Source organism: Leucopleurus acutus (assembly GCF_964270905.1).
Source record: "Leucopleurus acutus genome assembly, chromosome: 1".
In the NCBI taxonomy this organism is placed as follows: domain Eukaryota; kingdom Metazoa; phylum Chordata; class Mammalia; order Artiodactyla; family Delphinidae; genus Leucopleurus; species Leucopleurus acutus.
The window spans coordinates 45,094,913-45,239,091 of record NC_139142.1 but is presented as its reverse complement, the minus strand read 5'-3'; the positions used below and the strand labels follow the sequence as shown (position 1 = coordinate 45,239,091).

General features: G+C 40.3%; 1 protein-coding gene across 4 annotated transcripts; it reads left to right on the top strand.

Annotated features, from left to right (window-relative positions):
• Positions 1-52,762: 52,762 nt before the first annotated feature.
• FBXO34 (F-box protein 34) lies at positions 52,763-138,704 on the top strand. 4 transcript variants are annotated; one of them, XM_082848432.1, is made up of 4 exons: positions 52,802-52,873; positions 72,393-72,497; positions 75,676-75,754; positions 135,461-138,704. In XM_082848432.1, the coding sequence occupies exon 4, from the start codon at positions 135,471-135,473 to the stop codon at positions 137,607-137,609; it is 2,139 nt and encodes a 712-aa protein (XP_082704558.1). In that variant the 5' UTR covers positions 52,802-52,873; positions 72,393-72,497; positions 75,676-75,754; positions 135,461-135,470; the 3' UTR covers positions 137,610-138,704. The 4 variants fall into 4 exon arrangements, with proteins under 4 accessions (XP_082704556.1, XP_082704558.1, XP_082704557.1 ...); XM_082848431.1 differs by having other exon boundaries at positions 75,676-75,766; XM_082848433.1 differs by lacking the exon at positions 75,676-75,754.
• The last annotated feature ends 5,475 nt before the right edge of the window (positions 138,705-144,179 follow it).

The following is a 144,179-nucleotide window of genomic DNA, read 5'->3' as shown; positions in this document are numbered from 1 at the left end:
CCTTTTCTGTTTTCCCAGGTTTTAAAGATGCTTTTACTTTATATGCTTAATAAACTTTTTTTTTAAACATCTTTACTGGAGTATAATTGCTTTACAATGGTGTGTTAGTTTCTGCTTTATAACAAAGTGAATCAGCTATACATATACATATATCTCCATATCCCCTCCCTCTTGCTTCTCCCTCCCACCCTCCCTATCCCTCCCCTCTAGGTGGTCACAAAGCACCGAGCTGATCTCCCTGTGCTTTGCGGCTGCTTCCCACTAGCTATCTATTTTACATTTGGTAGTGTATATCTGTCCATGCCACTCTCTCACTTCGTCCCAGCTTACCCTTCCCCTCCCCATGTCCTCAAGTCCGTTCTCTATGTCTTCGTCTCTATTCCTGTCCTGCCCCTAGGTTCTTCAGAACCATTGTTTTTTTAGATTCCATATATATGTGTTAGCATAAGGTATTTGTTTTCCTCTTTCTGACTTACTTCACTCCGTAACTTAATAAACTTTTAATGCCTAGTGGCTCCAGGGTCCATGTAAACCAAGCCTGGGATTAGCAGGCTACCAAGATGAGTATAGCATAGTGTGGAAAGAGTATGGGCTTTGGCTCCATAGCTTTGGGTTTAAATCCCAACACTGCCACATTTTCAATCCATAGGTTAAAGGCCACATATGGCCTTGGACAAGAGACTCAATCCTTCCAGAGCCTCTGTTTGATAACACCTTCCTCATGGAATTTTAAGATAAAGATACATTATATAAAATACTTGGCAAATAGTAGATTTTCACTGAATGGTACTTTAAAATAATAACAGTGACAAAAATAAGAATAATAACAGTATCCTTGAATCTACCAATAGAAACTACGCGCACTTCTAATTAAAATATTGAGAAATAAAGTGCAAGACGTATTGCTATCAAAAATTAGTAGGAATGACAAAATTAACGTTAGTTGGTCAAAATTATAAACTGGTAAGGTCTTTCCAGAAAACAAGCATAAGAGGGCTTCCCTGGTGGCGCAGTGGTTAAGAATCCACATGCCAATGCAGGGGACATGGGTTCGAGCCCTGGTCCAGGAATATCCCACATGCCGCGGAGCAACTAAGCCCGTGCGCCACAACTACTGAGCCTGCACTCTAGAGCCCACAAGCCACAACTACTGAAGCCTGCATGCCTAGAGCTCCGCAACAAGAGAAGCCACCGCAACTAGAAGCCTGCACACTACAACAAAGAGTAGCGCTACCCCGCTCATCGCAACTAGAGAAAGCCCGTGCACAGCAATGAAGACCCAATGAACCAAAAATAAATAAATAAAATAAAGAACACTACCTAACACCATACACAAAAATAAACTCCAAATGGATTAAAGACCTAAATGTAAGACCAGACACTATAAAACTCTTAGAGGAAAACATAGGAAAAACATGCTTTGACATAAATCACAGCAAGATCTTTTTTGGCCCACCTCCTAGAGTAAAGGAAATAAAAACAAAAATAAACAAATGGTACTTAATTAAACTTAAAAGCTTTTGAACAGCAAAGGAAACCATAAAGAAGACAAAAAGACAACCCTCAGAATGGGAGAAAATACTTGCAAGTGAAACAACAGACAGAGGATTAATCTCCAAAATATACAAACAGCTCATGGAGCTCAATATCAAAAAAACAAACAACCCAATCCAAAAATGGGCAGAAGACCTAAATAGACATTTCACCAAGGAAGACATACAGATGGTCAAGAGGCACATGAAAAGATGCTCAACATCACTAATTATTAGATAAATGCAAATCAAAACTGCAATGAGGTATCACCTCATGCCGGCTATTATCAGAAAATCTAGAAACAGTAAATGCTGGAAAGGGTGTGGTGAAAAGGGAACCCTCCTGCACTGTTGGTGGGAATGTAAACTGGTACAACCACTATGGAAAACAGTAAGGAGATTCCTTAAAAAATTAAAAATAGAATTACCATATGACCCAGCAATCCCACTACTGGGCATATACCCTGAGAAAACCCTAATTCAGAAAGAGGCGTGTAGGGCTTCCCTGGTGGCGCAGTGGTTAAGACTCAGCCTGCCAATGCAGGGGACACGGGTTTGAGCCCTGGTCCGGGAAGATCCCACATGCCGTGGAGCAACTAAGCCCGTGTGCCACAACTACTGAGCCCGCTCACCTAGAGCCCATGCTTGGCAGCAATAGAGACCACCACAATGAGAGGCCCACACACTGCAACGAAGAGTGGCCCCTGCTCACTGCAACTAGAGAAAATCCTGTGCACAGCAACGAAGACCCAATGCAGCCAAAAATAAATAAACAAATAAATATATATATATATATATATATAAAAAAAGAGAAAGAGAGACATGTACCACAGTGTTCATTGCAGCCCTATTTATAACAGCCAGGACATGGAAACAACCTAAATGTCCATCGACAGATGAATGGATAAAGAAGATGTGGCACATATATAAAATGGAATATTACTCAGCCATAAAAAGAGATGAAATTCAGTTGTTTGTAGTGAGGTGGATGGACCCAGAGTCTGTCATACAGAGTGAAGTAAGTCAGAAAGAGTAAAACAAATACCGTATTCTAACACATATATATGGAATCTAAAAAAAAAAAGTGGTACTGATGAACCTATTTGCAGGGCAGGAATAAATATGTAGACACAGAGAATGGACTTGAGGACATGGGGTGGGAGGGGGAAGCTGGGGTGAAGTGAGGGTAGCATCGACATATATACACTACCAAATGTAAAATAGTTAGCTAGTGGGAAGAAACAGCATAGCACAGGGAGATCGGCTCGGTGCTTTGCAATGACCTATAGGGGTTAGATAGGGAGGATGGGAGGGAGGCTCAAGAGGGAAGGGATATGGGGACATATGTATGTATATGGCTGATTCACTTTGGTGTACAACAGAGACTAACACAGTACTGCGAAGCAATTATATTCCAATAAAGATCTATTGGGGCTTCCCTGCTGGCCCAGTGGTTAAGAATACGCCTGCCAATGCAGGGGACATCTGTTCGAGCCCTGGCCCGGGAAGATCCCACATGCCGCGGAGCAACTAAGACCATGAGCCACAACTACTGAGCCTGAGCTCTAGAGCCTGCAAGCCACAACTACTGAGCCTGCGTGCCACAACTACTGAAGCCTGCACGCCTAGAGCCTGTGCTCTGCAGCAAGAGAAGCCACTGCAATGAGAAGCCCATGGACTGCAATGAAGAGTAGCCCCTGCTCAGCACAACTAGAGAAAGCCCAAGCACAGCAACGAAGACCCAACACAGTCAAAAATAAATAAATAAATAAAATTTAAAAAAAGATCTATTTTAAAAAATTAAGATAAAAAAGTTAAAATGAAAATAAAGAAGTCTCCCTCCTGTTCCCAGTTACCACCTCTCCTCCTCATGCCCTAATTCACTTCCCAGAAATCACTCCTGTTAACAGTTTCTGCTTCATATTTCTTCAAGTTCTATCATATTTAACAGAATCTATTGATATTCTATTATAAAAGGTTAGGAATTTATCACGATCTAGCTACCTTTCCATCTCTGGATTTTATTGCTTATGTGTTATATTTTTATTTTCTAGTGGTTGCCTTATTTATTTTATTATTTTTTTTTAGTTTTATTTATTTATTTATTTTTATTGGTTGCACCAGGTCTTAGTTGTGGCAGGTGGGCTCCTTAGTTGTGGTATGCAAACTCTTAGTTGTGGCACACATGTGGGATCTAGTTCCCTGAGCACGGATTGATCCTAGGCCCCCTGCATTGGGAGCACAGAGTCTTACCCACTGCGCCACCAGGGAAATCCTGCCTTATTTATTTAAATAACATATTTAAATGTTTAGGTCTTGATTTATCAAATTTAGTATGGGTTGAGTACCCCCAATGAAAAATGAGTATAATACCCTCCTTTCTATTTCTCCCTATCTACCTCCCAGTTTCTCTTAGTTGTATTCATATGTGTTTGAATTATATTGTATTTTCCCTTTTCCATTTCTCCATTCAAGCAAGTAACAGGCTCTGAATTCTAGCACTTCAGGGGAAGTATAGGACAGGGAGGAAAGCAGAATTAGCCTGTAAAATTTGTTCTGGCTTTTGTTTTCCATAAGCCTAAGCTCATTGAGGAGCTCAGAATCTGAGGGAGAAAGCTTGATGACATGGAGAAGCAGGAGGTGGGGATAGGCTTCTCCCCTAGAGATTCCATGAGGGTTGGGTTGTGGTGATAACTTGTGTGCGACTCAAACACTGCCCCATCATGGAACTCTGAGGAGAAGGTAAGCCTCAGAAGAGGTAGTGATGTCAGGTATCTGGAGAAGGCAGGACCCTAGCACAGGGTTCCCAACCTCTGCTAAGAGTCCCATGCCACACATGGGGCCTCAAAGGAGCAGAGACCTGCTGCATTGGAAACAATCACTCACTGAGGCTCTCAGTTACCTGGGTGTACAGATTACTAATGTCTGGACAGTGCCTGTGCTCTCTGATGCTTTGGCAACTGTACACCTTGACAGGACCCAGGGAGGGCAGAGAAACCCCAAGAATATCTGTGCTTACATTTCCCATCAATCAGGACTTATGGGGGAGGTTGGAACAGAAAGGGAATACTTCCCAGAGGCAAAAATTAAATTGAAATGTAGAGAATAAAGTGATATTTCTTACATACTTGAATCTGTTCCCTGAGATTTATACCCTGCCACATGATTTTTAAATTGTCATGATTTATGACATTTATGTGCACATCTGTAATATAATTATTAAATCTCCTGTGCTTTGGGCATTGTTTATACCCAAAAGTGAAAATAAATAGCTAGCACATATGCTGTTATGATTACATAAGTATTATTCACTGTGAACCAAATATTGTGCTTGGACTAATTTAGAAGGAAACTGAATCCTACGACATTAAAAGTTTGCTGCTTAAATCTTTCCTTAATTTTTTCTGCTTCTGCTTAGTTGCCACCATTGTTGTATAACCTGATGTCTTGGATCCTTATTTTTGTGCTGAAGCACTTCCTCAAGTAATTTTTTTCATGTATGGAGCATTAGTGGTAAATTTTTAATTCCCAGATATATTTATTTTGTCCTCATGCTTATTCAATAATAAGGCTAAGTTTAAAAAGATCTTCCCTTAGATCTTTGAAGACATTACTGCACTTTCTTCTTCTTTTTTTGGCTGCGCTGCTTGTGGGATCTTAGTTCCCCTACCAGGGATTGAACCACGGCCTTTGGCAGTGGAGTCCTATCCACTGGACCGCCAGGGAATTCCCGCCACTTTCCTCTGTAGTCTTACTTTTTCTCCACTTGCTAGAGATTAAGAAAAGTGAATTGGAGCCTCTACTTCTTGTGTGTTTCTATTTCTCCTTGTATCGCCCATAGTTTTTGCTTTATGAATATTAATGCTATGTTCTTCATTGGATAGATTTTATATCTCCATTGTGAATTTCCCCTTCAGTATTATAAAGTATCTTGTTTAATGCTTTTTTGGCCCAAATTCTGAAGTTACTACAAGTCTGGCTTTGATTTTTCTCTGAGGCGCCAGTACTCTTACCAGAAAGCACCTTTCATAAACTGTACTGATGGTTGCTCCACGGACAGCTCCTCTCTTAGAATTTGCTGTTGCTGAGCCTCTTAGAAGGAACCTGGCTTGCCTTTGTCCTGAGATGCAATTTCTTCTCTTTTGATTTTTTTCATGAAATTCAAACCCATTTGCTTTCTATTTTCCAGGTAGTCCTCAAATTTTCTGGTACACTGATGATACTCTAATCATTTTCTACTGATACGGCTTTATGTTTTAAAAAATATCTGCCTTATTCCAGTGGGAGGGTGTGGGGTTGTCATGTGTCACAGTCTACACCTGGACCTGGAATTTTTCCTAGAGATTTTTTTTTTTTCCACACCGCACAGCTTGTGGGATCTTAGTTCCCGGACCAGGGATCGAACCCAGGCACTCGGCAGTGAGAGCACAGAGCCCTAACCACTGGACAGCCAGGGAAATCCCCCCTTAGAGAGTCTTAATAAACACCAAATTTATAGGAATAAAACACTGTTTAGCGTCTATCCATTTTCTTCTTCCTTCCTTTATTCTTCAACATGCATTGCATATGCACACAAAATCATTTAATTTATCATCTGTACACTTTTCCTTAATATTCATTAAAATTCTCAGTGCCTTAGTTCTCTTTTCTCCTCATAAATGTAAAAACTGGAAAATGTAAAATACTGGAAAGACCTATTTGAATGATGTATCTCTAGTGAGCTTTCAAAAATTTTGGCATACATTTTAAGACATATTACTATACTATTATGTGGCCATTGTAGAATGGCATAACTCCAAAGGGAATTACAGCAATCTATAGTCAGAATTCAGTACAATAATTTTTAAAAATGAATAAGTTCAAAGGTTTGAATAAATTACTTGCATATAATTTTATTCTTATACTTTCCATACATTACAAGCTTCAAGGCATTTTACAGCTAGCAGCTGATATTATTTGCAATAAGTCATTTTTTTCTTTATATGCTAAATATACAAGCAGAAAATTATATATTCAATTTAACTATAAATATATGTGATGTCATTATCTACCTGATCTTAAATCCTCATTTTGTAAGATAAATCTTTTTTCTTTTTTAATAGAAACGTTAGTTCACTTACTTTGTTAACTGCATCAGAATCTGTGTTATCACTTTTCATTTTGGAAATCTAATTGTTGGAGTCCTTCTTTAAAGGAACCAAGTTGCAGTACAGCAGACTTACCACGTGGTGGCATACGATAGCCCAGAAACAAGCATCATACAGACCTGTATCAGGCCTGTACTTAAAAATTTAGGCAGACAGCTATCTTGTAGGTAGCAACAGGAAACAAACAGAGCTGTGAAACAGTCGTATTAGAAGATGCTAGGGACTTTCCTGCTGCAGCAGTGGTTAAGACTCCGTTCCCCCAATGCAGGGGGCCAGAGTTCAATCCCTGATCAGGGAATTAAATCCCACATGCATGCCGCAACTAAGAGTTCACATGCCACAACTAAAGAGCCCTTGAGCTGCAACTAAGACCCAACACAACCAAATAAATAAATATTTATTTATTTAAAAAAATAAATAAAAATGCTAAAAATGTTCTATAACTTGATCAGGGTTGTGGTTACATAGGTATATACATATATAAAAATTCATCAAGCTATATATCTAAGATTTGTGCATTTTACTATATGTATATTATACCTCAATAAAAAAATTTTAAGTGATTATAAATGAAAAACTTTTTATATAAGCCACCTTAAACTTTTCCCTATTATTGAACACAACAACAACAAATTTCAGAGAGAGGACTTCCCTGGTGGTCCAGTGGGTAAGACTCCATGCTCCCAATGCAGGGGACACGGGTTCGATCCCTGGTCGGGGAACTAGATACTGCATGCATGCCGCAACTAAGAAGTCTGCATGCTGCAACTAAAAGATCCCACGTGCTGCAACTGATATCAGGCGCAGCCAAAATAAATAAATAAATAAATAAATGTATATATATATATATATATATATATATATATATATATATTTTTTTTTTTTTTTGCGGTACGCGGGCCTCTCAGTGTTGTGGCCTCTCCCGTTGCGGAGCACAGGTTCCAGACGCGCAGGCCCAGCGGCCATGGCTCACGGGCCCAGCCGCTCTGCGGCACGTGGAATCTTCCCGGACCGGGGCACGAACCCGTGTGCCCTGCAATGACAGGCGGACTCTCAACCACTGCGCCACCAGGGAAGACCTAAATAAATATTTCTTAAAAAAATTTCAGAGGAGTACTATGTATTAACAATTTCCCTAAACATTATGAAACTATTTAATAATAGTTATTTTAACTTAGTGCAATACATTTAAAACATTCTGAAACTGTCAACGTTAAAATTGTCAGTTGCAGTTAAAACTGGACCATCAACAGCACAGCAATACAGTGGATGGCTAAATCATGGGTATAATCACATACTAGAACATTATACAGTAATGAGAATTAGGGAAACACAGCTACATGCATCATCATGGATAACTCTCACAACACAAATTAGGTGAATGAAACAAGTCACGAAAGTCACTTATATATAAAGTTCAGAAATAGTCAGAATAAACAATATTGTTTATGGATGCATGCATAGGTTGTAAACCTAAAGAAACACCAGAATGATTATAAAAGGCAGAATAGTGGTCACCCCTTGAGGGGAGGGAGGACAATGCCATCTGCAGAGGAGAACACAGGTGGCTTCTAAGGTCCTGGCATCATTCTGCTATATTTCTTCACCTGGGTGGTGGTTACACAGGGGTTTGCTTTATAATTTCTCTTGAAGTGCAAAAGAGGTAGATTTAAAGGTAAAAATCCAATAATCAGGTTTTTTATAGTCCAGAAAGCCCAGGGGTTTATCTTCTGGCAAACTGAAAGTAGTCACAGGCACCTGGCATTATATGTGGGGTTGCCAGATTTAGCTAATAAAATAAGAAACTACAGCCAATAACAATCAGGAAGCTCAGTTAAATGTGAATTTCTAGTAAACAAAGACTAATTTTTTAGTATGAGTATATCCCCATTCAATATCTGATCCCATGCAATATCTGGGATACTTACTTAATCTGGCAACACCAATTATGTGGTGGCAACACTAATTATGTGGCGAGTTGCACAGGCAGAACCAGTTCTCAGTGGGCCATTGAGTGGAGTAACCAGAGGAGGATCAAGGGAAGGAAAGAGGAGGAAGAAAAGTCCTTTTTTTTTTTTTGAATTTTAGAATTTTTTTTTATACAGCAGGTTCTTATTAGTTATCCATTTTATACATATTAGTGTATATATGTCAATCCCGATTCATCACACACACACACACACACACACACACACACACTCCCCCGCCACTTTCCGCCCTTGGTGTCCATACGTTTATTCTCTACATCTGTGTCTCTATTTCTGCCCCTCTGGTAACAAAAGTCTTAAAATAAATTAGCCTGATCCTAAACCCCTATTTGAACAACAGAGTAATGGATGTGCTGAGTTTAACCATTATGGCAATAGTTCAAAAGCAATGAATCGACATAAACTATTGAACAATTTCCACCAACAAAAAACGATATCAGCAACTATTTAATAGAGCCACCAGTGTTTCTGCTAAAAATTGCATCTCTCTCACTGCATCAGCATCTGTTCTGATGATTTTGGATGAAGATATTGTGGAAGATAGCCCTGATGATGTTCATTCTGTGACTAAAGTTTTTCTAATTCATAGGCAAGGATTAGTAGGAGCGTGAAGTTGCGAGGCTGTTTTGTTTTTATTCTACAAATATTCTCTGACAGCCAGAACCCAACTTAGACCCAAAGGACAGGATAATGAATGACACAGACATAGTCATTTCCTGTGGAACTCAGTGTCTAGGCCCTAAGGGACTGTAAGATGATGACAGACAGGAAGGCAGACATAGATAGACAGATAGATAGATAATTATGTGCACTAGGGAAAATATTATCTAGCAATATTGGATATCTGTTGTTTGCTGGCCAGCATTCCTCTTTCTTTTGGGAAATCACCAGACCCAGTTCTATGTTATTTGGTTTGGGTGGAACTGACCCCAAGCCCATGACCACAATTGATGATGACTGACTCAAGGATAGGCAAATAATTCAATTATAACTGATGAACTCCCCGAGAGACATGAAGTAGAGGCTTCTGGAAAAGTGAAGCATTCACTCTTGCCTTTGGTTACGGTCACTATGTTGCTAATTTGAGGGAAGCCATCCAGACAATCAGGGCTGTCAGATACATACCCACAGGGGGCATCAATTACAGGTGTAAAAGATAAAGTCAGCCCCCAGAAAAAGCATCCTGGTGACACTGTGGAGCCCTGATTCAAGATGAACTGAAACTCCTCACAGACTTTTCAGTTAAATTGAGCCAATAAATTCATTCATTTTTTAAAAGCAGTTTGAGTTTCAGTTTTCTATCATTTGCAGCAATAGTTCTAACTGATACAATAAAAGTCTAAGAGGAAATAAAAGATTTCTTTCCTATTCCCCAACATCCAGTTTCATCCCCTGAAGATAATCACTGTTACATTTCTTTCAGACATTTGTTTGCCTTTTCATGCAAATAAGACTGTATTCCACCACTTCCTTTTTTTAATCTTACGCTGTATTGTGAACATCTTCATTTGTCGATGCAAAGTAGTCTGTAAATGTATCATCATCAATTTAATGTCTTCCACTGATAGAAATTAATTTTTCCTCAGTTTTTACCTTGATAAACAATACCTTGATACATGTCTTTGTGCATTTATGCAATTATTAAAAAAACTCTAGAAACGGAATTGCTCTTTCAAAGGGAATGTATGTTAACAATTTTGCCCTCCAGAATAATTACACCAATTCACACTCTTCTCAGAAACAGAACATGTTTCTCCTCACCATTGCGAACACTGCGTTTTGTGAAATTTAAGAAATTTTGCCAATATGAAAATGAAAAGCAGTATTGTTTTCTTGATATGCATTTCTTTAATGAATGTATAACACACAAAACACAAATGGAGAGACCCGTACATACTTAGGCTATTTTATAAATTAAATATTTTCTTATAAATTCCCCATTCATATCCTTTGCCAATTTTCTTTGGGGTCATCTGTCTTTTCCCTATTGATTTGTCTTTATAAATTAAGAAAATAAACCCTTTGAAACCTCTCTGGAGGTCCAGTGGTTAAGACTCCACGCTTCCACTGCAGGGGGCATGGGTTCCATCCCTGATTGGGGAACTAAGATCCCACATCCCACATGCAGTGGGGCATGGCCAGAAAAGAAAGAAAGAAAATAGACCCTTTTCTCGCATATGGTTTGAATATATTTTTCCAAGTTTGTTGTTTGTCCTTCAACATTTCTTTATTTCTCTCCCTCCCCCCTCCCTCTCTCTCTCTCTCTCCCTCTCTTTCTTTCTTTCTTTTACTTTCCTCCCTCCCTCCCTCCCTTCCTCTCTCTCTCTCTCTCTCTCTCTCTCTCTCTCTTTCTTTCTTTCTAGTATAACATTTCAAGCATACAGAAAACAGGAGAGAATTATGTAATGAGCACCTGTATGCCCACCATTCAGCTTTAAAATGTTATCCTTTGCAATTTTGCTTCACTTTTTAAAAGTGAAATAGTAAAATGTTACAGATACAGTCAAAGCTTCTTTTACATTCTCACTGATCCTATTCCTCTCCACCTCTCCCCAGAGGTAATCACCACCTTGAAGGTGATATGCATCTGTTTTTGGAGACTCTTTATATACTTGAAAACCTCCTCTTATTCACCAAAGGTTTGAATATTTTCCTACGTCGTTCAAAAAAAAAAAAAAAGACAGCAATAACAAATTGACTGTTAACAGTTGTTCTCAAGTAAGTCTCATCGGGATCTGCAAGCATCTTTCTAAGATTAATTCACATTATTCCAATAGTAGGGCTTGCAAAGTTCCCGTGAGAAGCTCTTCACAAAGTGTGCCAGCCTTCTGATTAAGGTTGCTAATAAAGAACAAAGAGGAATCTACCCATCAAACTTGACTCAAATGAGCTTATGATTGGATATATTATATATTATACTATAATTTATTTTGACTCCAGGAGAATTTATTTTTTAAGGGGTCATAGTACCACATTTTGCCCACTTTGAAGCATACGTTAATTTGGGTCAAAGCCCTCTATATAAGCAGTGATGGTCATGGGGGCAGGGGTGTTCAGATTCACTTGAACATATGAAAAGAAGAAATTTCTTAAATAGTGATGAAACCATTGTGGTCATGTCTGAACATTTTTGCAGAAAGAATTAAAAGAGTTTAAAAAAAATCTTTGAATAATCTCTAGTCTTTTGAAAATATTCTGAAACTTCTACCTCATTGTTTATTTTTTTAAAATATTTATTTTATTAAATAAATAGTTTAAGAATATTTATTTGGTTGTGCTGGGTCTTAGTTGTGGCAGGCAAGCTCCTTAGTTGTGGCTTGAGGGCTCCTTAGTTGTGGCATGCATGTGGGGTCTAGTTCCCTGACCAGGGATTGAACCTGGGCCTCCTGCATTGGGAGCATGGAGTCTTAACCAGGGAAGTCCCATCACTGCTTATTTTTAAAAGATCCCAAGTTAGGCTTAGCCTAAACAGGGGAGTCAACAGTGATTTTGACAAGCATCTTAAACAGTATGCTTCTATGGCTTTATACTTTTTTCACAGATCTCTTTTAAAATGTATATAACATAACTTTGTAAAATTGTAAAGTTTGTAAAAATTACTTCTTATTGTGCATATTCTTCTGTGGCTCATCGTGGTTATTCAGCATGACTTCAAAATGTATCCATGTTGATACATGTATTGAATAGCTTGAGTTGATTCATTTTATCTATTCAATAGTTTTCCCTCCGTGAATTTGATTTTCCATTTTTAAATTAATAAACATTTAGATTCTTCTTTTTTCTTCTGGTAAAAACAGTGCTGCCTTGAACATATCTCCTTGTGCACATGTCTGAGAATTTCACTAGTTTGTCTGACTGCAAGTGAAACTGCTGCTTTGTGAGTCCCACATCTCTGTACTGGATATTGTCAAATTGCTCTTCCAAAAGGTTGTATCATACAATTTCTATTTTCCCTGGCAGTAAATGAAGATTCCTGTTTACCCATATCTTTTCTGTTTCTGGTATTTTTGTTTTGGAGCTGTATAATTTTAATAGAAGTACTTTAAATCAAATTATTGCCTTGTGACTTCTGGCCTCTGTGTGTGTGTATGTGTGTTATCATGTTTGGAGGGTGGGGTTTTTTTTTGTGTGTGTGTGTGTGTGTTTGATCATGTTTAGTTTAGGTAGCTATTGCAGCTAACTTTCAAATATAGCTTTATTGTTGTTTATTTTGTTTCACAATGAAACAAAGAATAGTGTTAATTTTTCAGAAATCTGGTAACGCTGCATCATGATGCTTTCCAAACTGTACAACTCTTTGCCTGCCAAATATTAAGAGGGGCTAATAGTAAAATTAAATTAAATTCAGAAAACTGTGATTTGAAAACTGTGCTGACCACTATGTATAATAGCCAAACATTTTTCATTGGAAGGTTTTCGCTCACTGTATAGAACTGGGTTATCTGATAAAGCATTAATAAGTGTGTGAGGTCCAGGGTGAACAGTTAATCTGGAAGGTTTCAGTACTGATGTTTCTTTCCCCCTATCTTCCTTGTCCTACTTCTTTTGAATAGTGTTCACTTTCTCTTCCTTTTCAGGTCAATCTTAAAGTTTCAGTACAGTTTTAGAGGTAACAAAGTTCAGGTTAAAATTTTTTGCAGTGTAAGCTCATTCAAGGCACTGAACTTTCTCATGCCATCCCAGCTAAAAAAAACTAAAACTCCAAACCTGTAGAATAACCAGATGTGACATTTGCTGAACTGTCCTGTAAAAATAAGCAATAAATTACATAGTGAACAAGGACTATAGCAGGTGTGGTAAATTAGGAATGGCTTTTTGACATAAACTGATGATATTTTTACTTCTTCTGGAACAATCAGAAGTATTTTTTTATTTTACATGCTCAATCTTTTTTGTGAAACATTCTTTCATAACAGTATAAAATCTAGCAACACTTTATCACAGCGTCCCTGGGTGGGAGGTGTTGCTTTCTTTCACCATCTATAAATGTCCCTAAATGAAGAATTTTTGCCTCAAGATGTGCATTCCTCCAAATTATTTGTGAAATTTCCTTTGAAGAGAGTCCAACTACTGTAGAAAAGTTTAAATCCCGCATAATGATAGTCATTTTGTTTTCCAATATTTCACGATTTTTAGAAGGTGGCAAAGTCTTTAAGCTTTTTTTGTCCAGACCTGGGCTTTTTTATTTATTTTTTATTTATTTTTGTTTGTTTGTTTGTTTTTTGTTTGTGGTACGCGGGCCTCTCACTGTTGTGGCCTCTTCCCGTTGCGGAGCACAGGCTCCGGACGCGCAGGCTCAGCGGCCATGGCTCACGGGCCCAACCGCTCCACTGCATGTGGGATCTTCCCGGACCGGGGCACGAACCCGTGTCCCCTGCATTGGCAGGCAGACTCTCAACTACTGCACCACCAGGGAAGCCCTGGGCTTTTTAAAATAAGTATTTGAAGAAAACCAGTCTTCACTCAAGACACATGGAAAGACATCCCTAGTTTACGTCTTCTCAGATCCTTATGGTAAGGTATCCATAATCCTATTCTCTCCACAGAAAACTGCAAGGCACTTTTGGTTACAATTTTGTGTTGCAACTTCTCTTACTTATTTTTTACCTTTTGGTTAATTATTGGAACTCACTGTTCCATAAATCTGTGCCTGTCTTTTACCTTCTTTTTGACTCCCTGATTCTTGACTCTTACCTTCCTTCAACTTCAGCTCTCAGGTGAAATGGGTAAACTCAGACTTGAAGATATATTTAATGTCTTAAATTGCTTTTATTATCGTCTTCGATGTTATATATAGAAAGAAGTTAATAGATCCTTTCTTTCACATCGGGAAATTATAAGTCAATCCTGTTTAGTAGTATGTGTCTCTCCATGCTCACTAATAAACTCATAGCAACTGATGGTTGGTATTAATCTCCTTCTAATTAGGGAAGCACATGCTCTCATATCATTCTGAATAAGAGCAATGGTGTTTAATTTCTCTGATCCTTCTCACTTTATTGTCCATTAAGCAATACATGATGATTGTACAGCTTGTCAGAGAGAGTATGGGATGGTAGAATAACAGGGGATTTGGAATATATTGCTTGGATTTGAGTTGTACACCATAACCAAGAAATTGATCCCAGGAATGCAAAGTTGGTTTAATACCCGAAGTGAATTAATGTAATATACTTTATCAATAGAATGAAGGACAAAACCACAGATGTAAGAAAAAGCGTTTGATAAAATTCAATGCCCTTTCATGATAAAAGCAATCAATAAACCAGGAATCAAAGGGAACTTTCTCAACCTAGTAAAGGACATCTACAAAAGTCTTTCTTCTGGGAACCCACACCGTCCTTTGCTCTTCCATTCCGAAAACTTTACTTTTACCTGATTTTATGTAGAGAGGTCTGGAATAGTCCAATGTCTGGGCCTGGGTCAGATTGTCTTCTAAGTGTGGGACTCAGTTTTACGAAGTCTACTTGTTCACCGGTATATGCCATATTATCAACTCTAGTCTTTATTAATAATAAAGGTGATATTTTGGTTCATCTCAGCCCCAAATGCCTTAGACTTTATATTATTCCTCAATTGGCTCCGAATTGAGGCAGGGAAGAGGGGTGATAGTGTTGGGTCCCTTTAAAGACCCCAGCATGGGGCAATAGAAGGAGCAATTTACAGACAGGTTTTAGACATGCACAATAGTAATCACCAGAGTAATGACTAGAATCTTAGACTGTGTTTTAAAAGTTGGAAAGGATCCCAGAGGTCATCTAGCAGCTAGATTCTAACCCACAGGGGTTAAGTAATGTGTACAAGACTACCCGGCCATCTAGTGACATATCACAACTAGAATCCAAATCTTCTTTCAGCCCACTGCACTTTCCACCACACCCTGCTACTTCCTCAATATACTGAGATAAAAAATAGCACATTATGCTATTTGTTATCATCTTATCTGCTTCCATGAAGGTCAGAATTTTGTCACTGCTATAGATGAAGAAAGAAATGCACTTAAGTTAAATAACTTTCCTTCGGTAATAGTGCTTATCAGAGGTAGCCCTGGAAATGAAAAATAGTACTCTAATTTTAGTTCAAGGCTGTACTCATGAGATCATTTTTTCTGTCAAAATGCCAAACTGAAATAAATAGGAGCGCGGGGCAGCATGGAAATACAGTCATTGCAGCAGAATCTCTGGTTATGTTAATTCAGCTGACAATCTTTGGTTCCTTTTCTAGCATGATGTCAGAGTATGTTGTGGTATTAAAATTTCCTCCTTTAAGAATAGAAGGAAATAAGTAGAATGGGGTGTCACTGCCTAACTCGAAAGCCTGTGATCTTAATTAACTATGATGTTTACTGCCTCCTCAGTTTCATAAGGTGCAAAGGCAAAGGTTTAGACAATAAAATGAAAGTTATTCATAAAAGGAATAGAACTTAGCACTTGGCTATTACAGCTTTCTTTAAATAATCGTTCCTGTAAATTTATTGGTGGAAACACAATAATGTGAAAGGAACACATAAGGCCACTGAGATGACAGCAGATCTGTTAATCAGGCCACTACTCTTTGCTTTTCTACAAAATCTACAAATGAATTTGATTTTCTACAAAAAAAAGGTCTTTAATCCTATCTGCTTGCCGTGTTGAGAAGTCATTCATTCATTCATATGTGGTTTTTGAGCACCTACTGTGTATCAGGCACAGCTTTATGTACTGGGGGTAATACACAGAACTAAGTCCCTAATCTCATTGAGAAGAGGGTATTATGAAACATGATAAAATCCCTTATTTGCTGTTGTTAGAGGTAGGCATTACTCTATTTAATAAAATTGTAGTATAGAAAATAGAATAGAAAAAAAACTGTGGTCAAATAAGTTTGGGAAATAATGCAACTATAGTCTCTTCTTAATGCTTCAAATTACACAGTGGTATATTAAAACCCCTAAGATATTAGCCAATAAAAGAAACTCTTTAACTCCATTTCCCTGACTTATTTGACCATTTAGGCTTTTTTTTTTTTTCATTTTTGGGATAGCACTTAACCTCCTGTGGAATGAGTGTTCCAAAGGAGCCAGTTTTAGAAAATACTGAACTGTAAGAGCTCTTCGTATTGCTGTTTTTCTGTTTATATATGTTCTATGATTCTTTTTTTAAAATTATAGTTGATTTACAATATTGTGTTAGTTTCAGATGTACAGCAAAATGATTCAGTTATATATATATTTTCCAGATTCTTTTCCACTATAGGTTATTACAAGATGTTGAATGTAGTTCCCTGTGCTATACAGTAAATCCTTGTTGCTTATCTATTTTATGTATAGTAGTTTTTATATTCTATGATTCTATATCAGTTTTAGTTTTATTTTATATGGTTAAGTTTTGGAAGACAAAAATGGACCTGCACTTGCCCAAATACATAATAATAATCAACTATATTATATAAGGGTCTATTCGGGCTTCCCTGGTGGCGCAGTGGTTAACAATCCGCCTGCCAATGCAGGAGACACGGGTTCTAGCCCTGTTCCGGGAAGATCCCACATGCCGTGGAGCAACTAAGCCTGTGAGCCACAACTACTGAGCCTGCGCGTCTAGACCCCGTGCCTCAACAAGAGAAGCCACCACAGTGAGAAGCCTGTGCACCACAACGAAGAGTAGCCCCTGCTCACAGCATCCAGAGAAAAGCCCGCATGCAGCAACGAAGACCCAATGCAGCCAAAAATAAAATTAAATAAATAAATAAATAATAAGGGTCTATTGGACATACTTTTTTTTTTTCCTTTTCCAGGTTTATTTATCTCTATAAACCACTGTAACTTTTTAAAAAGTAGAGGGACTTCCCTGGTGGTCCAGTGGTAAAGAATCTACCTTACAATTCAGGGGACGCAGGTTCAATCCCTGGTCGGGGAACTAAGATCCCACATGCCGGGGCAACTAAGCTCGTGTTCCACAACTACTGAGTCTGCATGCTGCAACTACTGAAGCCCGCACACCCAGAGCCCGTGCTCCACAACAAGAGAAGCCCCTGCAATGAGAAGCCCGCACACCGCAAAGAAGAGTAGCCCCCGCTCGCCACAACTAGAGAAAGCCTGCGTGCAGCAATGAAGAACCAACACAGGCAAAAAGAAAAGGAAAAAAAACATCTTGTTATGTCTTTTAAATCTCTTTTAATCTACATGTTCTCCCTCTGTCCTTTCTTTTCCTTATATTTTATCTGTTATAAACTCAGTCTGTTTGGCACATAGACTGTTCTACCAACTGGATTTTGCTGATTGCACACTCATGATATAGTTCAGCATGTTTCTGTGCCCTCTGCATTTCCTAGAAGCTGGCAACTGGATCCAGAGGCTTCATCAGGCTCAGGTTCGATTCCTTTGTGTTCTTTTTTCAAGAAGTCTAGTTTTTCACTCTTTTTTCCTTTTAACATTAGCAGCCATTGATACTCAATATTTAGATTCATTAATTCACTGAGAGTTGCAAAAAGATGATATTCTGTTTCTACCATTTTGCTTTTATGTATTACTTTAGATAAATGATTGTCTAATGAGGTGCTATCTTTCATCTACTATTTGGTTATCCAATGGAACAGTTTTTACAGAAAAGGCAGGAAAAATGTTTGAGTTTTCCCTTCTACTTCCCTAAGTTTTGGTACAATGAATTGATTCCCTATCATGTTTTAAAATTTTCAATGAGGGCTTCCCTGGTGGCGTGGTGGTTGAGAGTCTGCCTGCTAATGCGGGAGACACAGGTTCGAGCCCTGGTCTGGGAGAATCCCACATGCTGCGGAGCAACTAGGCCCGTGAGCCACAACTACTGAGCCTGCGCGTCTGGAGCCTGTGCTCCGCAACAAGAGAGGCCGCGATAGTGAGAGGCCTGCCCACTGCAATGAAGAGTAGCCCCCGGTTGCCACAACTAGAGAAAGCCCATGCACAGAAACGAAGACCCAACGCAGCCAAAAATAAATAAATAAAATTAATAAACTCCTACCCCCAACATCTTCTTAAAAAAATTTTTTTTCAATGAGATTTTTAAAATATTATAATGAACTTAAACATATTTAAGGGACTTCCCCGGTGGCACAGTGGATAAGACTCCGCACTCCCAATGCAGGGGACCGGGGTTTGATCCCTGGTCAGGGCACTAGATCCCACATGCATGCTGCAACTTAGGAACAGACAAGCTGCCACTAAGGAGCCCACCTGCCACAACTAAGACGCGGCGCAACCAAATAAATAAATAAACATATTTAAGAGATTTCAGTTTATTGCAACTCTTATCCATTTTTTTTAGGCCGCGCCCTGTGACATGCAGGATCTTCGTTCCCCGACCGGGGATGGAACCCACGCCCCCTGCAATGGAAGTTCAGAGTCCTAAACACTGGGCCGCCAGGGAATTCCCCAACACTTATATTTTTTTGAAGTTTCAATTTTCCCTTGTTTGACTGTGGGGACTCTTCAAATTGGCTCCTTGGACATGATCATAATAGTTTTCAATAGCATTCTTGCCAGCTGGTATGTCAAGGTGCTCCATTTTCTGCCACGGACTTTGAACCCTAGAATCAGCCATTTTCCCGAGGACTCCTGGTTTCTTTGAATGGGAAATGTTTCAAGACCACAACATAGTTGCTATTTCTAAGCCTCTTTAGTAGAATATATATTACCTTACAAGTTCATGTTCATACTTCTGTTTTAAATTCAGAACGACATAGTTTTTACTTAACCTCTTCTAATATATTACATCTGTATCTTTTGTCTTCCACACCAAGAACCCTGGTCCTCGAGGTAACAGGGGATGATAGAGTTAGCATATTCCATAGTTTTCATTTACTTTTTCCCACATGATACTAACAACCAACAACAGAATAACAATACTGGTTGTCTCAGAATAACAATACTGGGACTTCCCTTGTGGTCCAGCGGTTAAGACTCCGTGCTCCTGCTACAGAGGGCGCAGGTTCCATCTCTAGTCCCTCATGCTGCATGGTGCGGCCAAAAAAACAAACAAAATAAAAACCAAAAAAACCCCACAAAACTAATACTACTACGGATATTAATATTACTAATATTATTACCAATTACTAAAAGAATAGAAAAGCTATCTAACCTGACCATGGTGCTTCTTCTTATGTAATGTTTAAAAAATATGACTGCTTTCTGAGATAGCCTAACCCTGTTCCCCTCAACTGCTTTTCATCTGGATCTCCTCTTTACTTCATCAGTGTTGTCCCTATCCTTAGCAGTTTTTATTCCAAGGCCAGTAGTTTCTCCTCAGGGGTATGTCCTGGAAGCGAGGTTTGGTTGGTCAGCATTGAGAATTCATATGCGTGAGACTGTTCCCACGCTTTCAGGTCTTACGAGGACTCCATTGCACTCATCTGCTATTGGAATGGACAAAACCCCTCCCAGTTTCATTTGCTATTCTCAGATTGGCTTTCCAGCAAATATCTGTTTCTCCTTGGGATTCTCCAAGTTTCTGGTTCATTGACTATCTAATTGATTGATTCCTCTCCTCTCTTGCATAGTCTCTAATATCGTGGTCCTGTGGTTGTTGGTAATTTGTCCCCACCTGCTCATATTTTGTGGGGATAATTTATCATCTTGTTTTGTTGTAAGTGTTATCCATGGGTTTTAATTTTGCTTTTCAATTTCTCTGTTTGTATGTAGGGTTTTGAGAAGATCCAAAAACTATGCTGTTACTTCCTAGAAGCCCAATATAACTTTCCATGGACTGAAATTTAATTATTTTTAAATTACACATTATGCTTTTTCAAAATAACTATTCTAAAATCATTTCACCCTTACAGGAAATTCTCAGAACAGTACGAAGGATTTTAGTTTGCCCTTTACACAGACTCTCTAATCAGTTGTTAACATTTTACCATATTTGTCTTATTCTCTTTCTTATCTCTTTCTCACTCAATTATTTTGTATGTGTAGTAAAATTCAGTAAAATCATTAAAATCGAGAAATTAAAATTGACACAAAACTACCATCCAACCCATAGCCTACATTCGAATTTCACTAGTTACGTACCATTAAATCACCCGTTCCCTTTTAATCCTGGATCCAATAGAGGATCATGTGTTATACCTAATTTTATGTGTCTTTAGTCTCCTTCTTGGAGCAGTTCCTCAGTTTTCCATGTCTTTCATGATGTTGACTATTTATTTATTTTTTGGCCACAGCACGCAACTTGCAGGACATCTTAGTTCTCTGACCAGGGATCAAACCCCGGGCCCACAGCAGTGAAAGCACCGAGTCCTAACTACTGGACTGCCAGAGATTTCCTGATATTGACTTTTTAAAAGAGAATAGGCCAGTTACTTTGTAGAACGTCCATCAATTGGAGTTCGCCTTATACTTATTATGATTGGATTCAGGTTATTCATCTTTTTGGAGAAGTACCAGAGACATGATGCTATGTTCTTCTCAGTGCATTATCAGGAGGCAAATTAGCAAGTGTTAATTTGTCCCATTTCTATCAGTGTCGACTATTACCATTTCATTAAAATGATGTCTGCCAAACTTCTTCATTGCAAAATTAATAAGTATCTTGTACTTATTAATTAATACATTGTTAATAAGTATTTTATGGAGAGCTACTTTGATATTATGTAAATGTCCTGTTCCTCATCACATTTTCACTCCCAGTTTTCATGTCCGTTGTTTGTTCTTTGCTGAACCAGTTATTACTATAATGGTTGGCAAATGGTGATATTCTAATTCCATCATTCCTTCTACATTTTTTAGTTGGCATTGTCATACTCTAAAATAAAGCTTCTATTCTTGCCCCATTTATGTATTTACATCTATTTACATCAGGATAGACCCATGGATTCCTTTTTTTTTTTTTTGCGGTACATGGGCCTCTCACTGTTGTGTCCTCTCCCATTGCGGAGCACGGGCTCCGGACGTGCAGGCTCAGCGGCCACGGCTCACAGGCCCAGCCGCTCCGCGGCATGTGGGATCTTCCCAGACCGGGACACGAACCCGTGTCCCCTGCATCGGCAGGCGGACTCTCAACCACTGCGCCACCAGGGAAGCCCCATGGATTCCTATTTTATCCAAAGAATCATAATCTGTTGCTTTTGTTATTCATTTTAAGTTTAAATTGCCCCAGGGACTTCCCTGGCGGTCCAGTGGTTAAGACTCCGTGCTTCCACTGCAGGGGGCCTGGGTTCAATCCCTGGATGGGGAACTAAGATCCTGCAGGTCACACGGTGTGGCAAAAAAGAAAAAAAAAACGTTTAAATTGTCCCAGATTTAGCTGACAGAAACTCTTCAGTCTGGCTCTTGTCCTCATGAGCCTCATCATTTTTCACCACATGTCCTCATCATTTTTCGGGTACTTCTTTACTTTTATGCTCAACAAGATGTTCCAGGAACATATTGTACTTTCCCTGTCCCAGCCCTGAATTCAACCATTTCTTCAAGGAGTTCTGGATCATCTTAGTGGAGAACGATATTCAGAAGCCACCCTCTGGGTGCTAGGAGTGCTCATTACTACTAGGGGATCACTTCTTCCAGGCCAAGTTTTCTTCCTTTCCACATTAAGTCTAGCTCCCACTGTCTCAATATACTTACTTAATCTTCCTGTATGCCATCAATCTCCTGACCTAATGGCAGACTGAGACATCACCCGCCACTGAGGCCAACGTGTAGTGGAAATGAGGCCTCTCCCAATCAGCCAGCTCCATTGCTCTTCCCACTATAACGTGTGAATTGCATTATACCAATACAAAGCAGATGAGATACTTTTCAACTCATTCCTATTCTTTATGCAAAAGAGAGTATATCTGAAACTTGGGATTCCATTCATATAATTTATCGTAATTTAAAAGATTCATTTTACTGTAGAAATTAATGTCATAAATATTATAACTCAAATTTTCTTATCTGAAATTTCTGGTTTTGTGTTTATGTGTTTGTTATGACACAGTGAGACTATTTGCTCAACTGCTTTCTGGGTGTACATCAAACAGTCTAATAGGCGACACATGACCAGTAGGAAAAAAATATAGTGAGAATTTTAAAAAATTCAATTAGCCACAAAAATCACTTTGTGTACTGAAAGACTGATCTTAAAAAGCTAACACAGAGCACAATGATGTGAATGTGTTTATTAATGCCACTGAACTGTACACTTAAAAATGACTAAGATGGTAAATTTTATATTATGTATATTTCACCATAATAAAAAAAAATGGGGGGAAAAAAAAAGCTAACACAGGGACTTCCCTGGTGGTCCGGTGAGTAAGACTCCACACTCCCCATGCAGGGGGCCCAGGTTCGATCCCTGGCTGGGGATCTAGATCCCACATGCATGCCGCAACTAAGAAGCCCACATGCCACAACTAGGAGGCTGCATGCACAACTGTGAGCCCGCATGCTGCACTAAAAGATCCCACATGCAGCAAGCAAGACCTGGCACAGCCAAAATAAATTAAAAAAAGGAAAAAAAGCTAACACAAATTTAACTCAATAAATGTGTCTCTAAAATATGAACAATGTTATTGTAAGCTTTGCCATAATCGATAGCTACTGTTTGCAGATAATAACTTTTATCTGTATGAGCATTACTGCTTATAAAACACTTAACAACTACTGATATTATCTCAATTAATCTTTTTCCAGCTCTGTGAAGTAGAAGATATTATCTCCATTTTACAGATAAGATCACAGGCTTATAGAGGTTATGCAACTTGTTAAGGACTGCCCAACTATTAGGTGGCAAAAATGGGATGTAAACATAGTTCTTTTAACACATAACTTATTGTTTCCTTTTCACTATTTCATTCCTCTGAATTGGGATTTTTCTCTCATTTCACTCCTGTTGGCCAGATTACAAATGGATAACTACTTTCCCAAGTAATTTACTAATTAGCCTGAGGTTATTCAATCAACTCAGATCTCATTTCTCCAGAGCAGCAGAGAGTGCTTGTCCCCCAATATTAAATTTCCCCTCATTCTACAGTAATAGAATGGTTAGCCGGGAAAGTGGCCACCCAGAGTAAAGTTCATTCCCTAGCCTTGCTGGCAGGTAGGTATGATCATGTGGTAAGGTAGCCATGTGTGACAGCTTCTAGGAATCTTCCTTCACATGTGCCCCTTTGCCCTTTTTTGTTTGTCACTTCCTCCATCCTGCTGCCTGCAGGAGAGATCTTCCCTTGGACAATGAGAATTAGGGCTACCCCCTAGGAATGTCATTAGGGTGGTGAGCTAGAGCGAGACTTCTGGGTCCCAAGGACGTTATGGAGCAGAGCTGCTGTACCAATCCTGTGCTACAAAGTTCCAGACTCTTAATGGAGAGAGAGAGATTGAAAATTTCTACTTTGTTTAAGCTAATGGTACTTTGACTTGTCCAGTCACAACCTAGTTCAGTATCCGTTTGTGGAATCCTAGTTATCTTCCCAACATTTGTTTCAGCCTTCTGCCACTAGGAACCGGCCTGGTGGTGGAGTGAGATTGACCATAAACCCCACAACTAGAGGTCACATGACTGATTACCAGCCAACCTGGGTTATTGCAATGTGAGGTGGTAAGAGTGATTGGTTCAATGATGAGCACCCAAGGCAATCAGCTTCTGGCTTTCCCCTGGCCCTAGCAGTTGGTTCAGGTGTGATACAAACGGTGTGATGTTTGGGAGAAGGATGTAACCCTAGATGTAAACACTGAAGCAGGTAGCTTTAGAGAAACTGGGGTGAGGATATAGCTGGCTTGTGGAGGAAGGTGAACCAAGAGAAATGTGGGAAAATGGTGTTTTCCCTAAGTTTGGACCAACCCTAAAGTCTGCCCATTTAGTGGTCTTTTCAGGAAAGTGAGCCAGCAAACTTTCAGTTACATTGGTTAAGATAATTTGAATTGGTTTTTATGTTATCTGCATCTAAAGACATCTTAACTAATATACCTTCCAATGGCTTCAGGATTATATCAGTATCCAATAATGTAAATCAACATTTCCAGGGAAGTTTTTTTTTTTTTTTTGCGGTACGCGGGCCTCTCACTGCTGTGGCCTCTCCCGTTGCGGAGCACAGGTTCCGGACGCGTAGGCTCAGTGGTCATGGCTCACGGGCCCAGCCTCTCCGCGGCATGTGGGATCTTCCCTGACCGGGGCACGAACCCGTGTCCCCTGCATCGGCAGGCGGACTCTCAACCATTGCGCCACCAGGGAAGCCCCAGACCCCCTGATTTAATACGAAGTCTTTCTCAGAGGTTCTGCTCACTCTTATGACTTCAAGTCATGTCTTCGGCCTTCTCCTTTTGTTTCACGCCTCCATTTCCACCTCCACTATGAAGCACGGGAGCCACCTAAATGCAGTGTACCTAAAGCCTAAATAATTGTTCATCTAAAACAGCTCTCTCTAAGAAGTTTTCTATTTTTGCCTCTGCACCATCATTCTCTCAGTTTCTCAATTTCAAAACTTGTCATCCTTATGTTCTACTTTCCCTTTCCTACCACATGTACCCTGTAACCAAAGTGTAGTTTCTTCCTTTGTGATGTTTTCAAGGACCACTACCCTGGCACAGACCTTCACACCCTCACATCTGGATAACTGCATTTATTTTCTAACTTGTCATCCTCTCTCTACACCTCCAATCTATTTTATATGTGAATTCTGAAAAACTGTCTTGCTAAAAAGCTGAGGCGAAGTAAGAGAGTGGCATGGACATATATACACTACCAAACGTAAAATAGATAGCTAGTGGGAAGCAGCCGCACAGCACAGGGAGATCAGCTCAGTGCTTTGTGACCACCTAGAGGGGTGGGATAGGGAGGGTGGGAGGGAGATGCAAGAGAGAGGAGATATGGGGATATATGTATATGTACAGCTGATTCACTTTGTTATAAAGCAGAAACTAACACACCATTGTAAAGTAATTATACTCCAATAAAGATGTTAAAAAAATAAAATAAATAAAAAGCTTTAAAGACTCCTTAAAGCTTTTATCCTGGCATTTAAGGCCTCCTAAATTGGTGCTTGCTTACATCAACCAGCACAGTGGTGTACTCATTTCTTCCCAATTGCTGCATTTATATCTTCTTTGCTCACATCCTTCTCCACTTTCCAAAATGCCCTCTTCCTTATCCATTGTCTAATATTTCTCCTTTAAAGCTAATCTCAGGTTCTGCTTCCTCACAGAAGTAGTTTTTAGGGTGGTAGGATAGAGGTCCCCTCTCCAACTCCTCCCTTTCTCTCCCAGAGTTAGATACATGTCAGGCCAGCCTAGTAGAAGACATCCAGCCTTTTAGTAAACCTTCTAGCAAGTGCAGGAAACAACTACAGGATTTTTAACCATATCTATGGATGATTGATTATTTTACGGATACCACAACCTGTGTGCAGACCACTAAGTTCTCTTTTTTCTCTTTCCATCTTGAGCCTCCAGGGTTGGAAACCCCAATGGACTTGGTCAAAAGACTGACAACTGGCACAAGAAGAAATGGGTCCCTGAAGCCAGGGAAAGGGAGATTAAAAAACAGAAAACTCTGTAGCTATAGGGGAGGAGGCTTCTCTGATAAGGAGGTGGGGGAGGGAGAGGTTGAGATCTGGCTCCAGTGAAGGAATTTGGGGAGTAGAAACTGATATAAGAAAACAGAGAGGTCACTCCTGTATCTCCAGTGCTAGATGTTAAAGGCTGTTTTGCACATTCTTTCAGTCTGTGTGAACTGGACCTGTCTCCAAGTGGTAAGACTACTTGGGGACAAGTACAGTACAATTCCCTCCTTTCTAGAATATCAATATAATGTATCGGTCAGCATGCTGGCCGGAAATAAATGGCACACTCAATGGGGTTAACTGAAGAGTTTATACAAGGACTATTGTCAGAGTTGTGGGCAGGGTTAAGGGCCCCAACACAGTGCTGGTGAAGTACCCAGGGATTAGCAACAGCTGAGAGCTGTTACCACCATAGATCTGAAAAGGCAAGGGAAGTGAGCAGTGTCAATAGAGACTTGGGGAGCTGGAACCATGGAAGAGAGACTCCCTGGCAGTAGGTGCGGCCATAGAGTAACATGATCTCTGCCAGAACCACGCAGGGTTGTAGACAATGAGTTCCCATATCTCTCCTTCCCTCCCTCCCATTATCAGGAGCAGTGCTTCTCTTTGGCTATTCCCAAGGGAGTACAGGGCATGCAGTCCTTGGAGGTCATCCTTCTAAGGCACAGGAAGCAGGGCAGAGAAGAGCAAATAATGGATTTGTGGTGAGCGGACCAACCCAGAGTACCTCACACACTGGAGTTAGAACAGCGATTGTTCCCTATTCTGAATCCCACAGCACTTAGGCTTACATCCTCGTTTCAGTTTTCAACAAACATCTCCTGAGCACTTTCCATAAATATTAGATGCTTTGGGATGAAATTAACCAGACGTGGGTCCCTTAGGAACTCAAATCTAATGGGCAAACCCTGGACATTTGGAATTTGCTTGGCTTTGGGGTGTGCAGAGGATTGCACATTTCAGATTGCAGGAGCAGAGATGTGTTCAGAGATGTCTTCTATTGGGATGTCAGTTTTATGTCAGGCTCCTTTTAGAACTAGAACATTAGTCCGGATATTGTGGCAAACCTGGCAATACCACAATGGCTTTTGCAAGAATCACCTCTGAATCGGGTGGTGTGGCTCTCTGTTCCCTGCTCTTGTCTCTCCCCCTTCTTTTTTAAATTTTTTTTTGGGGGGGCTACATCGAGTCTTAGTTTAGGCATGTGTGATCTTTCATTTCGGCATGCAGGCTCTTCATTGTGGCATGCAGGTTTCTCTAGTTGTGGCGCTCAGGCTCAGTAGTTACAACATGTGGGCTTAGTTGCCCCGCAGCACGTGGGATCTTAGTTCCCTGACCAGGGATCAAACCTGTGTCCCCTGTGTTGGGAGGCAGATTGTTAACCACTGGACCACCAGGGAAGTCCCTTGTCTCTCTCTACTCTTGTAACCCTACTTTTCTCTGTTTGCTAACTGCTCATCTCTTTGTATGTCTCCCTCAGATTCCCTGAGACAGGGTTATACTGTGTCACTTTGACCCTCTATGCCCCTATTAGAGTTCTTCTATAAGCCACTTCAAGGGCAAATATTTTCCTTATGTTTAGTCTATAGATGAACCGTTATGTCCTGTGTAGCCAGGTCACATGATCCAAGTATGGCAACTGTAATGAGCATCTGTCATTCACGGCTGCCCCAAATCTTCTGATCATTCTCTCTCCATAATCATACTTCCTCACAGTAGAAATCCTGCCTTCAGTGTGGAACCATTTTCCTTTCCCAGCTTTCCTTCTTGTTAGGGTGCAGACATGTGATATAAATTCTGCTAACCAGATTCAAGACTTTGTTTCCGAATGGAGTTCTATGTGCAAAGAGGGAGAGGTCAGGGTATGCATTTTGCAGCTGCAGATCCTAGCAAATGTGGTGTGATTCTGGAGCTGGTGAAGTGAACCATAGAAACAAAAGAAGAGATGGGCATCAACAGCTACTCTTACTCTGTATCCCAGTTCCAAAAAGCTTTTAGTCTCCCAGAGGCTGAGGACTATGGAAAGAAAAGAAAAGGCCATCAAAACAGTTGACATCTCACAGCCAGAGGAAACTTCTTAAAATGCAAAGACTCCCTTCTGCCTCTGCTGTTGTCAAGGGAAGGTGTGACTGGGCTTTTCGGCTGTTCTAGGTGGAAGATATGGAACAGATAGGGCAGAGTTCAGTGCACAGCAGGGTCCAATCTACATCAGCTGATTCCCATCTGACCCAGAGATACACTGAGCTAGTCTAGCCCCACCTACCCTACATCCACTCACCCCAAGACACATGAGCAAATCTAGCCAAGATCAGCAGCACTGCCCAGATCAGCCCAGATCAGCTCACCCCCAGGTAACCTTGACACATGTAAGCAAGGCCAGCTAGGGACCATCAGACCTACTCATCCCTGACTAGTTAAAACCAGCCAATTCCCAGATGACACACAGTTTCATTGTCAACAAGATTGAGCTACTCATTGAGCTGGACCAGACCTGGGTACCCCATGATTCAAGGACCAGGCTCTGCATTGAGGAGACGTTCACATGGTCCAATACTCCCGCCACTGAGAGGAGCATCTATCCAGCACACAACAGCCCCTAAGATTCTCACTCTGAACAGCAGCCCCTAAAGGGCTTCTGGGTCATCAATCATTTTACCACTATATACAGGCATAGTTTGAAAATCATGCTTTCTTTGATCCCAGCTGGACTGCACATTCTTGAAACGTGAAGACTTTGAAAATACCACTTGCTTCTCCCTTAGTTTTTTTTTTTAATTTATTTAATTTATTTTTGGCTGCATTGGGTGCTCGTTGCTGCCCATGGGCTTTCTCTAGTTGCGGTGAGAGGGAGCTACTCTTTGTGGCGGTGCACGGGCTTCTCATTACGGTGGCTTCTCTTGTTGCAGAGCATGGGCTCTAGGTGCGTGGTCTTCAGTAGTTGTGGCATGCAGTCTCAGTAGTTGTGGCTCACGGGCTCTAGAGCACAGGCTCAGTAGTTGTGGTGCACAGGCTTAGCTGTTTCGTGGCATGTGGGATCTTCCTGGACCAGGGCTCGAACCCATGTCCCCTGCATTGGCAGGCGGACTCTTAACCACTGCGCCACCAGGGAATCCCTCTCCCTTAGTTTTAAATGTAAAATTAGTGAAGTTGAAACTCTGTAACCCCTTCAGCACTTCTCACTCACATTCAAAGGCCAGCCAGACACAAACCAAGGAAGGGAGCTGAGAATAGGGAGTTTTCTGTGAGCTTTGTGGGCAGGATAAGGCCTCCAAGGCCTCAGAATAAAATGTTTACTCAAAAAAGGGAAAGCCATTGGCCAATGTTTTACTGGCTCTTCTTCCCCACCTCCATTGAGGTCTGTGCCTATTGCCAGCCACTGGTTTGGCTCTGGGCCAAATGATCTGGTGTCTTCTCTGCAGTCTGAGGTAGCTGGCAGGGTCCTGGGAACATGAAGTGTTCCAAGAGATTCTCTGTGTCATACCAGGCCCAGAGACACTGTGCCAGGTGGTGGCAGCACAGACAGAGGAATGCAGACCTGGCCCAGATCCTCATGGATTCCTGGAAATGATGTACTTATATTCATAGTCATAGTTTTAATTATTAAATGCTACTTTATGCAAGTAGACAGAAAGAACTGGCTACTGGAGTCTGTGCCCTTCTGGAGAAAGACATCTAGTTTTTGACAAGCTTAGCCTCATTCAAAAAGAATTTAGAAAAGGCTACATGCTGCATGATTCCAACCACATGACATTCTCGAAAAGGCAAAACTGCAGATACAATAAAAAGATCAGTGGTTGCCAGGGGTTGTGGAGCTAAAAGGAATGAATAGGTGGAGCACAGCGGAATGTTAGACCTGTGAAACTGTTCTGTATGAAACTGTAAGGAGGGTTACCGTTTGTCAAAGCCCAAAGAATGTACAACACTAGGAGTGAAGCCTAATGTAAACTATGGACTCTCAGTGATAATGACTAGGTTCATCAGTTGTAGCAAATGGACCACTTTGGTGGGGGATGTTGATAATGGAGGGGTGTGTGCATGCGTGTGAGAGAGAACAGGGGGTGTATGGTAACTTTCTGTCCCTTATGCTCAATTTTGCTGTGACCCTAAAAGTGTTCTAAAAAAGAAATTTTATTAATTAAAAAAAGCAATCTGAAACTTACAGAAAAGTTGCAAGTGCAATACAGATAACATTTTATCTTAAACCATTCAGGAGTAAGTTACCAACCTGATGCCCCAGCAACCCCAAATATTTTAGGGGTCTGTATAGGACATTCTCCTTCATAGTCACAATACAACCATCAAAATCAGGAAATTAACACTGATAATACAAACCAATCCTGAGAGCTCATTAAATTTTTTTTTTTTTTTTTTTGCGGTAGGCGGGCCTCTCACTGCCGTGGCCTCTCCCGTTGCGGAGCACAGGCTCCGGACGCGCAGACTCAGTGGCCATGGCTCACAGGCCCAGCCGCTCCGCGGCATGTGGGACCCTCCCAGACCGGGGCACGAACCCGCGTCCCCTGCATCAGCAGGCGGACCCCCAACCACTGCGCCACCAGGGAAGGCCAGAGCCCATTAAATTTTATCAAATGTCCCAGTAGTATCCTTTAATGCAAAATAAAGGATCCAATTCAGGAAAAGAAAAAAAAAATGTAGAAGCCTCAAATCAACTTTAATGGATGCCACATTTGAGGACAAATGATCAGAAATATAAAAACTGGAAATCATTAAAAAAGAGTTGGAAATTTCCGATGCTTTTTTGGGGCTTAAAGAAATTGAGAAAAGAAACGGAAGAAGAGAAACGTAAACACTTAAAACAAGTTGAGCTGATGATTGACATTAAGAAAGATTCAGTCTTTAGAATGTTACCAAGTTCTAGCTCGCTCTGCTCCCCGCAGGACAGGCCAATAAATCGGGAGACAAGGTGTTGAGGCAAGGAAGAGCGACTTTATTCGGAAAGCGGGCAGAAGGAGAAGATGGCAGACTAATGTCTCAAAATAACCATCTCATGGGGTCTGGGTGACAGTTTCTTTTATAGAACAGAGAGAGGGAGGAGGTGAGGAAGTAAAGTTAAAATGCCATTAGTTTTGCCTGGTTGGCCAACCTCAGGGATGGGATGTGTTACTTTCTTCTTTTCTGTAGCCATTCACAGGTGGGCAGGGTCAGATTGTCTCCCTGTGAGCTGAACAAAGGCACTTTAGTTTAAAATTCAGGCAGATGGGCTTCCCTGGTGGTGCAGTGGCTGAGAGTCCGCCTGCCGATGCAGGGGACACGGGTTCGTGCCCCGGTCCGGGAGGATCCCACATGTTGCGGAGCGGCTGGGCCTGTGAGCCATGGCCGCTGAGCCTGCGCGTCTGGAGCCTGTGCTCCGCAACGAGAGAGGCCACGACAGTGAGAAGCCTGCATACCGCAAAAAAAAAAAAAAATCTTAAAATTCAGGCAGAGGGGCAGGGTTCCCTGAGGCAGGCCATTATATATGATTATAATAACAGAAGCAACAAAAAGCAAAGTTAAATTCAAAGAAACAGATCCAACATGGAGTCAAAATTGGCTCTTCCCTGTTACAAGAAGAGGCATCAAAAACCCCCCACAAAATTTCAAGTAACTGCAACCAAAACAGCCTTCAATATACATGACAAGAGTGAGAAACAATTTCAGAAGCACTAAAAGATGCTTTGAATGAAAATTCTGATTTTCAGGGAAACGTAAATCTGTACTCGGAAGAATAGAAAGGAAGAATGACCAAACTAATCCAACAGAAAAAAAAAAGTTAGAATATGCTAAAATGCCCATGGAACAAGTTCTGGATGATAAAGTCAGAGCAAGGCTCTGGTGAGCGTGTGCTAACAATGAGCCGTCAGGCTGCCATCCTTAAGACTACATACATGGTGGGCACTTGGAATTGGATATAACAAATGCTTTAGAAAATGTTCACCTCCTAGAAGATGAATAAAAGGGATTTTGAAGAAGTGGATTGATACATCTGAGTTAAATATTTATTTAAAACTTTTTAAAGAAAAGAGAAACCAAATGTACACTGAATTAATGGAAAAAGGTAAGTTACTTGATGCACTTAAGATCACATTAAAAGTCTGTAAATGTAAGTGCCTTTAAGTGAGAAAAAAAAACGAAACAGGGCAAGGGAGGGGCCCACAGTCTGGCTGAAGCTCCAAGTTCTTTCTGAACTGCATCAAGAAAACGAAATGAATTTTTACCAAATAACCATTTTACCCTCGGTAGATAGAGGAAAACCTTTTCAAAGCAGATGTGAAGATCAGCTATGCATGTGAAGAGCTGAAGTCCTACGAAATAGAAACCAAAGTTCTTTCAGAAAAATTCAAAAGAACTGCTGGCTATTATCAATGGTAGTTTATCTTCCATGAGAGAAAGGCTCATGTAATGGGTTGAGAGCTGTTGGCTGAGAGAAACTTTGATAATTTAAGAAGAGAAAAGCATGCTTTAAGACATTTGGAAAAAGATCCTGATGTTCCTGGTCTTCCAAATAGGATATTTGGCAGAGATCCATGAGGGCCAGGGTCCTATATGGACCACATGCCACCCCCAAGGGGTTGTTACCACAGGCAAGTTCCTGTGCCCAATGCACAGTGAGGCCAAACAATCGGAAACATGGGAGTTTGGAGCACAGAAAGGTTTATTGCAGGGCCAAGCAAGGAGAGTGGGTGGCTCATGCTCAAAACTCCCCCCTGAACTCCTCAGTGGTTTTGGGGGAGCTTCTATAGGTAAAATTTAGGGTGAGGGCTGCAGGGTGTATGACCTTCTCCTGATTGGTTGGTGGTGAGGTAACAGGGCTTTGTTCCAGGAATTCTGTTCTCAGCCAGAAGTTACCAGCCTCCTCCTGGGTGGGGGCCTTAGCTCCCGCAGAAGAACTCAAAGATATTATTATGTATATTCCTTGAGAAGGAACCGGGACTCTGCCCCAAGACTGTATTATTGTTTCCTGACTGCTCCTCCCTTGTTTCTGCATTCCCTCCCTTCCCTCCCTTCCCTGATTAGCAACTGTTTGAATCTGCCCTTTGGAACTCAGGGAAAGTCCAAGAGGCTGAATGAATCCTATTTCCTACAAACAAGAAAGGGGTGGGAGGGGAGGGGTGGACAGAGAAAAGATTTGTACCCGGAAGGGCCCCACAGGGTCCTGCTCCTTTCTAGGGTCTGGATCCCAGAAAAAGGATCCACCCATAAGGCCAACTTCATCTTTTTTTTTTTGGCCACGCTGCTCAGCTTGTGGGATTTTACTTTAGTTCCCAGACCAGGGATTGAACCTGGGCTCTCGGCAGTGAGAGCATGGAGTCCTAACCACTAGACAGCCAGGGAATTCCCAGGCCAACTTCATCTTGATATGAATCCTCTACCAGGAGCAAGACAGAGTTTTCCCGGTGCTCCTTACATTGAGAGATGCTTAGGATCTTTTTTTTTTTTTTGGTTCAACTTCCCACTGAACTGGGAGCCTCTGAGCCAGGCAGTTCCTCTCTCATCCTCCTTTCAGGATTTTGCAGGGGGGACACTTGGCAATTTCTAAGAAGTAGGTCCCCCTATTCTTCCCTTATTCTGGAAAGTAAGGACAAAGCTCCCCAGGAATTCTTCCCACCCTCCCCTGGGCAAATTCCTGACCCAGCACATCCTCCACTGGCAACAAGAAAGGTCTGTACACCAAGGCTCAGTCTCTACCCACACAGCCTGAAAACAAAGTGTATCACCTTCCAAGTTGATCTGCCCTCAATGAGTCTACTTTTGAAAATCCAAGACAACAGCAGGTTACTTTTTTTCTCTCTTCTAAAGTAAATTACATTTTTTTCTTTTAGTTTTATTGCTACTAAGTGATTATACAGTGGCTCAAATGGAGGCTCGATAGGATTATAAATTATTAGGATAATGTTTTACAATGGTAGATCTTTAAAATGTGAATCTTTTAAAAATGTGAATCAATTGCTGGACTTCCCTGGTGGTCCAGTTGTTAAGAATCCGCCTTCCAATGCATGGGACATGGGTTCCATCCCTGGTCTGGGAACTAAGATCCCACATGCCATGGGGCAACTAGGCCTGCATGCTGCAGCTACTGAGCCTGAGCGCCACAATTAGAGAAGGCCGCACGCCACAATGAAGAGCTCGCAGGCTGCAACAAAGATCCTGCGTGTCTCAACTAAGACCTGACACAGCCAAATAAATTTTTAAAAAAATCAATTGCTTTCATTTTACAACATTTGTAGGTAGAATAATTACAATATTTTCATATTTGTTAATAGATTCATTAAGATAATTCAAAACACACGAGTTTTTGCTTCTAAAATAATATTTGATTTTTTATTTTGTTTAACTGATTATACAATAGGTCAAATAGAAACTTAATAGGACTATAATTCTTTGTACACTACATAAATGTGAATCTTATTAATAAATTGTTTCCATCTTATTTGATTTCTAGCTAGTGTATGGTACTTTTGTATTGTTGTTTAACAAGTCTCTTCTATTGATCCAGAAAAAGCATTTTTTTTTTTTTTTGGTCTCTCTTACAGGGTGATTTTGAATTTTCTCATTTAGTTTCTCTGCTCTAGTTAAGTAGTTATACACTTGCTCAGAGATAAGCTTGATAGGATTATAATTCACAGGTAGTGTTTTATAAATGTATTATTTAAAAATGACTTTCACAAGTGAATGGTTTCCTTTTCTTCTATTTCTGGATGGTGTAAGGACAACATTTCCGTTGTTTCTGTTTAACAAGTCTTCCATACATGAATTATTGTAAAAATTTTATATGAGATGTCTCACAACCAGAGGCATTTGAAACTCATAGTTTATTTCTCTACACCAAAGACTAAATTTACTCTAGTTATGAGACTGATAAGTCTAAATAAATTATTATTGCAAAAATGACCTAATTTCAAATATTAATTATTAGTAAAGTGGAAAAAGATATAATTCTATTTATAAGAGTGATATTTAAAAAATAAATTTTGGTTTAAAGAATAGAGTGGAAAAACAACAACAAAAAATAAATAATAATTAAAAAAATTTTTAAAAACAAAAAAAATAGAAAAAAAATAAAGAATAGAGTGGAACTGAAACCGTGCACCTCAGATTGGGACTTGAACCCACGTGGCAGGACTCAAACCCAGCCAAAACCCACAGTCTTCCAACTGAGATCACACACCTGGTTTCAGGACTTAATGAAGCTCAGGTTCTTGATGTCTCACTGCAGAAAGAATTCAGAGAGACAAAGTGATTGGTAAGAAGTGGATTTATTTAGAGAGAAGCACACTCCACAGACAGAGTGTAGGCCATCTCAGAAGGTGAGAAAGGCACCAGGGTATGGGGTTATAGAGGTGGGTAATTTCATAGGCTAATGAGTGGGAGGAGTATTCCAGCTATTTTGGGAAGGGGTGGGGATTTCCAGGAATTGGGCCACTGCCCACTTTTTGATCCTTTTGGTCGGCCTTGGAACTGTCATGGTGCCTGTGGGTGTGTCATTTAGCTTGCTGATGTGTTACAGTGAGCAAATACTGAGGCTCAGGGTCTAGTGGAAGTTGACTTGTCTGCCATCTTGGACCCATTTGGTTCTAATCAGTTTATGTCATGTCCTCGGGCTATGTCATTCTTTCAAATGTTGTGCCCTGCCCCCTTCCCTCCTGTTTCAGAACAAGCAAAAACTGATGAAATTGTAGATAAGTCATGGTTTAATATAATGTTGGTTTTTCCTCATATTCTCATGAGGAAATGATCTTTGACTTAAGGCTCTATGGTATGTAAAAAAGCCCCAGGACGTAATTTATTGCTTTCTCACCCCTGACTGTAACTTCATCATCAAAAGCTCCTAAGGGTGGTTGCTGGAGCTGGCACTCAGGAGCTTGTGGGGGCCGATCATGCACGTCTCTTTCCAATTCCACGTTGTCTCTTCACATTAGTAGCTTGAAATTGGCCAGGGTGGGAGTATTTACACGAAGAAACAGGCACATGCTGTATGAATCAGAATCCCTGGAATAACCCTCCCCCACCCCCAAGAAACACTTTACCAGCAGATCCCTGGCCCTATAGCAGCAATTCTTAATCTTATCGTGCACCAGAATCACAAATGCCTGGGCTCCTCCTCCCAGGGATTCTGATTCAGTTGGTCGGGTGGCGCCTTGGCATCCTGCTCTTCAAAAACTCCCTGGGTGGACTTCCCTGGTGGCGCAGTGGTTGAGAGTCCGCCTGCCGATGCAGGGGACGCGGGTTCGTGCCCCGGTCCGGGAAGATCCCACATGCCACGGAGTGGCTGGACCCGTGAGCCATGGCCGCAGAGGCTGCGCGTCTGGAGCCTGTGCTCCGCAACGGGAGAGACCTCAACAGTGAGAGGCCCCCGTACCGCAAACAAAACAAAACAAAACAAAAACTCCCTGGGTGATTCTAACGACAGCCAAGGTTCAGAACCACTGCCTATAAGTACTTTCAACCAGCCTTTGATCTGTTTATTGTGCAAGAGACCTTTGGATGTTTCCTTAACACTTCTTTATGGAAAAATAAATCTACCCTATCAAGTCTGAGTTCTCATTTCCTGGGACCTCTCTTTCCTGAGGCAAGTAAACACAGTAGTGAGAAGATTGTAGAATGCCTTGCACAGAGCCACAGGCTTTTCTCAGCTGGAAATCCCTCCTGAGGATGCTTGGGTATTATCAGTTCTCTCTCCCATCAGCTCTCTAACATTATCACTGCATGGTTTCTTTATGCTGCACTGCTGCTTTTGACGTAAGTCCCTGGCACTAACTCATTTAAATAAGTAGAGCCTTTTCTTTTTGTTTTTTTTTATAAGACTTTTAAATCTTTCAGGCAAAAGTAAAAGGTTTTAATGATTAATCAGTTTTTTGTTTAGAGCTTACTGAGTCTTCATTAGCCCTAACAATATGTTTGAAATTTATTTTGCATGAAGCATAGGGGTCAAGGGTTTGGGCACTTGGTGGGGTGACCATAGACAGTGCCTTTGCCACAGCTCCGTAAAGACACATGATGGAATCGTGTGGGTGTCTCCTTACATGCGTCTTAGCTCCTGTGCCTTCCAGAGTGCTTAGTCATTGAATGATGCTTTGTCATAGGTGAGACATATATTTCTGTGCTTTGTTTGTGTACAGCTCTAGAGGACATGGAACTAACCAGAAAAGAAGCTGATAGGGACTTCCCTGGTGGCGCGGTGGTTAAGAATCCGCCTGCCAATGCAGGGGACACGGGTTCGAGCCCTGGTCTGGGAAGATCCCACATGCTGTAGAGCAACAAAGCCCGTGCACCACAACTACTGAGCCTGCGCTCTAGAGCCCGTGAGCCACAAAAACTGAGCCCGTGTGCTGCAACTACTGAAGCCCGTGCGCCTAGAGCCTGTGCTCCACACAAAGGGAAGCCACTGCAATGAGAAGTCTACACACCGCAACGAAGTGTAGCCCCCTCTTTGCCACAACTAGAGAAAGCCCGTGTGCAGCAACAAAGACCCAATGCAGCCCAAAATAAATAAATTTATTTTCTAAAATTAAAAAAAAAAGAAGCTGATAGGAGGATGATTTAGGGATGAGAAGAGAACTTTGATACTCTGTCTCACTGCCAATTCTGTGTGTGCTTTTAAACCTCTTAATGGAAGCATTTGCCCCTAGAGTTCACATTCCAGGTGCCTTATAAATGCCTGAGATTTGTGATTGCCTTCTCGCTGGAAAAATGGAGCAGTAATGCCAGGGTAAGTAAAGACAGAAATCTTTTTTTTTTTTTAACGTCTTTATTGGAGTATTATTGCTTTACAGTGGTGTGTTAGTTTCTGCTTTATAACAAAGTGAATCAGTTATACATATACATATGTTCCCATATCTCTTCCCTCTTGCGTCTCCCTCCCTCCCACCCTCCCTATCCCACCCCTCTAGGTGGTCACAAACCACTTAGCTGATCTCCCTGTGCTATGCAGCTGCTTCCCACTAGCTATCTATTTTACGCTTGGTAGTGTATATGTCCATGCCACTCTCTCACTTTGTCACAGCTTACCCTTCCCCCTCCTCATATCCTCAAGTCCATGCTCTAGTAGGTCTGTGTCTTTATTCCTGAAAGACAGAAATCGTAACTTCACTTCCTCCACTTAACAAAGAAGTATCATTTTTGTACAGTAAGACTTTTACATGTTTCACTAATAGTGTCATAAATACTTTGGGGGAAGAGGGGAAAAAAGAGGAATGAACTGAAGGTTTTTTGCTTTGCATCAATATTGCCTATAGGCAATAAGTAAGTTAATTGGTTTTCTTCCCAAGGGTATTCTTCACATCACAACGTCTTCTAAAATTTTCAAGTGAAAAATTTTCATTTACTTGTTACATTTATGAAATACATCTAAGATGCAAAAGAAAAATTCAGAATAATTTTACAACTATCTATGTATTCACCATTTTGATTTTTGCAAATATTAACAGTGAACCACTCATATTTGGTTAAGATATTTTCTTTCTTAAATAAATAAAATGTTCTGATATGATCAAAGTCCCTCTTTGTGCCTCTTTCTAATAGTTTCTTCTCCCTTTCTTCTCAGAAGTAACTATTATTCTGAAGTTGTTTTGGACCCTTCTCACCCATGTCTTTATACTTTTATTGCGATTGTAGCTGTCCATAAACAATACTTAGCATTGTTGTGTGTGTGTTTTATTTGCATGTTTTTAAGATTTGTGTAAATGGTAACGTATAGTGTGTATCCATCTGCGACTTGCTTTTATCACTGAACCAAATGTTTTCTGAGAATTACCATGTTGATACATATAGATCTAAATGATTTAATTCTAATACTGTTTCTTATTCCATTGTATGAATATATTCCTACATAGTCATCTATCCCCTATTTGTCCAGATCTCCTTTTCTTCTTTTTTTACACCTATAAATAAGGGCAAATTATATATACATGAAAATAATTTACTTTTCCTTAAGTATTTGAAAACAGCTTTCTTCTTCTTCGTCCTTGTCTTCTTCTTCCTCCTCCTCTTCCTTTTTCATGAGGTGCTAGTCATTCCTGCTCTGGATTTAAACTTGACTGACAGTTTTATAGAAATGACAAGGGTGGGCTTCCCTGGTGGCGCAGTGGTTGACAGTCCGCCTGCCGATGCAGGGGACATGGGTTCGTGCCCCGGTCCGGGAAGATCCCACATGCCGCAGAGCGGCTGGGCCCGTGAGCCATGGCTGCTGAGCCTGCACATGCAGAGCCTGTGCTCCACAACAGGAGAGGCCACAAGGGTGAGAGGCCCACGTACTGTAAAAAAAAAAAAAAAAAAAAAAAACAAGACAAGGGTAAAAGAGAAGGGGGAGCCCAACTGGAATAAAATTTAAAGTTGGAAGGCTCAATTACTGCCTAAATGAATATTAAATTGTGCTTTTAAAACAAATAAGAAAACAACATTTGCCACAAATTCATTAAATTGTAATTTCATATTTTTAAAAAAGATTCAAATAATTCATCTTTGACAACAATGCACACATTATAGTCCAATACAGGATAAAACCCAATGTTAATTTATAGCATCAGTGTCTCTGGAGAGAATATATAAGTCATTTTACCTTTGAGAAGCCACCGAGGAAACATGTGAGCCTTTGAAAGGCCAACAGGCAGTGCTCTGGGCATGAAGACAAGTTAACCACTCAGGGAAGGATAACAGAGCTATGACCATTGGAGAGGGTCATGCTCTTTAATTTGGTTTCATTTAGGTAAAATTGACAAGTTTGGCAATTTAAATAGCATTGCACTTAATGAAAAGATATTTTTACCTCTGAATATTTTGATGTAGTCAATAAAATTGTTCTCATAGCTCATTCATTCACTGATTCCACAAATCAGTTTATGTCTTTAAAGAGCTCACAGAGGAGAAGGCAAGCTCTATACATAATAAAGTACATTGAAATGGTTTAAGTTAAATAGCAAAAGTGGAACAAGTTACCATGAAACATAGATTGGGAGGATGACAAATTTTGCTTTGGGATTCAGGGAATGAGTCACCGGAGTCGTGATATTGTAGTAGGTAAATAACATGTTTGTATGAACCACAGCACTTGTGTCTTCTCTGCGCAGCTGGATAGCCACCCTAATGTAAGGGCAGTGGCAAAAAAGGTAAAACATGAAGGACACCAGTTTTATTCATTTTATGCCTCTTAGTTGAAGAGTGGCTTAACCAATAATTTTGGAGCTTGAAAAACAATGTTTTTTTCCTGTGATGTTCCAGTAAGGCTTTTATCATCAGAGTACAACTTCCTCCGCAAAGCAGGAAATTAAGAATCAGATGTGCCAACATACAGAATAACTCATATGTGGAAATATATTTAGGACATTTCAGAGAAGTATTTAATGAACTTAAGAATGAGATTCTTACCACACATATTAACCACACATTGATTGTATTCAGAGAGTGGAGCTCTAGAGCTTTGCCAATACTGGAAATGTGAAAAAAAATAATGCATGCAGCCATGCAAAAGTAGCCCCTGAGTAGCAGGGAATGAAGGAAGTCACTGAGAAAGAGAGAGGATTCAAACCTACACTCAACATGTAGAGACTCGCATGGTATCACGTACGGGCCAACAGGAGTCTTCTTCTCGACTAGCAATGTTTATAAAAGTCAAGTCATTTTGGTAAGAAAGTCAGGAAGTATGAGAGGTATAGTGAGGTCAGAAGCAGAAGAGAGAAGGACAACATACAGGGAGCTGGAGAAGTGCAGCAGTAGTCAAAGGAACAGATGGCAAAGCCACGGGAGCAACGAATGGGGCCTTAAGGAGCATATAATCTGAATGTGAAAATGGGGGCTCCGAGATAAGAAAGCCAGAGTGGCTCTGAATGAGAGGGAGCAATCAGATGTTCCCACTCTTTCATAAGGTCATTATGCCACTTTGAAGGCATGCTTTGTCTTTGTTGAGAGGAGGGGCACTGAAAGAAAGGACAAAACAGGCTCAATTGGCTTTAACAATACACGTATGCATTGTTGATCGCATGCGTCTTGCTGAAGGCCCACCAAAACATTACATATAACCCAGCAGTCTTAAGAAGGGGCAAGGAGTGAGGTGTGAAGAATTGGTGGGATACTCTTACAGTAACGGTCAACTCTAATACAGTAGTGTGATGGGGTCCGTGTGGTGGTGCATTCAAAAGAAGCCAACCACTGTATACTTTTCCAAGGAAAATATCTAGTTGATTAATTTAATATTAGTACAGTACTCATTGATAAAACAAATGATTTAGCAAGGAAATGCTGGGAACTGAGCTCTGTACTTTTTGCAAAGTATCTGGTATTTCAAAGTAAGACTTGGCACTAAGAGCATAGTTATGCCTGGTAGAAAATGTCAGCAAATTCTATAATTGCAGAATATGTTGGTGGCTTTTTTTTAAAGAACTCACTTTTGAGCAAAATCTATGCCCTGGACCATTTTAGCAAGCTGATGTAACTACGTTACTTTAGCCAGGCAGCCTTTCCTTTGCTATAGCAGGTGCCTGTGAATTAGGTGTGCTAGAGCTGAGGAAGAATAAGGAGAGGCTGGCTAGTCTTGTGCTAATGCCACAGGCTCCCCCAGATTAAATTTCAATGATTCGAAAATATCATTTTCTTAAAGATTTCAAAGTGTCACGAGTTCCTACTCATGTATTTAAAGACACAAACAGGGCTTCCCTGGCGGCGCAGTGGTTAAGAATCCACCTGCCAGTGCAGGGGACAAAGGCTCTATTCCTGGTCTGGGAAGATTCTACAGGCCGTTGGAGTAACTAAGCCGGTGCGCCACAGCTACTGAGCCCACGTGACACAACTAGTGAAGCCCGCGTGCCTAGAGCCCGTGCTCCTCAAGAAGACAAGCCACTGCAATGAGAAGCCCACGGACTGCAACGAAGAGTTACCCCTGCTCTCCACAACTAGAGAAAGCCCGCGCTCAGCAACGAAGACCCAATGCAACCAAAGATAAACAAATAAACTTAATTAATTAAAAAAATAAAGAACACAAACATGCATTGACAGAGATTCTTTTCCCACTGGTTTTATCAACTTCTAGTATCATTAGTTTAAGATTATTCCAGAAGCATAGCAAAACAAAATTTTTTTTTCGGTACGCGGGCCTCTCACTGTTGTGTCCTCTCCCGTTGCGGAGCTCAGGCTCCGGACGCGCAGGCTCAGGCGGCCATGGCTCACGGGCCCAGCCACTCCGTGGCATGTGGGATCTTCCCGGACCGGGGCATGAACCTGTGTCCCCTGCATCGGCAGGTGGACTCTCAACCATTGTGCCACCAGGGAGGCCCAACAAAATTATTTTATTATTAGGTTATGGTAGCACTTGCACCCAAAGAAATAGGTTAGTGTCTCTCCCCTCTGATTTATTTTCTATACGACAAACTCCCGCCCACAAATATATATTATATGTATCAGGATGTTTTCAGCTACTTTCAAATTTTTCAGGAAGTCCTATAAATGCTTTAAGAGTAATATAATTTATTATTTCATATAAAAAGAAGTCTCAAGGACTGTTTTAATCAGAAGTTCAACGATGTCATCAAGGATGCAAGTTACTTCCATCTTTCTGCTTTGCCATTCTCTCATGTTCTCTGCAGCTAACAACTCTCATGGTCCCAAGATGGCAGTCATAGTACCAGGCACCACATGCAGACACAATGACATCTAGCAGCAGATGAGGGACTTTTTCTACTTGTGTGTTTCTCTGTCTGTCTTATAGTCCCTAAATATAATTTTATTTAGGAAAGTAATGCATTTCAACCAAAAATGAACATTTTTTATTTAAGGGTAAGAAAAAACATTTCCAGAAGTATCTCAGTAAACTACCCATTGCATTTCATTAGCTAGATTTGCATCACACACCTGTGCCTGAACCAAACCCTGACAAAGAGTTCGGGACCACACCGATTACTCTAGTGCAGTGTTTCCCAAGCTTAGCACCTTTGGCCTTTGGGGGGGGATAATTCTTTGTGGTGGCAGTGCTGAACTGTACACTGTAGGCTGTTGAGCAGAGCATCCCTGGCCTCTCCTACTAGATGCCAATAGTACTTCCCCCCAACTTGTGACAATCAGAAATATCTCCAGGCCTTGCTGAATGTCCCTTGGAGGACAAAATCAATCACCCCACTGAGAACCACTGGCTTAGGTCAACCATTATTCATCCCATGGATCTGGGCCCAGCTCCCCTGAAGCACACAGAAGGTGCCCCAAACCAGGATTCTGTTAGCAAGGAAGAAAAAGGAAATTGCTATTTTATAGACAGCCAATGGACTCCTCTCTGCCCCCACCATTTTCTTTCTTGTCATTTTTCAACAAACAGATCAGAGCCTTATTAAAAATATGAAAGATATAAGAATGAGTTACCTGGTATTACCCAACGAACACTAGTTCCCGTCTAAATGCCAAGTAGATAGTATAAATATACTTACAATCAATTGGTGAACCAGAAAATTTGATCAAGCGTAATTTGTGTTGAAGCAGTAAAATCATGACTGGTTGGCTGGGTTCTGCAGGGTTCAGATGTTCCTACTTTTGGTCATTTTCTTGTACCGATACCTTAGATTCCAACTTTTTTCAGGTTCTATTTCTAATGTACAAGACCTTCTACTCTTGTTGCTTTTATTAGTCATCCATTGGTGATGAACATATGCATCCTGGATTAAGTTGTTTGGTGTGAAAAAGTATGAACATTTTAAATAATTCAACAGATATTTATTGGGCGCCCATTATGTGTCAGGCATAGATACTGTGAAGGAAAGTGACAAGGCTGAAATACTCCATAGGAGAGTTAAAGAAAGCACTCTGGGGAGGTAACATTTCAGCCAAGACAAGGGGCAGAATGGAGAGAGATTGAGGAAGGGGACATGTCTAATTATAATGTGCTGTAGTAAAGAGTTCCAATTTTATGCTAAGAGCAGGAAGAAGGATTGATGGGCTTGGGGATGGTGTGTGTGTGATGAGCAGCTTTCCTTTTGCCTGTTGTATGTTTGTACATAGAATGCAGCATGATTCTGGAGTGGGTTTAATTTCCTTTGTGTTATAATAATTAGCAGGATATGCAAAACTGCTTTCTCCTTTTTTTACAAAAAAATCTATCTATTCATTTTTGGCTGCGCTGGGTCTTAGTTGTGTCACGTGGGATCTTTATTTGCAGCATTTGGGCTTCTTAGTTGCGGCATATGAATGCTTAGTTGTGGCATGCATGTGGGATCTAGTTCCCTGACCAGGGATCGAACCCAGGCCCCCTGCATTGGGAGAGCAGAGTCTTACCCACTTGACCACCAGGGAAGTCCCTGTATTCTCCTTTCGTGATTTTCTTTTCCTTCTGTTTCTTTAGACAGCATTGCTCCTTGGTTTCTAGTCTCTTCCCCACCCCCCACCCACCATGTGGCATGCAGAACTTCCCCGACTAGGGATCGAACCCATGCCCATTGCACTGGAAGCACAGAGTCTTAACCATGGGGCCACCAGGGAAGTCCAGGCTTCTAGTCTCTTAAGCACAGCTGTCCTCCTGGTTCTGTAAGAAGCCCCACCATCTAGCTTCAGACTTGGTGTTCTCACATCAGTGGCTACAGGCTACTGAGTCTATGGTCTTATCTGGACCATCACTTTTGATCTTATTCCACTAGCTGTGGAGAGAATATCTCCTGGGGAAAATCCCACTAAGGAGATTCTTCTAGGAGCAGGAAGATCCTTCTATTTTTTCTACCTCCCTTCAAAAATTTCTACCTCTTATAACTGCAGGAGTTAAGCCATTCTGAATATAGATCACTGCTGTCCTTGCAGAAAAATCTTTCTAGCATTTAAAAAGAAGTCACTCAAACATTACTCACTGAGTACCTTCTAAGCCTCAGACACTGGACTTGGCATTGAGATAGAGCAATGAATAAAACTCAGTCCCTCTACAGGGAGTTATAATAAATAAAAAAGTAGTGTGATTAGTATTATGAAGTTTTGTGAAACAATTTTGTGAAAGAGGGTAATTTGGGAGATGTTACTGAACTCAAGTTCAATTCCTCACCAGTCGAAAGCCAATATTTGAGAGACAAGTGCTAGTAGGAAGAGAGAGGTTATTTTATTCAGGAGGCCGGCAAAGTGGAGAAGGTAGACTCATGCCCCAAACAAACTCTGAAGATTCTGCTCAACTGTGAAAGTTTTTAAAGAGAGAACCAAAAAAAAAAAAAAAAAAAAGGGAGAACCACTTGGGGAGGGGGTAAGTGTCTTTGTTATTTTCCTTATCTTCCATTGTGTGCAGACTTCCTTCTGATTGGTTGGTGGTGAGGTAATAGGGCCGTGCTCCAAGAATCTTGTGCTTCAGCCTGAAGTTACCATCCTCCACCTGGGTGGGGCCTTAGCTCCCACAGAAGAACTCAAAGGTATTGTTATGTACATTCCTTGAAGAGGAACCAGGACCCTGCCCCATGGCTGCCCTATTGTTTCTTTTTTTTTTTTTTGGTCATGGGATCTTAGTTCCCAGGGATCTAACCTGTGCCCCCTGCAGTGGAAGCATGGAGTCTTAACCACTGGACCGCCAGGGAAGTCCTGCACTATTGTTTCTTGACTGCTCCTCCTTGTTTCTGCATTCCTTCTCTTCTCTGATAAGCGACTGTTTGAACCTGCACTTTGGAACTCAGGGTAGGTCAAGGAGGCTGAATGAAGCCCATTTCCTACAAACAAGAAAGAGGGTGGGGGGATGGGGGGAGACACAGAAAAGATTTGTACCTGGGAGGGCCCCACAGGGTACTGCTCTCCTTCAGAGAGAATAGATAGTATGGCTAGGGAAGTCATGGCTTGAGGAGGCTTTAGCTACCTCCCCATGTGACCCCAGATGAAACTAAAACCTAGGGGAGGGAAGGACTGGGAGATTGGGATTAGCAGATGCGAACTACTATGTATAGGATGGATAAACAACAAGGTCCTACTGTATAGCACAGGGAACTATATTCAATATCCTGTGATAAACCATAATGGAAAAGAACATATACATGTGTAACTGAATCACTTTGCTGTACAGCAGAAAGTGTTGTACAGCACAACATTGTAAATCAACTATACATCAATAAAATTTTAAAAATATATAAAATCTAAGTAAAAACCGGATTTGCTAGGCAAAGGTACTTTAAGCCAAGTTCGCCAGCTCACCTTCCTCTCCCTCCAAGGTCCCTCTTAAATATATTAAGGCACTTCCAATGCTCTGAAGAGCTTTTAAGCCAACATGTAAAGTAGTGTCGGAGCTAACCAGGTGCTGAGAGGGGGAAAAGGGGCCCTCCAGGCTGAGGGATGTGTAGGCCCAAAGGCCTTGAGATGGAACAGAGATTGCCTGATTTGATAAAGGAGCTAACAAAATGTTTCTTGCTGAACTACTCTTAGATTTCATTGACAATACAGAGATTTAGAATATAGGAACATCAGGAATGCAGATTGTTGCTTATGCCTTTATTTCTGGTAAAAAGTCAGACATTAGGGAGGGAGACCATTGGGCAGGGTATCAAATCTACCCAAGTGTTAATTATGATGATAAGAATGTGAAGATTTCTGGAAGGATTCCCATTTTTTTAATGTTATCAAGAGGTGGGATACATATGGAAATTTCTGTGGATATTTGTGTTGGTGTTGTAGAAGCCATCATCTGAATGTTGCTGAAAGGTCAAAGGGCACTGACAACAATGGGATTTTTTTTTAATTAATTTATTTAATTAATTTATTTTTGGCTGCTTTGGGTCTTCGTTGCTGTGCAGGCTTTCTCTAGTTGTGGTGAGCAGGGGCTACTCTTTGTTGCAGTGCGTAGGCTTCTCATTGTAGTGGCTTCTCTTGTTGCGGATCATGGGCTCTAGGCGCACGGGCTTCAGTAGTTGTGGCACGTGGGCTCAGTAGTTGTGGCTCGTGGGCTCTAGAGCACAGGCTCAGTACTTGTGGCACACAGACTTAGTTGTTCCGCGGCATGTGGGATCTTCCTGGACCAGGGCTCGAACCTGTGTCCCCTGTATTGGCAGGTGGATTCTTAACCACTGAGCCACCAGGGAAGCCCAACAATGGGATCTTTTAAGGGCAATACCTTGGAGAGAGGAAGTCCTGAGACCTTGATTTGGTTTTGCCTTGGCATTTCCCTGGAGGAGGCTGTTGTCTTTTACTTCCCTTTATAAGTGTGCAGGTCACCATAAAGCAAGTTGATCTAAGGGATTTTAAAAAAATTTATTAATTCATTTTTGGCTGTGTTGGGTCTTTGTTGATGCGCGCAGGCTTTCTCTCTAGTTGTGGTGAGTGGGGACTACTCTTCATTGTGGTTCGTGGGCATCTCATTGCAGTGGCTTCTCTTGTCACGGAGCCCAGGCTCTAGGCAAGGGCTTCAGTAGTTGTGGCGCAGGGCTCAGTTTCTCTGAGGCATGTGGGATCTTCCCGGACCAGGGCTTGAACCCATGTCCCCTACATTGGCAGGCAGATTCTTAACCACTGTGCCACCAGGGAAGTCCCCTAAGGGACTTAGTTTTTGAATAAATTAACATTATTTTCAAAATGATTTCTGCATGTATCAGTTTTTGTTTTTGTTTTCTCCTGAGAAGACTCCTGGTTGTTAACTTTTATCAGATTTTCACAGGGGCACAAGATCCAAAAAGAAAGATAAGAACTATGATTTTCTGGTCTTTTTCTGGTTTCAATACTTATTCAACTTTCTATCCCTCACAATCCACATCTCAGTTATGAGATATACTCTTCTCTCTTGGCAGTTTGCTGCCCTGGTTCTTCTGTTTCTCTTTAGTTGCTCTTTTATTTACTGTGAATGAAGCTCTTTCTTGTGGCTGCGTAGCCTCTACCATCTCCATTCACCACCACCACGTTTCATCCATGCACAGGCCGGGCATAAGCTCAGCACTTCACACATGCTCCAATGACTTCATTTCAGGCGAAGTTAAGTGAGTGCCTTTGTAAACTTTAAATTTTGGAAAGCACGTTTACTTTTCTCATTTATTTGAGCTTCATGGTAATACAGTTAGTAGGTAGGGAAAGGCACAATCACACTCAGGGTTGTAGTTCTGTAGTAAAGAGACCTAGAGGCAAAGTCCAGTGGAACCTGCCTCTTGGTTTCCTCTGTCCTGCAGTGGAGGGAGTAGGTTGGGTTAAGGATGAAGAGTTTGGAGGTGGGGAGGAAGATGAGATGGTGTTTTTCCTTTGGAGGTAGGAGTGAGCTATTGAGGAGCAAGTGGTAAGTTCTTAGTTTTTTTCTGAGCTGAGAGTCCCGGTCTATACAAATAAGCCCATTGCACTGGGTTTTAATTTAATGTGATGTTTGCTGATTTGAGATGACTCAGTTCCAATCATTGATGAAATAACCAAAGTTATATACTACGTATATTTAGACCTTCTCTGTGGCTGTGCCATCTCAGGCCACCTTAATCTGTTCTTCTGTCAGCACCTTATCAGTCCCATGACCTCACCACGCCACACTGATGCCCAACCCCACCCAAGAGCTCCCTCTCAGGCCTGAGGCACTGCACTGGCTCTACTGGCTTGTTTCAAGGATTATTCCCATTGTACAAATGGAGAAATAGAATCAAAGGAAGGACTTGCCTCGAGTGGTTTCACTGCCTCCTAGTCTGATCCTTCTCCTAGACCAGTGCTATTCGAAGTGTGGCCCACTGGCCAGCTTTAGAGCAAGCCTGTGATAAGAGCAGAAATGAGAGGAAGAGTTTCAGAAACCTTACTAGCAATTTGACTATCTTTCTGTGTGCTGAGTTTAAGAATCAAGAATTTGAGCTTTTATTTTTTTTTCAAACAATTTCATATTTCTAGTAGTTTCAGTTTTACTATATTTTACAAAATAATCAGTTCTCAATGTATTAAATATTTAAAAAAAAACCCACAACTGGTCCTTAACCAGACAGTTTGAGAAACACTGCATTAGACCACACAGACTCTTTTTTTAAATTTATTTTTTATTTATTTTTGGCTGCGTTGGGTCTACGATGCTGCACATGGGTTTTCTCTAGCTGTGGTGTGTGGGCTTCTCATTGTGGTGGCTTCTCTTGTTGCGGAGCATGGGCTCTAGGCGCGCAGGCTTCAGTAGTTGCAGCATGAGGGCTCGGTAGTTGTGGCTAGTGGGCTCTAGAGCACAGGCCCAGTAGTTGTGGAGCACGTGCATATTTGCTCTGGGGCATGTGGGATCTTCCCATACCGGGTCTCGAACCCATGTCCCCTGCATTGGCAAGCAGATTCTTAACCACTGTGCCACCAGGGAAGCCCCGTAGACCACACCGACTCTAATGGAACTCTTACGATGAAGATGTTCTGGCCACATGGAAACCATTGTCATTTCATTTTGATGATATTTGTGTTGTGTTTTGTAGTTTCAGTGTCTTTCACCCCTCCGAAATTCCCAGTAACAATACAGTGAGTGATATGGTAAGAATTCTGGGGTCTTTGCTAACTTTGGCTCTAATAATACCTGTTTAATCTTGGTCAAATGGTTTAACTTTTCAAGCCTGGGTTTCCTCATCTGTATGAAAATTTTATATTCCATACATATATACATATTTTATATTCCATACACATATATATATTCCATACATTCATACTGTGTGGAATTTTATATGGAAAATTTAATATTATATTTTGCTTAAACTGCAGAATATTCATAAGCTCTCAGTAGGTATACTTAGCTTTAAGGTTATACATTTGAAACAAGAGGCAAGGCACAGTACATTTTTTATTCTGCATTGGTTAATGTACAGAATATCCCCACTTCAGTTGAGAAACAGTATCATTTCTAAAACACACTTTGATGAACACTGAATATTGAAACATTATATAGTTGTCCCATGGATTCTGAGGGTGCTTGGTCCTAGGATCCCTGGTGGATATCAAAATCTGCGGATGCTCAAGTACCTTATATAAAATGGTATGGATATGAAGGACCAACTGTACTTATCTCATGGAGGTGTTTTCTGATTAAATGAGATAATGTATACAAAACAGTTAACATAGAGTCTGGATTATACGTTGTAAATGCAATAAATGGTGGCTATTAACCAACTTCAGAAAACACTGAAAATGGAGATCATATTCATCTATTGTCATGAGAAAAGTGCAGATGATTAACTTGGATTTAATTATTAAATGTTTAAGCAATATCAACTGCAAGATCCTTTGGTGGATACTAGGGTATAATTCTTATTTTCCAGCAGTTTAGAATCTTTTATATTTTTGCGGTTCGCGGGCCTCTCACTGCTGTGGCCTCTCCCATTGTGGAGCACAGGCTCTGGACGCACAGGCTCAGCGGCCATGGCTCACAGGCCCAGCGGCTCCGTGGCATGTGGGATCCTCCCAGACCGGGGCACGAACCCGTGTCCCCTGCATCAGCAGGCAGACTCTCAACCACTGCGCCACCAGGGAAGCCCTAGAATCTAGTAGGGTGTATTAAATACACATATGCAAGATGTGTATGGAGTAAAATAAGGGCCATAAGGGAAGAGGAATCAATTATTGATTCATTGAAATAATCAAGAGGTTTTGAGGACAGTGTTTGAGATGAACCTGAGAGGATGGATTGAACTTTGAGTCAAATATTGACATAGGGCTTCCCTGGTGGTGCAGTGGTTGAAAGTCTGCCTGCCGATGCAGGGGACACGGGTTCGTGCCCCGGTCTGGGAAGATCCCACATGCTGTGGAGCGGCTGGGCCCGTGAGCCATGGCCACTGAGCCTGTGCATCCAGAGCCTGTGCTCCGCAACGGCAGAGGCCACAACAGTGAGAGACCCGCGTACCGCAAAAAAAAAAAATTGACATAAAGAAGGTTCAAGTGATCATGATACATTGAGCTAATATTGATCAGATATTAAATAAGACATGGCTTAATTCCAGTATGTACAATATGACCCCCTCCAACTTTGATTAAAATTATCTATACAGATAAAAGTCTAGATGGAGGTGTCATATGGTTATTTCTTGGTGGTGAGATCATAGGAAATACTTATTTTATTTAATTTTTTGATATTTAAGGTTTTATAATATATATTTTAAGAGTAGTTATAGGGCTTCCCTGGTGGTGCAGTGGTTACGAATCCACCCGCCAATGCAGGGGACACGGGTTTGAGCCCTGGTCCGGGAAGATCCCATATGCCATGGAGCAACTAAGCCCGTGCGCCACAACTACTGAGCCTGTGCTCTACAGCCCGTGAGCCACAACTACTGAAGCCCACGCACCTAGAGCCAGTGCTCTCCAACAAGAGAAGCCACCGCCATGAGAAGCTCGTGCACACAACGAAGAGTAGCTCCCGCTCGCCGCATCTAGAGAAGGCCCACGCACAGCAATGAAGACCCAATGCAGCCAAAAAATAAATAAATAAGTAAATTAAAAAAAAAAAAGAGTGGTTTTATAACTGGACAAAACTACTTTTTAAAAGGGCTGGCTAAAATCAAAGCTGCAGATTTAAATGAAACTTGGTACAACCTTTTAAAATGCATTTTGGCAGTTTGTATTAGTAACTATAAAAGTGGTGATACTCTTTCAACTAGAAATTTCATTTCTGGGTATTTATCTTTAAAAATTTACATTCATGAGAATGTCCTATGGTTTCTTTATAACGGCATAAAGGGAAGGAAATAGGTAAGTCCAAGAACAAAGAATTTGGTAAAATTTGTATGTCCGCCTAATATAATTTTATGCAGCTGTTAAAGTGTTTATGAAGCTTATGTAGAAATAGCAGAAATAGTTATGAAAGGAACCCCCCCCAAACCCCAAAAAACCCAAAACCCACCAGGATCCAAAATTTTGTGTACACTATGATCACACAACTGTAAAATAAATATGCATGAGACAAAAGGTCTAAAAGAAAATAAGCTGAATGCTGAGTGGCTGTGTTAGAGTGAAGGATTTTTTTTTCTTTATTGTCCTCATGTTTTATGCTGTGGTTAAAATTATTCTTACAGTGAAAGCAATTAGCATTTTAAAGGCTGAGTGTAAAAGGGTCCTCACTGGCACTCTGATTTGAAAGTATTAAGTAAAATACTAAAAACTTCTTATAGTCATCATTTACAATCTCTTAAACTTCTAAAGATCATATTTTGAGACTGTCAACCTCAAAGTTTATCAGCTTGCTGGTAGATATTCCTGCCATGATTTGCATAGAAAAGAATAACATAAAGGACTCTTTCATTTTACATTTTACATTTTACCCTTCATTTTACAAATGAGAACTCTGAAGCCCAGCCTCCCGACAGTAGCAGAAGCAAAATTTGAACCCAAGTCTACTAGGTTATCTAACAGTAATCTAACACCATTTATATAGCTCCACATCCACCCATGAGTATTATTAGTAGATTTGTCATGTCTATTGGCTGTTGAACACTGGCGTTACTACCATTCTGGCTAGCCTGAGGGGTTGATTCCTTTCTCTTCAGGTCTTACTCGAGCTTTCACTCTTCACCACTTGGGGGCCCGAAGATGCCTCACTCGGGTCTCCCTTTTTTAAGTCCCCCACTCTTCGCACCCCCAGCGTCCGAAGTGTCGCAGAATCCCGGCAGGGGCGCTGCGACTCCCTGGCTCCGCGGCCCCTCCCCTGGCCAACCGTCGATTGGGCCGGCGCGTGACGTCACGCCGTTCTAGCCAAACAAATGGGTTTCGGGGCGAGCGTTGGGCTCCGCCGCGCCGCGCTGGGCGCTCGGTCCGCCTCAGCGGTGGGGAGCGAGCCAGGCCAACTGCCGCCGCCGCTGTATCGCGGTGTGCAGCCCCGGGCCAGGCCCCGGCCGGGGCAGGAGCGCAGGTGGGTCTGGGCCGGGGTGGGGCGTGGCGTGAGAGCGGCGCGGTCGGGGTCTGGCGGCGGCCACCGTGGCCGCTCCCCGCCCCCTCCCGCCGGCCGCCTGCGCTCTCGGGGCGCCGGGCGGGTGGGGGTGGGGGCGGGGGCGCCGCCCGCGGGTCCGGGGCTCGGTCTGGGGCAGGGACCCGGCGGCCCGCACCTCGTCCGGGGGCGTCCTCTGCCCGCACACGGGCCGGGCGCTGAGCGCCCCCACGGGGCACGGAGGGTCGGGCAGGCCGGCGGGCGGGAGTGGGGTCCGGGTCAGGGCTGAAGCGGAGGAGATCCGGGATAGGCCGTGGGCAGGCTCCAGGTCGGCTCTCCCACCCCCGGGACCGGCGGCCGGTGAGGAAATCGGGCCCTGGGTGGGGGTAGCCTCGCCCTGTCGCGCCCGCCGGGGCTCTACCGCTCCGTCCTTCCCCGTCCCAGCGCAGGTGAGCTGGCGCCTGTCCTTAACCTTCTTCGGGGACCTGGCAGGACCGAGGCTCGGAAGCTTCTCTAGCCTCCGGGCTGGCGCAAGTCGACTGCGGTTCCGCCCCAGTCCCGATGAAGTCATAGTGCTGTGGTTTAGCGTGTCTGTGACGTCAGGGGGTTCCAAGAGATGAGCTGTGATGTCATGCAGACTCCGGCGGGGAGCTTGACAGGCAGAAGGGCCAGGAGGGCCGGGAGGGGAGAAAAAGGAAGGTAAAGCTTCTGTCAACGCCTAGCATCGCAGAGATTTTGAATCGAAAGTTGTTCGATATCAGCATTTTACAATTTTAATGTAATAGTTGTTAAGTTCTTTAACTTCCATTTCGAATATTGTTAGTACAGTTCAGTAAGACCCATATGATTTAGGAAAATCTCAGTCAGGAGGTTTTTTTTTTGTGGGGGGTGGATGGGTGGGTGTTTAATGTAAATGCATTTGAGAAAGCTAAACTCATAGTTTGATGGCTTGTGATCGGAATTGCTGGAAAAAATAGAACCAATTCGAGTGCTGATAATTATTTGCCTTACTCCTTTTTGCTAGACAATTTTGAAATCATTTATCTACCTATTTGCTTTCTTTGTTAGTGGTCTGGAAGAGAGAGAGGAGATTTTAAGTCAACTTTTTCTTTTGTAAAGAAGGGAGGAAGAGTTCTGAATTAATCCAACATTCTTCTTAAATAATAATTACCTGGGGATTTAATTTATCCAGGTTGTCCCTGTCCATGGATAGTTGAGGGTTTCCTATGCTTATAGCTCAACAACAAGGATTTTCCTTGTTTTCTTACTGAGACTGGGCTGTAACAGTATAATAACATATACCAGGACTGCTTGCCTGGACAAGTAACTAATATTACATCTGTAATGCTTTCAAATATGAAACTACAGAATTAAAAAAAAAATGCCCTGCCTATGAATATTTCTTTTCTTCCAAAAGAGATCAGGCCAGAAGAGAAGCTAGTCACCTGCCATTAATGACTCTCTTCAGGTATTGCAGCATCTCAGTACTTTTGCTCATTTCTTCCTCTCTATAAAATCATTTAAATAGGATCTAGTTTGAGAGGTAGATGGCTTAAAATTGAAGCATAATTACAATTTAGTGTCTTCAGCAGGAAGCTTGGATAGGAGTCCTCAGCCCGTCCCCACTGACCTTGACTTGTAATGTTAGGGTTTTTTTGTTGTTAATACTTCCTTCTCTTATTTGCTCTTTAAAAGTGATTGATAAGGTATTGTCTGTCTAGATTCTGCATCAACATGCTGGTGGAAGTCATGCTCTGTTACTAGGTTTTTGTAGAAAATGAAAGCAAAAATTTACCCTTGTTAATTACCATTAGATTTGACTGGAAGTTTACAAAACAAGGTGTTCCTGTAAATCTCATTTTAATGCTTACTGTATTTGGAAATTCTATAGCATTTTGTGCAGTACTTGAAAATTACTTTATATTTATATTTATTTTAAGAAATTAGGAATCGTGTGGTGACAGTGTTAAGGCTCTAAAGACAAAATTTGGGTTTTTGGATCTTCAAGACTGATAAGTACCAAATTAACATGAAATTGCTGATTTTGAGGGTGTTAATCAACCTACTCTTTAAAATGAAAAGATCATGACAAGATATTATGTAATGAAGTTGAAGGAGGTACAGAAAGGACACTTGCATGTGTCTTTTCCAGGGAGCCTTTCTGGGGGAGACTACGTGGATCTGTGTAAATTAAATGTACTAGGGTATATGGTGAAAGTCAAACTACATGTGAGTTGAAAGACATATAAGTGCTGATAATAAAATAGCTTCTCCTTGGCAGTACGTTTTTTCCTCCTCAATGGTGTTTAGCAGTTATGATTTTTTTATGAAAAATGAGTTGATAGGGGCTTCCCTAGTGGCTCAGTGGTTGAGAATCCACCTGCCAATGCGGGGGACACGGGTTTGATCTCTGGTCTGGGAAGATCCCACATGCCCTGGAGCCACTAAGCCCGTGCACCACAACTGCTGAGCCCGTGTGCCACAACTACTGAAGCCCACACGCCTAGAACCCGTGCTCCACAATGAGAGAAGAGAGAAGCCACCACAGTGAGAAGCCCTTGCACTGCAACGAAGAGTAGCTCCCGCTTGCCGCAACTAGAGAAAGCCCGTGTGCAGCAATGAAGACCCAACACAGCCAAAAAATAAATAAATAAAATAAATAAATTTATTTTTAAAAAATGAGTTGATAGGTGGAGAATAAATGTCTTCATGTATTCTGATATGACCTAGGAACAATGACAGGTGTAAAAAAACCAGCTTCTTTGTATAGTTGTATAACCGTTTCACCAGCCATAACACATAACACTCTGAAACATTTTTACAGTTTGTTTCTACTTTTGGCAGGTTATTTTTCACCCAGGCCTAGCAGTTTTGGGTCTAGGAAGCAGCTTCCACTTCTTATAAATGGAAATTTATTTGAGATAGGTATTATTTTGAAATATTTTGTCATTTTATCCAGTTACAGCATTTAAGGGACTATATCAGCCAGTCATTAGTGATATAGCATCTTTCTGACAGGTAAAAGCAAATGTGAACAATGAAAGTGTTGTATTTTAGAAATTCTTTAGGATATGTTTATTGGATCAATTCTATTAACATAACATCTAGAATTTAAATTCTTGTACAAATTTTCTACTTTCTTTTCTTTCTTTTTTTTTTTGAGGTACGCGGGTCTCTCACTGTTGTGGCCTCTCCCATTGCGGAGCACAGGCTCCGGACGCGCAGGCTCAGTGGCCATGGCTCACGGGCCCAGCCACTCCGTGGCATGTGGGATCTTCCTGGACCTGGGCACGAACCCGTGTCCTCTACTTTATTTTCTAATAACTTTATGCTCAGCCAGTTTAATTTGCACAGTTTTGATACTCTAGTAAACCTTAATCTTGTTTTCATATTTGTTGGGGAGAGAACTACTAATGGTTAGAAACATCATTCAGTGTTATCTTCCAAAATTTGCAGCTGTTTAGAACCAGATACTTGAGAGAAGCTACTATGGTAGAATGAATGCCTTCCTTGTTAGGTCATGTGTGACAAAGGCAAAATTCAGCAAGTGCATAATCTGCAGTTCTTTGGAAGCTACAGTAACAAAAAGCAAATTAACTCCCAAGTGCATTTAGGTCATTGGAAGTTGAATTCCTATCAATTCTTACTGTTGCATAATTTATCTTTCCCCCTGTAGTTCATGTTTATGGCACTTTGAAGCTGATGAATGTACTGTATTATCTGGGAAAAGCATTAATAATTTAAATGTAGGTGTTTCTTAATGTCAGTTGAAAGAGTTTGTCAACCTTCTGTTTCCAGCTCTGTCTTCTGGTTTGCTCTTCACAGAAGAGGCTCCAGATCTCCCCTTTTTAAATGTTCAACTCCAGAAACTTAGCACACACATTTTCAACCCTCAGCACAATGTAGATTTAAATGTGAAACTAAGCTCTATTTATGTGTGTATTATATTATTATCAGGCATGGGTTTTATTCATCTAACAAACATGTTTTGAGTACCTCTCTGCCAGGTCCTCAGCCAGGGACTGTGTGACCTTTGTTTTAACATTCCCTTGCCATGGGGGCCATGGGTCTGAAGGGCAAGAATTGGACCAAGAGGATGAACCATTTATGTTATGCAGATTGGCCAGAGGTTTCGTCTAAAGGTCAGTTAAGGAGGTATTAGAAGCTCAGGTAAAAAGAATAGGGAACAGATTATCATAGCCCAAGACAGACAAAGGGGTCAGGCTCCACAGGTTTGGATTGTGCTAGAATGAAGGGAGCTTAGTGAGAGCATTTCTTTCAGGCAAGAGCAAGCACTCAAGGCCAGAACTAGTCTGTATAGGCAGTCTAAGACTTGAGGTAGAGAGGAGAGGAACAATCCAGACATCCCTCTCTCAGAGGCATGTATATATACCTTCCTTTTCTTCTCTAAGGTCAATCCTTTAATTGACAAACTTCTGAAATAATGTAAGCCTCACATTATTTCCACTCTGCTTTTCTCCCCTAACATTTTATCATGAAAATGCCAATCACAGAAGAGTTGCAAGAAGTGTTTATACATTGAATATGAATATCTAAATATCCACAATGTAGATTCTGTAATTCTTATTTTGCTGTATTTGCTTATCTATTTATCCATCCATTCTACCCTCTATGTATTTATCAATCCATCTTATATTTTGGTTGTATTTCAAAGTAAGTATACTTTACCAGTAAATACTTCTGCATGCCTATCATGAACTATTTGTTTACTTATTAAATAAGTAAACAAATAGTTTAACTTGTCCCTTAGTTTGGACAAGTTCATACATCTATTTAACCCATAACCCTGTCAAGATATAGAACATTACCATTTCTACGGAAGCTTTCTTTGTTCACCTTCCAAGTCAATTTAATTAAATTTTTAATCTCCTGCAGTCTTACTTCCACTCTTCTGAAACTACCTGTTGAAAGGGCCTAGCTGTTAGCAGTGCATTTGAGTGGCATTATGCTGGGTGTTCAGAATATAAAGAAATGAAGAACATAGCCTCTGCTCTCTTTAAGCTTATAATTTAGTTTGGATTTTAATTAGGTGTCTGATAAATGTTACATGAATTCAGAAGAGGCAACTGGGACTGCCAGACAAAGCTTCCTAGGTGTGGGCCTTGGATTGGGCATTTATTTTGGGATCTGGAGAAGAGAGTTTATTTACTTATTTATTTTAAAAAGACTGAGTAAAAGTATGGTATTAAAAAAACAAAAAGAAAAAGTTATGGTATGAAGCTGCAGTAGCAGACGAGGGACCCAATTACGGAGGGAGTTTGAGCATTATTTTTTACTCAGGACAATCTTTGAGAAAGGAAGTAATGTGAAAAACGGATCTTTTAGTTAAATTCCTAGCCCATTTGTCATCTTTGGTATTTAGTTGTACAGAAGACATCTTCATTTTTTGAATTCTCTCCTTTCGGTTCTTTGCCTATCTCTGATTTCTTCTGATTTATCAGCTTGGCCTTCAATTCTTTCTCTTCCAGATCCAAACTATCTAAAGCTCTGTTCTCTTCTTTTTTTTTTTAATTGAAGTATAGTTGCTGTACAATATTATATGTTAACAGGTGTACAATATAGTAATTCACAATTTTTAAAGGTTATAGTCCATTTATAGTTATTATAAAATATTGGCTATATTCCCCATGTTGTGCAATATATCCTTGTAGCTCATTTTATACCTAATAGTTTGCACCTCTTACTCCCCCACCCCCAATTGGTAACCACTAGTTTGTTCTCTATATCTTGAGTCTGTCTAAAGCTCTGTTCTTGACTCTTTTTGTGCTCCTTGTAATCTGGCCCTTAGCTCTTAAGGCTTCTCAGTTATAATGCTTTCCAGGTCAAGCCTATATCTGTGTCCATAAGCTGTTAACTCTTGTTAGGTTTCTAACTGGCAATAGGATACTGTTGTTTTTTTTTTCTTTTGAATTTTATTTATTTATTATACAGCAGGTTCTTAATTAGTTATCCATTTTATACATATTAGTGTATATATGTCAATCCCAATCTCCAGATTCATCACACAGATGCTGCTTTTTTTTACATCCATGTTTACTTTGTATTTATTTTTCAAGAATCTGTAGCAAGAGCATTTGCTCTAAGTAGCTGTAGCAAATGGGATTTATTAAGAAAGAGATAGGTAAATGTTGAGTAGGCTGAATGAACAGATTAGACTGAACTTCTAGAACAAACACCACAGAGACACTGTAGAACTTGCCTGATAAGGGAGCTACTGCCATTACGGGCCACCACATGTGGCAGAAATTTTAACTTCCTTGGGCAGGAACATCATTACATGTTACTTTCTGCTCTCTATATCTTAAGTGGGCTGCTTGGCCACACTTAGGTCTTATGTGAAACCTTAGCTTCAAAGGCATCTGGAAAATGTAGTTTTTAGCTCTACAGCCTCTGTAAAATAGGAAGTCCATGTGAGAGTGGATTGGAGTGCGTATTGAGTGAGTCTTCAGCACACTTGGTTTGTGAAAAACTAAACTCATTTTCCCCAGATTCCCTAATGGTGGTAAAGTGAATCCTTTTGTAATTTTGCTGTTGCTATGCCAAGAAATGGATATTGCTCTGGTTTCCTGAGATAGAAACTATTGCAGTCAGCTGTACCATTTAGATGTTGAGTGTAGTGAGTATAACAGGAAATCAAATCAAATTTACTGGCTTGTAGTACTAAAAAGACCAAAGATGAAGCTTGATCCACTGTACTTAGGTGGTCAGAATCTCATCTTCTTCTTATTTCCTTTATTTAATAAGCTCTGCTTCCATGGTGTTGTCCCTTTGTGGTTACAGTGTGTTTGTCAGCACCTCAAGCTCTACGTCCTTCTGTCATCAAATCCAGAGGTGGGGAAGGAGAGTGCTTCTATAGAAGCTGTAGGGCAGGGCTCTTGACAGTTTTTGCTCCATAGACACCTTTGGCAGTCTGAAGCCTATTGGACCCGTTTTCTGAGTAGTATTTTTAAATTACATAGGATTACAAAGAAAACCAGTTACATCAAAATACAGTTATCAAAATATTTTTTTAAATTATGAGATAGTAACATGTGCTTCTGTGTTAAATAATAAGATTTAGCGTGGGTCTAATAATTTCCAAGTAATGATGAACATTGTCACTGTTTGGAGGTGTCTGCAACTTACGATTGTGTGATAGGAAAATATCTATGATTTCTACTACTGACAGTGGCAGAGATTGTTAATATTATTGTGGTCTGACTGACTTCCCAATAGAAGGAAATGCTAAATTTCAGTTGGAGGTTACTGAAAGTAAAGATAATTTCCCCCATCATCTGAGTTTATAAACATCCCAAATGGAGTACTTAGCCACTTAGCACTTTATACCGTTATTTATTACTCTTTGTTTCATGTGTATTAGTCTTCTCTCCTCTACTAAATTCTAAGCTTTCATATCTTATATCCCCAAATTGTAGACACATAATTGAAGGCTTGGCTTTTTCCCCTTATCTTTAAGGACATACCTGGGCTATTTAAATTTGTACCTTTAAAAAAAATTTTTTTTTTCCATTTTTCTGTTTAACTGAGACACCTTCTAGCAGATTCAGTTATAGGACTTTGTGTATTAAAGTGTTCATTTGCTTCTTGAAAATTAAAAAATTTAAAAATAATGTATTTTAAATAATAATATAAAAATAGTCTATCTAAAGCTCTGAAATCACTCTTGGAACTACTGTAGGGAATTATTGATTAAGCTGGAGTTTCTGAAGATGAAATTTGAGTTTGGTAAGGAAGTCTCAAAGGACACATTTGGTCTATTGTCCAGGAACCAGGAGAGGCAAGCTTGTTTCCAAAGTAGGGCAAGAGATTTGATTTCAAGTTCAGTCATCAGGATTGTTCTCTGGAGGTTCTAGGTACTTTCTACACACCACTTCAGCCCTTGGGGTTAGGTTTCTCTGGTTCAGGCTGTATTCTAGTTGAAGAGCTATACCATCATCACAATAGTCAAGCTTATTTGGGATACTACAAGGACTATGAAAATGGATCCTGAAAAGTCCGTAGAAGGTCTATAGCTTTATGCTTTAGGAATCCTATTTTTCATTTGACATTTTCTTTGCCTATGTTTTATTCAACATGCTATGTGGTTAACTTGATAAAATGGTTATATACCACCATTTTTAACTTGTGGAATTTCAAGGCCTTTTATTTATTCATTTACTGAAAAAAAGGGTAGCATGTTTTATACTCCAGGCATTATGCTCAGTGCATTAGTTAACTTCTGTCACTTTTTCTCTTAGCACTATTTACAGATCTGTGTATTCTTTGGCAAGTACCAGTCTTAAATTTAAGAATTTATTCTTTTGTCTTTTTATTGTTTATCTTAACACCTTGTGGGTTCCCCTGCCGTATCATTAATAGAATTGATTATTAAAGTCCAGATAAATACTAACTTTTCTGGAAAATCCACATTTTTGTTTGTATTAGTAGGAGGTTGTATATTAAAACATAATTTTACACTCTAGTTGCATATATTTTAAGACTATATAGTATAACATTTTTGCACTTAAAAATGACAGTATAACACATTTTAAAACTACTGATGTTTAAAAATTTCATGGCCTTGGAATTTAAGTGAAAACTTTAGCCATGTTAGCTATTGTTTGTTTCTGAATCTAACAAATGAATTATTTCCTCTCCTTTATTTGATCTAGGGGCTTAGCCTCTGTATTACAAATGTTATCAGTTACCTAATATTTTTGTGTATATTACCAAAAAGTTACTTGATTCTTACTGTAGTTGTTACCTTGTTTTATTTTGTGAACCAACTTTGACTATCTTGTCTATACTGCTTGAATTTTTTTTTTTTTTTTTTTTGCTGTGCCACGCAGCTTGAAGGATCTTAGTTCCCCCACCAGGGATGGAACCCATGCCTCCCGCAGTGGAAATGCGGAGTTCTAATCACTGGACGGCCAGGGAATTCCCTATTCTGCTTGAATTTTAATTGTTCTATTTTAGTAGAGAATGAGGAGTTGCAAAGCCTTTTTAAAGAATTGTTCCTTTATTAAAATGTCATGGATTTTCCCTTTTTAGGGGACATGGAAAGAAGGGGACTATGCCTCTTTAAAAGATATGAGTAATTTTGGAGATTAAAATTTGCTTGCCAACTCATTTGTTGGGTTACATAAATATTATGGTTTCATTTTATTAAAGTTCTTTTCATGTGTTCCCAGTGTTTCCAGGCATTTCTTTTACCAAACACCTGTTGAGTCTTCTCTTGTTAAATGGTTCTGATTTAGATACATGTTACCTCTTGACCACAGTTTATAGTCCAATAGAATTCTTAAGATTTTGGCTTTTTGAGTAAGTCCCTTAAGGACTGGTCTGACAATGACTGATCTTTGTTTCCTATAGAATCAAGTAATAATTTGTTAGAATTGAATCTGAGTAACCGCTATCCTTGTGTTTATGCTGTTTATTTCGTATTCTTTGAGAATATTATATGAAATTAATTTGATTGGTCCATTTTTCTTTCCTCCAAATTGATAGTTCAGGAGAAGTTAGGAGGAAATTAATCTTTACCTTTTCCCTTTCCAATTTTTCAAAAACAATGAGCATAACTTCTCACCTTTCTACTTGCAAAGGATATTAGTGTTACTGGTTTACTAAGGTGATAGCAGTACCACTTTTGAAGATTTCAATTTAGTGTTCTTGGCAGATAGCAGATCTGTTTTTTCCCCCTTTGGAAAAAGTCAAGCCTTCATTAATGAACCTCAGTATAATTACTCAGTTTTTAAGAAATTTGTCATTTGTATGCTTTTAGTGTAGACATCTTATTCAGAGAAGTAAAGCTTAATTTCATTTCCATGTGCACTGTCTTTGTTTTTAAACTGTTAGTGTTCAGTTCACCAAATGTTAATTCTATGCCTACTTTGAGCCTTCTACATTTGAATGTTCATTTAGTCTTTGTTGCTAAAATCTTTGTAGGATAATACACAGTACTGTATTGGAAAATATAGTCTTTGCCTTCAGAAGGATTTACTTTGAAGGGCTTAATGATATTGTCTATGCCTACTTGTGTGCCAGAGGCCCCAAGAAATTTCCATAGTAGCTACTAGGAATTTCTAAAGGGTTAGAGATTTTGTTTGTGACCATCCAACCCTGTTAGAAACAATTTAATATTTTTACTGTTATCAGCAAGAGCATGTAAATGATGCCTCCTTTTTCTGGGTTTATTTGTATGTATTTGTCACTTAAGAGGTTGTTGGTAGTTGGGATCATCAGTAAATGGTTGGTGGCCTCTGACTTAGGATCTGAATAGTCATCTTCCGGAATTAGAGCAAGAGATAGGGCTTTCTTACTGAGTTACCTTCTTTTTTTTTTTTTTGTGGTACGTGGGCCTCTCACTGTTGTGGCCTCTCCCGTTGTGGAGCACAGGCTCCAGACACGCAGATTCAGCGGCCATGACTCACGGGCCTAGCCGCTCCGCGGCATGTGGGATCTTCCCGGACCGGGGCACGAACCCGTGTCCCCTGCATCGGCAGGCAGACTCTCAACCACTGCACCACCAGGGAAACCCCTTACTGAGTTACCTTTTAAAAATAAAAATCCCAAATTTTATGGATTTATAAAGTGAATATTTTTTATTTCATTCAACTTAATTATCATTACATAGAAATAAGTATGTGAAAATGGTATATAAAATATATATACTAATCATACACAAAAATACATGAATGTATAGGCCAAGGCTTGGGCAACTGACAAAATTAAATGGTCTATTTAAGAGTAGTAGATTTTCAGTAACTTTTTTTTTACATAAATTTATTTATTTATTACTTATTTTTGGCTGCGTTGCGTGTTTGTTGCTGCGCACAGACTTTCTCTAGTTGCAGCGAGCAGGGGCTGCTCTTTGTTGCGGTGCGTGGGCTTCTCAATGCGGTGGCTTCTCTTGTTGTGGAGCACGGGCTGTAGGCGCCCAGGCTTCAGTAGTTGTGGCTCGCGGGCTCTAGAGCGCAGGCTCAGTAGTTGTGGCTCACGGGCCTAGTTGCTCCGCGGCATGTGGGATCTTCCCGGACCGGGGCTCGAACCCATGTCCCCTGCATCGGCAGGCGGATTCTTAACCACTGCGCCACCGGGGAAGTCCAAGTAACTCTTTTGTTATACTGTTTACACCATAAAAACTTAACAGGATTTATATATACACGTTACAAAATAGTGTTGAGAACAGAAAACCACCTATGGTCAATTTGATAAATTTCTCAGAAATCCTCATTTTACTTCAATTTCTAATCTGATACGGAGACTTTCACATTACTACTTGTAACTCTTCAGAATCTATACTCCTAACAAGAAAGAACCTTTTGTTTGATTCCTTCAGCTAATCAGAGAAAAGCCTTGTTGGCCTTTTTGATTTAGCTAGCTGCTTTTGTTTGTTTTTCATTAAAAGCAGATAATGAGAAATTAAAAGATACATAGTACATATTTCCAGCAGTAGAATGACCCCAGTGCTTCTCTTTTTGGTTAAAATGTTTTCTTGCCGTTTTCCTCAAAAGAAAAGTTCTCAGCACTCTCCTTCCCTTTTTACCCCTTCCAACACTTTTTATTCTTTTGTCATTTTTGTATCTAGTGGTCTCAGTAATTAAGTTCAGTGTGGGATCATCTTGAAACTAAAGTCAAAGTAAGTCTTCAAATCATTAAAATCTGCATATACCAAAATTTCAAAAAAGTTAAATGAAATATTTAATTTTGTTTAATAGGATTAAAGAACATTTATTTTTAAAATAGGTAATGTGTGTGCATGGTTCAAAATGTGAAAGGTGCAGAAAGTGAGATATTTTCTATTCTGTGCCTTGGGCATACTTTTCCCTCACTAGGGCAACCACTGTTACTAGTTTATAGTCTTCTGGTGTATAGTCTATTTTCCCTACCTTTAAAAACATAAATGGTAGCATAGGGCTTCCCTGGTGGTGCAGTGGTTAAGAACCCAACTGCCAATGCAGGGGACACGGGCTCGAGCCCTAGTCCGGGAAGATCCCACATGCCGCGGAGCAACTAAGCCCGTGTGCCACAACTACTGAGCGTGTGCTCTAGAGCCCGCGAGCCACGGCTACTGAAGCCCACCTGCCTAGAGCCCGTGCTCCGCAACAAGAAGCCACCACAATGAGAAGCCCGCACACCGCAACGAAGAGTAGCCCCCGCTCGCTACAGCTAGAGAAAGCCCGTGCGCAGCAACAAAGACCCAACGCAGCCAAAAATAATAAATAAATTAAAAGTAAATTTATTAAAAAAATAAATAAATGGTAGCATATTCTACGTAACGTTATCTTGCCTTTTTCACTTGATTTTTTCATTCTTTACATATTGGCATACGAAGAGTGTATTAGTGATAGAAAAGCTAAACTAACAGTGGGTTAAACAATGAAGTATTTCTCTTATAAAAGTTCAGGTAAGTGTTCTAGGGCTGGTATAGCACTCATAGCATTACTCTTTTCTCTTTCTCTCTTTTTGAGGCATAATAATTACAGTAAAATTCACAGAAACACGTGGATAGTTTGATAAGTTTTGACAGTTGGATGTACCTGTGTAGCAAACGCTGCAGTCAAGATAGCCCTTTAGTCTATCCTCATTCCCCTTGTCCCCTGCCTGTCAGCCCCACCCCCATCCCGCAGTGATTGCCTGGATTCTTTCTATGCTCTTACAGCTCTGCTGCATGTTGCTCTTGTCCTCATTGACCTAGCTGGATCTCCAACTACTGCAGCCCATTCTAAGCAGCAGGAGGATGCAAGAGGGGGCAAAGGTTTACATGCCAGCCTTTTTACAGGGAGGTTTCTAGAAGCTGCTACTTCAGGACACTTCCAATCAGGTTTTGTTAGCCAGAACTTAGTTCATGGCCACATCTGAATGCAAGGGAGGTTGAGAAATGGAGTCTTGCTATCTTTTCCTATTAGAAACAATGTTGTAGCGAATAATTTTCTTCATGGGTTGTCTTTTGGGATAAATTCCCAGAAGTGGAACTGCTGGGTCAAAGAGTATTTGCAGTTTGAGAGTACACCTATTTTTTCATATCCTTGCTGACAGTTTTCATATTTGCTAATCTCATTGGTAAAACATGATGACAGGGCAGCTCTAATATGCCTGATAGGCCATTTAAATAGAAAGAGACAAAGTACTTCTGCTCTATGTACGATACCTTGAAAACATGGACTACACAGCCAGCTAATGTAATGCTAAGTTGGGTGAAGCATATAACAGCATGTTACCATTTTATTTAGGCCAGTCCTAAGAGGAGACTGATGGTTGAGGTTAGAAGAGAAACGCTTCTAGCCATAAATACTTAGGAGTGTTTTTCAGGATTTGTGCACTTAATTAAAAAGTAGATCAGGGCATGAGGTTAAAGTGTGCTACTCTTTTTTCTTTTGGTCCTCTGTTTTCTCTTGCATACATGCCTTAATATGTAGAAACTTGTTTTCAACTAATCTTAAAATATCTGTTAACATAATTGGGGAAAAATAAAGTAATCAATAAATATATTCCATTTGGTTCCTTTTTTTTTTTTAGAATTTTTTCTTTTTTTTTTTTAAATTTATTTATTTATGGTTGTGTTGGATCTTCGTTTCTGTGCGAGGGCTTTCTCTAGTTGTGGCAAGCGGGGGCCACTCTTCATCGCAGTGCACGGGCCTCTCACTATCACGGCCTCTCTTGTTGTGGAGCACAGGCTCCAGACGCGCAGGCTCAGTAATTGTGGCTCATGGGCCTAGCTGCTCCGCGGCACGTGGGATCTCCCCAGACCAGGGCTCGAACCCGTGTCCCCTGCATTGGCAGGCAGATTCTCAACCACTGCGCCACCAGGGAAGCCCCATTTGGTTCCTTTTATATGACATTTCTTGTTGTGGGTCTCTTAACTTTCTAAGCTTTTACTTTCTAGTTGCTAAGTGGGATCAGATAAATGATATAAAATATATTCTGCTAAGATTGTAATTTTTTATAGTGTAAGGGTTTGTAAAATGTGTTTTCAACTCTATAAATACAACCTTTTGGTTGGGATTTGAGGGAAAAAAATTCATAGTATTTTTCTTTGCAACTAAGTGGTATTATGAGCTATACTTAAATTTGAAGTAGTAAATAGCATAAAAGATATATAATGCATATGTTTTTCCATACCACATGATGAGGTCTTGGAGAGCAGAGACCTCTTACTTAGCTACCATGGTGCATGGCATATAGCACCATGTACTTGGTAGATCACATTTTTTCTACAATTGAAGTGGATCTTGGAAAAGTGTTAGAAAAATTATTAGACTCCCAGTAGCAATGTTTTGGCCTGTTGGAGGCAGGGGGAGAAGATGTTAGTATAATATCATTGTTAGTACTTTTGAAATTTTCAACTCTTTAGGTGAAGAAACTTAAGGGGCCAATATCTGTGCTTTAAAGAATAGAGACTTTGAGATACTTTCAGTGTAGGTAGTATCATCCCACCTTATCTGGAGGACAGATTTCTGTAAATCTGCCTTTTTTTTTTTGAAAAGCAGTGAAGTGAAGGCCCAATAAGCTAAATAACAGAAAAAAACCATATTTCTTACACTTCAGAACTTTGTAGTCAACCTCAATCCCCTTGCTGAGGTCTTTATAGTTGAGAATAGAAAGTGGTGCATATCATGTTCTCTTCTGTGTCCTTAGCTAAACATTTGTTGAATGAATTAATATATATATATTTTTTGGTTTTGCTAGCACAGGTTTTTCTTGGGAGAAGGTGATATTACTAAGAGACAACATTTTTGCTTATTTGTTAGATCGTGGTGATGGTGTAGGCAAGTGCTTGCCTTAGGCTGTTACCTGTACCTAGATAAATCTTCATGCCTAACTTCCTTACCTCTTCCAAATCTCTTAAGTAGCACCTTCTCAAGGAAGCCTGCGCTGACCACCCTGTTTAAAATGGCAACCGCCACTCTCCTCCTGCACTTCCAAGTTCCCCTACCCTAGTCTGTTTTTCCCCCATAATAGTTACCTCCTTGAAGCATATACTATAAAATTTACTTATTATGATTATTTATTGTCTTTCTCACCACGAAAATGTTAGTTCCTTGAGGGCTTTGATCGTTTGTTCACTGTATTCCAAGAGACTCATAGATGCTCAACAAATGTTTGTTGAGTGAATGAAGGTCAAAAAGAAAGTAATGTGAGAAAGCTAGCTATAAAATAATTTACATTAAAAATTTATATTTAGAAGTACTTCCATTGTTTAAAAAGTTTTGCTTTTGTCTACCACTGTGTTCCATAATGATACCAAGGTAAACAAACCTGTGCAAAGTTTAAGGACTCTGTCCTCTTGGTAGAAAAGTGACTGAGTTTGGCTTGCTGAAATGCATCATCTGCTTCATGCTTCTAGCATCTTTTTAGTGAAGTTCCTTTCCATAGCCTTCAGTGGTGGTTTAATTAATAAGAAGAGTCTCTCTGTTCCACGGTGTGCAGATGGAACATCTCTTTCCTACTGGAGGTGGCTTTCTATGAAGCAAGTAGTGACAATATTAATAGCTGTCTTCTTCCCTTTCTTTCTTCCTTCTTTTCTTTCTTTTTTTAAAAAATTTTATTTAATTAATTAATTAATTTATTTTTGGCTGCGTTGGGTCTTCGTTGCTGCATGCGGGCTCTCTCTAATTGCAGCGGGCGGGGCTACTCTTTGTTATGGTGCGCGGGTTTCTCATTGCAGTGGCTTCTCTTGTTGCAGAGCATGGGCTCTAGGCGCGCTGGCTTCAGAAGTTGTGGCACGTGGGCTCAGTAGTTGTGGCTTGCAGGCTCTAGAGCGCAGGCTCAGTACTTGTGGCACACGGTCTTAGTTGCTCCACAGCATGTGGGATCTTCCTGGACCAGGGATCGAACCTGTGTCCCCTGCATTGGCAGGTGGATTCTTAACCACTGTGCTACCAGGGAAGCCCTCTTTATTTCTTTTGACTAGGTCTTATGCCAAACATTTTATGTGTATTTTTAAAAAAAATCTTGATAACAACTGTATGAGGAAAGTATTTAGTCCCTTTTTTCTTGCAGAAAACTGAGTCTTAACCTGCTATATAAAAAAAAAATAAAATAAAATTCAAAAGAAAAAAAAAGAAAACTGAGTCTTAGAGGTTAAGCAGCTTGCCTAGGCAGTGTGTTGGAGCTGGATTTCAAACCCACGCAGTCCGGCTATTGAGGAACTTCACTACACAAAAAGCCTTCCTAGTGAAGAGCACCTAGAAGTGAAAAAGAAATTAGCAACACCTTAGTGAAACTCTAACTTCACAGAGATCTTTTATTTGCTCCAGCTTCTCAAGAGTTAAGTAGATTGACTGAGACCACTGTGATTGAATTAGTAATGTTAGGTTAAAGTTAACTAATGCTGTTTTAAATAAAGTATATTTTAAATAAAACCAGAGCTAGCTCCTAACCAGATCCTATTTTGCTTAGACTTATAGTTTAGATCAAGAACACTTTAGCTTATTTCTGGGGCAGAATTTGTATGCTCTTCCTTTATTTTCCCTAAAAATTAGATTCAGCAGGAGGGCAAAAGTTACAATGTGGCTGTATAGGAAGTATAATTTAGTGGAGGAGTAGAGGGGTAGACAGTGGGTAGGCTTTGCTGTTCTGGATTTTTAAGAAAAAACTTCCCTGTAATTTGTATAAAATTATACTAAATGGAAATAGTCATCCCCTACCTACCATACAAAATAATTTGTAATTTCAAATTTTGATTAGAAAATTCTGATTCTTTAATGTGAATTACTTTTTGAACCTTAATTAACTATCTTTTTTTTCTTGTAAGATGGCATATTTTATTCCCTTTGCCATAAGAATATTTCTTCTTTGTTCCCATAAATTAATTTTAATTTCACTTTTAAAACTAGTGATTTAGGGGTAACCTAGAATATATAATTGCAGGAAATTATGCTTAAGGATACATATTTATATGCTGAAGCCAGTAATGTGCTTTCCATAGAAGTTGTAGGACACTATTGTGTACATAGCTAGTAGAATCATTTTATTGAACAAAACTTCTCCAAAGCAAGACGTGACGTACTTCTTTTGAGATACATTAAGACTGTTTTCTGGCTTGAGATGATCATTGGTGAGAGAGTTTCCCTTTTAGGTTTCCAGAACTGTGATGAGAGCATCATACTTAATTAGGTACTTTTCTTGATGCTACTATTCAATTTTAGTGGGATGAAAGTACTGAAAAGGTTTTTTTCTTGTACACTTCTTTTTTTCCCCTTTAAAGGAGCCAGGAAAGGCTTCTTTCTCAAATGCATGGTGGTGGGGGGAAAATGTAATGGTTCAGAAGAGTTTATGGTGAAAACAGTAATCCTCTTGTCCTATGCCTCCCCATTCCTTTCCTGAGGGAACTACTTCAGTTGTTTCTCTGTTTGATTCTTTTAGTGATAATCCCCCATATTAATGTGCTTTTACTTCCATTTCTTTTTAAAAATTAATTAATTGATTAATTTTGGCTGCATGGGGTCTTTGCTGCTGTTCATGGGCTTTCTCTAGTTGTGGTGAGCAGGGGCTACTCTTCATTGTGGTGTGCAGGCTTCTTATTGTGGTGGCTTCTCTTGTTGTGGAGCACGGGCTCTAGGCGCGTGGACTTCAGTAGTTGTGACATGCGGGCTTCAGTAGTTGTGGCACACAGGCTTAGTTGCTCTGCGGCATGTGGGATCTTCCTGGCCCAGGGCTCGAACCCGTGTCCCCTGCATTGGCAGGCAGATTCTTAACCACTGCGCCACCATGGAAGCCCTACTTCCATTTCTTGATGTGTCAATTTTAAGCATTATCTATTGACTTTCTGGAGTGATAGTCAAGATTTAGCTCCCATTTACCACCTGTCAAGAATTACAAAGGGAACTTCCCTGGTGCACCACAACGAAGAGTAGCCCCCAGTTGCCGCAACCAGGGAAAAGCTCGCGTGCAGCAACGAAGACCCAGCACAGACCAAAAAAATTAAATAAATAAATAAAATAAAATAATTAAAAAAAAGAATCCACCCGCCAATGCAGGGGACATGGGTTCGATTCCTGGTCCAGGAAGATCCCACATGCTGCAGAACATCTAAGCCCTACGCCACAACTACTGAGCTCATGCGCCACAACTACTGAGCCTGTGCTCTAGGGCACAGCTACTGAGCCCGTGTGCTGCAACTACTGAAGCCTTTACCTGGGGCCCGTGCTCCGCAAAAAGAGAAGCCACTGTGTTGCGAAGCCTGTGCACTGAAGTGAAGAGTAGTCCCTACTCACCACAACTAGAGAAAGCCCGCACGCAGCAACAAAGACCAAACGCAGCCAAAACAAAAAAAGGAATTAGAAAGGATCTGAGAGTTTACTCTACTTGAAGCTAACAAATTAGCCTGCCACAGTTTCATGGATGCTGGTGGAAGGTAAAGACTCCTATTCTGGTAGGAGGCAGAGTCAGAGATGAAGTAGAGTTTATTACTTACAGCAATAGCAGTAGCTAAGGTTTCAACATTCATTTGTGCCAGTGTCCTGAGCCACAGTTCCCACAGGGCACTGAGGGGAGGGCCAGATAACACCTGTTCACATAATGAGTTTTGTTACTGGAGAAAACTCTTGAGTTTAGGGATTACAAATATTTTATAATGGGCAGTAAGCATGCCTGCTCTTTGCTCCAGAGGGAGAGAGTAGTATGCTGGCTCTTTGCTCTGGAGGAAGAGTTTCTGTCTTCTAAGGTGGTTTGATATATGAACATCCTTGAGATTATATTCCAGAACAAAGAGCAGACAACGCCTTGCTTGCAAGACGTAGAGACCCATGAAGAATTATATCCCAACACCACTACCCCATTCCCTACCTTCTTTTTGAGATAGTTATATATCATCATTTTTAGCTCTGGTCACTTTAGTAAATACTATATGTTTATTTTTATTTCATTAACAATAGGTGGTATCTTTTGACTTCTGGCTTTGAAAGAGGAGTGTTGTGGTTAGGGATCCTTATAAGTGTTAGAAAACCAGTTCAGTTAGAACTTAAGTGAGAAAGGAAATTGGTTTCCAGAACTGAGAGTCCAGAGGGATAGAGTAGGATTGGATCCATGTGCTCAGATGTTACTTTGAAGAATTGGTCTCTCACTGTATCTGTGTGCTTTCCTCCTCTGCCTTTATTTTCAGTAACATCCTACTTCACCTCTCTCCCCCACCAGTACTGATTCTCAGCTCTGTGCATATTTCTGAACCAGTTGCTATGGCAAGGTGGAGAGAATAGATTAGAATAGTCAGAGCCTGGTCACATGCCCAGATGGAGATGGGTGTGGAGTCCGCCCCATTTGAAGCACATGTTTTGGGGTGGGGAGAAGGTAGTTCTACAAAGATAAAACAGGGTGCCACGACTTCTCCACATCAGAGTTCTCTGTTGTATTTTTTTGGAGGGGGGGGTATTGTTAGCTTTTATAACTGACCTTAAGTTTTTCGTTTTCTATAAGATAGAATGAAATTTCTGGTATCGCCCTTTTTCATTAGTTACCCCTCTCTTGATGTCCTGTATCTTCTGCTCTAATCTGTTTTATTTAGAACTGCTGCTCAGTGAACATGCTGTGACTTGCCTTCATTATGCGCATTTCGCATAGAGTCGTCTTCCTTGGTTTATTGCCTTGTTTTGCTGGGGTACATACTAAGGTAAGATGTGTGGGAGGTAAATACTGAGTAATTCCTTGTCTGAAAATGTTTTTATTTTGTTCTTAAAATGGAACGTTAGTGTGGCTGGGAGTAGAATTCTAGGTTGAACATAATTTTCTGTCAGAACTTCAAAGGCATTGCTTCATTATTCACTAGTATTCTTCAATATTGATAAGTCTTACTTCAGTTTGATCCTTTTTTAAAAAAATTATTTTATTGAAATATAGTTGATTTACAGTGTTGTGTTAATTTTTGCTCTACAGCAAAGTGATTCAGTTATACCTATCTGTACATTCTTTTTCATATTCTTTTCCATTATGGTTTATCCAAGGGTACTGAATATAGTTCCCTGTGCTATACAGTAGGACCTTGTTGTCTATCCAGTCTATATATAATAGTTTGCATCTGCTAATCACAAATTCCCAACCTCTCCTCCATCCTTGGCAACCACAAGTCTGTTCTCTATGCCTGCGAGTTGGTTTCTGTTTTGTAGATAAGCTTGTTTGTGTCATATTTTAGATTCCACATATAAGTGATATCATATGGTATTCGTCTTTCTCTTTTTTTAAATTTAATTTTTATTTTATATTGGAGTATAGTTTATTTACAATGCTGTGTTAGTTTCAGATGTACAGCAAAGTGATTCAGTTTTACGTATACATATATCCATTCTTTTTCAGATTCTTTTCCCATCTAGGTTATCACAGAATATTGAGTAGAGTTCCCTGTGCTATACAGTAGGTCCTTGTTGATTATTTTATATATAGTAGTGTGTGTATGTTCATCCCAAACTCCTAATTTATCCCCCCCCCCCACCTTTCCCCTTTGGTAACCATAGGTTTGTTTTCTATGTCTGTGAGTCTGTTTCTGTTATGTAAATAAGTTCATTTGTATCATTTTTTTTTAGATTCCACCTCAAACTGATATCATATGGTATTTGTCTTTCTCTGTCTGACTTATTTCACTTATTATGATAATCTCTAGGTCCATCCTTCTTTTTTGCCCACGCCATGCAGCATGCGGGATCTTAGTTCCCCGACCAGGGATCAAACCCACGCCCCCAGAAGTGGGAGTGCAGAGTCTTAACCACTGGACTGCCAGGGAAGTCCCTAAGTCCATCCACGTTGCTGCAAATGGCATTATTTCATATTTCATTCTTTTTAATGGCTGAGTAATATTTCAGTGTGTGTGTGTGTGTGTGTGTGTGTGTGTGTGTGTCTGTGTCTAGACACACACATATCCTACATCTTCTTTATCCATTCCTCTGTTGATGGACATTTAGGTTGTTTCCATGTCTTGGCTATTCTAAATAGTGCTGCTGTTAACATTGGGGTGCATGTATCTTTTCCAATTATAGTTTTGTCTGGATATATGCCCAGGAGTGGAATTGCTGGATCATATGGCAACTCTATTTTTAGTTTTTTGAGGAACCTCCATACTGTTTTCCATAGTGGCTGCACCAATCTACATTCTCACCAACAGTGCAAGGGGTGTTCCCTTTTCTCCACACCCTCTCCAGCATTTGTTATTTGTAGACTTTTTAGTGATGGTCTTTCTAACCGGTGTGAGGTAGAACCTCATTGTAGTTTTGATTTGCATTTCTCTAATAATTAGCGATCATGAGCATCTTTTCATGTGCTTGTTGGCCATCTGTAAGTCGTTTTGGAGAAATGTCTCTTTAGGTCTTCTGTCCATTTTTCTTTTTTAAAAATTAATTTATTTTATTTTATTTTATTTATTTTTGGCTGTGTTGGGTCTTTGATGCTGTGCATGGGCTTTCTCTAGTTGTGGCGGAGGGGCGGGCTACTCTTTGTTGTGGTGCACGGGCTTCTCATTGCGGTGGCTTCTTGTTGCAGAGAACAGGCTGTAGGTGTGCAGGCTTCAGTAGTTATGGCTCACGGGCTCAGTAGTTGTGGCTCATAGGCTCTAGAGAGCAGGCTCAGTAGTTGTGGCACACGGGCTTAGTTGCTCCGCGGCATGTGGGATCTTCCGGGACCAGGGCTTGAACCTGTGTCCCCTGCTTTGGCAGGTGGATTCTTAACCACTGCACCACCAGGGAAGCCCTTCTGCCCATTTTTCGATTGGGTTGTTTGGTTGTTATTGAGTTGTGTGAGCTGTTTTGTATTTTTGGAAATTAAGCCCTTGTCAGTTGCATCATTTACAAGTATTTTCTCCAGTCCGTAGGTTGTCTTTTGGTTTTATTTATGGTTTCCTTTGCTGTATAAAAACTTGTAAGTTTGATTAGGTGCCATTTGTTTATTTTTGGTTTTATTTCTATTGCCATGGGAGAAGGCCAGTTTGATTCTTGTTCCTTTGCAGATGAGCTTTTTTGTCTTTGTTGTCTGAAATTTCCCAGTGATATAACTTGGTGTGGGTCTCTATTCATTTGAGCACTGAGTGCCCCCTATTAGTTGGAAGACTCTATAAATCTATTAGTTTATTAAATCTTTTAGTTGTGGAAAATTTATATTTCTCTGAAAATTTACTCTCTTCAAGTTTTTTTTCCTTTTCATCCTGGAATTTTTGTTAGTTAAATACTGACCTCCTGGACTGATGCTGTGTGTTTTTGGTTAATTTCTTGTCTCTGTTTCCTATTTCTACTTTCTAGGTTTTGTCTCCACCATATAAAACCTTATACTGCCTTTTTTTTTTTTTAAAGAAGATATTGGGGGTAGGAGTTTATTAATTAATTAATTTATTTTTGCTGTGTTGGGTCTTCATTTCTGTGCGAGGGCTTTCTCTAGTTGTGTTAAGCGGGGGCCACTCTTCATCGTGGTACACGGGCCTCTCACTATCGCGTCCTCTCTTGTTATGGAGCACAGGCTCCAGACGTGCAGGCTCAGTAGTTGTGGCTCACGGGCCTAGTTGCTCCACGGCACGTGGGATTCTCCCAGACCAGGGCTCGAACCTGTGTCCCCTGCATTAGCAGGCAGATTCTCAACCACTGCGCCACCAGGGAAGCCCTATACTGCCTTTTTAGATTTTTTTTTTCAAGAGTCTTTTCTTGTACTCTTTTCCCTTTTCACAGCTTCCTGTCTTGCTTTATGAATGCAACATCTTGCCTTTCTGAGGATCTGAGTTAGAGAGCTTTTCACAAGTTCTGTTCTGTTTTATGAATTGTTTATTACTTTGTCACATTTCTTTAACTTTTTGTTTCCTCGTCTCTTTCATGTTACAGATGTTTGATTCTGATTTAACCAATCAAATGGAAGAATGAAGCAATATGAAACTGATTGGGATCTCTGTATCTAGACAGGGTTCGTCAGCTGGTGAGCTTTGCGTTAGGGTGGGCAGTTAGGGGACCCTATTAGCCTTGGTCAGTGGTTCTAATGTAATAGCTGCCGTTAATTCTCTCCAGACTATTTAATTTCATTAAAGAAGGACCTGCCAGAATTTTTTGGTTTTGTTAATTTCCTTTGTTTATTTTGTTTTTTTAATAATGTAAAATCTCAAAGGTAACCAGGAATGTGAAGAGGGTCAATGAGCTAGGGTCTAGAAATGTTCAAGTGGTCATCTTTCCTGCACTTCAGGGTGAAAAGTTAGGGTACAGAGTAGTATAGCAGAGAGTAGCCCAGATATTGGAGCCAGACTGTTTGGGTTCAAGTCTGGTTCTGCTACTTAGTTATAGGAAGCTACTTAACAAGTTACTTAACCTTTCAGTGCCCCACTTTTCTCATTTGTAATTTTTGGACAATAATAGTACCTACCTATTAGGTTGGTAAGAGGACTTAGTTAAAAATGCATATTAAATAGTGGCATTTAGTAAAATCTCAGAAAGTGTTAATTTCTTTTTCTCCCTTCTAGTAATAACAATTATGGTGGTGATTGCCCACAGCAGAAATTTTGGTGGGATTAGGTAATTTTAGATTGTGTTTTTCTCTTTAGAACCTCAAAGTGGTATCATTACTTGAAGTGCTGAGATGTATATGGGCAAATGTTTTCATAAAAGTCTTTCAAAGGTCCTCATCTTCTCTCCAAGAAAGGATCTCACTCAAGATAACTTGATAAAAGTAGTTTTGGAGCACAGCCAGAAAACTAGCAATGAAAAAATACCATTTTCACACCCAGAATCTCTATGTACAATCAGAATCATATGTGCTCAGGGTGTTAGGAAGCTTTGTTTCCATACAAAACACTCACTGACAATCCTACTTCTTGAACTTGAGAAACACTGAAAGTTTCTTTATAAATGGATATCTAGGGCAAGACTGGCAGGAGGAAATAATTCTTGAAAAAAAAATTTTTTTTTTCTTTGTTTCGAGTGTTGCCCCAATTATGGTGGAACACTGAGATTTTCCTTACCATACTGTCTGAAATTACTGAATTTGTAAAATTCAGGTGAGTTGAAGGAATAAAACTTTTTTTTTTTTTTTTTTTTGGCTGTGTTGGGTCTTCGTTGCTGTGTGCGGGCTTTCTCTAGCTGTGGTGAGCGGGGGCTCCTCTTCGTTGTGGTACACAGGCTTCTCATCGCGATGGCTTCTCTTGTTTCGGAACACCGGCTCTAGGCGCGCAGGCCTCAGTAGTTGTGGCACGTGGGCTCAGTTGTGGGCTCACGTGGACTCTAGAGCTCAGACTCAGTGGTTGTGGCGCATGGGCTTAGTTGCTCCGTGGCATGTGGGATATTCCCGGCCCACGGGTTCCCGAACCCGTGTCCATTGCATTGGCAGGCAGATTCTTAACCACTGTGCCACCAAGGAAGCCCGGCAGGTGGATTCTTAACCACTGCGCTACCAGGGAAGTCCCAGTAAAACTCTTGTGTAGTGGTTCTTGCCCTCCTCCCCCCAAACTTGACCCTTATCTGAACTAAGATGTTTTAGTTTGGGTTATTTATCTTGTTTTTTTCCTTCTCTCACATAGTGGAGGAAGTTCTTAGAATCTATTATTGTTACTGTTATTATAATCATATAATTTACATTTTAAAATGGAAACACACACAAAGGTAGAGTCACTGAGCCCCTATATATGTACCAGTTAGTTTCAATATTTTGCCATACTTGTTTATTCTTGTCCCAATTAAATTTTTTTAAAGCAAATTCTAGATATCATGTCATTTTAGACCTAAATACATCAATATGTGTCTTTAAAACATGATTTTCCCCCATAACCACAATACCATTATCCTACCTAACAAAATTAACAGATTGATCTGACACCTAGCTTCTGAATTTTACTCTCCATCTTAGTATCGTAAGATTCCTTTATGTCATCTAAAACCCAGATATGTTCAAGTTATATGTGGTATCATTTTTAAATGACTTGGTTTTCATTTACATAAAAATATTTGCATCTTGCAAGTATTTGACTTTCTAACTTGTTATGGAAAATTTTAATCACATAAAAGTAGATGAAATGCATTAGTAAAGCCCCATGTACTTATCACCCAGCTTTGACAGTAATCAAATCATGCCTAATTTTGTTTCATTTATTCCCCCTCTTCTTCCTCCTGGATTATTTTTAAGCAAATCCCAGGTATCATTTCATTTGGAGTCTAGTGCATCTTTAAAAGATAAGGACTCTTTAAAAAAAAAATCTATCTATCTATCTCACCCCCCTTAAATTCCTTAATATCATCAGATATCCAGTGTTCAAATGTCTGGTTGTCTCAGATACCATAGTTTGAATCAGTATCCATATAAAGTCCCTAATTTGCAGTTGGTTGGTAATGACTTTTAATCTAGAGGTTCCCCTTGCTGCCTCTCTCATTTTCTCTCTCCCTTGAAATCTATTTATTAAAGAAATAAGGTTTTATGTCCTTTAGAGTTTCTCAGAGTCTGGATTTTAATGACTCTATCCCTGGGGCTTAGCTTAATTAACACGTTCTTATGTCCTCTGTATCTCCTGTAAATTGGTGATTGAATCTGGAGGCATACTTCCTTATAGAATATATAATACATGCAAATGATAAAGGTTTAAAATGGTACAAAAGGGTATATATTGAAGTCAGTCATTTTCTCACAGTGTACCTTTAGGTGTCTTCCCCAGAAGCAATTATTGTGTGTAGAGTGAATGATATGTTTTTATTAAGCTGTTATATCACCAGTAAGCATACTAAATATCCTAGTAATTCTGAAGATATAAAGATTACTAATTTGTACATTTTAGAATTTGATTTTTTTAAAATTTATTTTTAATTTTTACCTTGTTGTTTGTTTTATTTGGCTGCATTGGGTCTTAGTTGTGACACGTGGGATCTTCGCTGCGGCATGCGGGATCTTTTGTTGTGGTGCATGGGCTCCAGAGCGTGCGAGCTCAGTAGTTGTGGTGCACGGGCTTAGTTGCCCTGTGACATGTGGGATCTTAGTTCCCCAACCAGGGATCGAACCCGCGTCCCCTGCGTTGGAAGGCAGATTCTTAACCACTGGACCACCAGGGAAGTCCCTAAAATTTTTTAATATTTTATTGAAGTGTAGTTGATTTACAATGTTGTGTTAGTTTCTGGTGTACAACAAAGTGATTCAGTTATACATATATATTCTTTTTTATATTCTTTTCCATTATAGGTTATTACAAGATATTGAACATAGTTTCCTGTACTATACAGTAGGACCTTGTTGTTTCTCTATTTTATATATAGTGGTTTGTATCTGCTAATCCCAAACTCCTAATTTATCCCTCTCCCCTTTCCCCTTTGGTAACCATAAATTTGTTTTCTATGTCTGTGAGTCTGTTTTGTAAATAAGTTTATTTGTATCATATTTTAGAGCCCACATATAAGTGATATCATATGATATTTGTCTTTCTCTGTCTGACTTACTTCACTTAGTATAATAATCTCTGGGTCTATCCACATTGCTGCAGATGGCATTATTTCATTCTTTTTTATGGCTCAGTAGTATTCCATTGTGTGTGTGGGGGGTGTGTGTGCGTGTACCACATCTTCTTTATCCATCTGTTGATGGACATTTAGGTTGCTTCCATGTCTTGGCTATTGTTAACAGTGCTGCTGTGAATATTGAGGTGCATGTATGTTTTTGAATTATAATTTTCTCCGGATATATGCCCAGGAGTAGGATTGCTGAATCATATGGTAACTCTAGTTTTTTAAGGAACCTCCATACTGTTCTCCATAGTGGCTGCACCAGTTTACATTCCCACCAGCCGTGTAGGAGGGTTCCCTTTTCTCCACACCCTCTCCAGCATTTATTGTTTGTGGAGTTTTTAATGATGGCTCTTCTGACTGGTGTGAGGTGATGCCTTGATTTGAATTTCTCTAATAATTAGTGATGTTGAGCATCTTTTCATGTGCCTGTTGGCCATCTGTAAGTCTTCTTCAGAGAAATGTCTTTTTTTTTTTAAAGAATCCATGATAAACTTTATTTTTAAAAATTTGTTTATTTATTTTTGGCTGTATTGGGTCTTTGTTGCTGTGCGTGGGCTTTCTCTAGTTGCGGCGAGCGTGGGCTCCTCTTTGTTGCACTGTGTGTGCTCCTTGTTGCAGTGGCTTCTCTTGCTTTGGAGCATGGGCTCTAGGCGCGTGGGCTTCAGTAGTTGTGGCTTGCAGGCTCAGTAGTTGTGGTTCGCGGGCTCTAGAGCACAGGCTTAGTAGTTGTGCTGCGTGGGCTTAGTTGCTCTGCAGCATGTGGGATCTTCCTGGACCAGGGCTCGAACCCATGTCTCCTGCATTGGCGGGTGGATTCTTTTTTTTTTTTTTTTTTTTGCGGTACGCGGGCCTCTCACTGTTGTGGCCTCTGCCGTTGCGGAGCACAGGCTCCAGACGGGCAGGTTCAGCGGCCACGGCTCACGTACCTAGCCGCTCCACGGCATATGGGATCTTCCCAGACCGGGGCACGAACCCATGTCCCCTGCATCAGCAGGCGGACTCTCAACCACTGCGCCACCAGGGAAGCCCCGCGGGTGGATTCTTAACCACTGCACCATGAGGGATGTCCCAGAAATGTAATTTTTTGATTGGGTTGGTTGTTTTCTGTTATCGAGTTGTATGAGCTGTTTGTATATTTTGGAAATTAGGCCCTTGTCAGTCGCATCACTTGCAAATATTTTCTCCCAATCTGTAGGTTGTCTTTTTGTTTTGTTTATGGATTCCTTTGATGTGCAAAAGCTTGTAAGTTTGATTAGGTCCCATTTGTTTATTTTTGCTTTTATTTCTGTTGTGTTGGGAGAGTGAGCTAAGAAAATATTGCTGTGATTTGTGTCAGAGAATGTTTTGCCTGTGATCTCTTCTAGGAGTTTTATGGTGTCCTATCTTATATTTAAGTTTTTAAGCCATTGTGAGTTTGCATATGGTGTGAGGAATTGTTCTAATTTCATTGATTTACATGCAGCTGTCTAGCTTTACCAACACAACTTGCTGAAGAGACTGTCTTTTCTCCACTGTATAGTCTTGCCTCCTTTGTCAAAAATAATTGACCATAGGTGTGTGGATTTATTTCTGGACTCTATTCTGTTCCATTGATCCATATGTCTGTTTTCATGCCAATACCACACTGTTTCGATTACTGTAGCTTTGTGGTATTGTCTGAAGTCTGGGAGGTTTATGCCTTCAGCTTTGTTCTTTTTCTTCAGGATTGCTTTGGCAATTCTGGGTCTTTTGTAGTTCCATATAAATTTTAGGATTATTTGTTTTAGTTATTTGAAAAATGTCACGGGTAATTTGATAGGGATCACATTAAATCTGTAGAGTGCTTTGGGTAGTATGGCCATTAGAATTTAATTTAAATAGTGTATAAGTATATGATACCGTTTAAGATGTGGCATTTTCTTTTTGGTGAAGCAGAATTTTTAAGGTGAGGTGGTAGCTAATTAGAAATTGTTTAAGCTAGATTCCTTGGCACTGCAGTGGACTACTCTTCACACAGTGAACAACATGAAAAGTAACCCTGTTAAGGGAAACATTAAAAAGAATCTTTATTAACATTATTCAATATCTGATACAGTTAGCTTTATTTTCTTAAATATGAAGATAGTGGAGTTCTGTGGTTTCTTCATGTAAAATGAGGGCAATATTTATATCAATGGGCTTTGGTGGGTCTTGAGTGAGAAAGCTCCTAGCACAATACCAAGTGTGGAAGAGATACTTGAATGCTAGCTTCCTTTTCTATAAGCATGGCCATAATTAACCGTGAGACTCTTCTGCTTAAGTAGAATATTTTGGGTACGAGATGGGTGGCCAGGGAAACCATACCCAGTTTAAAGGGTTAGATTGGGTCAAGAACAGGTCTGCTAGAGTGAGCCAGGGTGTACAATCTGAGTCACTTGGTCAGGACAGGTTGTGGAACTGGTGGTTAGAACAGGTGAGTTATGCCACATGTACCCATAGTCCACTACTATTTCTTGTGGTCTCTCCCCCCCACCTCAGCCCCCTCCCCAGTGGTTTTGGTGTATGATAGACAGTACAGTTCAGAAGATAGGCATTAGATCAGTTTTAGGCGTACAGGAAGAACAGTGATTGGATTACTGGGAAGACAAGCAGCAGGGGGGACCATGGGAAGCCAGGGACCAAGCAAGCTGACTGGCCAGAAGATGTAGATGTAGCTCTAGCTGCACAAGAGCAAGCTGGTTACAAAGTTATATGCAGAAAGTCTAATGAGAACAAAAGTAGGGGAACACTTTCTGGCTCCTGAAATGATAGTTTCTTTCATGAGACCAACCCAAAACCAATTTACTGGTAAGAGTATTCCAACTAAGCTTCTAGGTTTGAATTGTGGGACATCAGCTGGAGATGACTTTTGGATTTTATTTCTGTTTACCAGCTAGATCAGACATTTGGGCCTGGGATAATGACCATCTGTTAATTTGCCTCTGCTTGATCATGTAGGAAATTTGTATGATGTTAGGCTAGTTAATAGGATAGAAATGTAAATGCCTTTGCTCACATCAAGTGATTTCGTAGTATTTTGTTTGGGAGAAAGTATAGAGATAGCGGAGTGTTCTCAAGGAAACTCCCTTTAGTAATTTTTCTCATAGCTAGACGTGGGTCTGAATACTCTGTGACTATAGTAGGCTTTATAATTAGAAAGTAGTGCTGGGACTTCCCTGGTGGCGCAGTGGTTAAGAATCCGCCTGTCAATGCAGGGGACACGGGTTCGAGCCCTGATTCAGGAAGATCCCACATGCCGCAGAGCAACTAAACCCGTGTGCCACAACTACTGAGCCTGTGCTCTAGAGCCCGTGCTCCGCAACAAGAGAAGCCACTGCAATGAGAAGCCCGTGCACCACAATGAAGAGTAGCCCCCGCTCGCCGTAACTAGAGAGAAAACCTGCGCGCAGCAACGAACACCCAACGCAGCCAAAAATAAATAAATAAATATTTTAAAAAAGAAAGTAGGGCTAAGTGGTTACTTACTAGATATGGGAAACAAATTGTATGGTGTTTCCTGGGTTTAGAGAAGAATTGATTAAAGGATAAGAAGTTGTTTTCCCGTCTTTGGCAAGGTTCTTTCTAAATCCAATCTAATAGTCTTTGGGCAAATATGTCCAAGTATAAGGGACTTGCCTGTGATTTGAACTAAATCTGTTTCCTTTTTCTGGTGAATAATGGAATAGTAAAGGGGCTAATAGTTGTCAGCTTGTGGAGGGATTCTGAGGCAAGTAAATCTTGCCACCACTGTTTGCTCCTAGTGTTCCTTAATTTAAGCAGGTAGTTTTATGTTCCTGTTCTAGAACAACTCTGAAAATAATATATTGGATCAGAGTGGAGTGTAAGAAATAGTCAAGGACATTGTGCATTCATTGACTGGAGTAGAAGGTACCCACATGGCCTACATTATTCTCATACAATAGAACAACCTAGTTAAAACAGATAAAAAATATTTTAATACGTATTAATTTCTAGAGTTCTTTAAGACCCTCCCCCTCTTTTAAGCACAAGCTGTTCATTCTTTTAGATAAAATTTATGTGCTGTCATCATTACAGGAATTGCTCCAGCTGTTGAAAACTAATTATACTAGAGTGAGCACTTGTTTTGGTTTGCTTTGAACAAAGTAGACAACACCTATCTGCATGATTATAGTATCAACTGGGTATTGTGCTGAGTGATCTAATCCTCACCACAACTCTGAAATATCAGAAGTAGTGACTTGCCAAGGCCATAGAACTAAGAAATGGTTATTCTTAGAGTAGAATCCAGGCTTTACTAGAAGTGAGGTGAAATTTTTAAGTAATTTACTGTATCTAAGGCTATGATATCATAATTTACTAACTTTTACCAGGTTTTACAAATTAGAATTTGATAGCTGGGACAACACCCCCCTGTGCCCCCCAACATGGAGATAAACTAGGATGGGAGTCTCTAGTTTCATAGGCATTAGCCTGTGGGGAGCTGTTGGGAAGGGAAGAATTTGAATCCCCTTTCTATTTCTGTAGTTGTAAAGTTTCTGGAACTTTTGGAGCCATGGGAACATGTTTTGTTTTTCCTTATCCCCTTAATTTCCTTCTCCCTCATCTTTCCACTCCCACTCCCCAATAAAAATAAACATATTTGTGAAAGAGGGCTAAGGGTATTGTGAATCCAGCAGGTTCAGACAAGTGTTGTAAGTGTGAAGGGCAGGAAGCCATGTTTGCTAGGACCAAGTTACTGCCTGAGAAGAAATGTGTCCTTAGAGAAGAGAAAGCCTGGGTACAAGTGTAGTAAAGAGGGAGACAATTTCAGTTACTCTTGAAGACTGTCATTCGTGTGGATCCTATAGGGCTAACGTAAAGAGGAGTTGTCTCACTAGACTGATGGAAGGCCCTCGTTGTTCTGTGTCCAAGTGGATCAGAGGTATTTTCTTTCTGAACTATAGTGAGTGGTCTGTTGAGCACATAGGAGCTGAGTGTGGAGTCTTAAGTAATAGTCAAGCACATTGTACATTCATTGACTGGAGTAGAAGGTACCCACAGTGGCCTGGGTTGTTCTGATACAATAGAACAGATAGAAGAGAACAACAAAAATGAAACAATTCTCAGTTCTTTAAATTTTAGCAGTTTGTTTTGAGATCCATTTATAATAGTAAATCAATTTATAGGTGAGTTGAATCAACAAGTTTTTGCTTGGTTGCTGTTGCAACTCTAATGGTTCCTTTCCCTACTGGGAATCCAGGTGGACATTTTTAGAGAGGGAGAGGAATTCCTCAGGTCCACACTGGGTGTGGCAGAGTGGAATTGGAAGCTCACTTCCAGATGCTTCCTCAGACAAAACTTGTTCCCTTTGGGAGGCTGCTGGGTGATGCCCACTATTCGGAACAACTAACAGTCCTGAGAACCCATAGCAGCACGTAGTAGGTGCTGAGTCGACAGACTTTGTTAATTGAATAAATGATTCCATTGGGACACAAAAAGCAAGCCTTGAGGCTGGGAGGGGATCCTCAGTCTTCAAACAGGAGGTCTTGCTCCTTTTTGGTGTGGGTGGGTGAAATGGGGCTTGGGAAGGGAAGAGGTGCATCATGAATTCTTTTGTAAACAGAGGACAACGGGGTGTTGGGAAGAGGATGTGAGCAGGCACATCTCAGAAATTGAACACAGAGAACTCAGTGGCTGGACCCTCACCTCTGCTCTCTCCGTATCACACTGTCTCCCGCCCAGGACACAGGGCAAACAGCTCACCCAGGTGGACTCCGGAGAAAAGTACTTGATTATGTCACCTGGCATAAGTGTTCCACCTGGCATTGGTGATCTGTTGAAAAACATTTGAGATGTATCTCATATACCCCTATGAACTTGGGACTATGAATGTACCAGGGTCTAATACTACGATGGTATTAAATAAATAAACTTCCTCATTTTGCATTTAGGTTTTTCAAACTTTAAGTTTGAAAAGCATGCTGTTAGTCCTTTGGCAAAGCTCTCTGAAGTTGAACAATCTTTGCTCATGGAATGACTTCCCTACCACTGGAGAGGTTCAGGCTGTGTGATCTCTTAGGGGATGGGTTATAAAAATATATTGGTACAGCTGAAACTTACATAATAATTGTACGTCAACTATACCTCAATTAAAAAAAACACTAAAGCTGTATGAAAGGCTGTGTTTTAAAAAGGCACCCCAAATGATCACATCCTAATATTAAAGCTGACTGTGCAAAAAGTAAATTAAAACAAATAATAAAAGGGACTAATGTTTTCCCCACTGATTGAACCCGACAGTTCTTTTTAAATAAATCATTTATTTGTTTATTTATTTATGGCTGTGTTGGGTCTTCGTTGCTGTGCGCGGGCTTTCTCACTGCACCACCAGGGAAGCCCCCAAAAGTTCTTAAGAATGAGGCTGACATTAAAATCTCAAACGGGAAAAAAAAAGAAAAAAAAAATATACATATATATATATGTATATAATATTGAAAATAGGTAACCTTTAGATTATATACACATTTTGTTCATTTATAAAATGTAAAAATTAGGGCTTCCCTGGTGGCGCAGTAGTTGAGAGTCTGCCTGCCGATGCAGGGGACACGGGTTCGTGCCCCGGTCCGGGAGGATCCCACATGCCGCGGAGCGGCTGGGCCTGTGAGCCATGGCCCCTGAGCCTGCGCGTCTGGAGCCTGTGCTCCGCAACAGAGAGGCCGCAACAGTGAGAGGCCCGCGTACCGCAAAAAAAAAAGGAAAAATTAAAGATTTTCCCAAATCTAGAAAAATAAAACTGGGGGAAAGCCTTTAAATTTCTTCTTTTCTCAGTCCTCACCCATGTTAGGTTTTCATGATTCTAATCAATACCTGTGTTTCCCTCCTATTTGGAAATATGGTTACTTCGTACATAGAGTTTTTATTAAAAAAGGGGGTTCAAACCTCCTCTGCTTCCACCATCCAAATGTAAATAAAGCTTATTTCCATTGATTCCATTTCCGTTAACAACTTTAAGTCCCTTTCCACTTACCAGGCAGTGAATTGTTTTTGAAAAGGATGGTTTTTTAGTGTGTTTATATACTCCGGTGGTATTTGCATACACATTTTATTTTTAAAATATATAGCTTAATTCTAATTCATTTGTAACACAGATGTACTACTGATTTGTTCAGCTAAAGCAAACAACAGTCAAAGAAAAACAACCCTTATCCTTTATTCCAGTCGAAATTTTTGGTAGCTTTTATTCTTTGGTTTTCTGTCATATTCCAGGCTATTTGTGAGCTCTCCTGTTATTGCTAAAGTTATAAGAAACTGGCTCTCTTGGGTGAAAGTGGCAGAATTTTGCAGCCTTAAATGAACTTACTGACTTACCATTTGCCCATTCCTGCACATCTTTTCAAGAAAAAGTAGATTTGCTAACATCATTGGACAAGGGGCACAAACAAAACATTATACTTTGGAAGATAGCGGCTGTGTTAAATCTTCGTCATTCTCTTTTGAAAATACTCAAAATACAAAGTAACACCAAAGAGGAGCTTTGATATCACTGTGGAGTTGAATGTCTCATTTGCAAACACTTTTAAGTAACCTTGTATTGTATATAATGGGCTTCTCCTATTAGCTTGTTTGAATATATTGGTGTCTCTTTTTTTCCCCGTTTATGGGGAAAATAAGTGTCTGTGTGAATGGCTCTATGAACAATAGACTTCTCTCACTGTTTTGTGTTGCCTCTTATCCGTGGGCCAAATTTTAACTAGAAATCTATGATTCAAGTGATATAATGAACAACTTTTACTCTTCCCTTTATAAATCAACTATAAGGATCTATATACCAAAGGATATTTGAAAAAAGTAGGAATATGAATTTGAACCCGAGTTTTTAAAGTTTACCTTAGAGGGGCTTATAAACAAATTTTTTCATTTGTTTGATTTTTTGTTAATGAAACAGCTTAAACAAATGTTGATTCTGATCAGAAACTTAAGAAGAGACTTCAGAAGAGCTGAAATTTAAAGTGTTTACAAAGATAGCTCCCTTTTCCTGAGTGCTCACAAGTATTTTTTGCTAGGGACTTTACATGCATGTGTGTTAAGGACATAGAACAGGATTATTGTTGTCATATTATTACTAGACCCACGAGTGAGGTTTTTTTTTTAAGCTCTTTGGGAAGTTCTAATATGCTGCTAAGGTGAGAATGATTGCTCTAGGAAGATTCACAGATTTCTGGCTTGGGCCTCTGGGTGGATAGTTGTGCTTTTTGAAGAGATAATATGGAAAGAAAGAGGCTTAGTTTGTAAATATGTGGTTGGGTTGGCAGTTGGAAATAGGATCTGAAGCCCAGAGGCAAAGTCAGTTCTAAAGATGAGGTGTGGGAGAATTATTGGCAGCTAGATGGTACTCAAAGTTAGGGGATTAGGTGAAACTGCCTTGGGAGAGCTTGCATGTAGAAGAGAAGACCCAGAATTCTGGGGAACCTTGAGATGTTTTGAGTGGGCGGAAGGAGAGTAACCAGAGAACAAGTGTTCAAAAAAGAAGTAGCAACAAGGGAGTGAGTGATATTTTGGAAGCCAAGGGAGAAGATAGGATCAAGTTATAGGGGACAGACTTGCGTAGCACGTGGTAGGTGCTCCATACATTTTTGTTGCAAGTAGAATTGAATTAGTTTTAAGGAGTCATAAGTTTCCACTGGATTATCAGTTAGGAGGCTGCTGGTGACCTTGGTAAAAATAATTTAATTGGAGTAGTATTTCTCCTACCTTACTGTGGCCTCTTCTTGGTCTCTTTTGTAAGTTTCCTATCCTAACTATCAGAGTTTTGTAGGGCTTTGCTGTAGGTCATTGATTCTCCCAACTGTGGTTCCCCAGACTTGCCACATCAACATCAACTTGTTAGAAATGAAAATTCTCAGGTCCCACCCAGACCTACTGAGTCAGAAGCTCTGGGGATGGGATCCAGCCATCTGTGTTTTAACAAGCCCACCAGGTGATTGTGATGCTTATGAAACTTGAAAACCAATGTTTTAAGACCTTTTCTCTGTCTGTGCTTTCTCCTTAGGTATTTAATCTGTTATCATGGCTTGAGTTACCATGCTGTATGCCCAAACTTCCAAATTTATCTCCTTGGTCCAGTTCTTCTGAGGACCAGGTCCACAGATCCAGCTGCATGTTAATTCATTTTGACTTTGATATCTCATAGTCATAGGGACTATCGTCCACACAGATGTTCACACTAGAAACCTAAGCTTGATCTACTTTCTTACACAAATACTAACAAGTTCTAACGACATTCTACTTTACTGGTTTATACACATAAATGAAATAGTGATAATATTAATAATATAATGAATAAATGCCTCCTAAGTTGTGTGAAACACGTCTTTCAGGAAGTCCTAATTCTCAGAGCTGCTAATAAGTGATCAACCTGTCTTGCTGAGTGTGATTCCAGAGTTTAAAGGTTAAAAGTGTTATAAAACCTGGTCTCTAAACCCAAGTTGAGTACTTCACCTAGTGCTCAACCAAAGAAACTTGTGTATAAATTTATAATATATCTGCTTACTGTATAGGATTGAATATATAAAACTAGGTCAGTTGTAATTAATTGATAGGCAATTTCCAGGAAAGGGTGGGTTTTGAAGTGTTAGAGTGTGGGGGGCTTTGGGGCCAGAATGCTTTGGTTCAAGTCATGATAACACCACTTGCTGTGACCTTGGGCAAGTTACTTTGCTCCACTATGCTGCAGTTTCCTTATCTGTAAAATGAGGATAGTAACTGTCCATACCTCAAAGAGTTGTTAGGATTAAATATAATAAATAAGGGTTTGGAGTAAGAAGTGCCTGGCACATAGGTAAAGGTTCAGTAAATGCAAGCTACATTATTACTATCTCTTCCACTTATTCACTGTACTCCAGCCATTCTTAAATTCTCTTAGCTACTAGCAGCCGTTCAGACGTGCCATGCATGCACTTTTATGTTTTAAAACGCTTATGCATCCAGGTCTTCACTAAACTCTCCTGATTCTCCAGATTAGGTTAGGATTCCTTTTATATGTTTCCTTAATACCCTGTTTTTTAAAAGTAACAGCTTTATTGAAACATAATTCACATACCACACAATTAACCCATATAGAGTGTACAGTTCAGTGCTATTCACAGAGTTGTGTAATCATCACCAAAATCAATTTTAGAACATTTGATTCAAGTCATGAGAGTACTACCTGCTATCATGAAGGTACCAAAAAGAATCCCTGTACTCATTAGCAGTCACACGCATTTCCCCCATCCCTCCAGCTACTAGCAACCACTAAATCTACTTTCTGTCTCTCTAGATTTGCTTATTCTGGACATTTCGTATAAATGGAATCATACATTATGTGGTCTTTTGTGTCTGGCTTCTTTCACTTAATGTAATGTTTTCAAGGTTCATCCATGTAGCACATATCAGTACTTCATTCCTTTTTATGGCTGAATAGTATTTCACTACATGAACATACACTATTTATTCATCAATTGATGGACATTTAGGTTGTTTCTACTTTTTGGCTATTGTGAATAATGCTGTTATGAACATGCATGTACAAGTTTTGTGTAGATACATGTTTTCATTTCTCTAGAGTACATAACTAAGGGTGGAATTGCTGAATCATGTGGTAACTCTCTCTGTTTAGTCTTTTGAAGAACTGCCAAACTGTTCTCCATGGCTGCTGTATATTTTACATTTCCAACCCGAGTGTATGACAGTTCCAGCTTCTCCATATTCTTGCCAACAATTATTATCTCTTTTTGATTCTAGCCATCCTTAAGTGGATGTGAAGTGGTTTCGATTTGCATTTCCCGGATGACTAATGATGTTGAGCATCTTTTCATATGTTTATTGCCATTAGTATATCTTCTTTGGAGAATGTCCTTTCCTCATTTTAAATTGAGTTATCTCTTTGTATTATTATTTCTTTGTATTATTTGTATTTCTTTGTATTTTATTGAGTTATAAGAATTCATTATATTCTAGATACAAATCCTTTATCAGACATATTATTTGCTGCAAGTATTTTCTCCCATTCTGGGAGGTTCTGTTTTTTACTTTCTTGACAGTTAAAATTAAAAGTTCTAAATTTTGGCAGAGTTTGTTTTTTCTTCTGTTGCTTATACTTTTGGTGTCATATCTAAGAAACCATTGCCTAATCCAAGGTCATGAACACTTAGAAGTTTTATAGTGTTAGCTCTTATTTGTTTTATAACTCTTTTTCTGTCTTCCCTGTTAGAATGTCAGCACCGCAGGAGGGCTTGGATGATGCTTATCTAATTTATTTGTTGTTTGGAGCTCGTTTAAGTCTTGGAAAATACTAAGTGTTCAATAATGATTGTTAGTTGTTTTGGAAAGGCAGACTTTAAGGAGCTATTATCAAAATGTATTTAAACACCCTAACTTGAAACACTTTTCTATTTTTTCTTTGAAAGCTAGGAACTGAAATATTGTATTTTGTTGGTGTTGCCAGGAGTTGTATTTATACTGCCGAGGGTTTAGGAGACTTAAAATAAGTGCGTTTATTATGATTGCCTTCCTTAGTTCTCAGAACTTGTCTCTCTTTAGGTTACAAAATTGGGCTTTGTATCTGTACAAAATTGGGCAAATTGCATTTGCTTTTAGCCTTGGAGAGTTTTGTTTATTACTCTGGTCTCCATCAGTGATTCTAGAATAAACCAATGAGCAAGTCCCATGTTTCTAAACTTCTCTGTTTCCTTGTGATAAACAAAACTTTCATGCCACTTTCCAGGAGTCTGATAAACACCCGCAGTAGGTGTTGAAAGACAGATTCTCTTTACTGTTTATTTCTACTAGGAAAGAGAATTTTGTAGGGGTTTGCTACCACAGATTGTTACTCCCTCCTGTCATACTAGATATGGGGTTAGGGTAGCATCTGAAATGAGGGCTTTGGCATATATTAAATTCAACTGTTGTGACTTTCTTTCGAGGTTAATGTATACTTTGTCATTATAAAACTGAATACTTAATCTTTTTATATATATTTAATTTATTTATCTATTTATTTTGGCTGCATTGGGTCTTTGTTGCTGTGCGCAGGCTTTCTCTAGTTGCTACTAGGGGCTACTCTTCGTTCGTTACTCTAGGGGCTACTCTTCGTTGCGGTACGCGGGCTTCTCATTGCCGGTAGCTTCTCTTGTTGCGGAGCACGGGTTCTAGGCACACGGGCTTGAGTAGCTGTGGCACGCGGGCTCAGTGGTTGTGGCACACTGGCCTTAGAGCACAGGCTCAGTAGTTGTGGTGCACGGGCTTAGTTGCTCCGCGGCATGTGGAGCATCTTCCTGGACCAGGGCTTGAACCTGTGTCCCCTGCATCGGCAGGCAGATTCTTAACCACTGCACCACCAGGGAAGCCCCTGCATACTTAATCTTTTGAGGAGGGAGAACTGACACTTTGATAATGAGTGATTTTATACCTTAGACTATAAAATCCGTTTTTAGTTTCTGTTTTTTAGTGTATTGGTGTTATAAAGTAACTTTAAAATGAAAAGTATCTTGAACTGGTGCATTAACCAGATGTAGGTATATTGCTAGACTTTGGACAGAATCCTGGAGGAATATTCTTAGGATTAAGCTAAACCATGGACGGAAATACCGTCTCATCTACCTTTTTTTTTTTTTTTTAATGTGGGTTTAAGAAGGTCTCAGTAGTGGGTGTTTTTAAAAAATGTGTATGTGTTTGTATGCATTAAACAAATTTAGGATTTTACATCAGAAAATAAATCAAGCTATTTGATACCTTCTAAGGATGCACAAAGGAAAGAATAGTATTTGGATTTATTGCTTAGTTACAGTGACATGTCTGCTGGTAAAGTGATGAAATTGTTTAATGAGTTAGTATGTCTCAATTCTAATAAAATTGGCTATAGGTTTATGTTTATGCTTGTGATTTTAGCTTTTACTATGGTAACCTCCGTTCTACCAGTTAAAAATTTAAAAAGACTTTCCAGAATTGAGTGCTGTACTTTTTATATTGGGAATCGCAGATCATCTCTAATTCTTGAAACACCAGCCCTGAGTTGTCTTAATACCATCACTGTCATTCTCATCCATGAAAAAATCTTTCAGAATATATAAGTTTGGATATTAATTAGACATAATTTCAAGTCATTTTGGGAAGTGGGGCTGGAATCTTTCAATGAATTCTTCTGTATTTCAATTTCCTTATACTCTCCCACCACTTTATTTTACTGTGAGCTTGAATAATTTTATGTTTTCATATGATTTTTCTTTGATCCATAGCAGTCAGTTTTATTGGAAAACAAAAGCACAAAGCAAAATACCCCAAACTGAAGCTTCCACAAATGTCAAGCGATTAGCAGAGTTCCTGTACTTCAAAGTAGTGAGGGTGAGGTGAGGGTTTGATTGAAATGAATGATTTATTAGTTTTCTATGTTCTGTTCAATTAAGCTGTTTTTTCTTTTGACCTTTAAGTAGGTTCCAAATACATAAAACAGAGTGAGTTCATTTATATTTTCTAATTTGCTTTAAAAATAATTTATTATTTATAATAAATAATTCTGAAAAGATTTACAGCATTATACTTGCTTTGGGCAGTTTTTTGGAATGCCATTTGGAGACATGAGATGTACCTCTGTTTTGCTTTTTGCAGTGCTTTGGGTAAGTGCTAAACTTCTTGCATCGTTCTCACCGAATTTACAGGGTAAGTTTAAAAGTATGGCCTCAGTCTTAACGATAAATGATTGTGCCTAAAGTCACTGTAAATAACAAATAATTTAGGTGGCCAACCTTTATTTATTTGGTTGCACCAGGTCTTATTTGTGGCAGGCAGGCTCCTTAGTTGCGGCAGGTGGCCTCCTTAGCTGCAGCATGTGGGCTCCTTAGTTGCAGCTCCAGGGCTCCTTTAGTTGTGGCTCGCCAGCTCCTTAGTTGTAGCATGTGAACTCATAGTTGTAGCATGCATGTGGGATCTAGTTCCCTGACCAAGGATTGAACCCAGGCCCCCTGAATTGGGAGTGCAGAGTCTTATCCACTGCACTGCCATGGAAGTCCCAGTGGCCAACCTTTTTTTTTCTTTTTTTAAAATTTTTATTTATTTTCTTTTTTGGCCGTGTCGGGCAGCATGCAGGATATAGTTTCCCGACTAGGGATCGAACCCATGCCCCTTGCAGTGGAAGCAGAGTCTTAACCACTGGACCACCAGGGAAGTCCCTAACCTATTTTTTAAAAAGTATTTATTTATTTAGCTGTGCCAGGTCTTAGTTGAAGCACACGGGATCTTTGTTGCGGCATGTGGGATCATTTACTTGCGGCATGTGGGATCTAGTTCCCTGACCAGGGATCGAACCTGGGCCCCCTGCGTTGGGAGCGTGGAGTCTTAACCACTGGACCACCAGGGAAGTACCATCCCAACCTATTTTTATCGTAATCTTTTTTCTAGGTTTGGAGCTCTGTGTGAGGCTGGTTTTCAAAATACACATTTTAAAAAGATTTGTTAAAAATATGGGTTTTATCTACCTTGTGATTTTTGGCAGAAATTTTCATAAATGGTTCCTATTCTTAGAGCAAAATAGGGCAGTAGATATTGAACCTACTGAGGAGCTGCCCAAGAAGAGAGAGCTTAAACTCTGTGGGGTCTTTTAAAAACAGCGTGTCTGGGCTTCCCTGGTGGTGCAGTGGTTGAGAGTCCGCCTGCTGATGCAAGGGACACGGGTTCGTGCCCCGGTCCAGGAAGATCCCACATGCCGCGGAGCGGCTGGGCCCGTGAGCCATGGCCTCTGAGCCTGCGCGTCTGGAGCCTGTGCTCTGCAACGGGAGAGGTCGCGACAGTGAGAGGCCCGCATACCGCAAAAAAAACAAAAAACAAAAAACAAACAAAAAAAATAACAGTGTATCTGAGAAGATACTCCCCTTTCAGTTTAGTTTGAGCAGTCGCTCTCTTGTACTAGCTATTAACCTAAAATAGAAGTTCTAATTAATGCATTAGAATTGTATCTGAACGTAATATTTCATAAATATGGGTCTTAAAAGCAATCTGAACGTAATATTTCATAAATATAGGTCTTAAAAGCAACCTATTAAAATTGTTGTATAAAAGTTTTCACTGAATTTTATCCCTCATATTTTTTCCATTTTACTACTAATAGTACTATGTTTGTATATAAGGCTATGTTGATGTAATTATGGTCATATCATTGTTTAAGCTCTTTTTTGTCCCTTTTCTGATTTTTGCCTTGAAGCCAGTTAACAGAGCATCAACTATTGTAATTAATTTAGATTGAATACATTGCTTAAAATATTGACATGCCACAATGACAGATAAAGTGCTGCATTTTAAACCTGTGTAGTCTAGTCGTACAGAGTAGCTCACTGTTTTATCAGATAAATTTTACATTCTAGCTGAAAGGCCTACTTAAATATATGTGCATGTATATAATACATAGTCCTCTTCCCAGTCATTTAAAAAACAATTAGCTTATACTGTGCTTGAAAGTAAGCCATGAAGTTATGTGATTACCAAATTTTCAAAAACAATTGCTTAATGTTTTGAACTTCATTATGGTTAGGAAAACGGAGTCAGGAAAACCAGTGGGAGAATAATTTGTTTCCTGAGGAATAGAGCAGTAGAATAGCCACAACAAACCAAGCATTAGGTTTTATGTTACTTATTGCCTTCATTCAGTTTCCATTTTCATTAAATGTTTGTGAAACACCTGGTTTTCTCTAGTTGCAGTGCCTGTGTTTAAAGCTTTCTACTATAGTTGTTTCTACATAGTATCCTTTTTATATGATGTCAAATCTAGTATCCCGTGCATATATTTTAAGTTTACAGATTATACAAGGAAATAATAAGCATCTTTGTGCTTAAAAAAAGGCCATATTTACATCTTAGTAAATGGAACCTTTCTCGACTAGTGCTTTTCAAATAGTAAAAATTTTTATTGTGTAAAGGAGGAAGGGAACTTAAGCATCGGCATTATGATCATTTTTTCCCATATCCTATTAGCTAATTCCAAGATTGTTTAATATGGTATCCACCCATTTCATTTGGCTGCAACCTTTGCTCTTATGAAAGTAAGACTGATTGTTCTGAATTGCTCTGTATATGTGCTTTGGCACAGCATGAAGGTACCCTTAATAACGTTGCCATTGTCTTTAAAACAGCTTGCAGCTATAACTACAAATAAAAGGGTGTGACAGGAGGGCATGACAGATAATGGTTCTTTTTTCCGCCCCTAGTGTTTAACAAATCTGCTTTGGACTGTGAGCCTTTTGTGTTTCCAGGACTACCTACTGTATTTTCTGTATATTGTTCCTAGTCAACTAAAATGTTTGCATATAACTTTGACATGTCTACAGTCGACCACTTTGAATTCTTTTTGTGGAGGCAAGCAAAACAAAATGTGTGGGAAGAAGTTGAGTAGCCTTGCCTCTATTGGCATTTTATTCCCCCACTTGCATACTTAAATATGTACTTAAATTATTTTGTGTGACTGTTGTCTTCCAAATGTTTGTTTGCTTTTGTCTGGTTTAGAAATTTGGGAATGGCCTTTGGTTTTAATTCCCTTCCTTTTTCAAAGCACAATAACACTATCTTTACTGTGTAATTTCTTTTTAAACATGGAAAAAAATTGCTGGCTATTTGATTGGCTTTCTTTTAGATTGCTGAGAGATTCTGCACTGACCATGAATTGAGGATATTATTTGTGTCATACTTCATTCTATTTTAAATAATTTTATCAAGTGACATTGAAACAGGAGGGAAGGGGGCAGGGCACAACCTTTAAAAGAATGACACAGCCATAGTACTTGGTGAAAACTTGTGAGAACCGACTAGGTCCAAGATGGCAGAAGGTTCAACTTCCAGTAGACCTTGAGCCTCATTATACACTCATTGTAATACATTAGCATGCTAAATGACACACCCACCGGCACCATGACAGTTCTGAGGCTAACCATAAAAGGCCGAAAAGTGGGCGGTGGCCCAATTCCTGGAAATCTCTGCCCCATCGCCAAAATAATTGGAATAATCCTCCCACTCATTAGCCTATGAAATTATCCAGCCCATAAAAATTAACCACACCATATGTGAAAGCTTCTTGCCTCTTGACTTTCAAGATGGCCCACACTCTGTCTGTAGACTGTGTTTCTCTCTAAATAATTCCACTTCTTACCTATCACTTCTTTTCCAAATTCTTTTGCGATGAAGCAAGAACCTCAAATTCACTAGGAACAATATGGGGGAAAAAGTAAATATCCATAATGCATAAATCAGAAAAGCTTCCTTACTGCTTTATGAGGTTATCTGAATCCTATATTCCTCACTGACCCTTTTAAGAGAAAGGGATTGACGTTTAATTATGGCAGTCTCATATGGTTGTTAGCATTTATTCCTATTTTACTGATTGAAAAACGGAGGATCAGATAAAACAAGCAGTTTGCATAGAATTACAGGCACATAGCTTGTAAGAGTCTGACTCCAAAGCCAATACTTTTAGTTCTAAACATATTTTCTACTTGAAGTTGAAACAGGTGGGAAGGGAGCAGGGCACAACCTTTGAAAGAATGACATAGCCCGAGGACATGACATAAACTGATTAGAACCAAATGGGTCCAAGATGGCGGACAAGTTGACTTACCCTAGACCTTGAGCCTCAGTATATGTTCACTGTAACATGTCAGCAAGCTAAATGACACACCCACAGGCGCCAAGACAGTTCCAAGGCCAAGCTTAAGGATCAAAAAGTGGGCAGTGGCTGAATTCCTGGAAATCCCCGCCCTTTCCCGAAATAGCTAGAATACTCCTCCCACTCATTAGCCTATGAAATTACCTATCCCTATAAAAACTGACAAACCCGTACCCTGGTGCCTTTCTCACCTGAGATGGAGTGTGTTTCTCCCAAGGCCACTCTTGCCTTCTGAGATGGCCCACACTCTGTCTGTGGAGTGTGTTTCTCTCTAACTAAATCCACTTCTTACCTATAACTTTGTCTCTCACTGAATTATTTCTGTGATGAGACATCAAGAACCTGAGCTTCACCAAGCCCTGAAACCAGGTGTGTGATCTAAGTTGGAAGACTGTGGGTTTTGGCTGGGTTTGAGTCCCGGCCACATGGGTTCAAGTCCCAGTCTGGGTTTTGGCTGGGTTTGAGTCCCAATCTGAGGTGCACGGTTTCAAAGTGGCTTATTTCTAGGGTCAGTTTGTCTTTTGGCAAATCCACTTGATAGCATAAAATATTTAATGTTGTAAATAAATCACAATTTGATGATATTTAAGGTGTACTAAGGAACAAGAATAACTTGCCTTTGATTTCTCATGGAATTAATTGATAATTATTAGCCTTACCTTTAAAGGTACTGCTATAGTATTTTAACATGGATTTTAAAATTTGGTTTTCACATTAAGATTCTTCCAAAGTTGGATTATTATCTTTATTTTACAGATGATGAAACTGAGATGCAAGTTTGAAGTAAGTGCTAAGTATGTCTAGATGTGAGATTCAGGTTTTCAGAAGAAAACAGTGGTTTACTTTAAATAGAACTTGGTGATTTGGAACGAAGATACTTCAGGCAAGCAGTGTCGTCAATTCCTCCTTAGTTCCCTTATCTTTTAAATGAAGAGGTTGAACCAAGTGATCTCTAAATGCCTCTTGCGCGACACGTGGGATCTTAGTTCCCTGACCAGGGATCCAACCTGCACTCCCTGCATTGGAAGGGCAGAGTCTTAACCGCCAGGGAAGTCCCTAAATGCCTGTTTAAATGCTCCAGGATGAGCATACTTTAAAAGCCTCAGCGATCCATGAGCTTGAATGAGAAAAATGTTAGATTCTTGTTTTCACTAATCTCTAACTGAAATGTACCATTTGCTTCAAACCACAGCAAGTCAGCAGTCCCTGTGACTTTGTCATCAATTGACAGTTAGATATTTTTATATTACATTGTAGTTGTTACAGATACCTTGAAAATATTATTTATGTTGGTCATAATTTGGAAATTATGGTAGTTAATAGACTTGTCATTAGAGCTCACTATTTTATATATTAAACAAGAAGTATATTGAATACTATATGAGTTTTAAATATTTTGATAACCGTATAATCGGTTTTCTCAGTGTATGTATTTTTGCTTTAAAAAATAATTCCAGAGTCTATAATGTTTGCATACTGCCAAAGAAGTTTGTAGCACAAAAAAGGTTATATACCCCTGAGCTACACGTTCTCCGCTGTGACTACAAAATGGCCCATGTTGATTCTGGTCGATGTGAAATAACTTTTGGACATTGCTTCTTCAGGGGGCTGTGCGTGGATGGGGGAATCATCTCTGCATTGCTCTCTCACGTTTCCAGAATGAATGGACTATGATTATGTAACTTTCCATGAATATTGAGCAAGCTAGATAGACGCAAAATGGTGATGATAGAAATACATGATCTTCTCTGTTTTGGATATCTTTTTTTGCAAGACTTAAGTTTCTAAATAGTTGTTCCATTTGAGGGATACAGGAAAAGACCTTTTATTTTAGGTTATCTGCTGTTGATTGTCCAAGCCAGGAGGACTAGCTTGCCAAAAACAAGTTACCCGCACAACACATGTACTGCACAAAATATTTCTGAAACAGATGATCAGTTGGAAGGCTGTATCACCTTAAAAACATTTGGGCATTTGCTGCTGAGTTTCACCTTTTTGTGTTGAGTGTGTGTGGTGATTTTTTTTTTTTTCCATTTTTCTTTTGTGCTTGCTTGACTCTTAGTAATTTATGTATTAATTGGTTATGAGGAAGGAAATAGTAAATTCTTCATATTAGTAAGAATTAGGATTATACACAAAACTCAATAGCTTAATTGGAACACAAAGACTGCTAGAGTTCTGTCCTGTGGTGAGTCCATTATTCCATTTGTAATAAGTTTATCTTTAGATTGGGTAGGGTGGGATTTGCATTCCCGAAGTTACAAAGAGTTTCCAGATTCTTATCAGTCAGTATTAGGAGAGATTGTTTTCAATGGTGATAATGAGGCTATTCCCAGGAGGAGACTTAGTCACTGGCAGAATTGTCAGAACCCTGAAATAGTTTGGGAAAACTTAGAATGGAAAAAGCAATCGTTTCAAAAAACAAAATGTGACAAAAAAAGCTGCTTTTGGGGGGAGGGTTAGATGGGGATGGATGGAGGTGGCAAGAAACCAGATGAAGGCCGAGAGCTATCTAGAAGCTGGAAGAGATGAGTATTATTTACCTAAAGCACTCTAGTGTGAACATGAAGTTTTGAGTGTCCTGAGATTAAGCTGGTTAACAGCCACTAATCTGGAAGTATGTTCTTTGTGTATATTGGCAAGGTTTAATTTCACTTCGACAAAAAAAGAAATTCTTCTGGTAGCAGCTTGTTTTTGTTGCCAGTTTGAGAAAAATTTAAGGCTTTTTTTTTTTATGTCAGAGGCATATTTTATTGGCATTAGGTGTACGTATGTAAGGAGTGTTCATGATCCTACAGGCCACATGACCTAGGCTAGGGTTCACTAATTAATAATGAAGACAAAACAGTCTTTGCCATGATTAGGCAGAATGAAGATGAGAAATGTAGACCATGCCTTCAGGTATGTCTGACCCACCTCAATTTTAAGTGCAAAAGGGATCTTTTTTAGATTAGGATTTCTTCATGGCTACCTGCCTGCCAACATAACGAGCTGTAAAACCTTGTTTAGTTTTCATTAAATCCAGAAATGATTCTATAGCAAATCCAAACAAATCCAATCATTCTTAAAGCAATAAGTGAAAACATGTGTAGCTGCTTGAGCTGGACTACATCTGTCTACAGATAGGCTTAGTCCTCTGTGCTAAGCAAATTCCTCCTTGAATATCCTATGCTGACCATGACCACCATCATTGTTCAATCTGGAGGTGCACAGAGGATGTGACAGCATTTACTTATCTGAACTGTGTTTTGTAAACTGACTATAATAACTTTACTAGCTAGATAAGAGTCAACCTGACAGCTATATAAGGAAAGAATAAAAACAAATACCAGATGCTATCCAATTGTGTTTAAATAAGGTATCTTGAAATTTATATGTACTGAAAACTTTTAATTTAGTGTCTGGAATAATAAAGATGTGAAAGAAATTGAATTTGTTGCCCTTAAAGGCACACTCTAGAGTTTGTTGTGTTTATTATTTGAATTTCTCACAGGGTTAAATGGAAAGTCTTTTTTATAGTGTTTTGAAAGAATGTAGGCTTGCAGAGGGAAACCCATTGTGAGATAGGGAGTCATTTGGTGTGGACTGCTGTGGTAACTCCTGGGAGGTAAGCTACCACCATTTCCCAAGCTGCACCAGGTTGGGTATCATATGATACAGGAATATCCCTAAATAATAGTTGGAGTATCTGTAAGATGATTATTAACTTTTTACTGGGCAAGTAGTAAATGTTGTAGAAAAATTGGAAATACCACAAATGAAAGGAGAAAAATTTTCTTGTTGGGAAATCTTGTAATCTGAAAAAGGAATCATGAACTAAATCAAACTGAACTTCTGCTAGCTTTTCTCATGTTTTTATTTTGTATTTTTTTCTATCAAAGTGTTAAATATGCATAGTTTAAAGAGTCAGTAGCTCTGTAAGACTTGTTTTGAAAAGCAACAGTTCTCCCACTTCATCCCTCACTTCTCCCTCTCTAGAGGCAAACACTTTAATTTCTTATAGCTGATTCTTACCTCTTTGTTCTTGCAGGGGAGTAAAAATTCTTCCTACTCTACTCCTAGGTTCTCTAGCTAGCGCCCTGTAAATGGACTGACAAGAGACGTACTAACAAAGGAAAAGCATACACATTTATTTAATATATGTTTTATGTAACATGGGAGTCTTCATGAGGAAATGCAGACGTGAAGAAGTGGTTTAGCTTGAGCATTTTTATATTGGGTTTGAAAGAGTAGAAAGTCTTGGAAGAACGTGATAGGACAAAATAACATGAGCTAAAGTTAGTAAACTGGGGAAACAAGGCCAGTTACTTTGAATTTCTCTCCTTGTCCTTCCAGCTTCAGAAATGAGGATCCTCCCTTCCTCCAGGTATAGGGAGGACATCTCTCACATGAGGGTCTTAGGATCTGCTTCAGGGTAGAAGAGAAGGTCAGAGAGTCCTTCCTGCACCTGTCCTTTCTCAGATTTCTTCAGCTTAAAATATTCACTATGCCAAGGCACCGTTATTTTGGGGTAGCAAGTTCTGAACCTTGTCATTCTTAATAGCATTCTTGTATTCTGATTTCTTGATTTCTCACCTTCAAGTATTATCTCTTGATTTCCCATTATGGCAGATGAGGATTTAGTTCTTTTTCCACATCCCCAGGTACCTTTTTTGTTTTCCTGTCTTGGTATAGATGTTCATAACTGCTTAGATCAGTATTCAGTGTTTACACTGAATACTGGAGGTGGTCCAGTGGTGGTCCAGTGGTCCAGTGGTTAAGACTCTGTGCTTGGTGGTCCAGTGGTTAAGACTCTGCACTTGGTGGTCCAGTGGTTAAGACTTTGCGTTCCCAATGCAGGGGGCTCGGGTTCGATCCCTGATCAGGGAACTAGATCCTGCATGCCGCAACTAAAGATCCCGCATGTGGCAACGAAGACCCCGTGTGCCACAACTAAGACCTGACACAGCCAAAAAAAAAAAGTATATATATACATACACACACACACACACACACACACACACACCTTTAAAAAAAAAGAGTGAATGTGCTATTCACAGTTAAGCCATGTAGTAATCTGTGAACACTTTTACATTTCTGTACAACGTTTGTTTTTCTCTGAAATTTATATTTTTCTTTGTTGCCTACTTTTATATTAACTCCTTTTATAGTTCAAATTGCAACTTGCTCAACTTTCCTTTCAGGATTCTGACACTTCAGGTGTTCCATTAACTTCCCATCTTCCTGAAGGTGTGATCACATCTGGACTGGTTGCCCACTGTTTTTATGCATACTTCTTATCCTGGGACTTCCCGTCACCAGCATCTTGGGGTTACTCTTTGCCTCTGTGTGTTGGATTTCTTGTTTTCCAGATCTCATATCTTCCTGTGTCTTACTTTGTCAGAATGTATTCTCCAGTAGCTGCCTGAGAAAGATTAACGGGAGTTTGATTTTTAATCACCTCTGAGACCTTGAATGACTGAATATGTCTTACTTTGTCCTTACTCTTAATTGTTTGTTTGGCTGGCTATAGAATTCTAGCTTGCAGATCTTCAAGGCATGACTTCATTGTTTTCTGATTTCTTCCATGTTTACTGCATTGCTTTTGAAGCTGAAAGCCATTAAGTTTGTGATTATTTATATGATCAGTTCTTTCATTTCTGAGTGTTTAAAATTGCACAATAATATACCTTAGTGTGAGTTTGGTTCCCTCCATTGTGCTGAGCACTTGATGAACCGTTTCAATCTGGAACTATTTTGTTGATGACTTTCTCCCTTTTTTCCTTTTTATCCCCTCTTGAACTCTTACTTTTCAGATATTGGACCTCCTGGACTAATCTTCCAGAATTCTATGCTATTCTGTTGAGTTTTTCATTTCAGCTGTTACATTTTTAATTACCAAGAAAGCATGCTTGTGATCACTTTCTCTTTTTTGTCTTTTTTTTTTTTTTTTAGCATACTCTTCTGGCTTCATGTTTATAATATTTTATCTTATGTTTCTGAAAATATTAATGGTGTTTTTCTCCCCAGAATTTTCTTCTGCCTACATAATCTCTATCAGGACTAGCTATGTAATTTGTAGGGCTGAGTACGGAGTGAAAATGTGGGACTCCTTGTTTAACATTATTAAAGCATTCCAAGACAGCAAGAGCATAGCGTCAAACCTAACATGGAGCTCTTCTAAGTACAGGGTGCTATGTGACTGCCCAGGTCACGTGCCTGTGAAGCTGACCCTAGTCTCTCTCTCAGCTTTCTTTTTGTTTCCGTTTCTATTTTTCATACCAGAGATGTCTAACAACTCTTGGCTGTTTGCTAATATTTAAGAGTGGGATCCTAAGAAGCTGACTGTGAGCTCTGAACATGCAAGTAGGACTTATCAATTGTGTGCTTTGAGGTAGGATGATCTGTCTGGTCAAATTTAGTTTGGGAACTTTTCAGTATCTTTATATTTTTCCTTGTAGACTAATCACTGGTCAAATTCCCCAGAGACATCTCTTCTAATCTCCACTGCCTGGAAGTGAAGGCCTGGCTGTCAGCCTTTTGGGAAAGGTATTGATAGAGGGGAGGGAGCTGGGGTCAGTGACTAGTACTAGCACATCAGAGACAATTGTTAAATTTTCAGGAACTTTGCGAGTGAGTTGCTACGTACTACAATTATTAAAGGTTATGCGGATTTATAATTAAATGTTATATTAAAAATTAATAAGTACTAAAACCCCACCACTTTCTATGTATTGTATTACTTTTTTTTCTTTTATTGTGGATGTTCTTGAGAGTACGTACGTCTGTCTGTATGGTGGGAATACCATGTAGTAATAGACATCGCTTCTGAACTCTGCATTCAGTGACATCATTTGGTAGCTTGAAGCAGCTATACTAGTAAACAGCAAACATTGCAAATAACTACACTTGTCCTCCCGCCCCCCCAAACCCCAGCCAGTTGTTAAACGTTTATTTACCAACACACTATGGACTGGAATCTAGTACATATGTTAACTTAAACTGCCTTCACTTTACCTGGTGATTCCTAGTCCATATAAATCTCTGTTTATTTATAAACCTCCTTAGATTACCTTCAGTCTTGCAAGGGTGAGGGAAGGGCATTTGTCTGCCTGCCTGAGAGAGTGAAAAGGAATCTGAGAATTGCATTTCAGAAAGATTTTCTGTTAATTCTTCCCATTTATCCCTGCTGAGCCTTTTGGAGAAGTATTCCCGGAAGCTTACCTTAGGATTCGTTTTCTTGGGTCTTTGGGTCCTTTACCTTTTAATCATTTATTTTCCAGCTTTCAAAAATTTGTGGCTGTAATCTTCAGTTCTCTTCATCTCTGTGGGTTTATATCTTAAAAAAAAATTATCCCTTGGTGTTTGGGGAAGGATCAGTGAATAGCTATGTGTTTAGTCCACCATCCTTACCCAGAAGTCTCAGATCTAATTCTTGAAAAAAATAGGTAAATAGATTCAACAATTTAAGGGAGTTCTCAGTAGGCTTAGCCAGTCTCCTGTTGGTTTGCAAATCATATATAAATGCAGTCAGGAAAAAATTCTACTGATTCTAGAATACTTTTCATTTTCATAAAGGAAGAAGTTACCATCTGTAAGTAGATGTTGAACCAGATGACCTGCTGTTAGTTTTTGGTATGGATGTGTGGGGACATAAGGAAATACAGAGCAGTTTCAGGTCACATGCTTTGGTATTACAGAGAATTGGAACCACAGTACCTAGTTGTCTCAGATTCTGTAGCCATTCCAGTTGCCCAAGTGGCTGGATCTGGCAACCTGGTCACCTCATCCACTCTGCAGCAGACATTTATTGCTCACTCATTTAGTGAGTCTTCCAATCTTGTGACTTGTCTCCATTCTTAACTTATTTTGCTCAAATTCAGTGTCCTGCTTTCCCCATTAGATTTGATGTGTTTGGGTTGGTTAGACTCTCATTACCCTTAATTTCACACCAGGCCACCTCATAGTCCATTAAGTTCTCCTTTGTCGATTGATTGATGGATGGATGGATGGATGGTTGCCTTAGGTCTTCATTGCTACCCACGGGCTTTCTCTCATTTTGGTGGCTTCTCTTGTTGCGGAGCACGGGCTCTAGGTGCGTGGGCTTCAGTAGTTGTGGCGCACGGGCTTAGTTGCGCCGCGGCATGTGGGATCTTCCCAGACCAGGGATCGAACTCGTGCCCCCTGCACTGGCAGGTGGATTCTTAACCACTGCGCCACCAGGGAAGTCCCCTTTGTCTATCTATTGATGGTTACCTTTTGGTTAAGTCTAGAATAGTAAAGTGTTAGGATACCAGTGTGGCAACTGAAGTGGAAGAAATTGCTTGTAATCTCTCAGGAGGGGGATGTGGGACTCTCAGGTACTTCTCCTGGATTCCTCTGTCGAGAAATGCATCTATTTACATATATTTTTAAGGCTCAGGACAGTTGTGGCTAAAAGGAACAAATATCTGACAGGATATAAAAGGAATAAATATTTGACACTGTGCATGTGAAATTATATTAGATGTCCAGGTGAACCTTCTTGTTCAAAGCTGTGAAGATGGTAATAACTTCTAAAGACCGAGGGTATAGCCATATCCACTTGTTAAATATTGCTACTAAAATGGCTTCTGGTAACTGCTGCTTATTGCCCCTTTTTTCAGTCTTCAGTTTTTTCTCCTTCCCTCACCATCTTTTGTGTTTTAATTAGAGAGTTTTTCCCCCTCTGTTTATGAGATACAGGTCAGGCACTTTGTATGTGCTAATGGCTGAGGCGGTTTTTTTTTGGTTGTTATTTGTTAGTTTTTGTTTTTTAAATCTGTTGTAATTTCTGGTGATCTCCTGCCTGGGAAGAAATGCTTCTTTTTCTCAAATGGCTCAGGGGGATTAGGCCAGGTTTTTTCCATATGATTATATGCTCTCTACAGGGAGTCTGAAAAGACTTTTTTTTCTGGGCTTTGAACTTTATTCTTTTTTTTAAAAATAAATTTATTTATTTATTCATTTATTTATCTGTTTTTTTGTCTGAGTTGGGTCTTTGTTGCTGCGCTAGGGCTTTCTCTAGTTGCGGCGAGCGGGAGCTACTTACTCTTAGTTGCGGTGCGCAGGCTTCTCATTGCGGTGGCTTCTCTTGACGCAGAGCACGGGCTCTAGACGCGTGGGCTTCAGTAGTTGTGGCTCACAGGCTCTAGAGCACAGGCTCAGTAGTTGGTGCACGGGCTTAGCTGCTCCACGGCATGTGGGATCTTCCCAGACCAGGGCTCGAACCCATGTCCCCTGCATTGGCAGGCAGATTCTTAACCACTGCGCCACCAGGGAAGCTCTGAACTTTATTCTTATTAAAAAATATTTCATGAGTACGACTGTTAAATCATTTTGAATAGCATATTTAATTAACAAGGCATCTTATGTGAAAACAATAAAATACTATGAAATTGGGACTGTTTTGGGGTGTGCAGGTCCTAACTGTCATGCTTGCCATAATCTCTTCCTCAGAAACTGACCTCCATTTTCCTTGGCATTGCCCACAGCATGCATTTGAAATAGGAAATCTAAAAATGAGGGACCTTGTTGGTATGGTTTGGGGAGAATTGTGGTAGCATTATGGTACCTTTAATAAAAGCTCATTCAGGCGGTGGACTTTGTCTAGGTGATAGTGATTGCCTGCTTAACCAGCAGCGTCAGAGGAGCTCCTTTTCTCAGCCCTAGATGATAAAGCAGTTAGCCCTAACGTAGTGGTATAACGTGGAGCTGCTGCCACACTTCTCACATCTTTGAAATGCCCCTAAGCTAAGTGGTAGGGTGAATTGTTTGCCAAAGTAACCAGCAGGTTTTTTTTTATTTTTCCTGCCTCCCTTCACTTAGTGGACACTTCTAAAAAATGAGTTTTAAGATGAGAAAGTTTAAAAAATTTTTATGTATAGTCATGGTCTTTAACTTTTGCTAAAACTGGGTTGCTGTTGAAATAGCAGATGGGTGTGATAAAAATGGGAACATGTCAACTGTAAAAAGAAACCAGTGCAGATTAAATCACAATTAAAAATATCTATAATATGATTCACTAAAATGTTTTTCCTTTGGGTTAACTATTAATATTGTGTCCTGTTTTTGGTCATCTTTTGTCAAAACCAAGGAATGAAAAAAAAAAAATGGATACAGAGAAAATGACCAAGGGTGGCTTTGAAATTTCTTCGTTCAAAGATTTTTAGGACATGGGGTTTACACAGTCAAAGAATCTTGAAAACAGGACTTGCAGGAACAGGCTGATATGGACTTTTTGCTTTTTCTATTCAAGTTGTCAAAAAATGGATTATACTTATTAGCAGTATCTTGTCCTCTTGTAAGGTAAGGAGTTTCAGAAGGATATTATCCACAGAGGCCTTAAAAATGATGCCTTATGTCCCTTGTACCAGTCCCCAAAGTATTGTATACCTAGTATACTTGACCTTTTGCTGAGACAACTTGCAACATTTCTAATTGGTCCCAGTGCTTAACTCAGTGCCGAGCCCCAGTAGGTGTTCAGCATTTGTTGAATACAGAAATGAATCAATACCTGTTTCCAAACTGGTGCTTTTCATAGCCCTTCTTTGTAAAGCTGCTCCAGGGATCTGTCAAGAAAACTAATCCAACCAGCCTACTTCTCTTTGAAAAATCCTTCAGTGGCCCTCATCTCCTTGAAGTTTTGCTTCTCAGTCTTTTTTCCTTCTAAAATTATTTTTGATATTGTAAAGTCAGAAATTCAAAGAGTGTTTGAAAATAGATGTGAAAAAAATAACATGTCCCTAACTCACCTTCCAAAATATCCAGTTTGCTGGGCATTATATATCTTTCTATGTATTTGGCAAACTGTATATAGTCTTTTCAGTTTTGTTTGTTTTACACCAGTAGAATTATGCTAAAATATTGACACTCAGCTCCTTCCCCATTGGCTAGGGTGAACTGTTTAATGTCATGGAAATTAATCTTTGTGTATATTGCAAATATTCTCCCAGTCTTTTGCTTGTCTTTTAACTTTATGGTGTCTTTTCCCCAAATAGATGTTTAAAATTTGTATTTAGTCAGATATGTCAATATTTTGTGTCTTTTGCTTAGGAAAGGATTTACTTCCCACTAAGATTTTAAAATCATATTCTCATAATTGACAGTATTGAATTTTACAGTTTACTCAATATGGCACTTTTAAGTTTTTATGGTATAGTAGGCATCTACCTTTTCACTCAGATATTTGGTTTTCTCAATTTATTCAAACATTCTGCTTTTCCCACTAACTATGCATCTCCAATATTGAGGATGCTGTTATCTTGAACTCCTTACCTGTTTCTGCTCTACTGCCATACTGTTTTGGTTACTATAGTTTTAGCATATGTTTTGGAGTTTTTATGTTTTTCCCACCTCAAATCTTATTGACTGTTCTCTTCCATTCACTTTTTAAATTTAGATGTAAATCACATACTGTAAGATTCACCTTTTTTGTCTTTTAATTTTTTTTTTTTTTTTTTTTTGGCTGCGACACATGGCATGCAGGATCTTAGTTCCCCAACCAAGGATCAAACCCTCACCCCCTGCAGTGGAAGCATGGAGTCTAACCACTGGACACCAGGGAAAGTCACCTTTTTAAGCTGTATGGTTCACTGGTGTTTAGTGTAGTTACAGAGTTGTGCAACCATCACCTCTAATTCTAGGACATTTTCTTTCTTTCTTTCTTTCTTTTTTTTTGGCTGCTCTGTGTGGCTTGTGGGATGTTAGTTACCTGACTAGGGATTGAACCTGGGGCCACAGCAGCGAAAGTGCTGACTCCTAACCACTGGATTGCCAGGGAAGCTCCTCTGGGATATTTTATCACTCCAAAAAGAAATTCTATGCCCATTAGCAGTCATTTCCTATCTCTCTGTGCTCTCTCCCCTCCCACTGCCAACCAACCCTAGGCAACCACTAATCTACTTTCTGTCTCTATAGGTTTGCCTATTCTGGACATTTCCTACAGATGAAACCATGTAATGTGTGACCTTGTTATCTGACCTATGAGTCTTTCACTTAGCATTAATATGTTCAAGGTTCATCCATGTTGTAGTACATATCAGTACTTCATTCCTTTTTATGGCTAGATAATCCATTGTATGTATATGCCACAATTTATCTATTCATCCACTGGTGGAAATCTGGGTTGTTTTCCCCTTTGGCTATTCTAAGTAGCTCTGCTATAAACTTTTCCATACAAGTATTTGTTTAAGTACCTGTTTTAGGTACATACTTAGTAGAATTGCTGGGTCATGTGGTAATTCTTTTTAAGATTTGTTTTGTTTTTAATTTTGATCTTTGATAAGTTTTTGTACTATTAAACCAAATAGTTTTTAATTTGATTGTTTAACTTGAAAGCCCCATAACATATAGTTTGCAAATAATGACAGATTTTTGTCTTTTCCCTCAATGTTTTAATCTTTTTTTATAATATGATGGCTGGCATCTTTATTCTTGGTTCTAAGAGGAAATATTTTTAATATTTTGCTGTTGTGTATGCTATTTCCTATAAATTTCTGGGAGAGTGCTTTCATTAAGGTAAAGTTTTACTCTATCCCTAGTTTGCTAAGAACTTTTTAAAATCAGGAATAGATGCTGAATATTATTTTCTTTTAAGAATTTTCTTTTAAGAATTTATTGAGATGTGGCATCTCTCCTTTAAACTGTTAATGTTTTGGGAGCATTGGGCTTGGTACCACTATTTGCTTTGGTTGATTTCCTGGTTACTTCAATGGATTTTTCTTCCCATCCAGACCAATCTGAAAACCAATCTGAGAACCTCTGTTCTGGAAAATCTGTAGCGCCAGGTTCAGTGATGGTGTAGAGCTATATGTGTTAGAATACGCTGCAGCATGTTTATTTTCTTCAGTTCTCTTATTCCCTTCATTTTTTTCTTGTAAACTAAACAATTTAAAATCTTGTTATTCAGAGTTAAGAAACACACTTCTTTACATGTTTATAAATGCACTCCATAATTGCTTCTGCTGCTCCTCCTACCTTATTCCTGATAAAAAACAAAGCTACCTGACTATGCCTGAATGCTTTGAAATTACATCTGTTCCTAGGGCCCTCATTACCATAGTAACAAGGAGGCAACTCCATTGCTTTTCAAAAGGACCTAAGACAATCCAAATACCTTTCCATAGATTAGACCGCAGGCCTGCTCAAGGGGGTGTCTAAATACCCTCAGCATAACAAAATACAACTGAGATAGTTTGTAGAGGAGAGGAAGTAAAATCTAAAATCCCCTGAGTTGAGGTTCCATCACATTACGAAGACTCCAGACAAATCCTGATGGGCTTTACTTTCTACCTGGTGATGATCAAGTAGCTTCCTATTAAGGCTCATTAATATGACCACCCCACTCCACCCCCAATCCACATTGAAAATAACTGGTAGAGGTCTGGGACTAGAGAATCAAATGAGGCAAAGGTTAAAAGTGATATTTATCTAGTTTTTGGCCACACCGTGTGGCATGCGGGATCTTAGTTCCCTGACCAGTGATTGAACCCACACCCCCTGCAGTGGAAGCTCAGAGTCTTAACCGCTGGACCACCAGGGAAGTCCCCAAAAAGTGATTTTTATTTTTGGGCCAAATTGTGTAGGTGGGGCCCACAGGTAATCTTTGGTTTAAACATGTTGTGGTTAGATTTTTATTTTTGGCTGCGTTGGGTCTTAGTTACTGCACACAGGCTTTTCTCTAGTTGCGGTGAGCAGGGGCTACTCTTCATTGAGGTGGGCGGGCTTCTCATTGTGGTGGCTTCTGTTGTTGCAGAGCACGGGCTCTAGGCGCACGGTCTTCAGTAGTTGTGGTTCGCTGGCTCTAGATTGCAGGCTCAGTAATTGTGGCACATGGGCTTAGTTGCTCTGCGGCATGTGGGATCTTCCCGGACCGGTGCTTGAACCAGTGTCTCCTACATTGGCAGGCAGAATCTTAACCACTGCGCCACCAGGGAAGTCCTGTGGTTAGATTTTGAAGTGCCTTGCCACCTGAAACATCTTCCCTGATTTTATCTAATCTTTTAGCTTATGAATAGAATTAAAGAGCTTAGGAAAATCAAAGTATAATTCATTGTGGACTAGCCATATAATTTTCTGTATGGATAATGATGACCAAAAAAAGCCTAAGTTTAATTATTATCAGGAAAACAGGAGAGTTTGAGATGCAGGATAGAAAAACTCCCAATAATACAAACTCTGGGGAGTATTTTGATATTAAGTAAAACATCCTAAAGCAATTGGTATAATTTTTATTCAACAGTATTGAGTGTCTGTAACATATGGTTTGGGGCCTGGTAGATATAACAGTGAACAAAATTAAGTCTTTTCCTAGAGCTGATGTTCTAGCAGAGGAAAGATGCACCAGCATAGACATGTCAGGAGGGAAGGAGAAAGTGCTGCAGAGAATGTAAAGAAGGGGTAAAGGGAATAGGGAATGCAGGGGAGTAATACTCCTTTATGTGGATGGTCACGGAGTGTCTCTTGAGAAGATGACATTTGAGCAAAAATGTGGAAGAAGTCAGAGTGACACAGGTAAATATCTGGGGGAAGAAGCAGAGGGAACAACAGCAAGTGTAAAGGCTCTGAGGTGGGGTTGTGCTTTGTGTGTTTGACAAAGAGCAAGAAGGCCAGTCGCATTGGAAGAATAAGCAAAGTGGGGAGAGACAAGTAAGGAATGAGAGATGGTGGGGTATCATCGTAGGGGAAACCATTGAACGGTTTGGCATTGAAGATGATATTGTTGAATTTCCCTTTTTCCTTATAGGATCACTCTGGCTGCTGAGTTTGAGAGTAGACCATATGGGGAGTAAGAGTAGAATTGAGAGAGACCAATAGGAGACTCATGCAGGTGAAAAATGCTAGTGGTTTAGCAGGGTAGTAGCAGTGGAGGTGGTGAACGGTAGTTGCATTTTGATTATATTTTGAAGGTAGAGCCAATGGGATTTGCTGATGTGGTTGTGAGAGGAAAAAGGGGGTCAAGGATGATTCAAGGATTTTTGGCTTTAGCAATTGGAAATAGGATTGATGTTTACTAAAATGGGTAAGATTTTGGAAGGGTGGTTTGTGGAACGTGCACAGGGAATCAGGATTTTGTCTTGGACGTTTTGAGTTTCAGATGCTTATTAGATATCCAAGTGGAGATTTAGAAAAGTCAGTTTACAAACCTGGAGCCCTGGAGAGAGGTTGGGAGCTGGCCACTTTGTGCACTGTGTAGGTTATTTTTAGAAATGTTAGACTGGGGGTGGGGCACTTAAGGTGCCAGTTTCCAAACTGTTTGAGGCGCCCTGAGGCATCATAGCCAACTTGGGTTGCTGCAGGTTATTTTCGGTTTTCCAGGAAAACATTACAGATGGTGCATGTGCTTGACGTGTGTTTTTTTAAAGTTTTAAAAAAGATGTTTGAGTTGTGTGCATGTGTGTGTCCTGTGCTGCTGGGATCAACTGAGTGCAGTTTTGTATGTGCACCTAGTGTTTCTGACAGAAGAAATCCTACGTAAGCAAACACGAAATTCATATTTTACTCAAATTGTTCCCCAGTATATCAGTCAATCCTGTATAGCAGAGCTGATTTTACTTATTTAGAAGTTCTTGGAGGGTGGGATAGAGAATCTGTCCTGAAAGGTAGAGAACCACTGCCTGGAGGGCCAGGAAAGGACTGATGGGTATTTGTGCAAAATGTCTTTAAAAAGCAGTTTATTTCAAAAATTCTTGCATATTTTGCATTCTTTCTCTAATGTATTATCCCATTCTTAAACCTTAAAAATGGTTCAAATTAATGCCATGGAGTAACATTTGTGGCAAGAATGAATGGTTAAGTAGGTTCTTCTCTTTCAAGTTAGTATGCTATTCAACTTTGAGATAAGATGACTCTCATAAAATTAGGGAGAGTTGAGTAGTATTGGATGCAATCAGACATCTTTAGAAGGAACATAATCTAGCAAATGAGCAGTTAGAGAGATTTAGAACCGTCAAGGAACTAGTTCAAACTCAGAAGGGTAGGAACACCTAGGAAGCTAAAATCCATTTAGTTAATCAGCTGAAGAAAGTATGTAATAAATGGAAGTTGATTAGGCCTTAAGGAGGATCTTAAAAACAAAAATTTAAGCCATGTTTGTCCAGCCTTTAGGAGAGAGAGGGGTGGGGGAAGAGGCTGAATCTTTCAGTGTTGAGTGAGCTCTTTGCCGGTGCGGGGTGGTGTATAGAAACTGATTATAGCTTGGTTGAATTCTTCCTTAGATTCTTCTTTCTTTATTTTTTTCATGTATAACCCAAACCTCCTGGTTTAATATCAGAAAGAGGGGACAGTATGAATGGAGGACTCAGGTATTCCAATTTCTGAAATTGGAATTTTGATCCCCATTACGACTTAATAAATTGACACACTGATTTATAGTATGAGCTAGCCTTGGGAGCCTTGTCAGCTCAGAGCACAGTGATAAAGGTGGGTTTCTGGTCCTCCATCAGTGTGTGAAGTTATGGCTAGGTGGTCATCTCATAATTCCTTTGTGATTCTCAGGATTTATAATTCTAGCACTAAGGAGGTACTATTCAGGAAACCAAATAAGTATCACACAGTTTTTTGTTTTGAGCATGAAATAAAAGAATTGCATGATCTTAAAGGATATTTAACCAAGTTTTGTGTTTCTTGAAATTTTTGAAACACTCTGTTTCTTTCTATTCAGTATTGTTTTGGAGAGTCACTGAATTTTCTTTGTTTCTGGGCTTTGTGGGATGTGAGTAGACATGTGACGGTGGGATAGAATTAAAATACCTGTGTAACTTTTTTTAAAAGGCATTTGGCATTTAAAAAAAATTTCACAATAATTTGATTTTTCTAATAAAATTTGCCTATTTTAAGGGGATTTTCTCTTGATTAGCCTATTCTTTGTTCCTCTAACTACTGATGACCCTCCCTTCCCTTCCCCATCTTCCCAAATAAGAGCCTGTGGAAGGCATTTATCTATAGTTTTGATTTGTGTGTTTTCTGTAACCATTAAAGAAATTTAGAGCTGAGTGGCATCAGATAGCCATGATGTCACTTTTCTCTTTCTATCCAAATTAGTTTTTAGTATTGAAATCAGAGGAAGTACTGTGCACTTAGGCTAACAGTGAGTGACCTACAGAATAATTACCTATTTTTAACTTAATTCCTGGGTATTCTTCCTTTCCCTGTATTATCTCAATCTCTCCTTAATTTTTGTGTGTGTCTCCATAAATATTCTTCTAAAATTTGTTTCACATCTATTTAGAGTATTTCAGGAATGGGTTGAGCACATACCAGGATCAGAGTCAGTGTCCAAAAAGACCTTGCTTTTTGTGCCATTTTGCTTCTGTGTGTTATCCTGATAGTCTCATCTCATTTCTGGATTTGTCACGTAAATGGGCACTCATATTCTTTCTAATGGGTTTTATTTATTACATTTTTGTTTCATGATACAGTGACTAAACATAGCTTTCTGAAATCTTACGCCTATATATATCATTAGTACATGATGCATATACTTCTTGCTTCCCTTTCCCTCCATAGATAACTTTATGTATCATATGCTTTATTCATCTGTCTCCCACTTAGAACACAGGTTTGATGAGAATGGGAATTTTTGTACTTGCCCACTGCTGTATCCCCAATTTCTGGAAAAGTTCCTGGTACCATCTACTATAGATGCTCAATAATACTAAGTGAATGAATGAAAGATCTGTTCAATAATTTAGCTGTCAAACTGTGAGATTTGAATAAAAGGAGAAATAATTGCTTGAACATTCAAATTAGAGACTAGAAATTGTTTTATACTTGTGATGTGAAATGGGAGAAAATTCACCAAGGTTTAGGATTGGTGAAAATTCCCAAAGGTAAGGGGCCCGATCTCTTTACGTCCCTCCAGATGGTAGCAGTTTGAGTGCAACTACCAGTGTTGCCGATCTGGATGAGGATGGGCCTACCTTTTTTGTAGTTTTAATCAAATCACTGTAGTATATACTTATATATTAATAGTTTTTCCTATGCGGCTCTCATCCTCTCTTTTACTGAATAACTTCAGGTCTTGGAGCAGTGTTTTGTAAATTTGCGGAACATGTGAATCCCATCCTAAGGAAGAAATTTATTGAGGTCCTTCAATATGAGTAGAATTGAAAGTTTTGTAGGGAATTCCCTGGTGGTCCAGTGGTTAGAACTCCACGTTTCCACTGCTGAGGGCCCGGGTTCAATCCCTGGTCAGGGAACTAAGATCCCGCAAGCTGCATGGCGCAGACAAAAAGAAAAAAATAATTTTTTTTACATTACATTATAATGTAGTTAAATATATAATGAACAAAACTAGTAAACCTTGTATGCTTCTAGATCTTAGGCAACTATAAAGAGCAAATAGGTACATAATATATACAATACTTCAATATTATTTTGATGTTAGTTTGAGTAAAGTTTGAAAAACTAAATTGATACATGCAATATAAATGCTGACATTCAATCTGCAGATTCTTATGGGTTTGTCGTGTTTTAAAGATATGTGACTGTGATAACTCACTCTCAACTTTTTCTCCATTTGAACTGCTGCTGAAACCTTTGTTCACATTGTTTGGCTTTCATTTTGCCCTCATTAAATTAGGGTTTCAAGCACATGGGAGCATATCTGTAGGTATTAAATAATTATTTTCTAAGCGAATTCAGGAACTGAAGAATATCCTATATGATTATGCTTTGGTGTTTAATATTTTTCTCACCTAAACATTCCACTCAGTAGAAGTAAGAATTACAGTGAGTGTTACTCTCCATGAGGGCATTGTTATGTGCAACACTGAATAGACTGATTTAAAGGGTCTATTTATATGGGAACCTGGGTCTAGCACTATCACCTCTCCATAAGTTCCCAGGTAATGCAGGTTAGCTTCTGGTTTGCCCCTGGGTAATTTTTAGTTCTTTGCTAATCACTGTAGAAGATTTTTCAGATACAAAGCTCTTTCTCAGATTGTCTTTTACTATGCTTTTTAAAACTGGGAGGGAAGTGTTTAATACAAGATGAGACTGAATGTCAGTTCCTGAAATAAAACATATTGTATAATGTTTTCATAAGGAGGACTTGGTGAACCTCTTTATTTAAATCTTTTATAACTTAAAATGTGCGTTTAAAATTTTTAGTGTGTCAGAAAATGTTGACCTCTGAAGTAATGACTACATCACTACTGTGGTCTTGAGCAAGTTTCAGTTTCTGGGCTTTTATCTCCTTTTTCAGCACAGTGGTTGCAGGCTGTGAACTACAAAAACACTGAGGAATATGAAGTTTGTGGTGACGTGAGGGCCACAAGGTGATAGGTGGGCATGCAGGGATTGGGGAGAAAGAAGGAGCAGCTGGTACAAAGACCCCAAGATGCAGATGCGCTGAGGAACAGAAAGAGGACCAAGTGAGATGTTTGTAAAAGTGCTTTGTAGATACAAAACATTCCTTACAGCTCAGGTGCTGTTATGTTTAGGGAAGATGTTTGTTTTCTTTTTCTGGTGGGCTATGTTTGTTAGCTACAGGGCCATCTTGCCTAGGGAGTAGGATCCTGCTTTGAGGATGGAAAGCAAGAGTTGGACCCATGTGTCACAAATTCAAGCAGTTTGTGAATTAGGATTTCTATTACTTGATTTGTGCTAATAATCTTTTATATAAGATTGGGCAGTAGGAAAGAGGAATAAGCTTATTACTAGAAATTTTTGGGGAGGGAGTTTTGTATCATTTCTAACTCTTACCATGTTTGGCTTTGCTTGCTGTGTGTAGTTTTGCATCTATTATAAATCTGATCTTGGGTGTCAGTTTTTCCTTTGTGGTTTGGTTTGTTAACAGTTGAAGTACCTAAAGGTTCTGGGTGTGAACTCTGCATGCTTTATAACTAATTTAGAACCAGGGAAGTTAGGGTTTTCTATTGAAGTAATTAAAGCATTGTGATATATATATATATATATATACACACACATACATAATACACACACACACGTAAACTTTATATATATAAAAACTTACACAGAAATTACCAAAACATGATAATAGGACATTATTTATGTTTTTATATACTTTACAGATGGAAGTTTTAAAAATTTCTTGGTGTCTTCTTCTTTTCTAGTTTGGAAATTTATTATACATTTATTATACATTATACATTTTGTTAATGCTGTTTATTATACATTTTGTTAATGCTGATGTTGGTTTGGCTTTTTTTTTTCTTAATCTATATGTAAACATGACCTTAGACAGCTGTGTTTAATATAGTAAAGAGTCATGGGGAGACTTTGCAGTGTTTCTTGTTGGGACTTAGTGTCTATGTATTTTAGTATTTAAAGGATGTGGTTTGGGGCTTTGAAAATGAGAAGGAGGTTGCCTAACTCATAGCTGAATGCCTGCATTTCTAGCTTGTTCTGTCCTGGAGGTTATTAGTAACATGAAACTTTTTTTGTTTTTTAATTTCTTTCCATTAGTCTGGTGTGAAAAAAATGAAAGTTGTTTTTATTCTAGTTAAAGTGACAGTATTAAGTATTGTGGCTCTGTGTGTTTGCGCATGGCTGAGAGTAGGGTTTTCTTTAAAATCTGATGTTGCATAGGAATGTTTTAGGTAACTAGAGTGCTGGAGAAAAGCTGCTGCTCAAGCCAAACTACTTTTTGCTTTGCAGAAAAGTGGCGCCGAGAGTCTCTGTGTCTCCACCTTATGAACCTCCCGTCTCTGAGAGAGCAGGGTGCTAGATCAGGAAATGGTGGGTGGAGTTGCTTAATCGCATCAACTTCCTGGGCTGCCCAAGCATTGATTAGTCAGACACTCATAATGTTCCGTTTAAGAGGTTCTTGCTGATTGGCTGGTTTCTTCTAAATCCTTAGGTTTGACATTCATGCTTACGAAAACCCTTGCCATGTGCAAGGCACTTTGCTGCATGCTCTATGAGAGATACAGAAAGGAGTAAGAGTATTCTTACCTTTCAGGAGCATACAGTATAGTAGGGGAGATGAAGACAAGATAGACCATGGTAAGTGTCCCAAGAGAGTAGTTCTGGAAATTCAAGCAAGGCTTATAGTAACCATTGATGGGTGTGGGTGGGGCTGTGGATGAGACCTGGGCAGGGAAGGGCCCAGTTGGGTTTTAGTAGTTCCTGTAGGTAAAGAGTGACAAAGATGTTAACATCTTTGTCACTCTTAGGCTTCCCTGGTGGAAGATGTTGATAGGTAGGGAAGAAAGGTCAAATGGCTACTGTGAAGGTAAAGGAAAAAGTAGGAGGAGGCAGGAGCTATTAATCATAAGCACTGAGTTTTCCCCAAAATTCTGTCCAAAATTGTTCATGTGCGTACTCTGGCATTTTTCTGGGCCAGAGAACTCAGACGTTTTCTCAGATTCTGAAAAGGATCTAGGGTCCAAGAAGATTGAGAACCACTGGGCTGAGTTATCAACCTTAGATGACTGAGAGGATGTTGAGGCTTTGTAGAGAAACAAGGAGGTCATGTGGAACAGTTTTCCTTGTGGGAGGTGGGGTAGGATTTGGGGGAACTGAGCTTTTGAAATGGTTCCCCTAGGGGGGCAGGTTGCCTTGTCAAACTAGCAAGTTAGGTGGGTCCATTAATAACCCTGTATGACCCTGAAGGGCAGGTGTTTTCAGGAGCTCCTTAACATTATTTCCTCCTTTATTTGGAGTTCAGATTGATGAAGATGTGGGAGACGAGGATGCTACTGTAGAATAGTTCTGGCATTTACTTTTCATGAAGCTCTTCCTGTGTGTAAAGCGTTCCGTGCTTGATCCAATGGGGTATTTATAAAATGTCAGACAGGGAATTGCCCTTAAGGAGTTGATGGTATTGTAATGCTTTTCCTTTGGCTTTTTGTTCAGCTTGGATCTGTGTTCAGTTATCTTCAGGTCTTTGACCATTTCCTGGGCAAAGAGAAACATTTCTATTAACATGAACTTGAAGTGACTTTGGTCTGTGACAGTTATAAATATACTGTACTTATAATTAGGAACCTCTGTACAGCTGATTTAGTGACTTCTGGACAAATCATTTGACTCTTCTATTAATTGTTATATAGTATGTGTTTGTATACACACACATGGCCTCGTTTAAAATACTATGAAGCACATTTTAAAAATGACCTAGTGGGAATTCCCTGGCCGTCCAGTGGTTAGGGCTCCACGCTTCCACTGCAGGGGGCACGGGTTCGATTCCTGGTTGGGGAACTAAGATCCCACATGCTGCATGTCATGGCCACAAAAGACCCAGCACGTAGTATTCATTACACTTAGTTGGTCAGCTTCCACATTTGTGAAATGGGAATAATAAATAATAATGATAATTTTATGTATCTCATAGAATTGTCCTGAAGATGAAACTAATACATATACATACATAATCAAGTTCTTTAGAATAGTATACAGCTTAAATACTCAATAAATATCAATGGCTACATTATTAATAATAACATTTTAATATTAATACTATCATTTCCCCTGCCCCATGAGTGAATGTGGGGCAACTATTGTTGTAAAAGAATTTGCAGTAAGATGTCTTTAAATAGTAAAATTCCCTATGTATTTATTTAAATATTTAATTTATGTTTATCTTTAAAGTTGTGGAAGTTAAGTGCACTTTTACAAGGCAGAGTCAGGTATTAATTAGGCTGCTCATTTAGGTTACAGCATGAGGGATTGAAAGCCATATTTGTTTAATTAATGGGTTGATTGGCCTTGACCACTGTTGTCTTTCAGTTCTTTTTTATTTGACTGCCTGTGTGTTTGTCTCCCTTTTCTTATCTTTTTTGTGCCTTCTGGTTTATTTCCTGTTCAGTTTTCAGTAAAGGGTGTGGAGTAGGGCAAGAAGAACTTATGTTGGTTGGTGCCCTGGGTCTGAACCAGGAAGGAGTGCTGCATCAGACAGCCTGGGGCTTAGTGGGGATGGACTTAACAATGATCCCTGCAGAGCTGCCCTACCCAGGGAACCTGTGAATTCCACAGTTTCTCACTCCAGATCAGATGGTATGCAGCTCCAGCTGTGTGTGCATAATTAACATTTCTGGGCTCATTCATCCTTTGTTTCCAAATGCTTCCATTTATTTATTTCTCCTCTTGATTATGAGAAAATTTAGTTGTGTAACAAAAATACAGAGCTAGAATGATAAAACCCCACTTTGCCATTGCCCAGCTTCAACAGTTTATCACCTCATGCAATCTTGCTTGATTTCTACTCTGAATCTCCTCTTCTCCCCCATCTTGTTTTGAAGACATCATATCATTTAAGCTAAAAAGATTTTAGGATGTATATCTAAGGGATGAGGACTTAAAAATGCATACATACATACATATATGTTAATTTTTATGGTATGTCTGTTTGAGGATCCACGTATTTGGTTGATTGGTTGGTTAAATATCTTAATGTATAGGCTCCCCTCTTCTTTCTTTCTCCCCCCAGCCCCCCTCCCATCTTGGAATTTGCTTGAAGAAACCGGTCTTATTTTGCTCTATAGTTTCCCCTCAATCTAGATTTTGCTATTTTGTATTCCTCAAGTTTTTAGCATATTGCTGTCTCCTGCATTTCCTCTGAGACTGGCTCTAAAGGATTAACCAGATTAGAATAGATTTTTTTTTTTAAGTGTCCTTCCCGCCCCCCCCCCCCCATCAGGAGCATGTAATGTTGGGTTGTGTTTCAGTTTTGTGATGTTAGCAGCTACTGATGATCATTGCCTAGATCCATTAATTCAATAAAGTTTGGAAAATGGTGATGTCTATTTCTATCATTCCTGCTATTTATTTTGAATCAAAACCTGTCGGGAAATAAAATTTAAGGCATTTAATGGCTTTAAGTGTATTTTATTTTGAATAAATATTTATTTGAATTAGTATTCTCTCTCTGACTTTGTAGCAGTGGTTAAAATATAGTGCATGATTTGGTGTTGAGATGTGCGATATGTTACATTGGGTAGCTGATAACTTCAGAATGACTTCAGACCCATGTAGTTCACCTAGTTAGGAAATTACCTTAGAGTGCTTAAAATATGTCTGCTTAGTATAGTTAACTTTGGTATTACTTACTGAAGACCTTGGTTTCAAAATTGTGCAGTTTTTTTGTAAAACTGTAGAAGGGAGGCTTGGAAGATGATCTGATTTTGTTGAGTTTTTTAGTCCTATTTCATAACTGCCACGTTTTACATTTGAGTGTTTTTTTGTTTGTTTTGTTTTTATTTATTTGTTATTTATTTATTTTTTGGCTGCATTGGTCTTCGTTGCTGTGCATGGGCTTTCTCTAGTTGTGGCGAGCGGGGGCTACTCTTCATTACATTGCGGTGGCTTGTTGCAGAGCACAGGCTCTAGGTGCGTGGGCTTCAGTAGCTGTGGCTCGCAGGCTCTAGAGCACAGGCTCAGTAGTTGTGGCTCACGGGTTTAGTTGCTCTGCGGCATGTGGGATCTTCCCGGACCAGGGCTCGAACCCATGTCCCCTGCATTGGCAGGCGGATTCTTAACCACTGCGCCACCAGGGAAGCCCTACATTTGAGTATTATTCACTGGTTTGTGGGGCTCACTTGGTATCTTTGATGACCTTCCAAATATTCCTATTAATATTTATAATATGACAATATTTTTGTTTATGGAAAGAATTAATTTGTTTATTAGAAAAACCCAGTCACCTCATTTGTATTTCATTTAAAGCAAGTAGCTGAAGCTAGGGACTAGAGAGTGATCTAAGGCCTAGTGGTCTGAGCAGCTCAATGAAGCTCATAAGAATATCTGTGGTGGGGTTAATAGGGGAGGTTTTCTTCAGTAGATCTAAAAGTGACCAGATAATTAACTTCTTTCCTCTCATACATTCTTACGGACTTTCTTCTGTACTCTCTTCACATCTTGTTGTCAAGCTCAGTGCTCCTGAGGTGAGCCAATTTACCTTACTATTCATAGCTAATAAGTGTGGTTGAATTTTTTCTTCAGATACATCTGCAATGAAATGAACCTGATTTTTTCAGTAGTTTGCCAGATGGATCTTCAGCAAGTTAATTACCTAACTCTAAAGAGTTACCTAACTCTTTAGAAAATAATGGTATCCCTTTAACAAATAGCAGTTTTGTTTTCTGAGGCTTCATCTTGCCACTAATACTTTGTTGGATCCAACAGGCTATAGCCATCCAGTTGAGGTGCTTGTACAGTAGAGGTGGATGTTACATTCTCACTCTGTTTTCCAGATTCCAGCTGTCTCATTTAGAATACATCATTCATTCAAATTCAACAAACATTTTTTTGAGTAAAATTCTGGGCAGCAGTGGTAAACCAGGCAGATTAAGGGTCCCTGTCCTTGGGAGCTTACATCTTAGTGAAATTATCCGCAGAGTACCCCAGGTCAAATTCTACATAAATTTCTCTTTTGCCCAATTGTCTGAACATGTCCAAAGCTGCTTTTTGAGGAAAGTCAAAGAGAGCACCTTTGCAAAGAGAGAGAGTAGACTACAAGCCAGGTTTTAAAATTTCACAGCACAATGTTATCTTTGCTGGCTATGAGTTTGGTATGTAGAAAATAATGGAGCTTCTTTCACTAAACAAGACTTGCTAGTGATTTCTGCCTATTATTTTCTTTTTATTCTAGGATTTTGTGCTGAATTGCAATAGGTTTTCTTAGTTTAGATTTTCTGAAATAATATTTCTTCTCTCTTCCCCCCTCTGCCCACCTTTAGTGTTGGCTGGTAAGATTAAAATTTATTCTGATATTATTTGGTTGATCATTAGCTACTTCCAGGCCTTTGGGAAGTAGCTAAATGTAAATGATTATCACATATCCTGTATTTTTCAAGATAATCTCAATTTCAACTATTTTGTTCCATTTTTGGACAAATTTGGTTTTTAATTTAGACAGTAAGGGGTCCTTTAGGACAGTCCTCTTTAACCTGAATCCATGGACCCTGATGAACTTCAGGGAGGTGTGGTTTGTAGATCTCCTGAAACAATGATGCCAAACTTTGTAGACAGGTGCCCTTTACTCAGGAGAGGCCTCTTTATTTTCATCAGAATTTCAAAGTGCTTATGGGGACTGCAAAATGGCTAATAACCACTGTATTCTGTATAAAAAAGATTTTAATTAATAGGAATGATGACATTTTTCCCTTCCAGACATATTTTGCAGGAAGTTAGAAGACTGTCCAGCTGTTTACTGTTGGAGCAGTGAGCTCTTGAATCATTTGAAATGTTCTTTAGCGCCATCTTAGGTTATACAGAGATCAAATTGAAATAGCTTTCTTGTTATTTTTATTTCTTGTTATTTTTCTTTTATGTGTTCTTAAAACATCACACTTTAACCTGTGAGTCCTTACACTTACCCCATTGTTACGGGCTGAATTGTGCACTCCTCCCACCTGCATATTTTGAAGCCTAACACCCTTCCCCCCTCCAGTACTTCATAATGTGACTGAATTGAGAGGGGCCTTTTAAAGAGGTAATTAAGGTAAAATGAGGTAGATAGGGTGGTCCCTAATGTAATCTAACTGGTGCCCTTAGAAGAAGAGGAAATTGGAACACAGAAGAGAGACACCAGGGACCCGTGTGCACAGAGGAAAGTCCGTGTGAGGCTACAGTGAGAAGCCGGCCATTGGCAAGCCAAGAAGAAAGCCCTCAGAACAAAGCCAAACCTGCCCGTACCTTGATCTTGGACTCCTAGCCTCCAGAACTGTGAGGAGTAACTAAATGTTCTGTTGTTTAAGCCACCTCGTCTGTGGTATTCTGTATGGTAGCCCTAGCAGACTAATACACTTATGATGAAGTAGCAGTTGAGTGACAATAAAAAGTGTAGCAAGGCAACTATTTCTCTTTGTCCCAGTGCATTTTGGGACAAATGATGAAGTGTTGTGTATAGCTTCACATAATCTAGTGCCTGAAAGAGATGGTACAACCTATGAAATCTCAATAGAACATATTAATTTCTATTCTTATTGGTCTTATTCTTTATTGATTTGTTTTATCCTTTTACAGTTTCCCGTTTGCCCATGGTTATATCTTAATGTCAGTCTCTTTTATTCTCTAGCATTTCTCACTTTATGGAACTAATTTTTATAAGTAGGTCTATTTTAAATCAACACCAGAACAGTATCTTTGTATTCTTCTGTGTGTGTTGTGTACAGTCATTCCAGCCCAGCCTTATTCAGTAATGTCACCTGTCCTTAGGCCTCTGTTCCAGGCCACCACACTTACATTCAATTTTTGAAGTTTCTCTTTGTCAGAAATAAATTTAAATATTTCTAATGATGTCTGCTTCTACTGCTAACTTGATTCGATACCTTGGAAACTTTTAGATTTGGAAGTGAATGAAAGGCAAAGGGAACAATGTGTTTCTCAAATTTGCCATGAGGGCAGGAGTTCTATCAGTTTTGTTTAGACTGAAGCCCCATGGTCTAGCACAACACCTTGTTTCAAGGAAAATTAAATATTTGATAAATGAGTAGATTAATTTTAAGTAAGGGATCAAACCCAAGTATCCAAAATTGAACCCATAGCCCAGATTCTGCTGTTTCACAGACTTCTCAGTCTTTATTCATGACACTGAGAATAAGCTTGTTAAGGAGTACCTACTCCATCCGCGTGTTCCTCACCTGCTCTCTTCCTCATTGCATAGTGTGGTAGGTAAGAGCCTGGCCTTTGGCTCCTGACTCAGTGCACATCCATGCTCCTCGATGTGCTTATGTGATCTTGGCAAGTTCTTAACCTCCACACCTCTACTTTGGGTTCTTCATCAGTAATTGGAGATAATAAGAGTATACAATTTCCAAGTTTTTTTGGAAATTATGAGTTTAGAACAATGCCTGGCACATAGTAAACATTTTAAAGCTGTTAGAGCTAGTATTATCCTAGAGTAGAAACAGATTATTCTCACATATTTGTATCTTTTATCTCTAGTTCTACGTTGATTTCTTTCTCTAGGCACAAAACCAATTCACTTCAAATAACCAAATCTTTGTCATCAAACTGGCATGGTTGGGACTTTCCTGGTGGCGCAGTGGTTAAGAATCCGTCTGCCAATGCAGGGGACATGGGTTCGATCCCTGGTCTGGGAAGATCCCACATGCAGCGGAGTAGCTAAGCCCATGAGCCACAACTACTGAGCTTGTGCTCAAGAGTCCGCAAGCCACAACTACTGAGCCCATGTGCCACAACTACTGAAGCCTGTGTGCCTAGAGCCTGTGCTCTGCAACAAGGGAAGCCATGACAATGAGAAGCCTGCACACTGCAATGAAGAGTAACCCCTGCCCACTGCAACTAGAGAAAGCCTGTGTATAGCAATGACGACCTAACACAGCCCAAAATAAAAACAAACAAATAAATAAAATTTATTTAAAAAAAAACTGGCATGGTTTTCGTGGTGGTAGCAATGTAAATTAGCGTTAACCTGTTTGGAAATGGTTGGGCAAGATATATCCGGTCATAAAAATAGTGACACTCTGATTCATGAATTCCACTTCTGAGAATCTTCTAAGGACATACCCTTAAATGCTTAAGAGATTGTATCCATGAAGATGTTACGTTATAATATCCAGGGCTGGAGGGAACGGTTTAATATATTCTGGCACTTACACATTTACAGTTGATGGGTCTGAAGACCGTGTAATAACATGGAAGATATTTGTGGTGAAAAGTAAAACATTGTATGTACAATATGATTACAACCATGTTAAATAAATACATACATCCAGGAATTTCCAGAGGATAGGGCTTATAAGGGCTCTTTTAACCCCCTGACTTCTTTTCAGATTCTGGATTTATATAAAGCTGGTTCTAAAGGCCCAGAGTTAACCCTGAAATTGAGTTCTTTATATCTTGTTATAAACCATTACCTTTCTTCCTATTTGGTTTGGGAGCTCCAGATTTAGTTACATTCTGCAGAATGGGATTGGCTGTGGGGTTGCAAAGATGAACAGACCCTCTGTGTACTCAAGGAATGGTTTTATATGAGATGTCTTATACAAGTACATAAAACCCAATATGTAGTTTTTGTCCAATAATGTGACAGTTTGGGCTCCTTGGTGCCTAATGGTTGGTTGGTTTTCTGTAGTGTAGATTTCTCACTTTTACCCGTGGAAAAATACTCATTTTTAACTTCAGTATTTAAACTGGCTTTAGTAAGCTCTAATAACAGCCTCAAAGCAACAACTTTTTCAGTTTTCTATTGACCATAAACTTCTTTTCTCTACAAGTGGTAATTCTTAACAAGAATTAACAAGTAGCAGACTGCTACTTCAGTCTTGGTTCAACAGATTCTAGAGGGATGTGGTAGAAGGAAGAGTAATTACTAAAGAGCTGGGCACAGTCAGGACTTATTTCTTTGATGAACACTGTGGGCTTATTTCTTTGATGAACACTGTGGGTCCTATTTCTGAAGTAATCCCCCACCCCTTCCACCGCCACCCAGGATTGCTGGCAGAAATCTTAACTTGCCAGCTCATTTGTCTGCATTGATAATACAAGCAAACGCTTTTGCTTGATGCCTTAACGTTTGTTACCCTGAAGTTTTACTTTTTTTACCTTTTCCCTTCCTGAGGGGATAAGCCATTTTAAAATTCAGATGTCTAATACATAAAATAGATAACTAATAAGGACCTACTGTATAGTACAGGGAACTCTTAATACTCTGTAATGACCTATATGGGAAAAGAATCTAAAAAAGAGTGGGTATATGTATATGTATAACCAATACACTTTGCTGTACAGCAGAAAGTAATGTAACATTGTAAATCAACTATACTCCAATAAAAATTAAAAATAAAATAAAATTTAGTTGTCTGTAACAGTGTTAATGGGCCAGCTTGTGCCCAGTGGACTATGTTAGGTGCTTGGCTCAAGATCGAGGCCCGAGACTGAGTGGTGTGAGTACATTGGCAGTCAAGCACAGTGTGGTGCTGCATTTATTTATACTCGAGAATTAGTTGCTATTCTCTGATTTTTTCATATGAAATGTTATTTGGCACCTTAATGGATTTTTGAACTGCATTCACGGTTGGCCTTAGAATCTTTAACATTTATTCCCTAAAGGGGATGACATCCTTATGTCTGAGTTACATTTTTATCAAATAGGGCATATGTTAAAGCTCTGATTAGTTCTTTGAAAGTACTGCATGTGCAAATGATATCAAAAATAGTTGCCTTAAAAGTATATAAATTCTGGGCTTCCCTGGTGGCACAGTGGTTGGGAGTCTGCCTGCAGATGCAGGGGACACGGGTTCGTGCCCCGGTCCGGGAAGATCCCACATGCTGTGGAGCGGCTGGGCCCGTGAGCCATGGCCGCTGAGCCTGCGCGTCCGGAGCCTGTGCTCCGCAACGGGAGAGGCCACAACAGTGAGAGGCCTGTGTACCGCAAAAAAAAAAAAAAAAAAAATATATATATATATATATATATTCTATAAAAATATATATGGAGGGAATTCCCTGGTGGCACAATGGATAAGACTCCACGCTCCCAGTGCAGGGGACCTGGGTTCAGTCCCTGGTCAGTGAACTAGATCCCACATTCATGCTGCAACTAAGAGTTTGTATGCCACAACTAAGGAGCCCATCTGCCGCAACTAAGGAGCCCATGTGCTGCAACTAAGACCCTGCGCAACCAAATATTTTAAAAAATGTATGGAAGAATGATGGTTTCAAAGTTTAAAAAAAGCATCAGCACACTCAAGGAAGTAACAGCTTTCTATGTGAAAGAGTAGAGGTTTTTTTTCCTTTGTTTTCTGTAAGAAATATTAGAATAGGAAAAATAAGTGTAAACAAAGAATGCTGCTCCAGTTCCCCTTCTACGAGGATCAAGCCATTAGCCTGAGGGGAATTCAGGTTGGAGAAAAACAGGAGGCATTTTGTGCTTTGGACACATGGACCTAGATAGTTAAGATGTGTAGCTAAGGAATAATTTCAGTGAACCCAGCTTCTTATATCTTCCCATACATAGAAAAGCACTGAAAGCATTCCCTTGAGATGTCTGTTCTTTGTGATTAGCAGTAATCTTTTGCTTAACTGCACGGCTCCTCCACCCCCGCCCCGCCCCCCCCCCCCCCCATGCTGATAAACCACATATACGCATCTTGGTTCCTCCCTTACCTTTCTGGAGCAGTTCCTCAGAGCTATCTGAGAGGCTGTCTCCTGGGCTGTAGTTCTCAGTGAGGTCCCCTAATAAAACTTAATTCACAACTTTTACATGGTGCATTTATTTTTAAGTCGACATAAGCAGTAGGGTTTTAACAGAAATGCTGAATATCTGAAAATCTGTGGAAGCAAAATTTTCTTGGTAATCCTCAGTGTACTTTTCAAAATACGTTAATGATTTTGGGGGAGCTAAACTTTTTATTAGGTTTCATTTGTTTTGATGTTCATTCTAGCAGTAGATGTCTCATCAGCTTAGATAGCAGTAAATTGTGATATGCCAGAGTTTTGTATTTGGCATTATGTCACAGGAGCAATAGGAAATAATTTTGTGAACTACTGTTCACAACATGGTAAATTTAACAAAACCTAATACTTCGATTTGTCTCTATTCCCAATTGTTATTTAATAATTGATAACAGCTGTAGTGAGTGTTTTGTCCTCCAGGCCCTTCCCTTTCCTCCTTACTTTAAGAAAAGGGGGGAGGGGTCCCATGTAAACTTGGATAATATCACTAAATCAGTATTTTGCAATACAGTTAAAATGTGTTAGGTGTTGCTTCTGTTGCAGTCATAGTAGAATAGCAAAGTAGTGGCTACCCTTCTTAATTTGTAACCTTTTCAGGATGTTTTAGATACTTTGTTGTCCCATCAAGTCCATCATAAACCTTGATTTTCTGGAAGTTTTAAATCATATAGCATCTATGTTACAGATAACTATGAAGCAGGTGTGTCTTATATTTAAATACCACGGTGAATTCTGAGATTGATGAAAGCTGTGAGTGGTGAGTTCTTGAAAACCATGCATGTGTGTTTCCAAAGGCTATTTTCTGTATTCAGTATCTATTAACAGACAATAAAGGATTTTTCCATTAAATTGTGCACTACTAACCATCTAATCCTCCTGAGGCGAAGTTCAAAATTCCCATGAAATGGTTTTACGTAATATTACTTTAAAAAAAGGAGTGAACTCCCTCTCGGAAAAAAGCCAGTCCCCAATATTTTGGAACTCAGTTTGAGAAATACCGTATTTTCTGGCTTAGAGTTTGTTCTGTTTTATTGTTAGGGTACTCTGAGAGTCGGGTGCATTCTGTCAGTGCTTAGAGGTTAATGAGAGTCTTTTCTTATGTCTCTGCCTGTATTCACACCCTCCCGGTGTTGGCATTTTTTCTGCTTTAATAGCCATAGGAGCAGTTTCTACATACTTTTAAATTGGTGTGGCTTCTTACGTTATATGATATGTCTGCTTTACATCATCACAGTTCTGTGTAGAGGTTTTATGTGGCACTTAAGGAAAACTGACCCCAGTTTGAAAGATAGAAGCTCTTTGAATAGATGCTGTCAGAATTATTTAATTCTATTTGTGTCATGATTGAACCTAGGATTTTAATTTTTATTTATTTATTTTTGTAAGCAAGGAAAATATAGATCTGGGAGACTTATCTGATTCTAATCTTAATTCTTCTACTATCTACCTTTGGGGCTTCAAAAGTCATATTAGCTCTGTCACCTCATTTGCAAAAAACAAGGATTTTGTTTAAATACGTGGAGTACTTCGTTGAAGTTGCTTATCGTTTCTATAATGGTCCAGTGAAGAAGGCGGTCATAAACTGTTCTCTGGAAGCTTTTATGTTTTTAAAGAAACTGATTTATTTACTGTACACTTTTTTTCCCCTCTCAAGGTACCATGGGAGGGATCTTTCAGGGACTATTCTATGTTTGTTCCTCTAACCTTTTGTAAATAAAGAGTAGCTCCAATTATACTAATAAATGACTCCTCTTTGGAATTAGCATTCCTGAAGCTTTAATAAAGCAGAAAGAAAAAGGAAACACCTTATCTTCTAGCCTGTTTAGATGGGCAAGGCTGTGGACTAGGAGTGACAAGTTAGGAAACAGGCCTTCTATGTTAGGCTCCTATTAGCACGAAGTCTGTTAGCACTAAGAGAAATCTCGTCCTTTCCCTTATTCTGATCGCATATTACCATTTGATTCCTCATTGATCAAGTTCAGTCCTCTATAGACTAGAGTTAGTGTGATTCTTTAGACTTTAGCATTTATCTAGGCCTTTTTGCAAAGTTAAATTCTCTCCCGTGGCTTAATTTTTGGATTGTACAATATGTTTAGGTTAGAGTTTTTCTAGCTTTTTTGAGCTGAAATCAGAAATTAAGAGTCAATAAAGAATACTGGAATTATTTGAAAGCAAGATTTTGGTCTTTACTGGAGGAAAGTTGTTCAAGTTTTAATTGATTCATTATTATATCTCAATTTATTCCTGGAAAGGATTTAAGGTGACAGGTATGTACAAAGACTTTCTCCTTTATAGCCAAACTTTGTGAAAAAGTTGCTAACGTTCACTGTTTCACCTTCCATTCACTCCTTCACCATGAGTTTTTGGCTCTGCCCTACTCACCCACTGCAGTTCCTCACAGCAGAGTCACCAGGGGTCTCCATCACTAACTGGACAGAACTCTTTTTTTCTTTCCTTTTTTTTTGCTATGCCGCGTGACTGGTGGGATCTTAGTTCCCCAACCAGGGATTGAACTTGGGCCCTCGGCAGTGACAGTATGGAGTCCTAACCACTGGACTGCCAGGGGATTCCCCCAGACAGAATTCTTTATATGACCTTGCTAGGGTGTGTGATTGCTCTTTATTTTTATGTACATTTTTTCTTATTATAACGGTAATATATGCAATATATGTTCATTGTGAAAAATTTGGAAAAAGACATACGTAATCTCTGTCCAGAAAACTTTTTCCTCATTGAATTTCTGTCACAACTGTCTTGTTCCTTTCCTCATATTTCTCTTGGCCAGACTTGTGTCAGTCTGCCTACTAGGTATCTCTAGCTTGCATGCAGCATTTTTTAAAAACTGAACTTACCGTTTCCCCTGCTCCAAATCTGCTCGGCTACCTTTGTCACCATCTCACTAAAAGGTAGCACTCTTCGTCCAGTTGCTGTAGCCTTGAGGACTCATCCTTGACTCCACTCCCTCAACCTCCATTTATAATCAGTAGCTAAAATCCTGCCTGTTCTTCCTTTCTAACCCATTTACTTCTGTCTGTCCACCTTAGCTGGGACTTTGATTATTTCTCACCTACCTCACCTACCTTTTGAATTTTTAGGACTTTGTTTATCTTCCTTCAGGGCTTTTCTGACCTGTTTCTGTACCCTCAAGACTAAGCTTGGTGCTGGTGGTCTCCTCTCTTCCTTTCATACACTCCTTCCTTCTCTGTCCTCTCCTTCCCCCTTCCTCCCTTCGTGGACTCCCGGCACCTGTACTATCCTTATAACACATATCACATGCTGTCGTAATTGCCTATTTGATTTTCTGTCTCCTTAAGGGCAGTAACTATGTCTTATTCATAATTGCAACACTAATATTCCAACCCAGAGTGTTTAGTAAATTTCAGATAATGAATGGATAGAAAGAAATGGGTGGCAGTTAGTATGAAAAAAGTTGGAAGCTGTTCCGTTAGTTTTATGGCTCTGCCTGCCTTAAAATTTGTGTATTAGGTGATATGATGGGCCTTCATCTACTTGGTCCTGTGGTAATGGTCTGTGAACAAGCTTCCAAAGTGTGAATTATGGTAGGGCAGGAGTGAAGCTGTGATAGGTTGGCTGGGGTGGGCTCCATGACCTTGCATTTCATGGATGAGGAGGTTAGGCTTTCCTGTAGCTAATGACAGTGTAGCAAAGGTAAGATATGACAGCTAAAACTAGGGCAGTTGTGCTAGGGATGAACAAGAAGGGAGGGTGACTTGGTGATTGGATGGGAGGAGGAATCGAAGTGACTCAACTTTCTGGCTTGGTTGACCAGGTACTTGGTGCTGTCGTTAAATAGTCATTTTGATTTTTGAGATTCTTTTTGACATCCAGGTGAGTATGTCTGTTAGGCATGTCATAGGATATGACGTTTGGGAGAGCATACCACTGGGGAGTCATGAATCTGTGTTCATTAAAACTATGAGGTCACTTAGATATATAGCTTAAGAGTAATAATGGTCTAGAAAAAGAAAGAACTCTGAGGAATACATCAGTGCTTAAAGGCTGGAGAAGAAGAGAGCTGGGAAAGCAGTGTCAAAGAAACTGAGGAGTTGGAGTTGGAGAGGAAATTTGGCAGTAACATGGCCATTGACTTTTTTGGTGTTTTGAAGAGAATAACAGGTAAGAAGATGGGTCTGTCTTTACGCATCTTTTAGAGTAGACACTTCAGTATGGACTGTCCCACCGGCTTTTTGTTGGGCAGTTCCACCTCACCCCTGTCAGTAGCCCAGCCCCCCAGCCCACATCCAGAACCCCCCTGACATGCTTAGATCTAACACATGACCTTTTTTTTCCTTTTTTTTTTGCGGTACGCGGGCCTCTCACTGTTGTGGCCTCTCCCGTTGCGGAGCACAGGCTCCGGACGCGCAGGCTCAGCGGCCATGGCTCACGGGCCCAGCCGCTCTGCGGCATGTGGGATCTTCCCGGACCGGGGCATGCGGCATGTGGGATCTTCCCGGACCGGGGCACGAACCCGTGTCCCCTGCATCGGCAGGCGGACTCTCAACCACTGCGCCACCAGGGAAGCCCTAACACGTGACCTTTAAGTTCCCTTCCGAATTAAATCTAAGGTTAAAAACAGGGACTTCCCTGGTGGTCCAGTGGGTAAGACAGCGGGCTCCCAATGCAGGGGTCCCAGGTTCGATCCCTGGTTCGGGAACTAGATCCCACATGCCGCAGCTAAAGATCCCACGTGCCATGCAACTAAGACCTGGCGCAGCCAAAATAAATAAATAAATATTCAAAAAAACAAAAACCAGATTGTTGGCCCAGTCCCAGAAATTCTGATTCAACGGGCCCAGGGATCTTAACTTTTTACAAGGGCATTTCTGAGTGTCTAATGAACAGTCATGTGTGGGTAGGTGCTATAACCCTGCATTAAAGCAGGACTTTAATAAAGCAGGACTTTATCGTGGCGAACTTTTAAAATACTCCTGTGCAAAGAGATTGGCAACCATGGAAGCCTGGCTGGAGCTTTCTGCGGTGCCGGTCTGTGTTTGAGGGGGTGAGTTGGAGGGGTGGGGGAAGCACCGCCATCTGATGTAGTCTGTTAGGGATGTAAAGTTTTTATTTTATGAATTTTTGCAGTAGATGCCCTTGATGCTCTGCATCATATCCTCATGGTCCACCACTGATTTCAACCCAGACTCAGATTTTTGCCATTTCTTTGAGTCTTGCCAGCACTTTTCTGTCTCAGGGCCTTCAAGCCCAGCACAGGAAGGGGGAGAGGTTAATACTCCAGCCATCCTTCAGCCAGTGGAGGACGTGAGCCTGTGCCTAAAGGTTCTGCTTCCTTTGGGGGTCCCACAGAATCACCACTCACCCTCCAGCAGTCACCCTGGTTGCATCGAATGACCTTACTGGCTTTTTTCATTCGCTGTTGTACCTGTCTTCACTTTTGTTCCATGGGATCATCTCCTGTTTTAATCCCGCTGAAACCTTGTCTATTAGTAATGTATCAGTTGAGCTGACTTTACAGGTTAATATACGCAAACAAAAGCCATCTGCAATCACATTAGTTTCTTCCAAATGTTGCTGTCTATCAATAATGGCACCTAAAATAATTTGTGGGGGAGGAATGCGAAGAGAACATATTGTGTGATGCAGAATGGCACACACATTGCTGAAGCTTAAATTTATTCACAGACATTCTGTAATGAGATCATTATGTGAGAATTAATTGGATTTTTCAACAACCTCCATTTCTTAGATTTCACTTAGACAGGGATTGAAGGGATATGAAAAACCAGAAAATTGTTGACAGAGAGATGGCACTAGATGTGCCTCTTTTATTCATTTATTTTATTCATATATCTTTATCTTGTTCTTGAAGAATTCTGGGTGGCTCTTTTTATAAGACTAAATTATAGATATAGAACATAATGTTTCTGTAATTCTATAAAATATAAAGCTATTAAAAATGCTGTAGTGCACAAAGTGGGGAGATCTCAACAGATGTAGGATATAATTGCTAAAGATCAGAAACAAATCAATCTGATCTATTTCAGGGGTATCTTTTAAAAGGTACTTTGTGTGCCTTAAAAGTAAGATTTCTGTTTACCTAGCTAGAAGATATTCATATCCATATTTCTTCTTTTAGCTGAGACTGGACTCTAGGAATTAAATTTGAAGGGAAAGGTAAATTTGTTCTGGCTGATCACTTTCGTTCTTGATGAATAAAACTGATACCTGAAAGCAGTTCCCATGGAGGCTGCCGCATTGCAGCCACTGGGTAAATGTTACGGAGCGAATGAGAAAGTGATATGCTGGATTGCCCAATGTGTGTGTCTTAGACTCTGTCCCCAGGGGTGAGAGTGGGTGAGAGCCCATGTGCTTAGACCTGTGAAAGCTCTTGCTGTTGCTCCACATCTGTGACTGCAGATGTTTATTTTGGTCTGTCGGTTTACTTTGTAGGAGACCAGGCATCCCTACGAGACACTTTTTCCTCAATCCAGGTGTTCTGTGTAGCAGTGGGATATTTTGACATACAAATTGACAAAATCATTAAATAATCTAGTATTCCAACCCCTCAGTTAACATTTCAACTCAGACCCAGAGAGGAAGTGACTTACCCAAGGTAAAATCACCCTGTCTAGCTAATTAGTGGTATGACAAGGACTAGAACACATGTCTCTGCATGTAATCAATCATCTTTATAATTTCTAAAATGGTTACCATCTCCACCCCTAGCCAGGGGACAAAACAGGCACTGTTTTTCTGAACTAGTGAATTAATAAATATTGTGGGCTTTGTATTTAATTTGCAGAAAATTTAACAGTTAAGAGCTTACACAAGTACATTGTTTAGAAAATCAACACTAATAGATGGGCAAAGCAACATAAGCAGACAAGTGAAAATACAGATATCTAAAATATTCAACAGTATGGGAATAGGTTAGAAAGCAATATAACAATTTTGATAGACTGTTTTGCAATCAATAAAATGCTAGTTGTGATGACTTAGAAAGAAATAGTGTTACTATACTAGAGATTCTGGATGGGTTCCTTTTATACTTCCGTTTCTTCTTTACTGTGCCTTGTACTGACCCTTGAGTGTTTTTAGTAAGTTCAAATTTCTTTACATTTAAAGCACTAATTTTATGTATAGAATGTTAACTAATGTCAGTCTGAAATTCACGTAGTCTAGTCAGTCTGAAATTCACCCATTTATTTTTTGGTCTGTATACCATGGAAAGTAGTTATTTTTGCTTTTGTTGTTCTTGATTTGTACGTTAAAAACTAGCTGAAATGAGAGTTGGTAAAGATTTAGTGAACTGATAGAAAATGTTTCTATTACTTGCTAGAACCATCTGAGTGTAAGTTTAAAAAAAAAAAGCTTTTCTAAAAATGAAATCAGTATCTTAATCAAATGTGTATTTCCTCCTTGTAGAGCCTCTGTTATGCACCTAAAGCCATACTGGAAACTCCAGAAGAAAGTGCGACCTTTGGAAATCAGCAAGGAAACTCTGAGAACTCCTATGAGCCACCAACAAGCTATAAATGATGAAAAATGCAAAGCTAGCTGTATGAAACCAAGTGTCTTTCCTTCAGCCTCTCTTGGTAAAGCATCATCTCGAAAGCCTTTTGGAATCCTTTCTCCAAATGTCCTGTGCAGTATGAGTGGGAACAGTCCTGAAGACAGCAGCGTGAATGTTAAAACCAAGAAGAATGCATCGTCTGCAACAATCCACCAGGGTGAGGAAGGGGAAGGGCCACTTGATATCTGGGCTGTCGTGAAACCGGGAAATACCAAGGAAAAGATTGCATTCTTTGCAGCCCACCAGTGTAGTAATAGAATAGGATCTATGAAAATAAAAAGCTCCTGGGATATTGATGGGAGAGCTACTAAAAGAAGGAAAAAATCAGGGGATCTTAAAAAAGCCAAGATACAGTTAGAAAGGATGAAGGAAGTCAACAGCAGATGCTACCAACCTGAGCCTTTTGCGTGTGGCATCGAGCATTGTTCTGTGCATTACGTGAGTGACAACGGGGACGGAGTCTATGCCGGGAGGCCTCTGTCGGTCATACAAATGGTTGCCTTCCTCGAGCAAAGAGCCAGTGCTCTGCTAGCCAGTTGTGCGAAAAACTGCACTAACTCACCTGCTGTGGTGCGGTTTTCCGGGCAATCCAGAGGTGTGCCCCCAGCCCCCGAGCCCTTGTCTGCCCCAGGAGCATGTGAAGAACCCATGGAAAGGAGAAATCCTGAGGTTGGTGAACCACAGAGTGAGCCAGTCCGTGTCCTTGACATGGTAGCCAGGCTGGAGTCCGAGTGCCTGAAGCGGCAGAGCCAGCGTGAGCCTGGGAGCCTCTCGAGGAATAACAGCTTCCGTCGCAATGTGGGCCGCGTGTTGCTTGTGAATGGCACCCAGGCTGAGGAAAGCAAAACAAACAAAGGCGCCTTGGAGGTACCTGACACTCAGGTGAAAACTGTGGGGTCTGTATCTGTGGACTGTGGCCCCTTAAGAGCTGACCATTGTTCTCCCAAGGGGGACCAGGCCTGGGACGGCGCTCCTCGGGGCTGTCCCTCATTGCCAGCAGGCGTGAGTTTGCACACGGACAGTGCAGAATTAGAGCCAGATCAGCAGACTGCCATGAAAAACAGCAATACACATGATGTGGAAATGACAGAGGAACTTGTTGGGTCACCTTTTCCTCCTCGCACCTGTCCCCAAGCCATTGAATTGCCCCCAGATGCTATTGATGGTATGAGTGAAGAGCTTGTGCCTCTTGCTAGCCAAAATCCTGATCAGAGAAGAAAAGAATCTTTGTGCATTAGTATCACTGTGTCCAAGGTAGAGAAAGACCAGCCTTCCAGCTCAAAGTCCTGTGAAGACCCACTTCCAGGGATGTTGTTTTTTTTGCCATCTGGTCAGCACCAGTCGGGCTGTTCCCAGCTGAATGAAGGCACAACAGAAGAGTCTTCCGAGGCCAGTCAGCTTGAAGATGCTGCTGAGGGTGACAGTGCATCTGAGGAAAAAAGTGTCTCGGCTGATTCATTTGTCCCGCTGGCTTCTGTGGAAAGTACATTACCAGTGCTCGAGGCATCCAGTTGGAAGAAGCAGGTGTCGCATGACTTTCTGGAGACCAGGTTTAAAATCCAGCAGCTTTTGGAGCCTCAGCAGTACATGGCTTTTCTGCCCCACCACATTATGGTGAAAATCTTCAGGTTACTTCCCACTAAGAGTTTAGTGGCTCTTAAATGTACCTGCTGCTATTTCAAGTTTATCATTGAATATTACAATATCAGGCCAGCAGATTCTCGCTGGGTTCGGGATCCACGCTATAGAGAGGATCCGTGCAAGCAGTGCAAGAAAAAATATGTGAAAGGGGATGTGTCCCTGTGCCGGTGGCACCCCAAGCCCTATTGCCAGGCATTGCCCTATGGGCCGGGATACTGGATGTGCTGCCACCGGTCTCAGAAGGGCTTCCCTGGCTGTAAGCTGGGGCTTCATGACAATCACTGGGTCCCTGCTTGCCATAGCTTTAATCGGGCAATCCATAAGAAAGCAAAAGGGACTGAAACTGAAGAGGAGTACTAAAGTTTATGTGCGAGGCAACGGATTGATCTTTAAAACTGCAAACTACCACCTAGATAACGCCGTTCCAGTGAGTGTTGCCTCTCAGTCTTCGTTCCAGGAGAACCTCTGCTACTCCATCAGGACTGCCATTGCTCAGGCATCTTAAATCTCTGAATTTACGAGCTGTACAAGAAAATCGGTCTCATCGTTTTATAGTGGTGCCTCATGCTTGATCCAGGGCTGTATCCCACAGTTTGATCCACTTGGCTGTGAATAACTATGCCTGTTTTCCCAAATCGAATCCTTCTTCAAAGGATTGTTCAAAGAAGACTTGCCACCGTCAAGAATGTTCAGCAGAGTTCATCGCAGACTATGCAGGCAATCCCCAAAAAGGGGTTCTGGGCATGTTTTGAGCACTGGCACCATATCTGAAATAAGTGAATAGTGTCCTATGAAGAGAATAGCAGTACTCTTGGGTGAAAAGTATGCTTACAAAGAAAAGTTAGGCACCTTACCTTAGACCTTGTATGCTTGATCTGTGAGACTGATGTTTGTGGTTGGAGACGGATTTCATGCCCTGTGGTGTTTACAGTGTATATAATGGTTGTGTTTTCATAGGGCTATGAAAGTGCACATTAAACCCGAGCGCCTTTACTTTAGATGAGTGCTTTTGGCCCCTCTGTAAATAACACTATTAAAATCCAGGTGTAAATAGCGGACAGCTGACTGAACATAATCACCACAATGCAGCTAGGATAGTGTTGCAGCTACAACTGTGTGGATTTTTTTTGGTTTTTTGTTTTTTGGTCTCGTCTCAAATTTGTATAAAATATGAATGTTTCCCAAATAAACTATGAATGTTTTCTGTATAATATATGAATGTTTCTGAGAAGAAACTCTAAATAGTTAAGAGGTTAACCTGTTGAAAGGATACCAAATAATGGTTTAACTGGACAACCTTAAAAAATTAGCATAGAGAACAATCCTTTGTTATATTTTAGTGATTCACCAAGAATGAGAGAATATTATATAGTCAGATTATAACATTCTTGTCTATTTTATTCTTTCTGTCTGGTTACAAATTTTTTTTAACTTCAATAAAAACATGCATCTTAAATGGGACCTGAGTTTTGCAGATGTGTTTTCTTTTTTGAGGCAATATTGATGAGGGATATTGTGAACTGAATCCTAAGAATTAAAAAAAAAAAATTGAGTTGTTAGAAGGGGAGAGAGAATTCTTTTCTACCACTGGAAAGAGACCATCTTCACTTAACATGAGCTTCCATTTTTGCAACCCTTTAACACTTAGTTTGAATTTGTTGTCTGCCCAGCACCCTCTGTATTTCCTGTTGGATGAGGTATTATTATCTATGTGTAATAAGTTAATTGTTTAGAAGTCATCGAGAATATATTCAGACCTATGGTCATGTAACGCTTGGCAGGGCTGGAAGCTATCTGGCCCCAGAAAGCTGCAGTGGAGGACCTAGAAGCTAGGTTGGCTTGAAATTGATACCCACCAAAAAAGCCTTGGAGCTGCATCAGCTCTGGGCTGTGGAGAAGCAATGGTAAGTGTGCCAGGGGTGGGGCTGTCTTGAAAGTGATGAGTGAAGGCTCCGGTGGTCCCACAGGAGAAAGATGGAAAGGTGGAGTAGGCTTTGGCCAGGGCTGCCAAGCAGAGCGGGGCAGGGCTGGAGTCCGGGAGCCAGGTTCACCTGTGGCTGAGGTGGTATGTGGCCACAGAGCAGCTTCTTTCTTACCTTATCCTTAGGCAGTAGCTGCTCCTGCCTGAAGAGGGGGGACAAACTGAAAAGTGTCTGGATGCTGAACAAGTCTGCCCTGCAGGCACATCACCATGCTACCTCCTACGTGCTCGGCTGGAGCCTGTCTGTGACACAGGAACAGGAGAGGCTGCGAAGGCTGACTTCCCCTTCAGGGTGTCGGTGTCCTTCCTCATGACTCACCCCAGCCAAGGTACGTGAGAATGCTTTCCATCCCCTGGGCTGAAGTTTCCAGTGCTTGTCGTCCTCTGCTGGTTTGCTCCAAACTGGCAGTCTCTGTGTGTACCTTTCTGATAGGTTTGTTTTGACTCCTAATTTAGGATTAAAGGAGACGTGCACATGCAGGACTTGCACAGCTTGGTGCACAGCTTGGTGTGTGGAATGTCAGCTTTCATTGTTATTGGCTCTTGGTTCTTCTACATGTGCCCAGGTGGTTTTCTCAAGTCAGCCGTTCTAGATGTGGTTTTCACGTGGGACACAAGCTGTGAGTCTGCGACGGCCTGAACTGACCAAGAGCGGAGGACAGGAAGAATTATGCCCTAACCCCGTCTTGGCATGCAGTTCTCGGGGTTCTCAGAAATCACTGATCCCTTTTGAACCGTGATGCGAGACCCACTTCCCAGGGGTGTCTGTGTGAATGACAAGAGGATTTTGGCAGGTGGGGCCCAAGGGCACCCTGGTCTTCATTTCTAGGCAAGTGTAGCTGTTCCCCTTAGGAGAAAGATGCTGTGCTTCAGAGCCCCCTAGTGCCAAGCTGAGGAAACCAGCTCACGTTTTACTTCTGCAACAGTGCAGTGCTACCTGCCTTCCTGCGTGGCTGGAGAATCCCAGACTCACAAGAAAGGAAGTAAGAATGTGGGCTCGAAGAGCCTAGGCTCAGCCCAACTCCACGCCCATGGGGACCCAAGTAAAGGATTCTTACCCCTTCAGCTTTTGCTCAGAGGGTCTCATACGCCTGGCCTAGATTCTCTCCCACCCCTCACTTTACCATTTGAAAGAAAATGCAGAACCAGAGAAAATGTGGGAGAGTCAGCAGCTCCCTGCCCCCAATCCCTGGGGCAGTTTGGCTTTGTTCCCTGCTCAGTGAATGAGACCAGATACCAGGCAGGGATGAACTGGAAAGGGAAAAAGGGCCAAGATTGTAACTTTTTCTTCAGGCCTTGTCAAAACGACTCTGGAATTAAAATGGTCATGTGAAAGGCTCATTCACAACTGGCCACGTTCCCTGCCCTAACGAACACACTGACAGCCTGTGTGCAGGAGGCGTGTCCTTTGCGTCCCCTGCCCCGTCCTGTTCACCTTGGTTGGCTGCACGGTGCCTCTAGGTACCTCTCTACCGCCACCGCCTCTTTGGTGTATGGAGCCCTTTCCACTTGGGGCTCATGCAGAGCAGCTTGGTCAATGCCACCCCTCAGTGCCTCACACCCAGTACACACCCTCCATAAAATGTTTATATTCCTTTCCAGTCGTCATCTTGATGTGAGGGGTGCTGGCAGGTTCTGATTGCTCTGGGCTCTACTGTAACTCCTTCTAGTATGAGGAACCTGAAGGGGGATGAGGGGATCTGGGAGGATCCTTTCCTCTGGCCACAGCTGGTCCCATGGGAGCTTTCTTGGTTGGGGTCACTTCCACAGCAGCCCTAGGAGTTTTGCTGGGTAACTGTCAGTTGTGCATTTGATATGATCTGGGCTTTGTCGTGGCTTCCCCGGCAGCAGTTGCTTTGGGCTTTCTGACTGCAGAAGGCTGTGAACTGATGGTTAAGCTTGATCTAGGAGCCCCCTTCCTGGACTCTGTCCAACCACCCTTCTAACTTGGACTTGTCAGAGCCTCCCTGCCAACCTTTACAGACTGGCCTCAGACACTATTCCTATTATGTGGGTCTTCCTGGGCATTTTTCCGTGGCTTCAATAGCCTCTATTCCTTCTTTACTCAGCAGACTGGCTGCTACTCCTCTCCTGCATCCCACAGCCTACCTCAAAAACAGCACAAAGCCAGTCTGTGCTAAAACGCCGCCATACACTGTAGACTGCACCAATAACCGGAGCTGATGTTATCTAGCTCTTACTGTCAGGTACCACGCTGCATTTATGTAAAGGTGTTGTTCTCTGCTGTGCACAGCGACTGGCACTCAGGGAATCTGACAGTTTCTATCCCGGGTTTTCCTTTGGGTTCAAACAAGCTAGAGTTGCAATCTCCAAGACGGGTGAGAGTATCTTTGTGGGAAATGTGCAGTACCTTCTAGTGCAGTACCTTGACATGCACCTAAGTGTGTGGCCATAGCTGGTGTTTGCATAACCTCATGGGAACAGCAAACATCACTGTGGTTATGAATGCTCTGGGGACTTACAAGTGTATTTACACCTAACTGGTTTAAGCAAAACCCACAGTTAGGTAGCAACCCTCTTCTAGGTGGTTTGTTTGACCTGGGTGTTATGTTAGAGGCGCAGGACCACTGAAGTTGATAGCTGGGAGGGGACTGGGAGCAGGGAGATCGCCATCTCTTACACCACACCTCTGGGGAGACGTGGTGCTCCTCTGTTTGAAAAGCAAAATGAAACCTTCGCCTCTCAAAGGCCCCCATCCCCTCCCTCTTCAGTTTGCAAAGAACAGGCCTCAGAACAAATTAACTTTGGGAACCGTTGTTTCGAATTCTTTTTGGATTAAGATTCTTTTGGGGCTATAAAAGTTTAAAATTAGAAAGCTCTACTTAAATGTTTTGTTTTTCTCTTTGGAATGATAAAACCCAGCAGGGATTAGGTTCTAAAGTTAGCATTTAGGGGGAGAATGGCACAAAGCTGAAATTACTCTTGGAAGTCCTGTGTGTCCGTCACCCACCCAGCAGAGAATGATATACACCAGGTACAGTGGTGGGAAATGCGTAAGTCCCCTAAGAGGACTTGTTCTTGGGGCTTCCCTGGTGGCGCAGCGGTTGAGAGTCTGCCTGCTGATGCAGGGGACGCGGGTTCGTGCCCCGGTCTGGGAGGATCCCACATGCCGCCGAGCAGCTGGGCCCGTGAGCCATGGCCGCTGAGCCTGCGCGTCCGGAGCCTGTGCTCCACAACGGGAGAGGCCACAGCAGTGAGAGGCCCGCGTACCGCAAAAAAAAAAAAAAGGACTTGTTCTTGCTGAATGATGAGCAGTGTACAGACACCAAGACTCGGGGAATAGCAGATCGCATCATCTAGTTAATTGGGGCAGAATCACTTGTGCTGTTTAAATTATTTCCCTCCCTTATGTCCACCCTCTGCCCCCCATCAGAAAATCAAACAGCTGCTTTACCAACTGTTTTCAGATGTCTGTTAAGTGGTATGAAGAGGTTGATACAGATTCAAAATCAATTAGTTGCCAATCAGTAAAATGTAGAGCAAAGTTGTATTTGTGTAGGTCCCCTGTCCATTAGAAGGGGAAATGGCCCGTTTGTATAACTGAGTGTTTGCAGTCCAGTGGGAGGATAGGGATGGAGCCAAGCCTGGGCACCCCCGGCGTCCGTATTCTGGGACTGAGCCGTTGGCCTTCTCTGCTCTACCTCACCAAGCCTCCTGTATGGGCAGCCAAGCATGATTCTGCTACAGGGTGCGTGGACTGCCACAAACCTCCTTCCACCCCAGCCCTGATTGATTCTTCTTCTAAGCAGAGATGGTGCTTTGGCTGCCCTGGCATCTAAGCTGGGACCTCCTGCATGATCTTATCCTTTTCCAAGGCCAGGAGTCTCGCTTTCAGGCTTCCAGTGTGTGCTCTGCAGAGGCTCTTTATTGTGTACCTTCTCAACAGGAAACTGCTGACACACCCAAAAAGAGTGAATTCAAAGAGGGTTTATTACAAGTGTGTAGATACAGGGGCAAGCCTTTCCCAATTTTTGTGGCCCAGGGCAAGAATACAAATGAACCCTCCTGCAGCCCCTCTGCCCTCTTAATATTTTTCATGCTTATTAGATGAAATAATGTTTTTGTATATCTTGAGTTAAATTCTATTATAAAAATACATTTTACCTATTTCTTTTTACCTTTTTAATGAGACTACCAGCAAGTTTAAAATCAGATGTGTGGGCTAAATATTACATTGGACAGCTCTGATATAGGTCAATGCTTTTATTTTTTTTTTAAGACATGGCAAGCAGAGGTTCTCCAGAGAGCTCTCCAGAGAAAGGGCATTTATTTATTTCAAAATATTTATTTACTTATATTTTGACTGCGTTGGGTCTTAGTTGCAGCCCACATGGGCTCTGTAGTTGCGGCATGTGGGCTCAGTAGTTGGGGTGCGCAGGCTTAGTTGCCCCATGCCATGTGGGATCTTAGTTCCCTGACCAGGGATTGAACCCACGTCCCCTGCACTGGAAGGCGGATTCTTAACCCCTGGACCACCAGGGAAGTCCTGGTCAGTGCTTTTAAAATGTTAATGTACATACGTATTATTGAAATGATTCTGATTCTGATGGCACCCAAGACCTTCATTTCTCACAAGCTCCCAGGTGATGCTGCAGGTCCTAGGATCACACCGTGAGCAGCAGCAACTCCAGAGAAATTAGGTGCTAAAGATCTTGGGCGTAGTATATCAGAGACCTCTGCGGGAGCTCTCCAGCTCTTAGCAGGCTTTTTCTCAAAGGCCATCAATGCAGTAGAACTCCCAACTTAAGCCAGTACCAATGCCCCTGAGCCAGAAAATAGGGGCACCAGCCTGTGGGTGGGTGCTAGACGTGGTCTTTACTACTTTGAAGGCAACTATTCCGCTGCTGACACAGAAGATATGCCCCGTTTCTATCATTCATTAATCAACTTTGGATTGGGAGGTGTGTCCCTGCCATCTACTATTTCCA

Excerpts from the sequence above, each read along its gene's own strand:
- FBXO34 (XM_082848430.1), top strand. The coding sequence starts at position 135,471 with ATGCACCTAAAGCCATACTGGAAACTCCAGAAGAAAGTGCGACCTTTG.